This window comes from Perognathus longimembris, chromosome 8, assembly GCF_023159225.1.
Source record: "Perognathus longimembris pacificus isolate PPM17 chromosome 8, ASM2315922v1, whole genome shotgun sequence".
NCBI lineage: Eukaryota > Metazoa > Chordata > Mammalia > Rodentia > Heteromyidae > Perognathus > Perognathus longimembris.
Window position 1 is genome coordinate 66,001,346 of NC_063168.1, and position 143,689 is coordinate 66,145,034.

General features: G+C 45.6%; 3 protein-coding genes across 5 annotated transcripts; 2 read left to right on the top strand and 1 right to left on the bottom strand.

The window, feature by feature from the left end:
- Positions 1–6,118: 6,118 nt before the first annotated feature.
- Ldah (lipid droplet associated hydrolase) lies at positions 6,119–81,886 on the top strand. The gene is made up of 6 exons (XM_048353381.1): positions 6,119–6,272; positions 10,546–10,689; positions 20,923–21,092; positions 55,556–55,790; positions 67,275–67,357; positions 79,959–81,886. Exons 1-6 carry the CDS (start codon positions 6,119–6,121, stop codon positions 80,148–80,150), a joined length of 978 nt encoding a protein of 325 aa, XP_048209338.1. The 3' UTR covers positions 80,151–81,886.
- A 12,820-nt stretch (positions 81,887–94,706) lies between these two features.
- Gdf7 (growth differentiation factor 7) lies at positions 94,707–98,556 on the bottom strand. 2 transcript variants are annotated; one of them, XM_048353378.1, is made up of 2 exons: positions 98,145–98,556; positions 94,707–95,677 (listed from the first exon to the last, which is right to left on the bottom strand). In XM_048353378.1, exons 1-2 carry the CDS (start codon positions 98,554–98,556, stop codon positions 94,707–94,709), a joined length of 1,383 nt encoding a protein of 460 aa, XP_048209335.1. The 2 variants fall into 2 exon arrangements, with proteins under 2 accessions (XP_048209335.1, XP_048209334.1); XM_048353377.1 differs by having other exon boundaries at positions 94,707–95,660; positions 98,125–98,556.
- Positions 98,557–109,327: 10,771 nt separating this feature from the next.
- Hs1bp3 (HCLS1 binding protein 3) lies at positions 109,328–135,155 on the top strand. 2 transcript variants are annotated; one of them, XM_048353380.1, is made up of 7 exons: positions 109,328–109,415; positions 113,582–113,747; positions 116,897–117,104; positions 119,372–119,615; positions 127,843–128,000; positions 129,391–129,526; positions 133,324–135,155. In XM_048353380.1, the coding sequence occupies exons 1-7, from the start codon at positions 109,384–109,386 to the stop codon at positions 133,580–133,582; spliced, it is 1,203 nt and encodes a 400-aa protein (XP_048209337.1). In that variant the 5' UTR covers positions 109,328–109,383; the 3' UTR covers positions 133,583–135,155. The 2 variants fall into 2 exon arrangements, with proteins under 2 accessions (XP_048209337.1, XP_048209336.1); XM_048353379.1 differs by lacking the exon at positions 109,328–109,415 and adding an exon at positions 112,607–112,708.
- The last annotated feature ends 8,534 nt before the right edge of the window (positions 135,156–143,689 follow it).

Sequence of the window (143,689 nt, forward strand, 5' to 3'; positions counted from 1 at the left end):
GTGTCTTTGGATTTATCCTGCTCCAGGTTTACTCAGCTTCTTGGATCTGTAGATTTATGTCTTCTATCAAATTTGAGAAGTTTACAAGCTTATTTCTTTAATTATATGATTTGATTATATGAATTTAGATGATTTGTTATTGTCGTCTATGTCCCTCAAAGGCTGCTTATTTTCAGTCTGCTTTCCCCTTAATGAGATTGAGTAAATTATATGGATCTGTCCAAGTTTACTGATCCTACTCTCTGTAAATTAATTTATTCTACAATTGGGCCTGTACAATAATTCCTTCTCTTGCCCTCAGTTCTTGTTTAGGACCTTTGGTAGCTTTCAAACTCTGTTATGGTTTTGTATAATTGTTTTTTGTAATCATTAAAAATCTATTTTAATTTAGTCTTTCCCTCTCCAGAACCATCACATTCCCTATGCCCTAAGACATTTTCTCAAACTATTCTGAGAAAGAAAGAAACTGAGATGTTAATAGGATCACTGCTGACAAAATATGGTCAAATTAGTTTTTCATTTCCACCTTTTGTGTGGTTAATTGGAAGTAAGAATCTCACAGAGACTTTTCTGCCCAGGCTGGCTTTGAACTGCCATCCTCAGATCTCAGCCTCCTGAGTAGCTAGGATTACAGGTGTGAGCCACTGGTACCCAGCCAAATTAGTTTTTTGTAGGCTATGTATTATATCTACATCTTTTTGTGTGTTTGAGGCACAGCAAAATTGGTCACTGGACTTATGAGCAATGAATTAGACATAAGATGTATAATTCTTGCTCCAGTGAACAAGTCACCACAGGAAGCTGTTGATTGTTCTAAGATGAGACCCTCAACATTAAGCCAAAGATAAGATTTATCCTTGCTATGTCCTTTGTAAATTCCTGACCCACATAATCTGTTAACACACACACACACACACACCCCTCAACTATATATTTCGGTGTTACTTATATATGTGTGTATCCCACAAGCATGATAATTGCAAAGTCACCGAAGTTTGTCTATATTTGATAATATCAATATAAATTTTTCAACATTTGAGGACAGAAACTTTTTAGCCTTCTTATATGTATGGTAAATAATAACTAGTGTTAGTACTTTAACTTTGAAAGAAAATTATCTAAACTCTTTTTCAAGTTCATTGCAGTATACTTGAAGATTCTGGACATTCTTACACAAGCTTTAAAACTTTGTCATCCCTGTTCCTTAATGGTTAAATCAGAATTCTGAGTAGCTACAATAAACTGCAGACATTTGGATGCTGAAGCTGAATAGCTTTATAATTTCACTTCAGATAATTGAGTTCATTTGTTCAGCCTTATAGTTCTCATCAACTAACTATATTACAAAGGCTATATAATATGTAAATATTTACATTATAAATGTTATAATAAATGACATAATAAATATTGTAGAATTGACCCTCCTAAGATAAACTGATCAAATGCTGTTTTTCTATTTTAAACATTGTGTAGGTCTGTGTAAGATTTAATTGGGAAAAAAAAATCTCTTCATAAAGTCACAAAAGCTATTGAACACATGTGCAGGCAGGCTTATGTAAGTGAGCCTGAGGCTGAAGGTTGGGCCATCATACCTCCACAGTATATAGTTGAAATGTATTGTTCTTTGTTAATCAGATGCTTTTGGACAACTCAGTTACCTTGGAACTTTAGGTAAGGAACAATTTGGGTTTTATTATGCCTCCATATTTTTTTTTGCTTCTTTTACAGCTATGGCAGAAATATGAGTGAAGCAAAATAAAATATGCTTTATAAATTCATAGTTTAAATGAATGTTTCTCAATTCTGTTTTAGTTGATGTGTTTTAGAACAGTAGTTTTTATTTTCTAGTTTTTATAGACTGGGCTTAGGTTTCGTATCTGCTCAAATTCTCCTAAGTGTTGAGGTTAATCAAACTTATAAGGTATTGGACTTAAGTATTGATGCACTGAGTACACTTAATTGCTTCAGTTGTTTTCTGGTGAAAGGGTTGTGTGGCCATTGTCTTTGCAATGGGTGCTCCAATTTATCAGTTTAGCATTGTGTACAATAGCTCCATTTAAATTTCTTTCTAACATTAAAAAATGTCAGAAGACCTCACAAAATACTGTGCCTGGTGATAATTTTGGAGAATAGGCCACAGTAACATTTATTAATGTTTGTTACTATTAACTTGAAATGCACATGAAACTGTGACACTTTTTACTCATTTAGTTCACATGTTAGATTCGAGAGTTGTCCCCATTTTGGGGGTGAGGATTTTTCATATATCTAAGCGTGTGTGTGTGTGTGTGTGTGTGTGTGTGTGTTCTGGGGCTTGAACTCGGGGCTTAGGTGCTGTCTATCCCTCCACTTCTGGCCCTTTTATGATTAATTGGTGATAATAGTCTCACAGGCTTTCCTGCCCTGGGTAGCTTCAACCACAGCCCTTGGATTTCAGCCTCCTAAGTAGCTAGGATAACAGGAGTGAGCCACTGGCACTCAGCATTTTCTATGCATTCTTAATTAAGAAAAATCAAATACGAACTGTGGTTGAATATAGAAGTTAGAATGTTCATGCTTATTTCCTCTTCCTCCCTAAATTCACTAAAATGACAGTAAAACTAAAAGGAATAAAAAAGAATGGAAAAGTCAACGGAACATAAGACTAAAGAATGAAATCTTAGAAAACTAGAAAACAAATAGATCAATGGTAACCAAGTCAGCAGAGAAGCTTTGATAAAACATATTTGATCATAATATTGAGCACCAGTTTATTTAATCATTCCCCAATATTGAATCATATGATTATAATGTTTTAAGATAGTTTATCATTATTTACTCAGCCATTCCTCCATTAATGATTATTTAGGTTTTTCAGCTTTTCACTATTGTAAGAAGCATTCCCTTGCATCAGTCTTAAAAATATATCTTATCTTTTTATAATCAATTTCTCAAAATTACTGAGTCATAGTATATACCTTTTATTGGTAGCGACCCAGGCTGTTGCTTTTCAAAGGCTATTTTCATTATTAATGTGTGGCGTCCCAGGCTGTTGCTTTTCAAAGGCTATTTTCATTATTAATGTGTGGAAGTTCCCATTTCACTGAATCTTAGCCAGCATTGCATTGACCTTAAATTTAAATATGAAGAGAAACAATTGGTGCTTCCTGTACACATCTTGGCTTTGGTACTGGGGCAAATATGTCTTCAGATTAGTAACAAATTTTGCCAAGTAAAATTTAGCTGCCTACCTTAACTACAGCCTACTTAACATATAAACAAGTGCTAAAAGGTTAGAGAAAGAGTATGTCTTTTTAAGCTGGGATGTTTGACAAGCTTTCATCTAGGAAGCAGAATTCAAGCCCAATCTAAGGTGGGAAAGATATATAAAGAACACTTGGGGGCTGGGGATATGGCCTAGTGGCAAGAGTGCTTGCCCTCGTATACATGAGGCCCTAGGTTCGATTCCCCAGCACCACATATACAGAAAATGGCCAGAAGTGGCGCTGTGGCTCAAGTGGCAGAGTGCTAGCCTTGAGCAAGAAGAAGCCAGGGACAGTGCTCAAGCCCTGAGTCCAAGTCCCAGGACTGGCCAAAAAAAAAAAAGAACACTTGGCATAGACACTTGAATAGCATATCATCATATGGATCAAAACTCAGGAGACAGAAGCCACACAGAAACAAATAGTTTAACATTAAAAAATTCTTAAACTATGATAAGGAGAAAAGTTACAATGTTAGTATATAAGGAGAGCTCCTAAAGGTACACTAAGGCTGAAGGAAACTACCTACAGGATGATAAAGTTGAAAGTAGTCAATCAGAAACAGTTCCTTGGCTGGGAATGTGGCTTATGGTAGACTGCTTGCCTAGCAAGCATGAAGCCCTGGGTTCAATTCCTCAGTACCACATAAACAGAAAAGGCCGGAAGTGGCGCTGTCGCTCAGGTGGTAGTCTTGAGAAGAAGCTCAGAGACAGTGCCCAAGCCCTGAGTTCAAGGCCCAGGACTGGCAAGAAAGATAGAAAGACAGAAAGAGAGAGGGAGGGAGGGAGGGAAGGAGGAAGGAAGGAAAAGAAAAGAAAAAGAAACAGTTCCAATATTACCATATATCCTTTGGAAACAAAATCCTCTACAGTTGCAAGAACGATAAAAAGACAGAAAGAGAGGGGGGGGAGGGACGGACAGAGGGAGGGAGGGAAGGAGGAAGGAAGGAAAACAAAAGAAAAAGAAACAGTTCCAATATTACCATATATCCTTTGGAAACAAAATCCTCTACAGTTGGAAACCAATGCACTAGGAAATTTTCACAGGCTATTAGAGGGTAGGTAAGAGTCAGGCTTCTGAGAAATGGAAGAGCTGGGGCATAGCTCAAGTGGCAGAGTGCTGTACCTGAATGTACAAGGCTCTTTTGTTCAATCCACAGTACCACAAACAAATGAAGCCAGCTCACTAAAGCATCTTTATCTCACTCCACTCCACTGGCCCATCAGGAGCTGCATCAACTAACAAATGAAATACATTTTGAAGACGCAGATCAATATTTTGATTGCTGTGAAGGCAATAAGGGAGAAGCATCAATGATGTACAGAAAGTGACAGCATTTTGGAAGTGGTTGAGGACTGAAATATGAGTCAAGTTAGGATTAGAAGAGTATGAAGGGATATTAAGGAAATGCAAGGACAAGGCAAACTAGAAAGGGCCATGGCAGTGTATAGTATCAGGAGAGCAAAAAGCTGGGAGGGCATGTAGAGTCTTGACTCCTAAGATAAGTTTTTGAATGTATGGAAGAGGAAGATTAACTGTCGAAGGCTTCAGACTTAAGTGTTGGCTATACACAGAGGGTAAAGGTAGAGGTGAAGGAATTATTTGAGTAATTTGGAACTATATTTTTGTACCTATATGGGTTATTCTTGAAATTTTTCATGATATCCTGGAAGGGGGGGGCTTCACCTACTTAGTGTATAATTTAATAGTGTAATACTTTAATAATACACAGAAATGGGGCTGGGAATACGACCTAGTGGCAAGAGTGCTTGCCTCATATACATGAAGCCCTGGGTTCGATTCCTCAGCACCACATATATAGAAAATGGCCAGAGGTGGCACTGTGGCTCAAGTGGCAGAGTGCTAGCCTTGAGCAAAAAGAAGCCAGGGACAGTACTCAGGCCCTGAGTCCAAGCCCCAGGACTGGCCAAAAAAAAAAGAAGAAGAAGAAAAAGGAAATAATACACAGAAATATAATACATGAAAATATGTTTAAAGAGTCGGACAGAAGAGGCTTACTATAGATATTAGCATAAAGGTGTTCACTGTTCTGGGGACCCCCATACTTTTCCTCCAGCTTTCACCAGGGAAAGAGGAATTTATCCATGGTCATTGTCAGTTTAGAATGGAGAGAGAGCTAATCTGATGAGGTCGATCTGAACCCCTGCCTGGTCTCTTATTTCACTGAAGATGTGGATCCCAACTTTTAAGTAGTACCCTTGTATGTTTTACTTTATCTTTTTAAATTGTTATTGTAGACTTGATATACAGAGGTGTTATAGTTACCGGAATCAGGTAATGAGTACAATTCTTTTTGAACCATGTCTCTCCTTCTGTTGCTCTCTCCTGGTTTTTCCCTCCTGTCCCCATCCACAGATATCTGGTTCGTTTTCCATTTTCATGTCCCAGTGTGTGTACATATATTTTACACTCTCGGTGTGTTTACTTGTAGATTTATAGGCACTTTCTAGTTACCACAAATGAGGGAAATCAAGTAGCATGCAACCTATGTTTCTTCGGCTCTGGCTTATTTTTTCCATGTCTTTCCATTTCCTTACAAATGTTAAAATATTCTTTCTGGTAGATGAGTAGAATTCCATTCTGTTCATATACCATATTTTCTTGATCCATTTGTCCACTGAATAACATCTAAGTTGATTCCATATCTTATCTGTGGCAATGAACATGGTTGTGCTGGTTAATTTGTCTTTTGATCCTATTATCTAGAATATCTGAATACTCTTTTATCTTCTATATGTCCTATAGTATTTCCTTTTAGGCATTATGAAATTTACCTTTTTTTCAGTATTGTCTTTGGCTCAAGATTTTATATTTTACTTACACTTTATATTGCTTTTTAAAAATTCTGTTTAGAAATGGACTCAGAAACCAAGGAAGAAATACCTTTGCTTGAGGAATTTGTTCTCTGTGGTGGAATTGAAACCCAGGTTCTGAAATGTGGCCCCTGGACTGACCTTTTGAATGAGAAAAATATCAATAGGCCTAAAATGCTTATTGTCATTATTCCTGGTAAGTATAAAAATCTGAATTATATGAATTCTCCTAAATGTTCCTGATTTTTAAGTTATTATTAAGAATTAACTGTAGAGAATTTGAAAGGAAATAAAATTACTCAACCCATTGGTAACAATCACTTTAATATTTTTGTGGTTGGACCTCTTTTGTTGTTGTTTTTCTTCTGTATATTTCTGCCAGGTGTATTTAGATGTATAATTTTACAATGCAGATGACAATTGGAAGTATGCCATCTTCAGTTTTTGTAATTTCCTTTGTTATAACTTAATATTTTAATCGTTTTTCTAAAACTTCTGCCTTATATGTTTACTTATTCTTGAATTTGTATTTATTGCATATAGATTATTAAGGGTAGGTATTTGATTGATTGCAGTCATTTGAAATCCTTTTTACACTTAGTTTGAATATGTTTGCTTATAATCCAGTCCATTTGGAGATCCTATTGCATGAACTGCTAAATTGAAACCTTAGTCATTATTCAATTGTGTTTTCAATGTTTTTCTTACGGACTTGGAATAAGCCTTTAATTTAGTAAAGAAACTGTGTTCTCTGTTATACATAGCAATAATCATGGTTTGTCTTCCATTTCACTTATAATCCTTACTTGGTTTTAGAGACATTTTCATTCCTATGAAGCTGATAAAAATTACTAGTCTCTTCCTTCAAGACCTCGGGGTTTAATGACTTTTTTGGGAAAGCCCTTCCTATTCCAAGATTATTATTGTTACCCTGTACTTTTGTGTTTTTACACTTTTATTTATAATCGTAAAGTCTGACACTTCTAAGATATAAAAGCACAGAAACTGAATAAGCCTTCTTAGTAAGATGGCTTACTAATTGGCCTCGAGAATTTACTGCATAATCTTTTTCCATACTGGTTTTCAGTGCTAACATTATCATAAAACAGATGCTCCCTTAGCTGGGAGTCTGTTGCTGTATCCTCTGTTTGCTCATGCATTCTTCATGTTTTTAGTAGCTGCAGCTTTATGATACATTTACTTATCACTTAACTCTTGTCCTTGCTCACTTTTATTCTTTTCAGAATACTTTTTTCTTCACTTCTTTGGGCCTCATAATATGTTTTGGCTTAATTAGGAAGAAAATCATAAGCTATTGTAAGTTGAAATAGTAAATAAGCAGACGACCTACTGTCCTTCTCCTGCTGAGGGTATTCATTTATTCATTCATTTATCCTGGGTGTTAGGAATACTGTATTGTAAAATCTTTGCTGTTATTGAGGTATGTGTAGTGGGTGTTAGGGAATAGTGAATGAGTTCTCTACTGAAAAGGCTTGAGAGAAAGAGTCCATCACAGGGGAGCCACAGGGAGTTTCTGATATGGTAGGAAGTGTAGGAAGCTGTCAGTGAATTCATTACAGATGGAATCTCATTGCTGGGAGTGCTTTGGCATTTTCAAATCACATTTTATTTCCTATGTTCTTTTATGCCTTTCTATTCTCTTGGCCCTTTTTCTTGAATTTTTGAAAGTTCTAGGCTAGCTCTTCTCGTTACTTTTTAGGATTCAGAATTATGTTTTATTGTGGGGACTAGTCTATGTAAACTGGGGAAAATTAAAATGATTGTGTATGTATCTCTGTGTGTGTGCATGCGTACATGTGATAACAGCACTTAAAATGTTAGGTATTGTTTTCTTCTAGCCATATGAAGATTCTGTAGTTTAAGTGAACAATGTAAAAAATATGAGTATGAATATGAAATAGAACACAGTTCTGGAAGATTTTATTCTTAGTAATAAAATATACCAAATCTTCATAACTTAACATATGAATTAAATTAAATTTTATTCAGGATCCCAAAGACCTTTGTAAAAATTGAAATTAGTGTAACTAAAACTAAATTATGAGAGACTAGCCAAGAAAAATTAGGAAAATAAAGAGGTGTGTGTGTGTGTGTGTGTATGTGTGTGCGCGTGTGTGTCCTAGGGCTTGAACTCAGGGCTTGAGATTTTGTGCTCAAGACTAGCACTCTGCCACTTGAGACACACCTCTGCTACCAGCTTTGTGCATGCGTGTGTCTGTGTGTGTGTTTAATTGGAGATAAAAGTCTTATGGACTTTCCTGCTGGCATTTAACCATGATCCTCAACTCTCAGCCTCCTGAATAGCTAGAATTACAGGCATGAGCCACTGGTGCCCAATGAATTTTTTCCAAATACAGGAATTTGCCTTGCTAATTACTGAAACATACATACATATGCACACCATGTACAAAGGGTAAAAGAAGAAAGTAAGCAGCATTATTTGGAATCGAAATTAGCAAACTAATGAAATTTTTAGTATTAGAACAAAAGGCATTTCAAATCAATATAAAAAGAATGAGTTATATAAGACCAAGAGCTTGAGGCCCTGAGTTCAAACCCATATCTGGCACAAAAAATAGAAATGAACAATAATAAAAAGAATAATTCTGCCAGCTATTGCTGGCTCATATATGTTGTCCTAGCTACTCAAGAAGCTAATATCTGAGGATCTCAGTTTGAAACCAGCCCAAGCAGTAAATTCCATGGGACTCTTATCTCCAGTTTACCAGCAAAAGGCCAGAAGTAGAGAAGTAGCTCAAATGATAGATAGAGTACCAGCCTTGAGTGAAAAGGCTGAGCAAGAGGCACTGAGACCAAGCCCCAGTACCAGGTGGCTCACACCTGTAATCCTAGCTACTAAGGAGTGTGAGACCTAAGAATCACAGTCGAAAGCCAGTCCAGACAGAATTAACTTCCCAAAAACCACAAGTAAAGGTATGGCTGTAGTACTAGAGTGTTCACCTTGAGGGAAAAAAAAAAAAAAAAGACCTCCAGGTTGATACCCTGACCCTGAGTTTAAGCCCCAAATATGGCACTAAATAAATAAATAACCACTTTCTATGCTTTGATTTGAAGTTTGGAGATCTCTCTGCCTACCCTCCTCCCTTTCTCTCTCAATAAGAGTAGACTTGTTAGGAGACTGTTGTAGAAAACTTAGTGAGAGGTGATGAGCACTAATGGAGAGAAGTAGACAAATTTGAAATTGATTAGAGGCTAATTTCATAGAACTTACTGATGAGTTGAATGTGAAAAGCTAGAACCAAGAATAATTCCTACTGTTTTTGCTTAAACATTTTTATGACTGACAGTTCTATTTAGTGGGTTGAGAAATAGGGAGAACTTATTTGAAACAATTGGAGAACAGCCAAAACAGATACTGTCTACGTTATTATTCCTAGACTTTTTTTTGAAGCTTTCTAAGACTAATTTTCAAATACCACTGTCAAGTTATCGTAAAACTTAATAGGAATAGTTACAAAATATAAGCATCTAGTATGTGCTAGACATTTTGTGAGCGCTTTAATGTATTATCTAAGATAATTAGTACATTTCACAGATCCTCTGAGTTAGTCATAAATATAATCCCTAATTTTCCCCAGCAGGAAACTTAGTCCAGAGAGACTGAATAACTTGCCTAATTAATTGCATGTGGCTGAGGTAGGACAGCAGGACAAATCTAGAGTCAGTGTTCTGCAGATAAAGTCCTTAGTTCACTTCCTACCCATAAAGCCTCTAATAATTGGGAAGAAAAAATGAGAAAAACTATACACAACTATCTGAAGGAATATAGATCAAATAACATGAATCAAAGCAACTACTCACCCATCATAATGCCATATACAGTTCATGTCTGTGTTGAAAACCAAGGAAGAAATGTGGAATAAATCATTTGAATGTTTTTGTTTATTATCTACAGTGGCATTACTATTTTGAAATAATACTATTATTTGGGATATATTTTACACTTTAAATTAGTAAGTAAATACAATCCTAAGATGTCAGTATACTAGGATATTGCACATGAATATCTGTATCTAAAAAATTAGTAACACAGACTTTATTTGGTGTAAGTCTAACTAGAAACTTGTGAGGAGGGTAAAAGAAAATCAACTGTATTGGAGGTCAGCAGAGGCATTACTGTTCCCATATTTTTATTCTTACTCATATCGAAAATGTGTACACAGGCTATGCTTGCCTGGGTCATGTAACTCTTGCCTGATAAGCAAAAAATGATGCTACCATGCTAGTCAATCATCATTCTGGAAATTTTCTAGAAATAAGTCCATCAACAATCCAGAAATTGTATTCCTAGACTTTAAGGTATAGGAAGATGTTACTGGATATGCAGAAAACAGTGGGGAGAGATAACCCCTTTTATTCTAGCCTATATTTCACCTTACATGACTTCATTGCATTAGTTAATCTAAGAACTTTGTTTCTTTTCTTAGGTAACCCAGGTTTTTCTTTCTTTTATATACCGTTTGCAAAAGCTTTGCATTCCTTGACTGGTAAATGCTTTCCAGTTTGGATTATTTCTCATGCTGGACATGTATTGCCCCCCTCAAACCAAACAGTGCTTTCAACATCACAAGGTATGTTAATGTCTATTCTCCTTTATAGTGAATAGGTATTCATATTTCTAGAAATAGTATGCGTAACATTAATAGTTTTGCCAATGAAAATCCCTGCTTGTGGGGCTCATGATACTACATTTTAGCATATTAAAGATTTTTAGAGAATTTACCCTTCTGAAGGCCATCTTCTATAAGAATTGTGGTAGATCAAACAACTATATTCTTTTTTTTACCACTTACTAGTCAACTATACATTTATTAATATATTTTCCCAAGGTTGCATTGGGAGGAATCATGGAGAAAATGTATAAGACATAGTCTTTAAGGAAGTAGTCTTCCTCATGTTCAGAGAATGATGACATGACATACTCAGGGCTGCTGATTGTATGTAAGTCTAAAGAGGAAACAACCCCACAGCATAGGTGAGAAGAAACTATGAAGTATCAGCTGTCATACGTCAGTTTAGGCTGATAAGGAAGAATTTCTTGGCTACATAGCTTATAAGCATAAGCTAGAATTGAGTAAATACAAGATCAAGGTACAGGCCAGTTCACTATATGCTGAGGAGTCCCTACTTGCTGAATCATAGATACATTTTTCTAGCTATGTCCTCTTATAGTAGTGCTCTTATAGTCCCAATCATGAGGACTTCATTTTGTAATTGTCTAACCTGAATTACCTTGTAAATATTCCATTTTTGAATACTATAGCATTTGATGGTAAGATTTTTAGTATATATGGGAGAGCATATAATAGTGTTGGGTTTTGGTACTTGTGTAGGTTTTGGATTTGGGGGTGGACATGGATGCAGAGCTCTAACAGGCAGAAAAAGTAGCACAGAGGGAATGAGAGTTAGGCGGTATGAATTACTGCTGCACACACTAGTTTAAGGGGAATCCTGAAAGCTGAGGAGAAAGCTAGACTGCTAGAAGGCTTTTAAATGGGGGAGAAGTATTAATGTTGACATGCAAGCTACCTGCTTTTCACTTAGAATTCTAACATGTACACTCCCCTGAAAAAATTTTTGGGTTTTTTTGTTGTTGTTGTTTTGCTAGTCCTGGGGCTTGAACTCAGGTCCTGAGCACTGTCCCTGGCTTCTTTTTGCTCAAGGCTAGCACTCTACCACTTGTGCCACCATGCCACTTCTGGCCTTTTTTATGTGGTACTGAGGAATCAAACCTGGGGCTTCATGCATGCAAGGCAAGCACTCTACCACTCAGCCACATTCCCAGCCCCCTGAAAAGTTTTGAAAAGAGAGGAAAAATATATACATTAAAACATAAATGTCTATTCTCTGTAGCCATCACATTCAAGGATCTTTTGTCCTTGGTTGTTCTCCTTGTTTTCTGAGTTGAGAGAGGTGGTTTTACTTCCCTCTTGGATCCTGTTTCTTAAAGGACTGTTTTTGGTAAACATATTTGAGTACACAAAATCTGTATTCTGTGAATGATATACAAGACGTTTGGGTTATATTTTAGTCTGACTGTGTACTCAAATTTGACCATTCACTATTGTATCAAATGTAACTTTTTTGTTTCTATTTTAGAATTTTACTTTAGTGGCAATTAATATGACTACATATATGAACTCTTCTAGATGCCCTCCAAAGATTAATTTGTTAATCTAATATTAACTTGGATTGAATAACCAGTATCAATTTATCTGCTTCTAGCTAGTTTTTAGCTTTAGTTTTTAACTCACCTTTTAGTTCCACTGAATAAATTTATAAATTTTATTTATTTTCAAAATGGATTAGCTTTATTATTTTTATGTTAAAAGGTCATTTTCTTATTACAAAAAATTAGCCAACTCAGAGAGTGTAAATAAGAAAAAATTTAAAATTAGTGTATTCTATAACTTAAAGATTGAAGATGGATATCATAACTTTATAGTATTTTTTTATTATGTTTAAATTTTTTTCACCATTAAATGAAACAAAAGTTAACATCTTGGCACAGAGAAATAAAATTTCTCAATTATTTCTCAATGTCTTTCACACGTTGCACAATAGTTCACAGGTTTTGTTCAGGCTGAAATAATTATCTAAGAACTGTCCAGCATTTTTAGTGCTGTTTTTCCCCTGTGGCAATGGCATGATGAAGTGCATATCTGAAGCCTTAGTAAAATAATTGCCTTTTCATTCTGAATGTATTTTTTTCACAACATCTGTTTGGTTTTTACTACCTGCTCAGACACAGAGATTGAGCAGATAATAATACATGAGATTAATTTCTGTAATGCAAAGATATTTCAAATGTGCAAATTAATATACCTCATTAAACAAGATGAAGGAAATATTATAATTCTCCCAAAGGATGCAAAAAAGCACTTGACAGAATTCAATGCCTTTTTGTAATAAAAGCTTTTCCACAAGTTTAGTAGAGAAAGAATGTAGTTCCACATATTAATGGTATATAAGACAAGCCTACTGTTAACATTATCAGTGGTGAAAAATTGAAAGTTCTTCCTCTGTCAGGATAAGACCATGGTGTCTACTCTCACTACCTGTTTGATATAGCATTAGTCAGAGCAATTAGGAGAAATAAAAGACATCTAAGATAAACTAAACAGATAAATTCCCTGTTTTCAAAAACAAAACCTTGTATATAGAAATCCCTACAGACTCTACCAAAAATTAGAGAGGAAAAATATATAAAATATAAATGTCAGTTCTCTTTAGGCATCACATTCAGCATCTTTTGTCCTTGGTTGTTCTCCGAGTTGAGAGAGGTGGTTTTACTTCCCTCATGGATCCTGTTTCTTAAAGGACTGTTTTTAGTAAACACATTTGAATACACAAAATCTGTATGCTGTGACTGAACAGCACGAAATACAACATGACATACAATTCTGTAATGTTGCAAGATGTAAAATCAATATAGAAAAAAATCAATTGTATGTCTGTGCATTCACTATGACTCCTATAAAGAAGTAAGCAATTCAATTCACAATAGTATTAAAAACTAAAAAAAAGTCCATATAATCTCTCGTATTGTATATGGGATCCTAAAAAAACCTCAGAGAAATAGAGTTGTGTGTGGTTTCTGAGGGCCAAGGATTAGGAGAAATGGAAATGCATTGAATAATGGGTAAAAACTCAGTTATAAGGTAAGTTCTAGAGATCTAATTCTAATAAGATTAGTGCAGTTAGCACTGTACTATACTGTATCTTTGAAGTTTTTCTAAGAGACTAGCTCTTAAATCAAGAAAATAAGAAATTGAGCCAGTAATTAATATCTTTCTAAATATAAAGGTATTAAGATCAGATGGTTTCATTGGTCAATTCTACCAATAATTTAATGAAAATATCCATTGGTGCTCACTAGACGCTATGTTGGAAATGAACTATACAACTTGGAGAAGAAGGGATGTGACAGGGAAAAAAACTAGAGAAAATGAGGGAAGGGTAACACTATTTAAAAAGAAGTGCACTCATTACCTAACTTATGTAACTGTAACCCCTCTGTACATCACCTTTACAATCAAATTAAATAAATAAATGAATGAATGAATAATAATGAAAGCATCATACCAATTCTCTATAATCTCTTCCAGAAAAATAGAAGCAGAAGGAACAATTCCTAACTCAGGCCATGAAACCTGCATTTTCCTATTACCAAAATCAGATAAACGTTTATAGCTAACAAGAAAGGAAAACTGTAGGCTAATACCTCTTCTTAACATTGTATAGAACAAATTATATACCACAATCAAATGAAATTTACTACAGGTGTGCAAGACAGGTTCAACATTTGAACATAATGTAATCATAATATCAATTGCTATAGAAAATGCATTTAGCAAAATCTAACACACATTTATGATAAAAAAGAAAAAGATACCTCAGCAAACTAGAAATAAAGAGGAACTTACTCAATTTGACAAAGAATGACTCTAAAAAACCCACAGCTCACTTCATACTTCATGTTGAGAGCATAGATGCATACCTCCTAAGATAGGTTACAGTGAGGATAGCCTTTCACATCACTCCCATTCAGCATTGTACTGGAATTCCTGCCTACATCGTGAGACAAGAAGAGGAATTAAAAGGTAAAAGATTATTAGCAAGGAAGAAGTAAAACTATCTTAGTTCACCAACAACATAGGAAATTGTCTACATAGCAAATTCCAAAGCATCATCAACCAAATCTCTTGGAATTAATAAGTGATTATAATCATACCACAGGATGTAAGTTAATATACAAAAGTTAACTACTCTACTATTTTGCAGCAGTGAAAAATTCACACTTAATAAAATTGTTTCTACTTAAGACAGGGTACATTTTGAAAAGGTGAGTGAATATTGATTACCTACCTGTAAAAGATTTAAAAGAGATAGTGAAGTAAAACTGAATATGCATGTTGTATTGCCTTGATTAAAAATACCTATTTCGACAGTCATCATATTAAAATACAATTGAAAATGAATAAAATACATCAGATACACTGCTGTGAAATATTCTTAAAGGTACCATAGTGTTTCTTTTGTCAGAAAATTTATATCTGTTTAAAATATGGTTGTGCAATCTTATACTGTGTTTGCAAAATAGGGGCTAAAAGAATTCTTCTTAACTGAGGATAGATAGCTCAGTGCTAGAACTCTTACAGAGTTCCAAAAGCTGCCAGCTGTACTGACCTGTTGTCTGAACTCTGGCAAATGAAGAGATAATTCAAGGACAAAGGAACTAGGAGTGATGCAAGGTACCCAGTGAAGGTAAATCCCTCTTTTTATATGCTTGAGCTTGTTAATGATGAGTATCTAGCATGTCTTATATCTACATTATTACCTAGATGAGAAAGGTTATCCATTGAAGAGACAGTTGCTTAATCAGTACATCAGCTATCACAGTAGCTATCTACACATGCAAAGACAGAACAGAATGAGCATAGTATAAATAGCAACTTAAAACAGACTTGAAAAATCACCCCAGATTCGATGTTCTCAAACCTTGTTATACCTCAGGATTCATCTAGATGATTTAATAAATCATAAAAGATCACTAAGATCACCCTCTGAATTATTGATTTAATAGATCTGTGGTGGAAACAGAATTGTCCAACAAGTTCATAGGTAATGCTCACATTGCTAGTCCTGGGATCACATTTTCAGAGCAATTGCCCTAGGACTTCTCAACTTAACTCAAGTGAACAAAACCAGTAAAAAGTATCTGTTGTATGTCTGAATTTCTAGGAATTATTTTTAAGTTCTTGTAACTACTTAAGTATGCTTATTGCCTTTTGAGGTGATCTTGAATATGCTCTTGAGTTAATAACAGTAATTAGAGCCTGGGTTGTTTGCTCCCTAATGAAAACAGTGCCATCTAGAGGCATTATCCCTAAGGGCCCCACAGTGCCAGCAGCAGCTGTGGTTTCTATAGAGGGATAAAAGGGTAACTTGTCATCATCAAGGATTTATGGACACCCAACTAGATTACGTGTGGTGCTGCATTCGAATGAAAAGAAACAGAAATGCCATCTTTTAGTATAGTGATTTCCATCTGGATTTTGAGAAGCCTCATAAGTTTTCTGAAGGATAAGTAGGACCTTCAGCCTTACTACTTCCTCATTCAGCCAGAACAGTTCCTCATTCACTTGTTCCCTATATTGGAAGTTAGTGCTGACATATGTATGCTATAGAAGATGGCTTTGTGTAGGCAGAGCAGATGCATGGTTCACCACTGAAGATTATTGTCCTAAGTTCTAAGTTTTCTGGCATGTAGAATAGAGTTTGAAAAATATGTAATTATTGAGAGAAAGCTATAACAATACATCAAACAAATGTTGACCATATGTTTTGCTTTGTATTGACACATGTTAAAATTACAAATGGCTGAAATAATATTTTAGTTGCACCACATTATGACAATCAAAAATGTGAAAATAATTCAGAGGACAGAAGTTCACCAGTGTCAGGGGAAAAATGGTTCAAGAAAAAAAGCAAAAGGAAAATTTGATGAATTAGAAGCATAAATTGTTTTATGGCTTTGATTTACTAAAATCATCTTCCTTGATGGCAAATTTATTATCAATTATTTCTGGCTATTTGTTCAAAAAGTGTAAAATGGGCCATGTTCCAGTGGCCCATGCCTGTAATCCTAGCTACTCAACAGGCTGAGATCTAAGGATCACAGTTCAAAGCCAGCCAAAAAGACAGAAGTGAAGCTGTGGCTCAAGTGGTTAGAGTACTAGCTTTCAGTGTAAAAGCTAAGTAAAGGACAGTGCCCAGGCCTTCAGTTGAAGACACAGTACCAGTACCAAGTATCTATATGAAGCTAGAAAATCATACTGGTGTAATTTTTTATTTTACCAGATAAGACATTACCCCTCAAAATTTGTACAATCTTGCAACTAATCATGAATTTGGAAGCTACTTCCATGTGGTCCTGGTAATAGGAAGGAAAAGATTGAAACTGGTAGAGCTTTTTCTTGCCAAGAATGGGACTGGAAGAGGAAATAGAGAAAGATGGAATGACAGATGAGCCCAAAGCTAGAAGGCGCAAACAGGAAAATCTCAGGACCCATGGTCACTAGAAATGAAAACAAGTTTCTAGGCAAAAAGAAGCAAAACCAAAAAGGCAGAGCTAGACAAGAAACTGGGAATCCAGCCCATTATTAGAACCCCAGAGAAGAGGAGAGGAAGGACTAAGGTGCTGTTCAGATTACAGATTTTTACATGAGAGATTCTCAGCTGGTAAAGTCTGCAAATATTCCAAAATCCACAGGGGGAGAAAATCAGAACCCTTGAAAGATTCTGTTCCCAAACATTTTGAATAAGGAGTATTTAGCCTACATATTACTCTCTTTTTACTAGGTCTTAAAGTGAGAGCTTAGATTGTTGTTGGCAGAGTTTTCTTCTTCGTTTACAATGTATTTATTTAGTGCTATAAATGTTTCTTCTTCACTATTTCATCTGCTGTGTCTCACAGATTTTGATACGTATGTTATTATTTTCCTTCTAGTCACTACCTTTTCTCTTGAGATCTTGTCTTTGCCCTATGAGTTATTTAAAAGAATATTAGTCATGTCTAATTTTTTGGAAGTTTTCCTATTGCCCTTCTATTATTGCTTTCTAGTTTGTTTTCATTATTATTGGAGAAACATACACTTAATGACTTCAAGCTTTTTAAATTTGCTGGCCTTCTATTTGTGGTCCAGGATATGTCCTGTCTTGTTGAATGTTCCATGAATACTTGGAAAGCTCAACATCTTCTAAGTAAATTCCTTTTCTATCTGAAGTAGTCAGTGTCTCTGAATTACATGTTAAAACCCAAATTCCCCTTCCTAGTTGCATTTAGTAATCTTTATTGTACAGGAAGTGTCAGAATGACAGTTCCTCCCTATACCGGAGAGCAGACCATGCTTTGCCTTAGAAATCTTTTAACTTCCCACAGTCTAGACTCCTCAGTGGTATGGCACACATCCTACTTCATGAGTGACAGTCTTATTTTCTAACCTTTTTGCTCCACGTCTCCCTATAACCAAAAATACCCATGTCTCCCTATAACCAAAGATACCCACAGTATTTATGGCTGGCTTCAAAATAGTACTTCATACTCTTGATGTCTTGCTTGTGTTGTTTGCTAAGTCAGTTTGCTATTCCTGCTGAATCTCTCCCATGTCCCTTATTTCTCCTCTTGGAGCCCTTAGCAGATCATTTGTGTTAGTCAAGTGGAAAGTATAGTTTGGTGGTCCTTTATATTACCGTCTGTTTGGGGAAGATTAATTCAATATTACTTTATAAGATATGTAATTGGGGTTAACAGGTTTCCATTTTTGTTTTTAAGAAAGCACTTTTGAATAGAATGCCTATCATACTTTCAGAACTAACAGAATTATGCCATTAGATTCAAGAAACAAGCCCAGCTCTTAAAGTTCTGAGTCCAGATGAGCTGAGACTATGGGAATGTACTTTCACATCAGCTTAGTAAAACTTTGGGGAAAGTTGTGTAAGGAGACTTTGGACCAGTAAAATAAACATTAAGAATTAAAGACCACAGTTACCATCTACCTGTGAACAGTGCCATAATTATTTTAACATTTTTGTTGATAAAATATATGAGATAAGGGGCTGGGAATATGGCCTAGTGGCAAGAGTGCTTGTCTCCTACACATGAAGCTCTCGGTTCGATTCCCCAGCACCACATATATGGAAAACGGCCAGAATGGGCTCTGTGGTTCAGTTGGCAGGGTGCTAGCCTTGAGCGGGAAGAAGCCAGGGATGGTGCTCAGGCCCTGAGTCCAAGGCCCGGGACTGGCCAAACAAAAAAAATTATATATATATATGAGATAATACATAGAGAAGTTCCATCTTTTTTTTATCCTATCTCCAACTCCATCATGAATTTGGAGTAAATACTTCTGGCCATTTTTGTATTTTTAGTTCTATGTGTACAAAGCATAATGCGACATTATTGTAGGGTTGTTGTTGTTTTTTTTTTATCTAAAGCATCAGGTGCTGGTGGCTCACACCTGTAATCCCAGCTACTCAGGAGGCTGAGAGCTGAGGCTCACGTTTCAAAGTCAGCTCCGTAGGAACGCCTGTGCATCTTCAATTACCCACCAGAAAGCCAGAAGAATAGCTGTGACTCAGGTGTAGAGCCAGTAGACTTGAACAAAAAAGCACAAGGTCAGCGCCTAGGCCTTAACACACACACACACACACACCCCAAAATATCTAAAGAGTAAACAATTCACAAGGTCAGCACCTAGGCCTTAACACACACACACACACACACACACACACACACACACACACACCCCAAAACATCTAAAGAGTAAACAATTCACAAGGTCAGCGCCTAGGCCTTCACACACACACACACACACACACACACACACACACACACACCCCAAAACATCTAAAGAGTAAACAATTCACTTGTCCTGCTCAAAGTATTCTTTCAAATACTATGCCCTCTTTTCAGCTTCTTTATTATGTACATTGCTTAATTAAAATTATTAGTAAGATATAGCTTTGGAGTGATATTAGGGCAGAATAGAAGAGCTCAGTAACTCAGAAAATTCTCCTGTGAGATGTGAAGAGTTACCCTCTACAGAGTCAGGCTTAACTAAAGGCTCAGATAGCTAATATCTAGTCTTATCAGATCTGTGGTCACAGAGGAATTGTAAATACAGTTTATGTGAAAATATATAGCTAAACTTTTACATATTTATATTCAGTCTGTATGTAAACATTACATTGTGTATATGCATACAGTAAGTTTAGTAAATTGAGTATCTATGTATATTAAATGTAGACTTATAATACATTATTTAGACATGGTACTTATGCTTACATTCAGATATTTCATTAAGTTTATATACATAATAATGTGTGTGGAGAATTTTTTTTATTTACTTGACTTGAGTAACTTAGAGGAAAGTACATCAGGTTTTATGAATACAGAGGAGTATTGCCTTTTTTTTTTAACCATGATCCAATAAAACTTTGATCTTTATCCAAGAAAATTCTTGAGATACTTACTTCAGGGTCTCATAATTGTTTTTATCTATGTTTTCTCTTACTCTACTATGATCTCTTTGAAGGCAGGAGGCATTTTTAATTCGATATTGAAGAATCTAGCAAAGTTTTGACAGAAAGGAAGACTATCACAGGTCAAGACTGCTAGTTAAAAAGAACAGTTTACATTTTAACTGAAGTCTTTAAATCTAAGGTCTTTAAAGAAATGAGTGGCTTATTTAAATTAATGAAGCTATGTCATTTTCTTTATTGTCTATTAATAACATGAATTAATTCAAGCCAGTGGTTCTCAATGTGTGGTCCTGAGACTTGACCTATCAACATCTCCTGAAAATTTGGTGATAAAAATTCTTGGGTCCCAACCCAAATCTATTGAGTCAGAAACTTGTGGTAGAGCATAGAAATCTCTTAACAAGCCTTCTGGGGGATTGATTCCCTTTGCAAGTTTGAAAATCCTGACCTAAGCTAACAGTTGTTCATGAAACAGTTCGAAGTTCATGGGCTTTGAGAACAGAGAGATCTGTATTTGAATCTCATCCTAGCTAATAGCTCTGTGACTATCAATCTGTTATGTGTCTGTGAGTGTTGAGGTTTTTCACTATATGATGAGGATCGGGCGACATAATTTGAGTGTCTACTCTTGTAACAAAGTACACTATAGACTTTCTATTAATAGGTACTCCTGCCTGTGCTTTAAAAATAAATTCTTTTGCAGCTTGGTGGTTACTTCTAATTTTTGAATGAAAGTATGCTTATATATTTGCTTTTAGATCCAAATGCTCAAGAAATTAAGGACGTCTATGGGTTGAATGGCCAAATAGAACACAAACTGGCTTTTCTGAAAACTCATGTGCCCAAGGAAATGAAACTTATGCTCATTGGCCATTCAGTAGGCAGCTATATTGCTCTTCAGATGTTGAAGCGAGCCCCTGAGCTCCCAGTAAGTATGCCTGGGAAGTGACTGTAGATCCTGGCTATGTTGTATACAAATTCTCCTCAGCTCTCCCTGTTCTTTTGTCTCTTGGTTAAGGATAAATAGAAAAAAGGAAAGGATACTTGGTGGATGCCTGTATCCTTATTTCCCTATTACTGTAGACCCATGTGAGTATATGCTTGTGAAATTTCTGTAATGTTTCAAAGAATAATGATAAGAGGGGGAGGGAGGGAGGGGAGGAGAGGGATATTCTACATCAGCATCTTTGAATCTAGGATTTTCTGATTCTGATGTGTTATTTAACTTGCTGTCATTCATAAAGGAATATTTACAAACAGTCAAGACAAAAAAGGAATCTGCATATATTAGGAAAGTATGTTACAAATATTCATGAAGCAAAAAATGTATCACTATCTTTGTTAATAGCAGGCAAACAACTGTCCTTATGGAATAATAGGTCTTTGTTAGTCATAAATGACCTATAGCTTAGCAGCCTTTTATGAGATTTACACTCATTTTTTCATCCACATTGTTTTTCCTTTTATAGTACTAAGACTTCACCTAGTGCCACATTCATGCTAGGCAAACACTCTTACTACTAGGCTAGCCCCCACACAAATACTTCTTGGGTAATTGAGTACCAGATATTAAGTGAGGTACTGGAGTCACAAAGATTGGTTTAAAGTGCTCAGAAAAGGAAAGGAATTATAAAAAACTTAAAGCAAGCAAAAACATGTACTTTCACTAGCACATACAATCATTAGAATGACCCACTGAATAGATACAGTTCAAAAAATAATTTGTTTCTTTGCTCAAACATACTAAGCACTTTGCTCTGAGGACATTCCAGAATAAAACAATCTTGTAGCTAAGAGATCCTGAAGTATTCTGGAGGAGTCAGACTAACCATTGGTTGTGATATCTGTAGAAGTCCTTGATGGGAGCATGGAGGGATGAAGTTTACTCTAGTACCTGAAGGCAAGAGCGAAAGAGATCATTTCAGTTGACTCTTTTTACTCCATATGATGAAATATCCCCCCCCCCCACTAGGGTCTCAAAGATCCACTAAATGTTTGTTCCATTTCCAGCCAGCTTGACACATTCACCTATTCATAATAGCCCTTGGGAAAAAAATACAGTTGTAGTCTCCTTGGCTGTGGATTTTAATATCAGTGAAGAATTTAAACTTTTCTCCTATTGGATATTGAAAAATACATTTGGAAAATTTGAGATGGCACTCCATTCATTGTATTATTGCTTCTAATCTGTTGGATTTTTCTCCTAGATAAGACTTTAATCAGAAAATAGAATTTATTTTTGCTTTTAACCTTTAGTTAACCTTTTTAACCTCTATTTAATTTATAATTTTGTCCTTGTCTTTTAAATCTCCACTAGTCCTATATGGCATGATTACCATCTATACAGAGTTCAGCCCTACCTGCTAGTGGCTCTGCTTGCATAGTTGCTATGACTGTTGGCAATAGCCAGTGACTTGTATTCAAATACTTGCTGTCAGTTGTTGTTTGGGTTTTTTTTAAGTTTTTATTATAAAACTGATGTACAGAGAGGTTACAGTTTCATACGTTAGGCATTGGATACATTTCTTGTACTGTTTGTTACCTTGTCCCTCATACCCCCCCTCCCCCTTACCCTTTACCCCCCTGAGGTGTTCAGTTCACTTACACCAAACAGTTTTGCAAGTATTGCTTTTGTTGTTGTTTCTCTTTTTTTACCCTGTGTCTCTCAATTTTGGTATTCCCTTTGAATTTCCTAGTTCTAATACCAGTATACACGGTTTCCAATATACTCAGATAAGATTACAGAGATAGTGTAGATACAATCACAAGAAGGTGATACAAGAACATCATCAATAGTAGAAGCTACAGATACACATGGGATGTTGAAAGTAGTTACAACTGTGATATAACAATCATTTCCATAACATGGAGTTCATTTCACTTAGCATCATCTTATGTCATCATAAGGGTATAGCTATTGGGCTCTTGTGATAACCTCTGCTGTGACTTGCCTAAACCTGTGCTAATTATTCCCAATAAGGGAGACCATAGAGTCCATGTTTCTTTGGGTCTGGCTCACTTCACTTAGTATAATTTTTTCCAAGTCCTTCCATTTCCTTACAAATGGGGCAATGTCATTCTTTCTGATAGAGGCATAAAATTCCATTGTGTATATGTACCACATTTTCCTGATCCATTCGTCTACGGAGGGGCATCTGGGTTGGTTCCAGATTCTCGCTATGACAAATTGCGCTGTAATGAACATTGTTGTGCTGGTGGCTTTACTGTGATTTTGTTTGTGGTTTTTTTGATAGATACCCAAAAGTGGGGTTGCTGGGTCATAGGGGAGTTCTACATTTAGCCTTCTGAGGAATCTCCATACTGCTTGCCAGAGTGGCTGAACCAGTTTACATTCCCACCAACAATGAAGTAGGGTTCCCTTTTGGCCACATCCCCTCCAACAACTGTTATTGTTAGTTTTCTTGATATATGACATTCTTACTGGGGTGAGATGGAATCTCAATGTTGTTTTGATTTGCATTTCTTTTATGGCCAGTGATGTAGAGCACTTTTTCATATGTCTCTTGGCCATTCTCATTTCCTCATCAGAGAAGTCTCTTTGTAAGTCTTTAGCCCACTTGATGAGCTGGCTATTGGTTCTTTGCGGTTTTGTTTTGGAGGAAGGTAATTTTTTTAGTTCTGCATATATTTTAGATATGAGGCCTTTGTCTGTTGAATGGCTGGTAAAGATCTTCTCCCAGTCTGTGGGCTTTCTGTTTATCTTGCGAGCTATGTCCTTTGCCGTGCAGAAGCTCTGCAGTTTGATGCAGTCCCATTTGTCCAACCTTTCTTTGATTTGTAGCCTTTCTGGGTCTTTGTTAAGGAAGTTCCATCCTGTGCCAAGGAGCCCAAGTGTTTCTCCTACTCCTTCCTTTAGTGGTTTCAGGGTATCTGTTTTGATTTCGAGGTCTTTAATCCATTTGGAATTGATTTTGGTGCAGGGTGATATATAAGGATCTAGTTTTAGTTTGTTGCATGTGTTGAGCCAGTTTTTCCAGCACAATTTGTTAAAGAGGCTATCTTTCTTCCAAACTATTGTTTTAGCCCCTTTATCAAAGATTAAGTAGGCGTAGTTCTGTGGGTTCATTCCCAGGTCTACAATTCTGTTCCATTGGTCTTCAGGCCTGTTCCGATGCCAATACCAAGCTGTTTTTATTACTATAGCTTTATAATACAACTTGAAGTTGGGTATTGTAATTCCTCCAGCACTGTTCTTTCTGCTTTGTTGTTGTTGTTGTTGTTGTTGTTGTTGTTGTTGTTTGCCAGTCCTGGTACTTGAACTCAGGGCCTAAGCACTGTTCCTGGCTTCTTTTTGCTCAAGGCTAGCACTCTACCGCTTGAGCCACAGTGCTACTTCTGGCTTTTTCTGTATATGTGGTGCTTCGAACCCAGAGCTTCATGTATACAAAGCAAGCACTTTACCACTAGGTATTCCAAGTCCTTGCTGTCAGTTTTTATGTGTAACTTTGGACAGATTTTTGAGCCTCTACCTTATTTACTTCATCTGCAAATTGAGGATAACTATATGTTCTCCAAAAGATTGTTGTAGGAAAAACAAAATTTAAAAAAAAAGATTGTTGTGAGGAACTATATAAAGTATTAAGAATGGCACCTGTAACTGAAAAGTTCCGAGTAAGTTATTATGGAATTGATACTAGAATCATGGACCCAGTTATTATGCTAGCTACTGATAAACAGCAGTATTGCTTATCTACTGTTGTGTGTCTGGTTGTCCTGACTTTGACAATATAAAATGAAACATATTTAATTTCTCAATTACTGATCAAAAATCTCACAGATTATCTGGGTCCCCTACTGTAGGGTCTTTGACAGGATACTAATCAAGGCATCTTCCATGCTGGCAGTCTCATCAAAGACTTGAAGTGAGGCGGATCTGTTCCCAAAGTCTTCACATGGTTTGTTGGCAGGATTCAGTTCCAAGAGTACTTGGACTCGGGCCTTAGTTCATCACTGGCTGTTGAGTTGTGTCCATCCTCTATAACAAGTCAGCCTCTGGCTGCTACATCGGAGCAAGCTTGGTAGAACTGCCAAAGAGAATACTCTGGCAAGATGAAAGTCACAAGCTGTAACTTAATTACTGAAGTGACATCACATCACTTTTTTGTATTGTTTTTGTTAGAATCAGTAAACTTTATGAAGTTCACCCTCAAAGAGAGGGAATTACACAAAAGCATGATTTCTGGTAGGTAAAGAGCATTGTCAAAGCTGCTACTATGTAGCTCAGATTTCACTTAGGTGGTATATAGTAAATCATATGATATAATAATATCTTCATATAAATTAAAATAATGGATGTATTTCTTAATGTAGGTGGTGACTTAGTTCTAGTAAGTATATAGCAAGCTGATATAAATTATAACTTTTTATTGTTACTTGTTCCAGGTATTTTCAAAACCTTAAACAGAAAAAGAATATTTGCATATTTGAAATCATAACAGTATTTTTTCTGTAAGCATAAGGAAAAATATTTTTGAGTTCATCAGTTGTTAACTTAATCATAGATGTGTCCTTTTGGTTTTTGTTTGTTTGCTCCAAATCTATTCTGTATGTAATTTGTAGTTGTTCTTGCATATTTGAAAACAATTATTCAACATATTTGTTTTATTTATTTTTTAAATCTTTTTTGTTTTTTTATTGTTAAGGTGATGTACAGAGGGGTTTCAGTTACATATGTAATGTATCTCTAAGTGTTATACAAAGGGATTTCAATTCAATATGTTTATAAATATATGTTTAAATATATGTCTTGATCAGTGTTGTCCCCTTTATCATTGTTTTGAACCCTTCTCTCTCTTTGGGATTATATTCACAATTTAAGAAAATAAATTATATTCACAATGTTAGGAAATAAATGTGATACATCTTAAGGTTAATATACCTTCTTATAGCTTCTTCAATTCTATGACTTGCTTTTGCAAGAATGACAGTGAAAGAAGCTGCAGTATAGCTTACAGTTAGAGCACATGCTTAGCATGTGTGAAACCCTGAGTTCAATCCCCAGTGTGAAAAGGAAAAAGAAAAATACTAAAAGTAGTGAAAGGGACAGGGGAGATGAAATATAAGCTTAACCTAGTCATTTATGGAGATATAACTCACACTGTGATTGTATAGAATTTTCAAAGAGACCTGTGAAACTGTTTTATCTTCTTAAAGAAAGGTGGATGTTAGGGAAATATAAGAGATAAATTGTCCATAAGGACACCTTTTTCAGAGAGAGTGAGACTTTGTATGATTTTTTTCCATTATTCAAAATCTTTGTATGGTTTCAATTAACTACATTGTTGAAATCCCCCCACCACCACTTACTCCCCTCCCATTAAGCACCTGTGCCAGTTAATATTGGTGGTGTGATCCCTGCTCATGTGTTGAAACTTCAGTGTCTTGGGCTACACTAAGACAAACCAAAGCCTCTGTGCCTTAAGTTAGCATGACACGCTCCATTTAAGATGTGTTTGACAATCAAGTAAGTTTGTATAAGCCAGAGTGTTGCAATCCTTAATCATTTTGCCAAAAATAAGTTAGCTGTTATGTTTTATAACATATGAAGTGTGATAATAAGAAACTTGTGTTTCCATCTTGTCTGTTACTTTTACTGGAATTTTTGACTTCCATAAGATTTTGAAGACATATTTGTAGTTTGGTAGCTGGCTTTTTGGGCTTTATTTTGGTTCAATTCTTTGCCATATTTTTGTAACTAATTATAAGCAAATTTGATCTTAAATTGTTTTAAATAACATTGTGTGTGTCAGGTGTCTTCCCTATACTTCAGTATGCTGAAAAATAATTGCCTCTTCTAAAACTGTAGTGTGTTTATATTTTCTTTTTTCAGCAGCTTTGATACACAAAGCTGCAGAAATTCATCAGGTATTTTGATAGTAGTGTCCAGAATATGGCATTTTATTTTTTAATTTAATTTTATTGTCACGGTGATATACAGAGGGGTTACAGTTACATACGTAAAGTACTGAGTACATTTCTTGTCATATTGCTACCCCTTCTTCATTTTTCTCCAGAATAGGGCATTTTAAAAGAAAATAGTTAGAGACTAATTAGTAATTGTCATGACTTATAATAATAAATGCAATTGTTTTTCTGCTCATAGGTCTTGGAAATGAGGTAGCCATAGAGACAGTGTAGACTCATCTTTTTTTTTTTACTAGTAAGAAGAGAAAGGAACCTTAGTTCTATTTGTATCATCGAGTGAGATGTTAGTATAATAGAATGTACAAAGGGATCTGATGGGAAGAGAAAGAATGAAAGGCAAACAACCAGCTGATAGGCAAGATGACAATCCAGTTGAGAAATGATGAAGACAAGATATTAAATGGATAAAATTGCTAGTGGAGATTGTTAGAGAAAAGAAAGTGTCATAGATATGTACATATTAGGGAACTTCATTTAGTGTAAAGAACAATGAAAATGAAGAAACAAAAAGAGGCAGAAAGAAATATAGTCATTTTGCAAACTGTTGCCTTGAGTTCATTAAAGGATCCTGCATCATTCAGTATACTACAACAGTGGATTGGTTATGGGTATAGGCTATGACACAGGGACACAGTGTTCAGGGACTTCAACAAGTCATTTCTATCTGGAATATTCTGGTCTCATGGCAGAGGAAGTAGTGAACCACAAATTGTATTTTAAGATCTTGCTTGGAAGTAACAGTGGCTACTTACAACTCATTGAGCAGAGCAAGTCACATGACTAAGTCTGAGATTGATACATCTGGGAAATTTAATCCTCCCAGAGAAAGGAAGCATGTATTTGTGAATGATAAAACAGTATTTTAAAGACACAAAATAGTAAATCCATTGTGATAAAGGTATATATAAACATTTGTTTCATGTTTTATTTGTACGTATTAATATCATGGACAAAAGTATGGAATATATATTGTGAGTCAAAAATTTTTTTAATGTAGAACAGAAAAAGTACCTACTTGGGCACTATTTGAATTCCTAGCCCATAAAACCTTTAGAAAAAAAGTATCATTGTGATATTAAGCTATAAATGTGGGAGAGTACTTTACACATCAAGAGATAACGGAGGAGCTGGGAATGTGGCTTAGTGGTACAGTGCTTGCCTAGCATGCATGATGTCCTGGGTTCCATTCCTCAGCCCCACATAAACGGAAAAAGCCAGAAGTGGCGCTGTGGCTCAAGTGGTAGAGTGCTACCCTTGAGCAAAAGAAAGCCAGGGACAGTGCTCAGGCCCTGATTTCAAGCCCTAGATGGGGGGGGGGGGGGGGGAAGGATAACCGAAACAAGACAACACTTGAGTCAACAAAGTTCAAGAGGATGGCGAACTTCAGTCTACTGGAGTTAGTAATTGAAGATTCATCAATGTCTTTTGAGAAATTGTTTTCGGTGCAGGCTACAGGAAGTTAGGTGAGAAGTGGACAGTCATCTGAGAGTTGGCCAATAAAGGGATAATGACAATATGTTAATTAAGAAATAGTGGTCATGTAACTTTTTTTTCCTATAAGTGGGAGAAATTTTAACACATGCTGAGAGGAATACCTATGCAGAGAGAAAGGGGATTTCCTTCTACTTAGCTTTTAGGCCTGTTCACTTGAAAATTGGGACTATTAACCTTTGCATCCTTGTAAAAATGTTTCTCAGTGAAGGGACAGCTATATGTGCTTGTATTTGGTTCTATAAGTCTTAGAAGCCTGAGTCAACTTTTTAAAGTTGATTTTTTTGCCACTGCCAACCATAATGACACCTAGTACTCAATTGAAATTTACAAAATATATTTACATGAAACTGTTATTTAAAATCTGAACTATTCTCATAATACTGAAATTCTATGAGTTAATTGCCTAATCCATTTGTCAATTACAAATAAGTGGCAGAATTAGTACACTGTATTGTTTTCTAACTTCCCCACTATCTGCTTTCTGGTTGAATTTGTTTTTAAAAAAATTAGAATATAGATGGTTGGAGTACGTTACTTTCAGGAACTGTTAAATCTGACTGATTACCAGTGGCTCACATTTGTAATTCTAGCTGCTCATGAGGCTGAAATCTGAAGATCACCATTCAAAGCCACCCTAACAAAGGAAAAGTCCATGAGACTCTGATTCTCACTTAGCCACCAAAAAGTCAGAAGTGGGTGATAGAGCACCAACTTTGAGCAGAAACGCTAAGGGACAGCACCCAGGTCCTGAGTACAGTAATGGCACCAAAACAAACAGAAACCACTAAATCCAATTTGACCTAAATTTAAGATTTTTACTGCTGTTTCTTTCATACTTAGGTTCTTCAAATACATAGGAGGGAACAATTTGAAGGGTGGTTGGAGAGAATTGGAGAAAAGAGAGAATGTGTGAGTACTAGGGAACATAGAAGGCAGGGAGCGGGCATTGAGGCTTGGGCCAAAGGTAGAAAGAGAAAGCATTAATAACTTATTAGTGAATCCTGGTGGATGAAAACCACAAAGGACAGGTAATCAGCAACTAACTACTCTGATTTGTGGAAGACTCCACTTGAGAAAAGAGTAAACCTTACCTACAAAAATTTTGTGTTGAATATGTGAATTGCTGTCTATCCAATGACTCAAGCATTTATTTAAATATATGCATACCTGTTTATGTTTGTGCATACACATTACCTTTTCTGAATTACCTAGCAGAATATCTTGCCGAAAACTAAGACACATGGAAAGTTTCAACTTTTCAACTTCAGCCATTTTTAGTTATCTGAATATTTTTAAGAATCTCGAAATTGCTTTCAAAGTGGAAAAATTATGTGGCCTTTTTTTTCGTCTTTTCATAACTCAAAAACTATTTAATATATTTTCTCAAAGTCTGCACACAAAAAAATCACCTTTGGGCTGAAACCAAGCATGGAAAATTTCACCACAAAAAGCTAATTTTTTTGGAAAGCTGAAAGAAAGTGAAAACAGGGGTTTATAATAGAACATTCTTCATGCATGTTAATACTTAGTACTTTATCTAATGCATTTCATCTGAGAATTTTTGAAAACTTCACGTTTAACCATTGAGCCATTTTAATGTTTGTGTATTCATGATATACTGTCAAATGGAGAAAGCTTTCCTCATCCTCTCAACCCTTCCTTGCAAGTTAATGAGCTGTGTTTAAAGGGTTAGGCATGGCAAGTGACATGAAGTGACCAATGGCTAGAGAAAAGCTTTGTACCAGCTAATACGTTTTGTCATGCCTCTTCCTGGTCAAAGAATAGTTGTGAATAGAATATAACAGATGATGCCAGACATTGATATCAAAGCCAATATTTCTCAAAGCAGTATCTCTATCACTTGGAATACTATTAGAAGTACATATTCTGTCATATGTCAGTAGCTCATGCCTGTAATCCTAGCTAGTCAGGAGGCTGAGAAGCTAGTTCTGGTAGAAAAGTCTGAAATACTTTTATCTCCAATTAAGCAGCAATAAACTGAAAGTGGAGGTATGGCCTAAGTGTAGAATGCCAGCCATGAGCAGCAAAGGCTGAGGGGTAGTTCCCAGGCTCTGAGTTCAAGCCTTAGTACTAATACTAAGTACTTAGTACTAGAACATACACATAAAATGCACATTCCCACTGACCCAAGCATTTTGAAAGCTTGAGACATAGAATGCATTTGAAAAAGCTGTGGACAATTAAATCTTTCCACGGTCTTTCTGTAACAGGTCATCTGTTTTCTCATATCACTGCTTGGAAGTAGGAAGCATACTAATCAAACTCTAGTCTTTTCTGTATTAATGCACTTTAAGCTCTTTTTCCCTATGACCTTGTCTACAGCACAGAATTTCTATCTTGTTTAGTAACAGCACCACCATGATTTATTTTAACACATTTTCTCGAGTTATCTGGCTAAAACTTGGGGTAATATTTTGCTCTCATATCTTTGAAGTGTGTGTGTGTGTGTGTGTGTGTGTGTGTGTGTGTGTTTCTTATTTATTGTCAACGTGACGTACAGATAAGTTACAGTTTCATACGTTAGGCCTTGGGTACATTTCTTGTACTGTTTGTAGTTCTGAGATTTAAACAGCAAGGTATCAGGCCTGTCAATTGAAGCTGATGTAAATAATCTCTACTCTTTTGTGTAAAAGTTTTCAGTCCTATGCTTTGCAGTGCTCCTCCACATTCCAGCAAACCCTAATGTCCGTAGCGTTGTAACTCCTGAGAATAGTGTCCTGGTGGATGTCATACATCAGTTGGATGTGAGCCTTCAGTTAATTCATGCCTGGCTTAGCTGAAGGATAAGAATTTTAGGCATAGCCTAAGGGAATTCTAAGGAGTTTAAAATTATACTCAGTGGAAAACCATCTCAGTGAGACATTTAGCTGTGTAAGCTTTTGGAGAGGGAAAGGAAGAGACATATTTTATATGACAATTTAAATTTCTATTATGAAAAATTTCAAAGACAAATAAAAATAAACATGAAAGGAACCTCCAAAAACACATTATCCAGAATAACAAGCTTGTAACCACTTCTTATCTTTGCTTTTCTTTTTCTTAATATTTCTTTTAAATACTTGTATTGTAATGTCTATATTAGACCTTTAAATTTACTTCATTTTATTAGCTGAGGCAATTGTAATCAAAATGACTCATTCATTGAGAAAGAAAGCAAGCCTTCCTACATGGAGCATGGTCCTACATGGAGCATCAAACTACTAAACATTTCACCTAACTTTCATCTCTACAAGTGTTTCTCCTCTTAGTATCTTTGGTTTTTTCCATAGGAATATTTTTACAAGGAAAAAAATGGAGTTTACAGTACTTCTTCCACATTACCATGTCTTCTTGTTGTTCTGTAAATTTTTATTTCAGATTAAAAGAAAACATTTTATTTAATTCTTCAAAAAAGTAATAATATTCCATTTTAAATCTTTAAAAAATTAGTTCATTTTAAATAAAGAATGTTCTCTTATATAACTACCATGTCATTATCATACCCACAAAACTAATAATGAATTTTAATATCAATTACAGTTCATGTCTAGATTTTCTTTGTACCCATAAAGGTATTTTTGGGAATGGTTTGCAAGATCCTTCTCTAAGTTATTTTTTCCCTAATCATAAAAGTTAAGGCATTTGCAAATTTTAGAGGTAGAAAAATAAATTAAAAATTAGTATTCAGAGAAGCCTAACATATTTTGTACCACAAACTGCTTTTTTTTAATCCAACAAGTGGCTTTTTGAAATATGAAATTGGCTTAAGGAACAGTATAGCTAGATCACATTACAGTACATTTTGAAGACTTTTTTACAAGTCCATTACTTTATACAGGTTACTTTATATTATTTCATTTTATGCCCATTTAAATCAACAGGTCAAAATGTCTGCAAAATTACTTGCCTTTTATGTATCATTTCATATTCCTACTCTCCCTTTTCAGTACCTGTCTTTTGTACATACGGATAAGCACCCTAAGAGAGGTGAATACTAGATTGAAATTGTACTTGTATATGGTTTTTCTGGGGTGGGGGGTGTTACTGTCCATTACCTTTTGTGCTCAGGGCTAGCACTCTACCACTTGGGCCACAGTTCCACTTCTGGCTTTTTTGGTTAATTAGAGATAACAGTTTCCTGGACTTTCCCGCTGAGGCTGGCTTCAAACTACTGTCCTCAGATCTCAGCCTCCTGAGTAGCTAGGATTACAGACATGAGCCACCAGCACCTGGCCTGTATTTTCTTATATATGGGTTATTAAGGCCAAATAACTTGTCCCTTGAGCTTCCATGCTTAGGTCAGAGAAAATATTATAGTCTCTGTTTTTTATGTAATGCAAATTGAAATAGCCCCCTCTTTTGGAGGCTATTTATTCTTTGTTTTGTTTTGTTTTTTGTTTTGTTTTGTTTTGTTTGTTTGGCCAGTCCTGGGGCTTGGACTCAGGGCCTGAGCACTGTCCCTGGCTTCTTTTTTGCTCAAGGCTAGCACTCTGCCACTTGAGCCACAGCGCCACTTCTGGCCATTTTCTGTATATGTGGTGCTGGGGAATCGAACCCAGGGCCTCATGTATGAGGCAGGCACTCTTGCCACTAGGCCATATCCCCAGCCGGCTATTTATTCTTTAGTGGAATAAAACTAGAAACTGTCTTCAAAAGAAACTACAGAAAATATTCAGACACATGGAGACTAAATAACACATTGTTCAGTGACCAGCAGGTCATTGAAGAAATAAGGGGGAAAATCAAAAAGTTCCTAAAATATAGTGAAAATGAAAACACAACCTAACACAATCTTTTGGATATAATAGGTGCAGTGCTAAGAGGAAATTTTATAGATATGAGCACCTATGTTTTTTGAATACAGATCTCAAATAAAGAACTCAAATAATGAGATGAAAGAACTCTACAATGAAAACTGTAAAACCTTGAAGGAAGTAGTTGAAGAAAACACCAGAAGATTTAAAGACCTCTCATGTTTGTAAGCAGAATTAGTGTGAAAATGGCTATACTACTAAAAATAATCTACAGATTCAGTGTAATCCTCTCAGAATCCCAATGTAGTTCTTCACATAGAAAAGTTAACCTTAAAAATCAAATAGACAAAACGCCCCCAAAATGCTAAGTTACAGGAGCAAAGCTGGAGGCCTCACTATACTGGACTTCAAATTGTCCTGCAGAGCCATAGTATAAAAACAGCATGTACTACCTCAAAGAGAAACATGAAGATGAGTTGAACAGAAGAGCCAAAAATAAACTCACATAACTACATCCATTTGATAATTAACAAAAGCCAAAACAACATATGTTGTAGGAATGATAGCTTCTTCAACAGATGATGCTAGGGAAACTGGTCACTTACATGATGTAAAAATTGCACCATGTACTTTCCTTTTTTCTCTTGTGAGAGAAATAATAAGTCAAGAGAAAGACGTAAGGGAAACCAGTAGGGAAAGAGGTCAAACTCTTCCTGTTTGCAGATGATATTATTCTATATCTAATGGACCTTACCGACTCTACCTCCAAGCACAACTGATAACAACTTGATTAAGTAACAGGATATAAAATCAACCCAGAAAAATCAGCAGTTTTTCTGTATATCAGCAATTAGCAGATAGAGAAGGAAATCAGAAAAACAACAGAAATGAAGGACCCCTACAATAGAAAAAAATTATAAAACTGGAGAAATAAATTGAAGGAAACACCAGGAAGTGGAAAGACCTCCCACGTTCCTGGATTGGCCACATTAATTTTGTGAAAATGCCATACTCCCAAAGGCAGTCTACAAATTCAATGAAATACCCATCAAAATCCCAATGTCATTCTTCACTGAAATATGGAACCACAAAAACCCCCAAATCACAAAAACAATTCTGGACAAAAAAAGCAGTGTTGGAGGTATCACAATTCCAGACTACAAACTTTACTACAGAGCTGTAGTTACAAAAAAAAAACAGCTTGTTAGTACTAGCACATAAATGGGCCTGAAGACCAATAGGACAGACTAGAAGACACAGAAATAAACCAGAATACTTACAGCCATCTAATGTTTGATAAGGGAGCCAAAAATTATGCTGGGAAAAAGACTCTTCAACAAATGTTAGGAAACTAGGTATCTATATGCAGAAGACTAAAACTGGATCTCTATCAGCTTGTACTAATATAAATTCAAAATGGATCAAAGACTTGAAACTACTACAGGAAATAGAAGAAACATTAGAACTTACTGGCATAGGCAGGAACTTTGTAAGTAGAGTTCTAGGGGTTCAGCAAATCAGGGAGAGAACTGACAAATGCAACTATATCGAGCTAAAGAGTTTCTGCACAGCAAAGTTAGCATATAGAATAGGAAAAGATCCAGCTATATGTCTGATAAAGGCCTCTATCCAGAATATATAAGCATTCAAGAAACTAGACCCTCAAGGAATCAATAACCCAATAAATAAATGGACAAAAGTGCTAGAGACTTCATAAAAGTAAAAATGCCCAATGAACTCTTGAAGAAATTATCAACATCTATCACCATAAAGGAAATGCAAATCAAAACAACACTAAGGGGCTGGGGATATGGCCTAGTGGCAAGAGTGCTTGCCTCGTATACATGAGGCCCTGGGTTCAATTCCCCAGCACCACATATACAGAAAAAAAAAATGGCCAGAAGTGGCGCTGTGGCTCAAGTGGCAGAGTGCTAGCCTTGAGCAAAAAGAAGCCAGGGACAGTGCTCAGGCCCTGAGTCCAAGCCCCAGGACTGGCCAAAAAAAAAAAAAAAAAAAAAACACTAAGATTCCATCACCATCTCACCCCAGTTAGAATGGCCATCACCAAGATTACAAACAACAACAGATATTGTGGCTGTGAGGGGAAAAGAATCTTAACACACAGTTGGTGGGAATGTAAACTAGTAAAACCACTATGGAAAGGAGGTCAGAGATTCTTCAAAAATAACTAAATGTGGGCTGGGGATATAGCCTAGCGGCAAGAGTGCCTGCCTCGTATACACGAGGCCCTAGGTTCGATTCCCCAGCACCACATATACGGAAAACGGCCAGAAGCGGCGCTGTGGCTCAAGTGGCAGAGTGCTAGCCTTGAGCGGGAAGAAGCCAGGGACAGTGCTCAGGCCCGGAGTCCAAGGCCCAGGATTGGCAAGAAAAAAAAAAAAATAATAACTAAATGTGGAACTACCCTGTGGTCCAACAATGCCATCATAGGCATTTATCTAAAAGAATACAAGTCAGAATACAGTGAAGACACTTGCATATCCATATTCACTGCTGCCCTATTCACCACAGCCAAATTATGGAAACTGTCCAGATGTCCTTCAATGGATGAATGGATCAAGAAAATATGATATGTGTGCATGTGTTTGTATATGTAGGAGTATATATGCAAGGGAATATTACTGATCCATCAGGAAAAGTATTGTATCACTTGCAGGAAAATGGATGGACCTGGAAAGAAGTGTGTTAAATCTGGCTCAGAGAGACAAAGGACACATTATCTCTTATGTGGAAGTTACATCTAAATTTCAAACATATATGTGAGTATACACAGGTCATATGCATATGTACACATATTAACTAAAATATGGTATATGCAGTAGAGGGCTCCTTTGAATAAGTAACTTAGAGTTTAACAAATGAATACCATGGAGCTGGAACATGTGTTGTGAGAAAGGAATGAGACCAAGAAGAAGGGAGGCGTACATGGAGAGAAGAGGAGTGCATGAATGTAAGTGCAATCATTGTGCATATGTGAACATGGAACTAGGTAAATTAAGAGGATAGAAAGGTTTGTGAGAGATGGATGAGAATGATAAAAGGGGTGACATTGCTCAAGATGCATTTTACTCACATACTGATACATTGTATTGAAAGTTCTTTGTACAACTACTTGAGCTTATTTTTTAATTTTTATTGTCATAAAGGTGATGTACAGAGTAAGGATATTTTTTAACCTGAAACTAGGCCCCTATCAATTGCACAAAAATTAATTCAAAGTGGATCAAAGATCTTAATGTAAGACTAGAAACTTTGAAACTACTAAAGGAAAACATAGGGCAAACTTAAAGATATAGGCATAGGCAATCATTTTCTAAATAGAATTCAAACCACCCAGAAAATAAGAGCAAAGAGCTGGCAAAGAGGATCTCATCAAACGAAAAGTTTCTGTACAGCAAAGGAAACAATTACCAGAATGAAGAGCTAAAGAAAATTAAACAGCAAAGAAACAAATAATCCAATTAATAAGTATGAAAATTAAAGAGACAGTTCTCAGAAGACATATAAATGGCTAATAAACACATGAAGGAAATGCAAATCAAAACTATACTAAGATTTCATTTTACTCCAGTCAGAATGGCCATCATCAAGAAAACAAACAAGAAAAGCTGGTGAGGGTACAGAGGAAAAGGAACCCTACTATTCTGTGGTGGAATTGTAAACTAGTACAACCTCTATGGAAATCAGTATGGAGAATCAAGAAGCTTAGTGTGGAGGTTCCTCTTAAGAAACAACAGTCATGCCTGACAGTGAGAGTTGGTACAGCTCAATAGCATGGTCTAGATAGTAGCATGATACATCCAGGGGGACAATAACAATGTAGCTTCTAGAAGATCGAATTGAAGAATGTTAATATGGTCCTGGTAGCATAAGTTTTTGTACAAAATACTGATTGCATACAAGGAAAGAGATTAGGAATATGGCAGTTAGACCATGGAGTTGGCCTCCAGTGGTCCTGACTTCTTATGTTCATGCCTGCATGATAGGTCCTTCGTGAGTATATGTAACTTGCTTCTCACCAATAAGTATGGTAGAAGGGACAGACAGGAGGTATGTGATGGTGTGCATATGACATATACATAAGATTATAGTCTGTCTTGCTGAAGTCGTTATGGTCCTCACTTCTTATGTTCATGCCTGCATATTATGTCCTCCGTGAGTGTATATAACCTGCTTCTCACCAATAAATATGGTAGCAGGGACAGACAGGGAGTATGTGATAGTGTGCATATAACGTATTCATAAGATTATAGTCTCGTGTTGAAGTCATTCTCCCTTATGGGCTTTGAAATCACCCTGCCAGCCAGATGCATCACTTTAATCCTACAATCAATCCTAGCTACTTGAAAGCCAGAGATTAGGGATCGGGGTGAGAGTCCAGCCAAGACAAAAATAGATAAAGAAATGTATGTTTGTGAATCTTCATATTAACCAGTGTTTGGGCACATTATCCCAGCAACCTGGGGAAGAAATAGGAAGCTAGCCCAAACATTAAAGCTCTTAAAAATGAGGGAGGGAGGGCTGGGGATATGGCCTAGTGGCAAGAGTGCCTGCCTCGGATACACGAGGCCCTAGGTTCGATTCCCCAGCACCACATATACAGAAAACCGCCAGAAGCGGTGCTGTGGCTCAAGCGGCAGAGTGCTAGCCTTGAGCGGGAAGAAGCCAGGGACAGTGCTCAGGCCCTGAGTCCAAGGCCCAGGACTGGCAAAAAAAAAAAAAAAAAATGAGGGAGGGAGTAACAAGTTTGACAAGAAATGTACTACCTTACATATGAATTGTAAGCCCTCTGAATTCAGTCCTCAATATTAACAAAGGGGGAGAGGGGCAGACGGAATCAGCATTTTTGTCAACAGCAGCTGCCTTGTCTTTTACCCTGCCACTCTTCCCTGTCTTTGTACTCTTCTTAGCTAGGCATTAGCGCTGCTTTGCAGTGTTTCATTAACACTGCTTTCCTTGTCCCTCTTCAAATAATTGAGATCAGGTACACTTTTGAAAGGCCTGCTTGGATATTGTCTTTTGATGTGATAATAAAATCACAAGAGAAGATTAGTGTCATTCATTCCACTGTGGAAGTATAGCCACATTAAAACCTCACCCCACTAAGAGGTTTACAGTGATAGGTTATTAAGAGTCCCTGGAATTTGAGTGAGTGGCCTTTGCTACAATGGCAGAGTACCTTATTTGTAAATTTCCCAGTGATTGGAGGACCACGGGTATGGAAAATATATCTTGCTATTGCCACCTGTAAGCTTTGTTCAAACAAGAGCAAATTCATGGTGTCTCAGTGGATGGAGCATAACTGTCACAGAAGCGATAACTGGAAGCATGAGAGTAGAGACAGATGCACAGCATTCTGTGGAACTGCCCTTTTTGTGAATATTTATTCCAGCCTGAAGCTTTCTAAGTCTGTTTGTGGAAATGAAAATATGAGTATGATCTTTCAGGAAGGAAAAAGTTCTCTACTATGGTTATCCAGAATGTAAGAGGTTCTTTTATGCTTACTTTTTTCTTGTGTGGAAAATCTGTGAACAATATGCAATGTCGACCACAAAAAAAAAAAAAAACTGAAGTGGAAAAAGCCTAGCAGGCACTAAATGGAAGAAATGGAAGATGCTTCACAAGAATAAAATGTGGTCACTTTGCAATCTCACATTCCAAGCCAGCTCAGGCTACTTGTATTTGGTTAGGAAGAAGTAAAATCGCTAGGTATTCAGGAGGTTACACTAATATATAAAGACTGGAGCCTGTAGTCCCACTGAAAGCCTACCTTCTCTTTTAACATTTTCAGAATCCTCTTTGGCTTCCAAGCCTCTTAGCTGCTGCCCACAAATCAGTAAATAACTAGGAAAAACCATTTATAACACCTCTATAAGTTTCTTTTTTCCTAAGGTATTGCTCTTGAGGTTTCCTCTGCTCTTCAAGAAGATTTTTATATTCGCCCCATTTTCCCAATGTTCTTAAGAGGAAGATGGCTCTGCAGCAAGGTAGGCCTCTCCCCTCTCCCTTTGTTCACCATTACCCGCTGGTGCCTGGCTTGAGAAGTGCTTCTTGTTGAACTTTTTCCTTTATATGAGAAGTATTTTATTCTCAGGAAAGTTTTAGTATCTTCACTTAATCCCCAATATTGTATTTCATGATACTATTTCTTATACTGCTTACCCTTTATCATCTGGAAATTGGCATACTTACTATGTAAGTATTTATATTCTGTTGGGTTTTTTTTTTCCTCTCTCTCTTGTTCTCATTATTTATGTTGCATTTTCCAGAAATAGTTCTGTTCATGTAGTTTCTTTCCATTTGTCCAGCTCTTTTCTTTTTCAGTTCTATATGTTAAGACATGGGGTGTTTCTCCAGGTTTATCTTCTAATTAATCTGATTAGTCTAATCTAATTAGGCTTTTGCTTTCAGCACTCATGCAAGTTGTTTTTAAGGAATTGCTTGTCCTTTTTTGTAGTAATTTTTATTTTGTGTATCTGTCTTAACAAAATGGGAGTTTGTCTTGCTTCATCTCCATTCTGAATTCATTGTTTCTGCTCTGATTATGTTGATCTGTTATAATCAAAACTTTCCTCATTTCTCTAATACTTCTTGTCATCTATGCATGTTGAAGAATGAAGCATTAAAAGTGTAAAGAGACTTTGTGTAGGACTTGATTTTGTCATCAACTAATCAGCTTCATTGCAGGATAATTTGATAGGTACCTGGATATTTTTGTGTCTAGTATTCTCTGTGTACACTAGGTCTCTGTATTTTTTTTTCTGGAACCATTATGGCTTTCTAGGGGAGTTGGGGATTCTTCAGCCTTCTTTAAGAGCAGTATCCTTGAAGCATACAGTCCACGGGGTTGATGTTGTATGTCAAAGTTTGGTTTTCTCTCACCCTCTTTTTTATACGATTCACTTTTTTATTTTTTTTTATTTTTATTGCCAAGGTGATGTACAGAGGGGTTACAGATATAGATATATATAGATATATATATAGATAGATATAGATAGATAGATAGATAGATATGTAAGGTATTGAGTACATTTCTTGTCATACTTGTAACCCTCTCCCTGGTTTTCCTCCCACCTTCCCTTCCCCCAGTCCTCCCCCCCCCCCCAAGGTGTACAGTTAATTTCCAACATATTGTCTTGCTAGTATCACTGTTGCATTGATTCACCCTTTCCCCAGCTTCTTTCACATCCTAAAATGCCCAAACCCAGAACATCTTCCCTCCATTCCTACATAGAGTAAACTGTCAGACTGCACTGATGTTATAAATAAGTTGTGTGAAGTTGTTAGATGGGGCATGTATCCTGAGTGACTAGCCACCTTTCAGTCAGTCTTCCGTTAATTTGGCCTGCTCTGCCATGACTGTTTCCTGCGCACCTATGAGGGGCTTGGACACATCTTTGAACAAAATGGGAGAACTACCATAGCTTTGAAGAGTATGCAGTCTACTAAGAAGAGGTGGAAATATGCATAAAAGTGAGTAAATTAGTGCTCTCAAATGTGTTATTGCCTCAATTTTTAAAAAAATTAGGAAAAAAAGTAAAAAAATAGAGTAGAGGAAGGAATTGGGAGTACCTTGGCTGAGGGATAGAAGACAGGGGTGGACTGCAATCTCTTTTTTTGCTTAATCATTTGATTTGGAAATTATTTCACATAGAGTGCAAGAATTGATGATGGAAGGGGTGACTGAGAAATATGCACTGGACACACATATGGACGTGTTAAATGATAACCCCCTTGTAAAACCATTTGAAGACAAAGATAAAACAAAAGAAACAAAAACAGAACACATGGAAAGCACACAAAAAGTAAGAAAGCAAAGAACACATGTTCTTTACCCAGATATACCTTATTTGAGGCTAAGTTGAATATCCCTAAATACATCCTTAAATATATAGTTCTTAAGAAGAGTCTCCTTCTTAACCACAATATAGTTGTCAATTTCATACTATTGTATAATGCTTAAGTCTTCTTTCCATATTCCAGTTGTGTGGTTTCACTCATTAATGCCCTGTATAGTGTCTTCCCTGTTCCACTACAGAACCCAGTCTGGAATCAAGTTATTGAATTTAATTTCCATGTCTCTCTGTTCTCCTTTGACCTGTAATACCTCCGTAAACTGTTTCTTCATAAACTGACATTTTAAGGAACACAATTCCTTTAAAAAGACAAAGGCAAAAAATATCATTATTAATCTTTCTGTTTGTCTCATGTTCCCTGATAATTAGATTGGGGTTGTACATCCTTGGACACAGTGCCACCTGTGACACTGTGGCCTTCTCAGGTTTGCACATCTGTAAGCATGCTACACAAAGCTTATCTTCATTGGTGATGTTACTCAACACCCAATCAACTTCACTGAATACATTGCTACATTGCTTTAGCAAATAATAAACAATGTGTAATGGGTCATTTTTAAGATTGTGAGCAATAACCCAGTCTTGGATAAAAATGTTTCCCATATTTAACATTTATCTATCCTTGCCTGTTCTAATCTTTGCCATGTTAGTTCCAAAAAACAAAAAAATAGATTTCCAACCATGGCACTCTCTTCATATACCTCATTTGGCACTCAGTCTTCTGTAATCAAAAACCTGGCTTTCATATTTTTGCATTTCTCTATATGCATGGATGTGGTTACTTGTTGGCATGGACTTGTTAGTTTGATTCACTAAAGATATATGAGTTATTATTGTAACTAATTATATGGATGATGAAATTTGCCAGCAGGAACCCCTTCAATCTGACCCTGTTTTTTTTTGTTTGTTTGTTTGTTTGTTTGTTTGCCAGTCCTGGGGCTTGGACTCAGGGCCTGAGCACTGTCCCTGGCTTCTTTTTGCTCAAGGCTAGCACTCTACCATTTGAGCCACAGCGCCACTTCTGGCCATTTTCTATATATGTGGTGCTGAGGAATCGAACCCAGGGCTTTATGTATATGAGGCAAGCACTCTTGCCACTAGGCCATATCCCCAGCCCTCTGACCCTGTTTTTAAGCAAGATAATAAGTAGGCCTAATTGGGAAGTGGTTTACAGGAGATGCAATGAGCTATGTGACTATCATGGGGACAGAGATTCTAAGCAGCAGAAGTGAGTATTACAAAGGTTGAAGGACAGAAGTGTGCCTGTGTTGGAGGAATAACATGGAGGCCAGGTGGCCGGAGAAAAATAGAGTATGAAGTCATAAGAGAGTTGTCTGAAAGACTTTGCTCTAAGTATGAAAGCAATATCTGACCTAGGTTTATTTTGTGTGTGGGTTGAGGTTGGAATCAAGGGACTTGTATAGGCTAAGCAAGTGTTCTGTCACTGAGCTACATCCCTGGCCTGAACTTCTGGCTGTCACTGTGTGGTGATTAGAAACAAGTCAGCTCTTTTGTCAAGGATCTCAAATGTTAGTGTAGTGATCAGGCTTGTTCTAAGAAGAGATTATGGAGATAGTTAACTCTGAAACGGCCAAAAATTTCATTTGTATCACCAAGGTGAATTCCTACATACTGAGGTATTATCCATGCTCTCTCCCCCAACCTCTCCCTCTCCCTCTCCCCACATCACCAAGCCACTCATATAACAGTTAGAATCCAGCTAGGATAATTGTTCATCTCTGAAGTGGTTTTTGTCAGTCTTTTAGTGGGTTATGATATTTCAGCAAAGATAAATGTTTAGGGTTTAAAGAACAATTTTCCTTCTGAAATTGACTAGAGAATGGTATTTTTTTTCCAGTCCTGGGGCTTGAACTCAGGGCCTGAGCACTGTCTCTGGCTTCTTTTAGCTCACTCTACCTCTTGAGCCACAGCATCACTTCTGGCCTTTTCTGTTTATTTGGTGCTGAGGAATCAAAACCGGGGCTTCGTGCATGCTAGGCAAGCACTCTACCACTAAGCCACATTACCCGCCCAAGAATGGTAATTTTTAAAGCTGAGCACCTGTGGCTCACACCTATAATCCTAACTACTAGGAAGGCTGAGATCTGAGGATTGTGGTTCAAAACCAGCTGGACAAAAAGTGTCTCTAAGACTTTTATCTCCAATTAACCACACCAAAAAAACAACACAAAGCTAGAAGTGGAGTTGTGGCTCATGTGGTAGAGTGTCAATTTTTGAGTGAAAAAGCTGAGGGATGGTGTCCAGGCTCTGAGTTCAAGTGCTAGAATCAGTGCTCATGCATACACACACACACACACATGCACACCCACAAGAACGATAATTTTTGAAACATTAGGATATGCTCATATCTGGAATTTTTGGGGGTCATTTACCCTCATAAGATTGAGGGAGTCTATGTGGTGGTTTGTTATTATAGATGTCTCCTAGATTTATTGAGGATGAAAGTTGTTTGTTTCATGGTCTCTTTGCTTTGGAGTGATTTGTTTTCAAGGGAGAAAATGTCTTTACTTCACAATAAAATCTGATATCCTGTATTTTATGGTGATGTATATGAAGACTAACTAGAAGCACTCACAGTATACTTTTCCTAAAAATGTACATTTTTATTATATAACTAATTATAGTGGAACCTATAATTCAGAGAACCCTTTCATAACAGTTGCACAGTGCTGAAAATAAAATGCTTTTTACCTTCAAAAAGATAAATGGAGCTTGAGTTCTTTCAAAAGCAGTTTGCTTTAATATTGCCAAATGTACTATCTTAGTATAAACTTTTTCGGTATGTATTTGCAAAATATCAATTCTCTCAATTGGAAATATTAGCCATACTTTCTAAACAACTATCCAGGACCAATGAGTTGAATCGATTGTGTTTTAGTTGCTAGCTAAAAGTTGAAGTAGCAGCAGTCTAATAATTCCTAATTGTGTCATACTGCATTTTCAGATACCAGGTACATTTTTAATTAAATTACATTAAATTTTTAATTAGTGACCTAGTTAAATCGGTCAGGTCACTTGAAAGCTGGTAGCAATACTTGAAGGCTATCAGGAGTTCTGTCTAGTCCTGTCAGAGGAGTTAAGAGCCCAGAGCAGTTGTCCTTTCTCTAAGCTTTGTAAATGCTGAGACCTCAGTTGTGCAAAAGGGGTGGTGCAAGGACTCACAAACTAAGGCAGGTTATGACTAAGCCAGAGATTAGGCACCCTCAGGAAATATGCCTCCTAAAGCTGATGTAGAGTCTTTGGGAAGAGGAACACCTCCTCTCAGAGACCTATAAGGAAAAAAAAAAAATACATCTTTGTTTTTCCTGACTTAAACAAGGCAGATCCATGCCTGTTTCATTATCTGGGCTACTTTGAAAATTTATGCATTTCCTCAGTTACCTTTGCCTCTGTTAACTGCTTATATTATCAAGTTGCAGTGTCTGTCTCATGGGATCTTAGCTTCTCTGTTTTGTGTTTTTTTTTCTGTCAATAGAACTAGAAAACCATACCATGAGCCTTCCAGTTGAGAAGCTAGCAATGTACTGAACAACTTCTATGGCAGAAATCCCTTGCTGGGATTGTCTTCTAGGGTCCCTTTTCCACTTACGTTCTGCTTTTTAGTTCCTGTATCTTGGTACCTCACGTACATTCTTTTTTTGGTTGGTTTTTTTGTTTTGTTTTGGTTTTTTTGGCCAGTCCTGGACCTTGTACTCAGGGCCTGAACATTGCTCCTGGCTTCTTTTTGCTCAAGGCTAACTTAACACTCTGCCACTTGAGCCACAGCGAGCCTTCTGGCCATTTTCTATACATGTGGTGCTGGGGACTCCAACCCAGGGCTTCATGTATACGAAGCAAGCACTCTTGCCACTAGGCCATATCCCCAGCCCCCTCACGTACATTCTTATACATATCTCTCCTAGTTTTAAGTTATCTGAAAGCAGGGACTGTCCTTGTTTAGCATGGTGTCGCCAGTGCACAATGCACTATATGGCATGTTGTAAGTACCTAATATATCCGCAATGAATGAACAAACACATAAACAACCAATAGGCCTTATGTAGTCATGATTCGTTCTCTCAGTCATGACTCTTCATCGTGGTCCTAAGTTTTTAATGATGGAGGATTTAGAACAATCCCAGTACCATTGCTAAACAATTGGAGTTTTCTGGCTTCATGGCAGAGGCATAGTACTGTAGTTTCAAGTCTAGAGTACTTGCAACAACAATTTCTTGGTCAACAAAGCTATCTTTCACATTTGGTAAAAGGGTCTCATAGGCCAAAGGCTTTAATATTCAATGTGAGAATATTATAGCCATAAACATGAAGGTGGGTTTGTTATTGTCACCACAAACTGCATCCTGAAGCTACCTGCTTAATAAGAGATTAAAATGTGTGAAGAAAAAACTGCAGTGTGCCTGTGAGAATTGTTTTCTGAGTGAATTTAAGAATCACTGAGGTGGGCTGGGGATATGGCCTAGTGGCAAGAGCGCTTGCCTCATATACATGAAGCCCTGGGTTCGATTCCCCAGCACCACATATATGGAAAATGGCCAGAAGGGGCGCTGTGGCTCAAGGTGGCAGAGTGCTAGCCTTGAGCAGGAAGAAGCCAGGGCCGGTGCTCAAGCCCTGAGTCTGAGGCCCAGGACTGGCAAAAAAAAAAAACAAAGAATCACTGAGGTAATTCTGAATCAGAGCTTCAAAAGTGCATTCCAAGAAATTTCAAGTGGAGGAAAAGATTACTTTGCACTCAAAGTAAAATAGATGTGAGAGATATACAATGATAAAGAATGGGGCTAGAAGATGATTTTGAAACTAAATGTCAAGTGTTCGTATAATTATAAGTTATATAAAGATCTCTGCAAGCATTCCTTGTAAATGGCTATCTTGACATGTCCCTAAAATATATATGAAGTAGATTTTTTTTTTACATTCAGGCAAAGTATAGATAAATCTTTTTCCCCAGATCTGAGTATAATTCACATGAATAAAAATAGTAAATGTGGTTAGTTTCTTAAATACCATCTTAACCAAAACTTACTCAAATATCATAATTTTGTCTTAGTAATCTCTGACTGAAAAGTCTTATGCTTTACATTAGGATGAGAGTATTTATTTCTGAAGCTAAATTATTTGAGGTACTTGTAAATACTGACCCATGTCTAACAATAATGATAGTCATTGTTTCAACTGTAAGGAAGTTATTTCTCCAAGCAATAATTACTACAATAAATTACTTTGTGTATAGAATGTTTAATAGTTAAAGTGACATGGTTTTTAAAGCCACACTTTGATGGCTTAGATTCATGTCTCATCCTTGTCAATAATTTTATTATTATTATTATTATTCTATGTACTTCCCTACTGTGGAACATACTCCTGTCTTTCTGACCTATGAAAGTTTAAATATGTAATATAATATCTCAAAAAACATGCTCTCAAAGATGAAAATGTGATGGCAGTTTATAAGCTCCATAGCTATGGAAATAGCTTAAACAAACCTGCATTTCCAGTTTGATTGTAAGAACAAGAAAACATGACCTATGGGAAAAAGAGATAAATGAAACAATGATTATTTCTAGAGCTCTACTTTGACTTTAATCATTCAAGGCGATCCAGTTTATATTTCACATTGACAAAGACCTGCCTTAATAATGTTGGCAGTCCTATAAAAAGAAAAACTATGGGCTATCTAAGTTTTCTTCTTGTAGAACAGGAAAGCACACTGCCATTACCATACCCAGTGGGCTGACCAATTAAACAAATAAGAGGGTAGTGGCAATGCTCTTCATCTGACACATTGGCACACATGAATATCTTTTTTTTAAAACCAACTGAATGTTCTATTATAAGGGAAACATAGAAGGGAAGAAATTTGTAATAAAGCTGAATGCTCATGGCTCATGCCTAAAAAAAAAAAAAGAAATACTGTTTGTCATGGCTTCACTTAGTTGCAACATAGAATCATCACTGTTGCTCTCCTAGAAAAATGGATGCATCTGTGATAGCTGTCTAAATAATGAAGTTCTTGATGGACTTGTTAGATTTACTCTCTTTAATGTTCAGTTCCAGGTACCATGAGAAAATAAATAAATCCTACTTATTAAAATATTGCATACAAACCACACTTGAGCATCAGACTCTTTACCTTGTGGTCTTACCTCCAATTGTTTCTTAACTTACTTTCTGAAGAATGACTAATAAAAATAATAAATTCAAGGAAAATAAAAAAATAAACACCAAAATACTGTCACTAATCCTTACAAATGTAGCCAATATATAAAGTCCCAAAGTGCATATTTACTTTCCTGTGCTGCTCATACTTCATTATCAAAGCTGGCTGTGGTAGATTTCAAATGAAAATGTGAAATATGTGAAAATATTTCCTAGAGCAGAATGATTTGGTCAGCCTGGAAGTTCTTTCTTTAATGAGACAGTAACATAAGAAAATGTTTTGTCATGTATACACATTTGGAAACCTCCTCTGCGCAGCTGTGCTATAAAATTAGGTATACTTCCTTGACCTGAGTGATTTTTTTGCCAGTTTATTTCACTATAAAGAGTTTATTTTTCAAAAAAAATCCTATTATTCTGACTTATCTTTCCAAATTTAAACTCTAAATTTCATTGGAAGTGTCATTATGATATCTAGGGAAAGTGTACCTCACCCAACAGGTAGTAATTGCTCTCCTATGGCAAAAGAAGAAAACCTATCCCCTCAACTAAATATTAGTTATAATAAACAGTTTGGGGTCTTCTTATATTTTGGGAGGCAATGAGGCTTTCAGAGAAAATATTAGAACTTCCTTATTGTTTTGGTCTATTCCCATGATTTCAGAGTGCACTTTAATTCTCAATTTGTTATTGATACAGATCAACCAAATATAACCCATGGTTGCTCGTGTATGTTTAGTTTCCCTTGCATGCAATTTTGTTTTAACATGGGTCACAGTAAGGGATCATTTATAAAAGTAATGAATTGCTTCCTGTTTCTGCCAGCTGATTTGATCAGTCTGAAGTTCCTATGTACTATGAGTTACATAACTAGTATGGAATCTTTGTGGTACTTTTAGTTTGATAGTAAGTGAGTTAACCATTTATATTCCCTAAGTCTTTGAGGACATTAACAAACATAAGGAAGTATCTCATCTTGAAGTGCATAAACTGGAAAATAAAATGAGTAATGCTTACCCTATAAGACTAAAGAAATTATCAGGTTTATTGGAAAGCAGGTTATTTTCATTAATTGTTTGCCCCAGTTAACTATAGTGTTTTAATATGTATGTCCACATTTATAAACAATATAGTAGAATATAATTTAGTTTCACTTTCCTGATGAAGAATTTTGCTACAGTTTTTTCTCTATTCTACAGTAATATATAAATACAATTGGTTTTCTCTGATCTTTGCCAGACTTACATTTTCTCTCTTAAAATAGTCATCCTAATGGGTTTGAGATGTTATGTCATTGAATTTTTATATCTCATTGATAACTAATAATGTTACTTATTTTCTTATATTCCTTTTAGACTTAAGAAATGCTTATTCAGATCCTTTGTCTAATTTTAACCAAGTTATTTCTTTTCTTGCTTTTGAGGATTTTTAATTTCTTTTATATATATATATTAGCTTCTTATCAGATGTATAATTTGCAAATGTTTTCTCACATTCTGTTGATGGTTCATTATATTTTTTAATTCTTCATCTTTTCAATCATTTTCTTGGCCATATAGGAGCTTTGTAGTTTAATGCAATTCTATGTATATCTTTTGGTTTTTATGGCTCATGCTTTGAGAATGATATCTAAAGAAAGTCATTGCCTACACTAATTTCAGCTAGCTTTTCTCTATGTTTTCTTGTACTTTTATAGTTTTAGGTCTTACATGTAAGACCTACATTTGTTATTTGTGTGTAATATTAGGTAAGGTTATAATTTCATTATTCTGTATGTGGAGGTCCAGTTGTCCATATACCATTTATTGAAGAGACAGTCTTTCTTCCATTGTGCATTCTTCGTAACTTCGTTGAAAATATATTGACTAAAAGTATATGGGGGACTCCATTAGTCTATGAGCCTGTTTTTGTGCCATTCTCATGTTGTTTTGATTGCTATTCTTTTGTTATATTTTGTTTCACGTCAGTTGGTATGATGCCTCTAGCTTCCCCGCCCTGGACGCCCGTGGTTCGTTTGGTTACGTATTTTCAAAAATTTATTTGTGGCCTTCTGTGGTTCTTTATACACTTTGGGGTTTTTATTTCTTTGAAAAACATTTTTGGAGTTCTGATAGGGATTGCAATTGAATTTATAGATTGCATTGGAGAACATGCACATTTAACAGTATTTTTTCTTCCAATTTAAAAAAGCATGGAATAGCTTTCAATTTCCTTGCATTTGTCAATTCTTCCTTTTCTTTTTGGTCAGTTGTGGGGTTTGAACTGAGGGTGTTGATGCTGTCCCTGAGCTTTTTCTCTCAAGGCTAGCCTAGCTCTACCTCTTTGAGCCACAGTGCCACTAGCTTTCTGATAGTTAATTAGAGATAAGACCCTCAAGGACTTTCCTGCCAGGGCTGGCTTGGAACCTCTTTGTCCTTAATCTCAGCCTCCTAAGGAGCTAGGATTGCAGGCAGGAGCCACCAGTGCCTGGCTTTCACTTTCTTTCATCATTGTTTATAACTTTCAATGTACTGGTCTTCACTTTCTTGATTAAATTTATTCTTAAGTGTTTTATTTCATTTTAGACAGCTATTAAAGTTGGAATTATTTTCTTGATTTCTATGTGTCGGTTTCTGATTTCGGTGAATTGATCTTTTTTAATCCTACTTTATTGAATTCATTTAGTAAGGTGTGGTTTTGTTTTTTTTTTGTTGTTGTTGTTGTTGTTTTTTTGGCGGGCGGGGGGGGGGGGGGTCTTGGTTTTTGGTTTTAGTGTTTAGAGTCAGCCTTTTGGTAGTCCAGGGTGGACTTGAAGTCACTGTTCTTGCTTTATGCTAGGGTTACAGATGTGTGTTACCACATCTAGCTTAGTATTTTACACACACACACACACACACACACACACACACATATTGCAATCTTACAAACAGAAACAACTTATTTTCTTTATTTCTAATTTGATGCCTTTTGTTTCTCCCTCTTGTCTAATGTTGAGTAGTATACTATGCTGAGTAGTAGTGAAACTGGAAATCCTTCTCTTGTTGATGATCTCAGAGAAAAAGCTTTCAACTTTTCACTGTGAAATATCACATTAGCAGTAGATTGTCATAAATAGACTTTAGAATACATTACATTCCTTCTGTGCCTAATTTTTTTGAGTTTTTATCATGAAAGAATGTTGAATTTTCATCAGATTCTTTTTCTACATCTGTTCAGATGAATATATTTGTGTTATTTTTATTTAAATCTTTACATAAAAATATGGTGAGAGACAAGAAGAAATGGGAAGATTTTTTAAAGGTCCAGAATAAAAATGTGAAGTTGGTATTTTAAATTTAATAGAAAATGTTAGCAATTATTGTAGATAAAAAAATATATTTAATATACTAAACAAAAGACAAAAATTATAGGATTAGATAGAGGAAAAACTCCAACTATATCCTGTAAAAATGAAGTTATAGAAATTTAATAAGTGAGAGCTCGGAGCTGGTGGCTCACACCTGCAATCCTAGCTATTCACGAAGCTGAGATCTGAGGATCGCATTTCAAAGCCAACCTGGGTAAGGAAAGTACAGGATATTCTTATCTCTGCTTAAAAAAAAAAAAAAGCCAGAAGTGGTACTGTGGCTCAACTCATAAAACACTAGCCTTGAGTACAAAGAGGCTCAGGGACAGCACCCAAGTCCTGAGTTAAAACTCCAGGACTGGCAAAAAAAAAATTTTTTAAGAAAGAAATTTAGAAAGTGAAAGAATGAAAAGGTTATAACTTTCAAATTCCCTCTCTCTCTCTCTCTTTCTCTCTCTCTCTCTCTCTCACACACACACACACACACACACACACACACACACAAACTGAGTCAGGAGAATTGTGAGGTTTAAGACCGTTCTGGGATACATCATGAGTTCAAGGCCAACCTGAGCTACATAGCAAGATTCTGTCTCAAAAAGAAAAGAAAAGAAGGGAAGCGAAGAAAAAGAACAAACAGAAAGAAAATAAAACTTTTATAATGCTTTATTTAACTAATTCAGATGATGACACTGAATTCTTTTAAGAGAAAGAACTGCTCATACTTAGCACTTTACTTAAGATTTGAGCCAATTCAGTAAGTAAGGGAAAGAAATAAAAGACACAAGATTTTTGAAGAACAACAGTGTCATTATATGTGGGTGATGGGAACATATACTTAGAAAATCCAAAGGAATCTAGAGACAATTTACTAGAACTAACAAGAGACCTTAGTAAGTCACTGGGCACAAAATCAATATGAAAATGCCTATTTGTATTTTATATATCAGCAACAGATACTTAGAAAGTAAATTTTTGAATATTCTTTGCTATAGCCTTAGAAGTAATGAGTATCTGGCAAAAATGGGGCAGAGTGACTGCAGGTTAAATGCACAAAATGTCTGATAGAGAAACTAATGAATACAATGAAGGAAAAACAGTTCTATGTTCATGACATATTGAGTCTATGTTCATAGACTCAATATTATAAAGATAATAACTAAATGTTGTACAGTACCGGTGAGAATCTCACCAAGATGTCTTTGGAACTACCTAACTAATTCTAAAATATTTACACAGATACAGAGAGCCAAAAATACCTAAGCCTTCTTGAAGATGAAGGAAATGGGATTTAATTTACCTTGCCAAATCTCAAATTATACGATGAAGCTTTAATTAGTAAGACATTGTACTCTTGGTGCAGAGTTAGAAAAGTGGACCAGTAAGACAGGTTAGCAAACCCCAACATGGGTCCATTCACACATACACAGGATTTACAACAGAAGTGTCGCTTCGGAAAAACAGAAAGGGTAGCCTATACAGTTCATGCTAGGACGATTGGATTTCCATATGGGAAAAAAGTTAAATTACACCCATATTTCACTTCATACGTTGAAATCGGCTTTAGGTTGATTATGGACCTAAATGTGAAAGCCAAAGCGTTACTTTTCCAGACATTTTAAAGGAATATTATTGGCTGCCCATGATCCTCAGGTGGCTGCAAACTGTTGCCTACCAGGACTCCCCATTGTGTTCCTGCAGCTCCAGGTGGACCCAGCCCAAGCTGAAAAGTTAGCTTTTCATTATTTTTGGTGTGCTTTTTCCTGCTCTTCATGTGCTCTCAACATTGCAGTGATTCTTGCTGAATCAGAAATAGTATATTCTTTTCTGAGGCTAGAATTGGGGGAAAAGTTCGGACCATGTGTCCTCTTCTGTCTGTGTTTGAATGCTATGATCCAGAGATCACACTGAAAATGGCATCCAGAAAGGATGATTCCTTCTACTGATGTTTTTGTCCAACCAAACTTCACATAGGCACCATAACTTTGACTCTTTGTGTATAAGCTTTGTATACGACCATGGCAATACAAAAAATGGGCTGTGATAAGGAATGAGTCTTGTTATTCCCAACATTCAGGATCCCTTACTATCCTGTATTACAACTACCAATTGATGTTGCCTAAAGGCTTCATTAAGATAGTCAGGTTCATCCAAAGCCTCTGCCTCTGCTTTACACTTGAGAAATTGCTAGAAAAAGAGAATATCATTTTTATATTGTGGCTAAAACTATGCATTTATTCAAAGAACACATTAGAAGCATTTGCAGTTCAGTGTTGAAAATTCATCATTTTAAAACTATTGGAGGGCTGGGGATATAGCCTAGTGGCAAGAGTGCCTGCCTCGGATACACGAGGCCCTAGGTTCGATTCCCCAGCACCACATATACAGAAAACGGCCAGAAGCGGCGCTGTGGCTCAAGTGGCAGAGTGCTAGCCTTGAGCGGGAAGAAGCCAGGGACAGTGCTCAGGCCCTGAGTCCAAGGCCCAGGACTGGCCAAAAAAAAATATATATATATATATATATATAAAAAATATATAAAACTATTGGAAAATATTGCTGCTCCCTCCTCACAGAGAATGCTTTTTACAAATCATCAAAGCTATACAGCTGTCTTAAGATCATGTATGGTCTTAGTTACATGACAGGAGGAGACCCAGTGGAGGTTGAATTATAGTAATCAGAAAAGAAACAGCTAAAATATTTGTTATTTTTAAGAGAAAAGGAAAAATACAGGAAATGGCTGAGAACTCAGCCTGGAGATATGACTAAGGAAAAACAAGAAGATAAGACTAGAAAGAAAAAAGTCCTCTACAGTTTTCACTCAACATGAGGTTCTCTACCCTGGAGACGTGAAGGTGGAATTGCAGAGAGTGTCTGAACCAGCGTGACATCTGGGAAAAGTCGGTATGCAGATTACTATGAGAAAGGGCTGTTCACTACAGAAGACAAGGAAAAGCTCTACCTATATGCACAGAATCTACCAGAAGCCAAATAAATGTTAAAGCAAGTCACTGACTGATATCAACGGACAAACTCACAGCTGACATTAACACAACCAGAAGCTTAAACCTACATTCTAGATAAGAGATATCATTATCTAATCTATTTTTACAAAAAAAAAAAAAAAAAAAAAAAAAAACAGGGCTGGGGATATGGCCTAGTGGCAAGAGTGCCTGCCTCATATACACGAGGCCCTAGGTTCGATTCCCCAGCACCACATATACAGAAAACGGCCAGAAGCGGCGCTGTGGCTCAAGTGGCAGAGTGCTAGCCTTGAGCGGGAAGAAGCCAGGGACAGTGCTCAGGCCCTGAGTCCAAGGCCCAGGACTGGCCAAAAAAAAAAAAAAAAAAAACAGTTTTTTGAATGGAAACAGGTAATGTCTTTGTGGTTTGGTATTAGAAAGCAATTTCTTTTAAGACAACAGGTAATACCTGCAAAGGACTGAACCCAGTTTAGAAATGAACAAGGAACTTAAATGGACCTTTATTTCTTCTAAGATGTACAATGGCCACAAGTAGAGTAGTAGAGTGCTAGCCTTGAGCGCTAAAGTGGTAGAGTGCTAGCCTTGAGCATAAAAGCTCAGGAACAGTGCCCAAGCCCTGAGTTCAAGCCCTATACAAGTACAACTTCTGACAATATTTCATTCCTCTCTCACCTAACCTAATTTTATAGTTACTCATTACATCATATACTTATACCTTATGTGCTTTACTTTGTGTGTACTATACTTAACATTTTAGAATTTGTCTTTTAGAGAAGATTTAAAACATTATATTCACTCTCATTTCCTTTTCTGCAATCTTTTCATGTTATTTATCTATTCCACTTAGATTATTAATAGAAATTATGATTAACTATTTTGACTTTCCTCATCCCCACACAAGTGGTTTGTATATATTAACTTCAAAAATAATAATATGGGGCTGGGAATATGGCCTAGTGGCAAGAGTGCTTGCCTCCTACACATGAGGCTCTCGGTTCGATTCCCCAGCACCACATATATGGAAAACGGCCAGAAGGGGCGCTGTGGCTCAGGTGGCAGAGTGCTACCCTTGAGCGGGAAGAAGCCAGGGATGGTGCTCAGGCCCTGAGTTCAAGGCCCAGGACTGGCCAAAAAAAAAAATTAATAATAATAATATGGTAAATAATGTTAGATTTTAAATTGTTTTGCTGGTTTTGCTGGTTATGGTAAATAGTGTTAGACTTCAAATGGTTTCTTCTGCCAGTTTGTTAAAATATATGTTCTGTTGTTTTAATGAACTGTTTTGGAACAAATATTTTTATCTTTAAACATTTTCCTATTTAGGTAGAAATACTGTTTATATCTAGTTTGCACTTCATTTAGATCAAGCTATTGGTGGAAATATCATTTGGTTCTGTTAAAAGATAACTCTTGCTGGCAGGATTAAGGCATAGTACAGCATTTCAGAAGAGAACCAAGAACCACTGGCAAAAGCAGTGCTGGATTGGTGATAGAATATTTCACCTGGCTCTGCTTGCCCCTGCTATCATCCGTAAATTGGGATAACTTCTAAAATAGTATGTTCTATTTTCAGCAGTCCTTCAAGCAATCATGATTTCAGTCAGAATCTAAGAGTTTTCTAGGAATCTTGTTCTCCATCCTAAAAATTAGCTCCAATATGGCAAGGATCACCTTTATGTCCTATGACATAAGTGGGTAATGAATGGTGCTTCTTCTTAGTCTGAGCTGGTCTGTGGTCATATTTTAAAGCCCAATTGTCAGTGGAATACAGAAAAACAATAAACCAGTAGGATATCCCCTAAGAAAATATCTCATCAAAGTGTGTTTCTTTATTGTAGGTCTTTCATACCTTTCTGCTGTTCCCAACAATTGAACGAATGTCTGAGTCGCCCAATGGCAAGATTGCCACTCCATTATTGTGCTGGCTTCGATATGTATTCTATATTCCTACCTACTTAATCCTTAAACTATGTCCCGAGATCATCAAATCCTTGTTTATCAGAATGAGCCTTCATCTCATGAACGTGAAGGCTGAATTATTGCCACAAGGTATACTCCATCCATTCTGCATTGGTAAGTAAAAGATGAGAAAATTAGAACTTTATTTTCAATATCTTTAAATAATTACACAAAAAGATTTCAGTTTAACATCATTGTATGTGTTTAATGTTCATCTTGATCAATTTCATCACTTCCATTATTCTCCCACCTCCATCTATCTCAAACCCGCCCATCAAGTTATATAAGGAAGTAGTAACAGAATTAGCTCAGACAGTTGATTAAAAAAAAAACCAACAAGCCATTGTTGAATTTTTTTCCTCCCAAAAGTTTAAGACCAGAAATAAAGAAAATTAGAAATTGAGTGAAAGGTAGGTAGAAAAGCCTCTTCAAGCTTTAGTTTAACCTTATGCTTCTGATTTTCCACTCTACTGCACACATGGAGAGAGGCATTCAGTGAATAGTGCACAGCATGTGTGACATCGTACAGAAATCCAAGGTGTGCCGTATTCATTCACTGTTTTGCAAAAACAGCTTCAGAAAATCAAGTCCATTATTCCTCCTGTAAGTAATTTTGGGAGGAGCCTATAAAAATGAATAAGTAGTCATCATGGTGATATATTTTAATACTGGGTGCTTTGCTGAATATATTTTCTGAATATGCAAGGAAATAGTTTTGGTACTTTATTTTTCTTGTCCCCAAAAGTTGCTCTAGGAATGTAATCTATATTTTTTTATTTTTTTCTTTATTGTCAAAGTGAAGTACAGAGGGGCTACAGTTTCATATGTAAGGCAGTGAGTACATTTCTTATCCAACTTGTTACCTCCTCCCTCATTTTTCCCCTGCCTCCTCCCACCCCATTTCCCTCTCCCCGCCATGAGTTGTACAGTTGGTTTACACCATATAGTTTTGTAAGCATTGCTGTTACATTGGTTTGTCTTTTTGTCCTTTGTCTCTTGATTTTAATATTCCCTTTCCCTTCCCTAGTTCCAATACACATATATACAATATCCAGGGTACTAAAATCAGTTACATGATATCAGGGGTAATTTTTAGATAATACTTATCCTGCAACCATCCATAAATGACTATTATAATAAAATAACCTTGTTTCTTATTCTATAAAAGTGAGGATAATAATGCCCCATACTTAAAAATATTATTCTAGAATTAGATGCAGTAATATATGCTAGATGTCTATCCAGTGTTTTATTTGTAACAGGTCTCCAATGTTGTAAGCACAGCTGATGGCACTGTTCCAAGCTTTTTTGTTTGTTTGTTTTGCCAGTCCTGGGACTTGAACTCAGGGCCTGAGAGCTGTCCCTGGCTTCTTTTTGCTCAAGGCTAGCACTGTACCACTTGATCCACAGCACCACTTCTGGATTTTTCTGTATATGTGGTGCTGAGGAATTGAACCCAGGGTTTCATGCATGCTAGGCAAGCACTCTACTACTGGGCCATTAAAGACTTTTGTTTTTCCTAGATACGATGCTGTAGGCAAGATGGAATAAATATAAATTTCCCATTTCTCCTGCTAAGTAATAAAGACTCAGAATATTCTATATTAAACAAGCATAAGAAGAGTATGTAAGATGGAGGAGGAAAAGGTAGGCTCTGTAAGGACCTTGAGACCTAAGCCTCAACACAGCCATAAGATCACTGGTTTTTCTTTTTTTATTGCATATATCCTAGACATGAAGCCAGCAACCCAGAAATGCCAGCAACAAAGAAATCATCAACTATCTTCAGCCAAAGGTTCAGGAGAGGGAAAAAAAAAATCAAAACTCTACCCTTCATAGTTCTTAGTTGTAACAGACTCTTGAAACAAAAGACTTATTAATAAGAGAAAAATATAAACTTATTAATATGAATATCTTATATATACATGGGTTATATACACATAGATTCTCAGAGAAATGAATATATTTCAAAGAGAAGGCCTTGAGCTCAGGCTGAAATACCACTTTCACCTGAAACAAACCAAAAGATAAAGAGAATTCAGGAATGGGCAGGTGCCCAGGAAAAGCAAGTAAGCAAAGAAAAGGTTTGTTGTAGAGGTACAAGTTGTTGCCTGTCTACTGACAAGAGCCTCTAGTGATCCAGAGTCCTCTTCCTGGCACAAACAAGAGACATGGTAGCAAATGGAAATTTCTTATAGAGGAGACGGTCCCATGGGGCGGGGGGGGGGGGGGGTGGGGGGGGGGGAACTCTCGGTCCCTTGCAGGGGGGAAAAAAAACTCTCTAGCTCTGTCTTCGGGGCTTCTCCTTCATCTGCTGTTTCTTAGAATAATGCTTTTGCCAAGAGGAGGTGATGGATTGTGATCTACTTACTACATTTTCTAAAGGCAAATTTAAGGCCATTGCTGCCCTTTTCAGACAAAGGCCATGGTGAATGAACTTGAAGCCATATTCTCTCTCATACCACAAAGGTCCAGTGATAAAAATCAGACTTCACTAGGCCTAGCTGTAATGAGGCACACCTTATACTTGCTCCAGTTCTGTCTGGAAAAAGATGAATGGATAAGTAAGACCTTCACTGCTGTCCAGCAGAAATGGAGCCACCACCACTCCCTGCCTTTGATATCAGTAAAGGTCATGCTGGGGAGAAGTAACATGGAACTTCTTCCCATCTGAGCCTAGAAGGTGACAGGAGAAGCCTAGTGGGAAGTTGGAATTACTACCCTGTCAGGCAATTACAAGGATACCCTCTACTCTTTGAGTGACATCAGAAGCCAAGTAGGAAACCTAGACTCCTGATTTACCAGTAAGGGAACAGCATTTCACCTGTCCCCTCTTTCTGCTGACGCAGTGTCAGAAAATGAACAGCTAAAACAAAAAGGTTAAATAAGATCAAGGGTCCAATAATACCAAAGCATCCTTGTTTTCATCCCTGCTCAAAGAAAGTTTATGTTAACATAAAAACCTATTTGAATTCCCTAGTAGCTTTAACCATAATAGCACCAAAATGGAAATAACTCAGATATCTTTCAGTGGATGATGGTTTAAACTGTAGTAGAATCATACCATTGAATACTGTTCAGAAGTAAAAATGAGCATCTTGTTAATACACAGAAAACATGGGGGAGGTCTCTAGAGAATTATGCTTGGTGAGGAAAAAATAAAAAGTTGCATAGTATGTATCATGCCAAGTACATAGAATTCTTGAAATGAGGAAATTGTATAAGTAGGGAACAAACGTATTAGTGGTTGTCAAGGCTTAAGAATGAAAAATGGCAAAGACAGAAGTGAGTGCATTTATGAAAGGGCAACAAGAGAGACCTTAGGCTGCACATAGTGGTATATGCCTATAATCCCAGCAATCAGGAATTTGAGGTAGGAAAATAAAAAATTTAAGGCCAACCTGGGCTACATAGTGAGACTCTGTCTCAGATTGACAGATCCTTGCAAAAACTGAATTACTTTGTAATCTCACTGTATTGGTGTGATATTCTATAGGTTTGTAAGATGTTACCATTTGGAGAAACTGAGTAAGGGTTACACACCCATTTCTCTGAATTTCTTGTACTTTACGAACGCATCTACAATTGTCTTAAAAGTTGACTCAAAACAAAAAACATTTTCCAGCTAAGGACTTTTCATTTCTTCCATGGGCTAGATATCCACTATGTCCTGACTGCCTGAATTAGATGTTCTTTGTCTCTTAGGCATGACCATTGGCTGATCATTAAGCAAGCATCTCAAACATCCTAGTCAGTTTGTCCCGTCTGGATCCTCAGTCACACCCTGCCTTCTCTTGCAAAAACCCTCACAGTTACCTTTGCCCAACCATATCCTGGGCATCCCTACGTGACTTCTAGTACCTTGCTTACTGCAAGTGGATGAAGGTCCAGCTGAGAGAGAACATTGCTTGTAATGAAAGGCCTCAACCTTGTAGTGATTAGTGGGCTCTACCACAGCTTTTGCTTCTTTGAATGGTGAAGGTAGCCAGTACTTATAAGCCACATAAGTTGGTGGCATGGTTTTCAGGTGGCGTGAAAAGAAAAAAGAGTTGTCAGCAGAAAAGAAGATCAAGTCAGAGTTTATTCCCAGTGGTCCTGTTGAGTCCGCATATTCCTCCCACAGACCTGTTTCTCTGTGACCTGATATCCAGACGATGACCTATAGCTTGCCAGCTTGACTCCTGGGAGGCCTTGCAGTGTTTGCACATTATGTAATGTCTGTGCTTTGGTAGAAATCTTGCGGAAACAAATGGAGGAAATTTGCAAGTCCAAATAGTGGATAATAAGTCCTGCCCGATCTAGATAGAAAGTTTTTCTGTATCCTTTATGCACTCATTTTGTTGTTGTTGTTGTTATAAGGTCTGAAAACTTCAAGAACCAAACTATTCAAATATTTCTAGTGCTGCTGTTCTTTGGCAAAGATGGCCCACCCTTTCTTATAGGCTAGAGTTGTGTAGAGCTAGTAATCTTCTCCAGTACAAGTAAGTAAAACATCATTTCCTACCCAGGATTCAGAGGAGAGTAGCCCTAATTCCTTACCAGAGAATTCATCAGAGTAAACTCTATAACTAGATTGTTTTAAATGTTCTTCTAAAGAACATGGATTGTTCCCCTCTGTAATTTTAATTCTGGAATGTTTGCTACTACATATTTTTGTTAGAATAGATGTTATTCCATTTCATGAGAAATAGACTTTCTGAGACAGCTAAATTGGATTTTCTGATCAAAGGTAAAAGAAAATATAGTTTAGCTCAGCAGTATCACAGGTCAAATAATTAACTTTTTAAAATATTCAAAGGTCTTTTCATTCAGCTAAATTGGTGTTTTAGTTCCTTTCAGTTACCTAACTAGAAAAACATAGCACAGAGACAAAGGGTTATGGTACTTCGTTGAATACCTTCTTGTAAATGAAATTTTAATAATTGTTCCTATTCTTAATGAATGTAGAAATAACATTTTAGAACATTTACAATAATGTAAAATGTACTGAACTATTTATCAAGCTAACAACATAAGCTTCACTAAAGAATCACAAATTTCTTCTCAGAATATTTAACCCACTTCCAGAATAATTTTTAATAAGAACCCCTACTCCCATGTTACCTATTCACTCATTTAAGTGAGCAGCTTGTGAAATCTGTTTATGAAACCCAACTGCAGCATTTAATGATTTATGGAAACATCCTAAAATTCAGGAGTAAGGAAAAAATTTCTTTGTCAGTATTAGATTTAAGGCCAAAGGTGACTAGATATAAAGCTGAGATAGCATCACTTATCTAAAATTCAATAGTCCTATGAATATCTTACTATTATTTTTCTTCAAAAAAAATTTCCTTGTTTTAATTTTTTATTTTTTAAGATTTATCTTAGCATATCTTAGTTGTACAAGTGAAGGGGTCACTGTGCCATTTCCATACATACAGTGTACCCCAAATGAACTCACCTCTTCTAGCTCTCTCTCATCTGCCCTCCTTCCTTCTTTACACAATTTCAACAGGCTTCATTGTTCTATTTTCAGCATTCTGTTTCTATTTTCTATGCATATGAAGTACTTCAATCATATTTATTTTCCTTAACTTCTTTCTTGGCCCACCCTACTCCTTCTTGTATCTTCCCCCTAATATAGCCTGTTTTACTTTCCTCTGGTTTCTTTTCTTTTTTTCATTTCATTTTTAGAGTGTTTAATTGTACAAAGGGATTTCACCCTGATAATATATGCACATCATACTCACACATACATATATTATAATTTAGTCAGATTAAGCTCACCTATTGCTCTTTCCCCATCCCCCTCCATTGTTTAATAGCATTTAGCAGGTTTCCTTATACAAACTTCATACATAGACACCATGTATGTTGATATGTGCTTAGGTTTGTACATTATCTTCCAGCCTAAAAAGTCGTTTTTAATCATATAATACCTCGAGTTGTCTTTTTTTTCCAATGTGGTGGAAAATGACACACTGTCATTTGGGTATCTGTCCGAAGACTAAAAGGAAGATCCTAATAACCAGAGGCCCAGCTTGTAGAAAAGCATAATAAGTTACATGAAAACAAGTCTTAGCACCCTCTGAGATAGGCAGAAGATGCTGGAGAAGGGTAGTTGGAAAGTCTCTTTTACAGTCAGCTGCTACTTCTGCCTTCTCCCATGGAAGCTGTATACATGTATAGATGTGTCGTGATGCCACCTCCTCCCACACTCAGTATCAGAATCTTGGGGAAATTAAGCACAACATCCCCACAAACACCCAAAAAATGTAAAGGACATAATTTCACTTTTATCTGCTGGTGTTGAGTTTGACTGCAGTTAACAGAAAACTAAATCACAGTGGCCAAAGCAGACAGAGATCTGTTTCTTCTCTTGTACCACAAAATCTAGCTGCAGGCAGCCCAGACTGAAGTAAACAGTGGTCCCAGTGGGCCTTCAAGGATCTGGGCTCTTGCTACATTTCCACCCTGTTATTCTTAGTATCTAGGCTTTCTCCTGCTCAGTAGCTCATGGTCTCATGATTGCTCCTACACCTTGTGCCTCCTGTATAACACTGGGGGAAAAAAAGGAAAGAAAATAAACAAAAGACATTTTCCTGATTACCTTTGGCTTATTAAGAAATAAAAAGATCACATGATTGTAATTCCATCACTCCAGAGGCTACAGAAGGAGGATTTTGAGTTAAAGGTCAGCCTAGGATACATAGTGATATGCGACTCAAAAAAAAAAAAAAAAAAAAAAAAAAGGTAGGGGAGGAAGGGAGGGAGGGAGGAAGAGAGGAAAAGAAGGAAGGGGATAGAGAGATTCTCTCTCAGAATATTCCTGTAAACTTGAAGCCAAGAAGTCATATATTTTGTCCTTCTCATATCTAAGTAGAGGCAGTTAAGGGAATGGAGGGATTTTGTTACTGGCTTTTGGAGAAGTATGTCATATCTACTACATCTCCAATTCAGGACAATCTTGAGACTCATCCTTTAATCACTGAGTCACCTCCCAACACCTCATGAAGGCAGGTAACTCCAATCTCTGACTGAAATCCACTATAACTAAAATACTACAGCCTCACTCCTCCAGAATGTCATTGAACTTCATAGGCTCTGGCATGATAACCTCAAATTAGGATCTATAGTTTATTTCCTAATGGCTTCTGGTCTTGAAAGCATGTGTAGATATACCTATTCATACTAGAGCCCATCTGATTCCCATAATGATTAGTGTACTTTTTTAACTTTAAAATTCATTTAAAATAAAACTTTTCTTGTAGTGCTAGGAATCAAGCCTAGGGCCTTGCTAAACAAGCATCCTACCACAGAGCCACATCCTCCGCCAAAAGAAAAACTTTACTCTGTCACTTCTATTAGCCTATGCCCAGCCACTCTTCCATCATGGAGATCAATATACCAAAACCTTCTTCTATCCACCAAATCTTGAAATGAATACTTTTTTTAATTAAAAAAAGGGATCAAGTTTCACTTAGAAAGTTGGTTTATTGTGTACATATAGAATCTGTCAACCCTTTTGAAGACGTTCAAAGTGACTAGAAATATCTCCAGCAGAATAGATCATAACAATCACATTTTTCACTGCAGTATAGCCAGCCATATATGATAGATTTCCTATCTCCACAATTCACCTTTCCCAATTAAACTATGCCCATCTATAGGAATTCCCTTTGCCTCAGCACCATTGATCATTCCTACCAACATGAAGGCAAAACAAAAGAACAGGGCATTCTACTTGGAAATTGTACTATTTGACTTTCTATCCCTACGTTTTGCTTCAGGATGTTATTTATGCATCTCCTTATAATCTTGAATTGCATAATTATGATAACTAATCATTATTAACTATTGCTTCCATGGTCCCTGGATGCTATATGACTGGTGTTCATATAGACTAGTTTCTAGTTGATCTCAACAAAACCTTTTAGAGTTGCCTTTTTTCCTATAATGTACACCACTTACACACTAATACCTTTCAGGTTGGCTTATCAAGTGAGTGTGCTTCAGACTCTAGTTCTTGTGGTGTCAGCTCAGGACCACTTCACATCATGCAGCAGGCTTTTCCTCCCTACACCTCTTCAAAACACTTGACCAAGGAACTGCCACTCTCAGCCCATTCCTGTTTATTTTAACAATCCTTCCTTACAAATACATGCTATGAACCAAGAACTAGCTCCAACATTGGAGAAAATAACGAATGAAATGCCTCTAAGTTACTTGCAGTACACTATAGGGGGAAAATGTGAAAAGTGTTTAATGTATCATGGAAGGAATATAAAAACAGACACAGTTCTACCTAAGATCAGTTCTACCTAGATAAGTAACAGAGAAGAACATATATGAGCTTGGATCTGAAGACGACTTGGGTTTTTTCTAGGCTGACAAAATGGCATAAAAACAGAACCTGGGACTGACCAGAAGACAGCCTTCTGACATTGATTATGTACTGTTTGGGGGGAAGTATCAGTGATAACATTTGAACTGTGAGATAAAGACCCTATTCAGCTTCCAACTTTAATCCTCACTTTTCAGCTGCTCTACTATAATTTGAGGTCCCATCACAACATCCATATGTTGAATAGATGTTAGACGGTGATAGTAGCAAATGAATTTTACACTCCTCCAAGAGTCTTTTTATACCTGTGTTTAGATTTTTTAGTGAAGGAAAATAAGCAAGTACCATTCTTAGAAATCATTCCCCCTCCTTCATGTTTTTATTTCCATTACTCCTGGTATTAAACATTTCCTTCACTATGGTCCTTGAAACTCTGGATTCTGCTGTGTTTCCAGGAATGCTGTTGACTGTTGTTGCCAAGAGAAATGTGTTTTCCACTTAGGAAATTACACTTCTATTTGGTATTATTATTTCTGACCACTGAATTGCACTATGAGCATTTTTGAGGAATGACAAAGATGGCTTCTTCAGAGCAATTATCAGGAAAAGAAACTAGTATATGTGTTTGTATTTTTAATTATTGTATATTTCGATGGGAAATTAGCAGGACAAAATAAGTAAGGGTAAGAATAAAGGTACTACATTCCCTGATGAAGAATTTGTTTCCAGAAATATGACTCCTTATAAATTATTTGAATTTTAATGGTTTTTTCCTAGTTTATGAAAGACAGACAAACCAATGCAATAGCAATACTCACAAGACAATATGTTGGAAATTAACTGTACAATTGGGGTGGGGAATATGCCCTAGTGGCAAGAGTGCTTGCCTCCTACACATGAAGCTCTCGGTTTGATTCCCCAGCACCACATATATGGAAAACGGCCAGAAGGGGCGCTGTGGCTCAGGTGGCAGAGTGCTAGCCTTGAGCGGGAAGAAGCCAGGGAGGGTTCTCAGGCCCTGAGTCCAAGGCCCGGGACTGGCCAAAAAAAAAAAAAAAAGAAATGTACTCACTACCTTACATATATAACTGTAACTCCTCTGTACATCACTTTGACAATAAAATTTTTTAAAAGAATGACAGAAAAAAAATGCATAAAGCATAAATTATACTAATATGAATTGTCACAAAACAAACTTCCATAAGGACTACCCCACCAACGAGTCACCAGTGCTCAGATCCCAGAGGCCTCGGAACTCCATCCTCCCAAGTGCTATCTTGACATCTAGTTACATTATTTAATTTTGCCTATTTTGAATGTTGCACTATTCAGATTACTAGCGTACATTCTCTTATGTTAAAAATTCCTGTGAGTTTGAATTCCTGTGGAAATTTCAGAATACTAGAGCTGATATGAAGATACTAAGAAGAGTTCTTGAGCTTGAGAGTAAGAGAATGAGAAAGATGGGGATAATTTGAGGAAGCGGTTACATTCATAAAAAAAAACCAAAAACTAGAATTATAACCACTAACCTTGGATGCTAGATTATGGAGGGTTGGTCATTCTCAGCTTAAACTTCTGTACACAGCCAAACTATAAATCAATTTGGAAAAATAGATATGGAAACATTTATAAAATATAACTACTGTGCTTCAGTGAAGAAATAAACCAAAGAAAGACAGTCATAGATAGAATCTGAAAAACAGTGAATCTAGTCCAGAAAAGCCCAAGTGTGACAGCTATTGCAGCAAGCATACAAGAAAGCAATCAGGCTAAGACAGGCTCAAGAAAGAAGGCTCTATAGGAAGAGGAATGCAATGGACAAATTATTGCATCTGTTTGGATACTTGGGAATAAAATATGATGGCAATCTGGGAAAATAGATAGGTGGTTGAAGAAAAAAGGGAATTTTTGTTGCATGACCAATAAAATAATTACAGAAAGACAAAAGCATGTACAAAAAAATGAAAAAGGAAAAAAAGACACACCATCAGTAGGAGAAGGGAAGAAGATAAGAGGAAGGACAAGCAATCCCCCAAGATTCCATTAATGACAAATAATCACTGTAGTTATTTTGTCCTCCATCTTTTCATATATAACCCACCCATACAGTTTCCACAACAATGAGATCACATGGCTTTTTTGTAATCTTTTTATGATGTTATTCTTAAATATGTATTTGACATTCCATATTCATCATAGAGTATATATTAAAGAAATTGAGTGGATGAACTGTAAGGTAACCAAATTCCTGTTGCTTTAATCCATTCAGTTATTATAAATACCTTATGTTTTGTTATAGGAAAACAAAGATATTCTAACTTTGGAAGTAGGACTTAGAGCTTTGTATTGCACTTGCTTATTGTATAGCTGTGACTAAATGTCCTGTCTCAACTTAAGAACGTAGGCCAAGAAAATACAGAATATGTATTCCTAGTATAATTACCTTTAAGCAGTCATTAAAGATGCAGTCGGGGGCTGGGAATATGGCCTAGTGGCAAGAGTGCTTGCCTCATATACATGAAGCTCTGGGTTCAATTCCCCAGCACCACATATATAGAAAACAGCCAGAAGTGGTGCTGTGGCTCAAGTGGTAGAGTGCTAGCCTTGAGCAAAAAGAAGCGAGGGACAGAGCTCAGGCCCTGAGTCCAAGGCCCAGGACTGGCAAAAAATAAAAAAAATAAAGATGCAGTCACCAGAACAACAGAACCACAGGCAAGCACCTCTGTGAGAGAGAATAACAGACTAGGTCCCCCGGCCTGTGATAGCTTTCTCCCTCCCAAGTCATCTTTGGCTGCACAGAGCTTCTACACTCCACAGCTATAGTAAGTGTCTCTGCCCTGCCCTTTTCTGTCTCAAATGTTTCTTCCCCTGATATTAGCATGGCCCAACCTCCTCTCTTCATTCCAATCTAGTTCAGACATTTCCTTGTCAAAAAGGCACTCTGGTACACTTCTCACAAAATAGATTCCACATCTCTGCATGGTCTGTCTCCTTAGCTTATTTTAATCTCACCATGTATTGTGTATTTGTTTGTTTGTATTTGCCCACCCCCAACATTAAAAATGTAATAAATTCAGCAAGATCTACTCTTGTTCCAGATGCTCTGGGCATTATCTAGCATGTGTGTCTCTCATGGGCTTACTGGTATCTCATCTCAGATAGCCCTTGATCTATAGAAACGGGAGGATATGAGTTTACAAAAATTAGTTTCATGTTTGTGTTTGTTTTTTATATTCTAAGCATCTGTTTTTTTTGTTTTCTAAATGTAGCTAATATTGCCTACCTTGGGGCCCAAGAAATGATGCAGGTGGTGAAGAGAGATGACGAAATCATAAAGGAAAATTTATCCAAGGTAACTTAAATACTATAAGCAATTAATTAGATACATAGAAATTTTACTGAGAATGAAGGGCTGGAGTTGGCCAGATTCTGTATGACCTCAAGGATTGTCAGTTTATACAGATTCCTACTTCCAGTTCAAATTAATGTTTTCCCAGAAAGTTACATAGAGGGGCTGGGAATATGGCCTTAGTGGCAAGAGTGCTTGCCTCGTATACATGAGGCCCTGGGTTCGATTCCTCAGCACTACATATACAGAAAATGGCCAGAAGTGGCGCTGTGGCTCAAGTGGCAGAGTGCTAGCCTTGAGCAAAAAAGAAGCCAGGGACAGTGCTCAGGCCCTGAGTTCACGGCCTAGGACTGGCCAAAAAAAAAAAAAAGAAAGTTACATAGAGTAAGTGAAGTTGAAAGTTGATTAGTTATTTAAATATATTTTGTCACCTATTTTACTGAACTTGTTTTTAGAATTAATTCTTTTCTATTTTGACAATGCATAGTACTGAGAAAACTTAAAATTATTTGTTGAATGAGATTATTTTGAAACAAAAATAAAACAATGGGAAATAATTAACATTATAACTGATAATTTTCATCTTTCTTACTCTTAAAACATTGAGTAGACTATCTTCCTCTAAAATTGCTCTAACACAAAAAGAAAGCAATTTTCTCTACTGGGTGCCAGTGGCTCCCACCTGTAATCCTAGCTACTCAGGAGGCTGAGATCTGAGGATCTAGGTTCAAAGCCAGCCCAGGCAGGAAAGTGTGAGACTCTTCTTTTTACTAAAACTCCTCTTAGTGGATGGGGTAGGGAGGCAGGAAGGAAGGAAGAAGAGAGGAGGAGAAGATAGATGTAGATAGATATAATCTAAAAGGGAAAATATTTATGTCAAGTGCATGTTGAAATGATAGTATTTTAACATATTAGGTTAAATAAAAATATATTGTAAATTTGATTTTACCTATTCCTTTATACTGTTTAGCATAGTTTCTAAAATTCTTTTTGGTCGTTGTTGTTAGCTGTGGGGCTTGAACCCAGAGCCTAAGCGCTGTCCCTGAACTTCTTGCTCTAGACTAATACTCTACCATTTTGATCCATAGCTGCACTTCCAGTTTGCTGGTGATTAATTAGAGAGGAGTCTCACCTACTTTCCTGCCTGGACTGGCTTTGAACCTCAGTTCTCAAATCTCAGCTTCCTGAGTAGCTGGGATTACAGGCATGAGCCATCAGCATCTGGCTAGTTACTAGAAAATTTTTTTTAACTTGTATATGTTGCCAAGTGCTGGGGGAAGGAAATTATATTTATTTCTTTGTAATATGTATTTCTTTGAAAATATTTTCAACATACTGAAAATATTAAGCAAGAAAGGACTGACAAACGGCAATCTAGCCATAGTGTCTTCTAGCCATAGTGGGCATTATATTTCGTAAAGGGCAGTTGTCTAGAAATAGGTCTGACGAGAAGGAAGCCCTCATTAATGGAATGAAGGAGGTTAGGGGCCACAAGAGAAACTCCATTAAGGCATGAGAAAATGCAAGAAAATAGAATTTTGTTTCCCAGTTAAATTGTTAAGTTCATCTGTTTCAAAAATACATTTTAAGTTCTTCAGGGTGGAAGTTCATAAAAGCAATTCAACTCCTGGTTTATAACAAGACTGTCAGACACTCACTTCCAAAATTCACACTTGCCAAATAACTAGACCCATCATGTGTTAGAGCTTGTCTTACCACCTGGGGAAGCCAGCTGCTGTAAAAGCCTCATCATTTCTAGACTGGAGTGTGTTGTGCTCAGAATGAGGTCAAACAAAGGTGCTAACTTATTCCTGTGCTAAGTTAAATCCATATGCAAGCTTAATCATTCCCAGATAGAGGTTTGTTCATACTGTGTCAGGACTGTAAGTTTACTGAAACTTTTATGGAGAAATATGGGGGTATAATGGTAGGTGGCAGACATTTCAAGGTTAGTATTAACACACAGTCACAGGAATGAACTTTTCCAACTCCAGGGAATAATTTTGTTTCTAAGACAACATTAAATGTACTTACAGAATTTGAGGAAACAAGACATTGTTTAGCTTAATGGTCCACAACTATCTTGAAGTTTATTGATTATGTTTTCTACCAGCTAAATTTGAGCCCTCCACTCAAATAATACAACTACAGTTCCTAAGTGAAACTAGGTATAAAGAGACAGGAAGTTTATTGCAGGTTTTTGTTTCTGTAATGAAAAAGAGGAAACATGCTGTAATTTAATATTGATAAAAGTTTAATCAACATAATGTACCCCAGTCTGCTTGAGAAAATAAGGAAAGTCAACAGAGCACATAGTTCTGAGGCACAACATTGACTCCTGCCTTCAAGATACTTGTGAAAAGTGGTCAAATTTGAGAAACAACTCCTGAGATTAGAAATGTACTTACTATAGATATTCCAGTCAAGGCCATTCTGTCCCATTTCCATCTAAACAAAGGTACTCAGAAGCTTCACATTTATCCAAGGCTTTCCAATGTGGAGAGTTATTGAGCCTCATATTATTGCAAAAATTATTTCACATATGTCATTCAGCTTAAAACAATTGTGAAAAATATTTTTTTGTGTCATCTATCCAGGAAGCCATGGAAAAACCAGTCTAAAATAGCCTCAGTGCTATATATAGGAGAAAGCTTTCTGGTTCTTTCTCCTACCTTAGAATATTCTCAAACTATAAGCAATAGGTTCAAATTTTGTGCCACTAATTTCCATTGCCCACATGAAGGGAACTTTTAATTCTTGGGGAAATGGGCTTTTTTTATTTCTTTTGGCAGTTCTGGGATCCAGCCCAGGGTCCCACGTGTTCACTAGACAAGTACTACTTGTCTAGTACTACTGAGCTACGCCCAACGGAACGGAGATTGGTCTCCAAAATATCTATTGGGCTGATTGTTTTCCTTCCAAAATCTAGATACCTTGTACTGAATATTGGACATTTGTGTATATTTTCAGTGCTTTGGGGCTGGGTAGCAATTTCCCTTGCCTGAAACAAATATATCTAACTTATAGATGTTTTTGAAAGAGTATATTGTGTGTGGCATCATATATAGATTGTTTCTTCACCTGAGTAAACCTTACTTGTCCTTTATAACTTGACTTCATCACCATCTGCAGGAGATCTTCCCCAACCCATTCTGGCAAGATGGCCCAGCTCTTGGTTCTCGTATGTAAAGTCATAATACTGCATTTGAAACCGGCCCTCCCCTCTCCCCAACCTTGGGGTATGGAATTGTTATTCTCATCCAGGATCCCCAAACCCCAACACAATTCTTAGTATCTGATTTTTAAAATCAGTAAATAGGTATAAGGAGATGGGGTAGGAAAACAGATTGATGAGGATTTTACCAATACATTTGAAAAACTAATTTGTGATTAGTAATTGGCTCATCTGTATTAACACAATGAATAGCATGATATACTAGCAGTCAGAATTACTATCAAAAATTTGAGCTGGAGTGTAATTAATTTTTTTTAGTTATCAACAGCAAATTTACTATAATTTGAAAATACCCATAGTTTTTGTAAGTGACAAACTATATTACTAATACTGGGGCTTATTGTCTATATTTATAACTAAGGAATCATTAGATTACAATGAAAAGTAAATACAAATAGAGATATTTCTTTCCTAAGTTTACATAACCTACCACAACCCATGGACCCTCATGAGCCTGCACAGGTAAAATGAAGCCCTGCATTCAAGAAACAAGAAAAGGTCCAATAGCTCAGTATGATGGTTTGGGCACTAGCCTGAGAGCAAGCCATGATATCTGTACTAAAGAGACCAAGTTGTTGGAGAGGTATTGTTTAGCAGAAGGATAACAGTTGGGATATTTCTCAGAATACTTGACCATCATATGATAGAGCCACTGGCCAATCATAACTGGCCAATCAGCTGGAAACATTCAGTTCAGAGGCACCAATATGTATCAGTTATCTAGAAATGTGGTGAGATTAACAAATCGCAGTGATTATTTTGGGAGAAATATGTGGCCGGATATAGGAAATTGTAAGTAGGCAGACCATTTATAAGACTTTTACAGAAAGAAGGCCAGTGGGTTTGGGGATGGGAAGATTTAGGTGGTAAAAGCAAAGGCACTTGGTGTGAATAGGATACTAGCAAATGGAGGTGAAGAAATCTAGGATTATTTCTCTGTCTCTGGACTTGGTAATATAGAAAGGAGAATTAGCTGAAGGTTTGGAAGGTGGCTAAGAAAGTAGTTCATTTTGGTACCTGGGTTTCAGATACCTATAGAACATAGAGGTGGACACATGCCTGACAGATCACTCAATATATAATGTGAAGCTCAAGGGAGTACATGCCCCATTTTCATTTTGAAATGAGGGACCTGTAGTTGAAGCCAGGAGCATGGATGGTGGCACCTTACTGGTGTATGTATACGCAGTATAGGAGAGAAGACGTTTAAAGGTCAGTCCCTAGGGAACCCAAAAGGATAGGGGTGGGGGGAGGGGGAGTAGGAGCTAGTGAATGAGAATGAGAATGAGAATGGAAGGGGGGTGGAGTTATAGATGAGAACCAGGATAGAATAAACCAAGGGAAGAAAATTGACTTCATTTCACCACTCCAGACCCCATTTATCTGGGAGCCTCTGGAGTCTGCTCCACTTTATAAGGCACCTGGTGTATCCGAGGCAATGAGGAAGGAGGTCATTGCTCTAAACGATAGAGGATGCATGTCCCATTCATACAAAAGTGAATTAGTATTTGGTTATAAACTTGAAGTTTTCATTTAAAACTCACTTAGGAGGGAAATTCTAAACTGCCGTGACCATCTTTGGCCCAATCTCATGGAAACAGCTGTTCTAAGGTACTTCCAGACTGAATCTGAGTATCATGTCGGTACACAGTGGTCTGAAATGGTTCACATGGAGTGAAGCATTTGAGTAAAGGTGGGCAGCAGCAAGTGGCCCATCTTCAGGGTGGTATTGCCTCTGCCTTGCAGGGCCAGGCTTGCTCTGGGTGTGCCTTGGAAAAGAGGCAGCATGTCCTCGGGAACAGAGCCCCCTGCCCTGGCTCTCTCCTTAGCTTCCCTTAGCCAGGGTGCATGCTGTTTTTAGGAGCAACCCTTGTGCAGAATGGGCATGCAAATCCTTCTGACATGCACAGGTCCTGCTTGGTGGAGCATAGGAAGTGCTCCCTGGACCAACTCACCAGGGCTGCCTTTCTGTCGAGCCTGGATCTGAAACGGATTGTGTTAGTTCTGCCTGTTTAATTTGAAGCTGGTCCAGAATGTCATAATCATCCTGGAAACAGATAGATTTGTTTTTATCTCAACCACGCTGACCTTAAGAGCTTCATCTGAGGCGAGTACATTAATGTACCATCAAGTTTTCCAGGGGAGCCTGTTAGAAATGGGGCGAATGTTGCATAGTGGAGTCCTTACGACCACAGCCTGGGTTTAAGCTCCAGCTCTGTTGATGACTTAGTTGACTTATTTTCCTAATTTTTCCTTTCCCTTTCTATAGATTCCCTTCCTATATGTTTTTACTGTGCAATAAAAGTTATTAGTGACATTAAGTATGTGGCCGAGAGACTCTGGAATATCCCATACCATTCTTCATCCCTAAGATGCCTAAAGGTACTATCACTACCAAGGGAAAACAGCAGTACTTAATTTTGACCAGGACTCTGGCTCTGTACCCAAGTACAGAAATGCTGAGGAGCTGGGCTCTGCCCTCTCTCGGTTACGTATGCTAGTCGCCACATTCCTTCCACTTTACTGTGTCATTGACCAGGAAGGAACAGAAATGCAGTAGGGAAGTTGGCTCTCAATGCCTCAGACCTGGCTGCCTCTCCAGAGGAGAGTAGTTCAGTCCCATACAAGAAAGATGAAGTTAATGACTAGATAGCTTTGGGACTTCCATGAGGGAAGAAAGTGCTGCAGAAAGCAGAGAGCCCTACTGTGCACATCTTCGGTTACATAGCTGTTCCAAACACCGAGAGTGGGCCTGGCAAAGAGACCAACTCTTGCTTCCTGGTTAACTACAGAAGGAGACACCAGAGAGTGGGTAACTGCGGAAATGGGATTCCATGTATGCACGTATTGTTTTCACCTCTGTCCTCTTGGAGATTTCAATTTCTGTTTTCTCAAGAATTGTATTAAGCCATAAAACATGGAGGGTAGAAACAAAACAAGGCAAGTTGAAATGTAAATGTCCCAAATCATGTCTCATGTCATGTATTAAGACCTTTCAATCACTGAAAGGAAATGCCTCCAGGCTTCCCTTAGCTTCACAAGGTCAAGGTTTCAAGTGTGCTGGACTCTGGTGAGAGGGGAACAGCAGAAACCTATGGCTGTCATCTGGATTCACCTCCAAATTGGAGGTGCATTGGAGGACCTAGAAGTGTCCCCTAAGTAGAAACTGCAAGGTGTGGAAGGCAGGAAGAAGGCGGACAGGGAAATGTAACTGGGAAGTAGAGGGCTGCTTTCATCTGGATCTTGACTACCCTGAGGTTATGTTAGGGCTTGGCCCCAGCTTGGTGCTATTAGGAGGTGGTGGACATTCAAAGTGGGGCCCAGTGTGAGTTCTTAAGTTATTTGAAGTGTGCCATCAAAGGGGACTGTGGGAATCCAGCTTCTTTCTGCCTCCGTTCTCAGCTGCCCTGAGGAAAGCAGTTCCTCATGCTCCCATTGCCTCACCCATCCATGCCCAAAGCAACAAGACCAGATACTCATAGACTGGAACCTCTGAAACTGAGAACAAAAATAAAGCCCTTCTCTGTGTAGGTCAGCCATCACAGGCATTTGTTACAGTCATGGAAAGCTGACTAACACAAAGACTTCCATGTATGGACTTTGATTTGATCCCTGGGTAGAACAACCAGCTGCTTAATATCTAAACATTTGCTTCTTTCACAAACAATCAAACATACGAAAACAAAAGTGGTCAGGAGGGAGTTATTCTGGAAGAGGAAAGCAAAAGTGCAGAAGGCAGGAGTGACATGCTTTTCTTTGACCTCTGAGTTGAGTAGAGGAAATGGAGGTCCCTCCTGAGAACCGTCTTCTACCATCATGCTCACCAGGGCCAGCTCCTGCATAATGAACTTGAATAGGTTCACTAATGTCTACCACAATATGAATAACTTCATCACACTATAACACAAAGGCACTATGAAAAGCCTTGTTACTATGAACATGGCACCCCCAGAAAAACCATGCACCACTCTGCTCTGGCAACATAGACTGTATTATGAAACAAACTGCCAAAGGAACAAAGTTCCTTTTGTGTTGAACATGGCTGGAGAATTAAAACCCAAGGAACTGTTAAAATTTTGTTTATCCATAAGACTAACAAAAGAAAATACACACACACACACACACACACACACACACACACACACACACCTTCTTAAACCATGAGAAACTTTCCTTTTATGAGACTTGTCATTCCTAGAATGCCTGTTGTCCTACTGGCCTACTGAACAGAGATAATTCAGATAGAGATTTTTTTTTCTCTGTGTACCTTTTTCTTTGTAGTTAATATTTTAAGATGTTGAAATAGTCTTGTTCATTTGCTATTAGCCAAATCATTCTATGCTTTCTAGTATTTCTGATTCTATTAGTCATAAAACATCTATTAGTAATGCACAAAAACCAGCAACTCCAAGCATGTGTTCAAACAAAGGTTTGCTGGCCCCTGAGGGCAGAATTCTGTTTTCCTCTTCGAGTTTCCACAGTATTCTATCCATATCCCTGCCTGTTGTGTTTGGGGAACAGTTGTTTCAGGTCTGGTTCTTGACCTGAGAACTACTCCCGAACAAAGGCTGCCTCACTCTCTCTAAGTTTCAGTCACGTAGCCCAGGGCAAGGCATGGGATAGGTTCAAAGTCATTTTGAGTGAAACTCATTTGAATCTTATCAGCTTCTTTGGTTGACTGTGTCTAAAAATGCCTATTCTCTCTCTCTCTCTCTCTCTCTCTCTCTCTCTCTCTCACACACACACACACACGGGTGAGGGAACACTTGAGAAAAGACAAACAGCTTCTCAGTAATGTGGACTTTTTATTAATTCTCATGAGTATCAAAGCAAGTGTTGTGAAAAATAAACTAAAAGATATCGTAAAACTTCAAAATCTTTGAATATAAACATCCTGCTGATAGCCTGAGATTCTTAGGTAACAATTCTAGTAATTTCAGAGTAGTTACCACCTCTGAGACATGAAATGCCTAGGTAGAAGTACAAAATTGGTGCCAGTTTTAAATGAAGAGAATTGGGTTTATTCTTGTTTACAATTATTGTCTGTTAGCTTCTACATACAGTCCATTCTTCAGGTTTTGTCTTTTGGTAACATTGTTCATTGTTGGGTAAAGAGGTATAGTTGATAGGACTAAATAGAGATGTTACCCTTGGATTTTTTTTCAGTCATGGGCTTGAACTCAGGGCCTTGGTAGTATCCCTAAGCTCTTTTGCTCAAGGCTAGTGCTCTACCACTTTGAGCCACAGTGCCACTTCTGCTTTTCTGGTGGTTAATTGGAGGTGAGATTCTCGTGGACTTTCCTGCCTGGGCTGGCTTTGAACCGTGATCCTCAAATCTCAGCCTCCTGAGTAGCTAGGATGACAGGCATTCATAAGCCACTAGAACTCCACTACCCTTGAATTTTATATCCAGCTTTACAACTTACTCCTTGCTTGCACTAAGCCTGTTATGAAAAACAGGGACCAAAACCATCCTTAGAATATTGTTGCAAGGATGACTGAGAGAGTAATTTGGAGGCCTATAGCATAGAACCTACACATCATTCTCACTTCTTATCAGTTCACCATGACCCATTGCAACTCATTTTATATGTCAGTATAATAATATACACTCGTAACCACTATGTTTTCGTGTCCAGTTAGTCATCTTCCTTTCTACTTCACTTGCCCTCTTCCAATCCCCCACCACTCCCTCCACGCACCCCATACCTTTTCATTTTCCTGTTTAGGGTTACAAGTGTAGAGTCCTCTGGTCAAATCTATTGCCTGTGAATTATAATCTATACAGAACAGGAAGTAGCTCAAGCCAGTGTTCATAAAGGCATTAGATAGCCATATGTTTTACTTAGAAGCCAAGAATTTTATGAGAGGTCGTCAGTGTGTATAGACTATGAAGAACTTTTAAAACTAAGCAAAAGAAAGCTCTAAGGAGCTTGGCCCTACCATCAGTTCAGGAATCCCATTGTAAGCAGTTACAATGAAGAACTGAAAAGTAAACTCAGATGCACATAAGGAAATTTGAGAATCTTTGCTGTCATGCTATGCTCTCTTACAACACTAACACCACTTTTTGTTAAGTTGCTAGTACATGCATGGGCGCTTTGTGCCTATAATTACTAGGACATGGTTTTCCCCTTGACACCTAAGGTCAGTACAGAGTTCCATGTTGGTTTTCCCATTCAGCTGTTATAATTTCATGTGTGAAGGAAGGGATGGAGTTTGCCAGTGCCAGGGGCCCATCAAGACGGGCTTCTCATTAGAAATGCTTCTAGTTATGATTGCTTCACCGACAAGGAAATGTTAAGTTCTTCAAAACTGTTCTTGAAATGTGTGCCAGAGAGCAACAGCGAGTACAGACGGACAGTGGTGATCTTGTCAAGGTGACTTTGTGAAGGTCCTTTGTGCCTTGCAAGATGCTGCACTGTAGCACGACCTGACCAGGGGAGAGGGAAGACAAAATGGCCTCTGCAGTGCCCATAAGCAGCATGCATGAGAACAGAGCAGCAGACCTGCAGCTCATGACCCAAGTCTGAACGTCTAGATTTCTCAACACCGGTTCATGTTCTGTGTAGGTGCTGACCAGCCATGCAGAGCAGCTGCCAACGTATGCCTTTGTGTGGTTTAGTGCAGGGGGTGGTTTAGAGAGAAGCTAAAGTTATCCCTCACCTGATTGGTAGTTTGATTGATGCTGCAGATCACTTGTGCTTGCATCAGTTTCTTTAAAGGGAAGCTAGAACACAGTGGTTGTTCCCTGTGATTGGCTAGAATAGATAGTACTGGTGGTGAGGTCACAGCTCAGAACTGTGGAACAAGTTATTTTACAGCTATTAAAAGATCTGATCCCTCACAGGGAATAATTAGCACAGGTTTAGGCTAGTCACAGCAGAGGATCACAAGAGCCCAGTAGCTATGTCCTTATGAACACATAGATGATGCTAAGTGAAATGAACTCCATGTTATGGAAATGACTGTTATATCACTGTTGTGATTACTTTCAACACGCCATGTGAAACCATAGCTTCTTTTGTTGATGATCCTCTTGTATCCCTTGCCTGTGGTTGTCCCCATGCTATCACTGTATCTCATCTGAGTACCCTGGATACTGTATATACTGTTATTAGAACTGGGGAAGTGAAAGGGAATATCAAAATCGAGAGACAAAGGATAAAAAGGCAAACAACTCCAAAAGCAATACTTGCAAACCATTTGATGTAAACCAACTAAACAACTCATGGGGGGGAGGAGGAGGGGGAATAAGGGAGGAGGTAATAAATAGTACAAGACATGTACCCATAGCCTTACATATGAAACTGTAACCCCTCTGTACATCACTTTGACAATAAATAATTATTACTAAAAAAAAAAAAAAAAAAAGCTGAGACTAGAAGAGAGAACCAGACACTTGCTGAGCAAAAATAGTTTTCCCGGGCTGGGAATGTGGCTTAGTGGTAGACTGTTTTCCTAGCATGCATGAGGCCCTGGGTTTGATTACTCAGTACCACATATATAGAAAAAGCCAGAAGTAGCGCTGTGGCTCAAGTGGCAGAGTGCTAGCCTTGAGCAAAAAGAAGCCAGGGACAGTGCTCAGGCCCTGAGTTCAAACCCCAGGACTGGCAAAAAAAAAAATCTTCCCTTGATAAGAATCAGGACAAGAAATAGAGTTTTAGGGGCTTTAGGGTGAGCAAAGTAGGAGAATGGAAAGAATATATTAGGTAACAAATCTGTGAGTCAGTGGCCCTTTGCAACATTCAAACCCAGAACCCCAAGTGACAACCAGAAAAATCTGTGAGGTGATTTGGTCCATCTGCCACTCAGGTTTACTTAATAGTTGACTCTCTAGAGTACTGTATTTTGCTGTTTATTGAGATTTGAACTAACCATCTCTAACTATTGTTTAAGTCAAATTATTGCAATAAAGATCAATGTTTTTATAGTCCTGCCTATTCCCACATTCATATGATGGATTTCACGTAAAACTATCCACGGCAGTAACATGTGTTTCCCATCCCTTCATCCCCCCACGCTTGATCCCCTCCGCTCTCTCCACTGCAGCCCGAATGACTTGGACGGGCACAGCTGAGCATGTCTCTTCACTGGACAGTTGTTGCTGGCTCCTCTGTACCCTCCTTGGTGTGCCTGGAAACTTGTCACGACCTGATCGCACTCGGCCCCTCTAGGCTTGCCTCCTGTCACCAGATAGTCCAGCCGTGCTCTGTCTGTTCGAATCCCAGCATCGCCATGCTCTTGCATGCTTGTGATTTCCTTGGTCTGCCCCCCACAGCATGCACCCTAGCTTGAAGATTCAACTCAGGCATCAGCTAACTGTCTGAGGACTCCATCTTGCCTGCTGCTCCCCCCAGGGGCCCCTAGTCTGTGCTCTCCATTTGCCTGGCGTGTCTTACTCTCTGCCTCCCAGGCTGCAATACAGAGGAAGACCTCAATAATGATTTGCTAAACAGACTACTGAATAAGTGATTATTTGGCAGATAAAGATGATGGGAGCTCTCAGTGGCTTTGACTACTCGGGAGCTGGAGCTGGTCTGGAATTTTTCTTTAGTGATGACAGATGTCATAAGGTTCTTAAACGTTAGTCCTTATTTTTTGTTTAAAAAAATTACCACTGTGTACCCCTCTAGATATAAGATTTAACTTTTGTTGCCTCGTTTAAACAAATGCAGACTACATGGCAGTTTTTCAGTGATGCGCAACAGCCTAGTACAGTAGATGTGACATCTCTGTGGTACTTACATCTATCTCTGTAGCTCACACAGGTCCAGCTGTATCTCTAGTAAAGAGCTTAGTAATGCCTCCAACGAGAGTCTGGTCTCCATCCAGCCTGCTCGCTGTCATCTGACGTATGAGCACAAAGCCTCCCCACACTTCGCTGTCGCATGGAGCATTTTCTTAGAAATGTCCTAAGCTCTTTTGGAATTCTGATCACGTTTTATCTGCTACATTGATTGAAGAACCAGATTGAAAAATCAGTCTGATTTTTCTTCATATTCCACCAACAAATGGGTCCCCCATCTCTATATGAAAGCAGTTGTTTATTATCAAGTGAACCTTCATTGCCTTCACGCCAGTACACACAGCAGGCTCCCTACATGGATATCTTCCCCTCAGGCCCTGTAATGCACTCCTGTAGACAGGCAAGGCCTGCTCCCTCAAGAGAACCACACTGTGGAGGGAGCCATGTGGGCAGGAGGACGGGGGGGGGGGGGGGGGGGGGGGGCGGAGGGAGGGAGCGGGGGGCAGGCAGATGGAGCCAGGCATAGAAGCTGCCTTCGAAGCACTGCAGTCCACTGGTGTCACCTCTGAGCCAGGTGGGAAAAGTGTGGCCTAACAGGATGTTCTCACCCTGTCTTTCAGCTTACATTCTACTATGGCACATTGGATAGTTGGTGTCCAGTAAAATACTATGAAGACATCAAGAAAGATTTTCCAGAAGGAGATATTCGACTCTGTGAGAAAAAAATACCTCATGCTTTTATCCTTGATTTTAGCCAGGAAATAGCTGCCATAGTTGCTGACTGGCTAAATGATAATCTGTCCAAAATATAAATACTGACACAGAAACAAACACCTACAGCTAGTATGTGAAACAGTAGGTGTCCTATGCTTAAGACGTAAATATTTGATTTTAATGTTGGATGTTAGAAAAGGAAAAAGTGAGTACTTCTTAGCTTCCCGGGCTTTATGCTGAAGTGAGCATAGTTGGTTGATCATTCAAAAGTTACAACCCATTTTCCACACTCAGGGAACACAGTAATCTAAACAACATCTCTTTGCACAAGATACCCAGTGGCACAAGATAGTGGGTTTGGGTCAGCAGGATCCTTGGGTGGGGTGCTAAATGTAGGTGGCTTTAGTTGAGTTGTCGAATAGACTGTCCTGGAGGAAACCATGACGTACCTGCTAGAAAACAGAAAAGAGATGAGTGAATCTGAAGTGCACGGCCTGATATGTGAATGGCACGGGATGGTGACAAGGACAGCCTCCTTATCCTTCCTCCAGCAGGAAGGGGACTTGGGTTTCCTTTAGAGACCGAAGATGAAAATCAGCCCAGACTAACTATGTATAGGTCTTGGCTGAAATTATCCGTGTGACTTCATGTTTTTCCTGATTTGACCAATACTCAAGTTTGCCAGACATTTATATGGTCAACTCACCAATTCTGGATCCCAACTCCACCTTCTGCTGCAGGGCAACCAACAAGCAGGCTCCAGGCTGAGCCTTAACCGGCCACGCCCTCCAGAGCCAGGCCAGGAGGCATGGGGCTGTCCAGAATCAGATGTCTATGGCCAGCCATGCAGTTGCTGTGTCTATGATTCTTGTACTAAAGCTCGATTGAAGACCAGACACAAGCCAGGTACTTACTGGACTAGCCATTAATGCTAATGTTCTTACCTACTTCTGAAAATGTCTTAGTAAATAACTTTTGGATAGGCGCTCTAAATTGCTGAGTCAGAGTAGTCATATAAATTGGTTCTCCATTTGCATTGACTTTAGTTAGAAAGAAATCATTTCACTAATGAACCCAAGTGTTAACTATTGAATTTTGTGAATTTGCCTTTCCTGGACACTTAAAGTCTAGTAAAGAAGAAGCCTGTTTCTGGCTCGTGAAGGGACAATAAGAGTGCTACTTCCCTAAACCGACTCAATTCTGAGACCTTCGGGGCCAACAAATGCCACTGTGTGCACTACCACTGTGTTGCCTATCAGTCAGAAGCATTCCATTTCCATTTCTCAGGGGAAAAGCTCTCGTGCATCCTCATTCCTTCCATCTAAACTGAAAGCCCCCGGGTGAGCCATTCCCTTCTGACGATGTGCTGTCTACCCCCCCCCCCCCGCCCCCAGCATGGCTTCCTGCCAAAGCAATTGACTTAGAAGGGAGAAGCCACAGTTTAGATCAGGAGTGCTGTTGTCCCAGGGAAAGAGACAGGAGGTACTCAGGCAGCTCCAAGTCCAGGCTGCACAAGTCTTAGCCTTAGGGGAGTCTTGGAAGCTGACGTTGGGAGCCGGGACTCACCTCTGAGAGCCTCGCACACCCGAGAGGCTCAATAGCATGGAACTGATGCATGTAAACAAGTGCTGCTCAGTCAGGTCGCCCAGAAGCAAGAGTCGCATCCACTGCTTTTCTGTTAGAAGTTAATTTACATTACTCTGTGTTTCCAGTCTGCTTTATGAAATTTTATCTTTTGTTTTTGAGAGAACTTAAAAGATGCTGGCTCTTGATTCCTTTTCCTCATCTAACCACCTAATTAATTTTCAAAATAAATGTTTTATCAGCACTTAGACAGTGTCTGGCCCAATCTTTGTGTTTTGTGAGCAGTTTGTCTGAGTCACTCAGTTATTAGAAAAACCACTTTCTCACTGCTGCTTTTAAACAGAGAAGAATCAGATTTTAGGACACCGAAATTCTTTTTTTTTTTTTTCTCACTAAGAATGACACCAAGGAAAGCCAGGTGTTGATGGCTCCTACCTATAATCCTAGTTACTCAGGAAGGTGACAGGAGTGAGAGTCGTAGCCAGCCTAGGGAGAAAGGTTTATGAGACTGTCTCCAGTTAACCAGCCAAACTGGAGGTTTGGCTCAAAGCACAACTCAAGTTATGGAGTACCCACCAGCCATGAGCAAGAAAGCCAAGCAAAGGTTCAAGGCCCTGAGTTCAAGCCCTGGTACCAAAACACACACACACACACACACCAACACACATGTGCATACTGTGAATTGCACCTAAGAGCTTAGTGCAGTGGCTCATGCCTTTAATGCCACCTACTTAGGAGGCTGAGACTGAGTTGATCATTGTTTGAGGCCAGCTCCAGCAAAAAGTTAGCTCAACCAACAAGCCAGGCATAGTAGCTTATAAATGTAATCCTAGCTATGCAGGAAGTGTAGGATTTGCGGTCTGAGGCTGGCCTACACAAAAACATAGACCCTATCTGAAAAATAGAAAGGGACTGGCTCAAGTGGTACAATACTTGCCCAGTAATATACTGTAAGGCCCTGAGTTCAAATCCTTTTCCTGAGAAGAAAAATTGCACAGAGGACAAAATTTGATAAGATAGTAGCTGACATACCTTTTCCAGAGGCAGTTTGGCCTCTGTTTTCAACTGCATGGATGTTCTTTGTCCATGATTCTTTTCTAGAAGAGCTGCCCTGTGCTGAGTGAAATGCATCAGTGGGATCCTTGCTCCATGTGCAGTGTGGTTCCTAGTCAGCTCTGCGCTGCTGGAGCATCCCAGAGCTGAGCTCCAGAAGCGGACTCCAGGAACTTGGGGAGCTGGTATTGAAGGCTGCCAGAGCTCTCCTACCAGCTGCTTCTCCACAGAAACAACCCCAGTCTAGAGGAGACAGTCTAACATGACTCCTCTATCTGGATTACATATTCTTGTTAGAAAATGAATTGTTAGGATAATTTTCACAGCTGGATCAGTGTAAAGATTGCCTAGCCTTCTGTGGGGGCTGGGAAGGTGGGTTCCTCATCACTTTCCAAGTCACTGAGACTCCTTTCTGTGGCCCTCCTGATAGATGTGGCTAAGGGGTGGCCACGTGGGCTGTGGCTACCATATTGAAGGCAACTCCAGAGCGAGGCTCTGTCATTGGAAGTGATACCTGGTGAGGCTGTGGGGTGTCTCTCAGAGCGAGCCCTGGTTGTCATCGTTCTATACAGAAAGCTCCCGGAGGCACAGAGGAGAATGAGCCCTAGTAAAGATTAGACCCCACAGCCACAGGCCTCATGTGGGCTCCCCATCCAGGAAGGCTCTGATTGTGCTGCCATACAGATCCCTGCCATGGCGCCAGCCCTCACAGCTGGGGGGGTGGGGTTGAGCTGGAATTCCTCCTCTTGTGTCCACCATCATGCGGCCTCCTGCGGCCCTGGAGGCCACCACAAGCAAACCTAGCAAAGACTCCGGGGGCACCCGCAGCTGTTGGGAGATGAAAGGAAGAGTAGCTTGCTGGTAGTGGAGTCATTTTTAAATTGTGACAGCTGTAAGGCACCAGATTTTGAAGGTAAAAAGGTATACCCAGCATCAAGTTGAAGAGAGGAAGCCCACGTGCTGGGGGCTGAGGTTTTAGTATTAACCACCACGCACCTTCCTCATGCCCCACCAGTCACCTGGTACTCCACAGAGAGGTACTGGGTCCAGCACCTCATCAGTTCTGTGTGCTGTGCTCTTAACCCCGGGGGATCTCTGCTTCAGATTCCATTGCACCGTGGTCTACTCCCCATAGCGAACCTTGACCCACGCTACCAACTGCTTCTCTTCCTGTAGCCTGCCCTCCCTCCCTGGGGTCTGGCCACCCTCTACTGCAGTCTCCCAGAAGTCTCACCATCACTAAAGGAGCAGCACCTGTCCTGGTTGTCTCCTCTCTCTGCCCAACACCAATACCACTTCCTGTCCTTCAAAGGAGAGTTCTAGAAGACAGACTTGTGTCTTAGTCTTTTCTTTCTTTGAAATGCGTAGAAAATAGGACATGTCAGAAGAATACCGTATAGATTCAGTTATCTTAATACCGCTCTACCCTAGCTAATAGGCAAGCATTCAAGAAATGCCACTTCTCATCCAGCACCAGTCGCTCACACCTGTAACTGTAGCAACTCAGGAGGCTGAGATCTGAGGCTCATGGTTCAAAGCCAGCCCTGTCAAGAAAGTTTGTGAGACTTTCATCTCCAATTCACCACCAAAAATCCAGAAGTAGAGCTGTGGTTCAAGTGGTAGAGCACTACTGGCCTTGAGCACAAAAGCTCAGGGATAGTGCCCAGGCCCTGAGTTCAAGCCTCAGGACTAGCACACACACAAAAAAGTGCCAGTTCTCACAATGAGTAGGAAGAGACATTTTAGGACATCTTCACGCTCCAATTGTGTATGTCCCAGCAAGTGTTGGACATGAACACTTTTGTCTCATATTTCCCCATCAGAGCTAGGCACAATTATATCTCATAGATTCAAGGACATCAACTGTTTGCTTCCTGGCACCCAAGAACTTCAGGAAAACAAGGCCACGACACCTCATAGCCCGTTGGCCTCATCTGGTATGCCTGCAACTGTTACTTCCATTCCTCTACGATTAGAAAAGCTCTGGGGTTTGGCAACTACTAAATACGTGGCTTACTATTTGTTGAGAACTACTAACCCCAACACAGCCTCCCAAGTGGGAATTGCAGCAACAGTACGCAGGACTGCTTGGGGATACTCTCATTTGGTGTTGCATTACTCAGACGTTCTGGCAAATGGGGTCTGTGCTGACCTCTCTGCACTGAGGTGGATTTGCTTTCTGGGTAAGTCTATGGGAAAATTCCTCTTCTTGGGATGGGAATGTGACCCCATGACAGGGCTTCCATTACAGCCGGGGGTGGGGGGTGCACCTGCAGGATCTCTCCCCCTCCCCCCGACACCGAGAGGGACTAGCACTCCCTCCCTGCAAATCCACCCTGCTCAGGCTCCCCAGAACATCTGGGCTTCCTCCTACTGGCCACTGCTGAAGGGCCACACACCTGCATGTCGTTAGGATGTGCAGACGCCCACAGACAGCCCCACGGCTGATGCCTGAGCACTGGCAACGCATCTCAACAGACAAGTTTCTCTCCAGATCGCTGCTCCTCCTGAGCTCATGGACGCAGGTCCCTAAGGCACAGACGCTCTGTGCATTCCTGCCTGTGTGCTCTCTGGCCCTCGGTGGACTGGTACTTAGTCCCGCTTGGGAATGAACAGCATCGCAGAAAGAGCGTGGCAGCTCGGGGAGGGAGCAGGCCAATTCGTGGTAGCTGTCTCTTAGCATGAGTCAGCCCAGCCTTTTAGACTTTGCTCTCGTTAGGGTGCAAAGTTACTTTTCTTTTTTTCGGTTGAGGGGCTTAAACTCAAGGCCTAGCCTCTTGTCTCTGAGCCCTTTTGCTCAAGGCTAGCTCTCTACCACTTTGAGCCACCGCTCCACTTCCGCTTTTCCAGTGGTTAATTGGAGGTAAGTGTCTCATGGGGACTTTCTGCCTGGGCTGGCTTAGAACTGTGATCCTCAGATCACCAAAGAAAGCAGTGCCTGAAGATGCCATTTTAAACACCATCCCTGATGTTACTTTCTTCCTGGAGCCACCTCTTCCCTACTGGATGTATAAAGGCTCTGCACAAAATGCTGAGGTAGGCCATGTGGAGACTGATAAACAGGAACATGACAAATCTGCCTAGGATTGCTGTAAATGAAGCCTGACACGACTTTATACTTTTCTATGGTAAGTCCAGGGCCTATACACATGGACCTGCCAAATGAGTTTGTTCAGAGGAAGGTGTACCTTGTAGTCCTAGCTACACAAAAGAGCTCAGGGACAGCGCCCCAGGCCCTGAGTTCAAGCCCCATGACTGACCAAAAAGAAATGAAGGTTGTTTGCTTTTGTTTGTTTGGTCTTTTTCTCTAGTAAAAAAGGATCCCCCTTTAGGAGCGATGAAGCTAAGAAGGAGAAAGAGAATCGGCTTCTCTTTCAGCAGAGGGGAGCTGGCATGAACAACCGTAGGTCCTTGCATTAACAAACTACAGGAACATCATAGTCAAAATCCACCCATTCTGGGCTGGGAATGTGGCCTAGTGGTAGAGTGCTTGCCTCGTATACATGAAGCCCTGGGTTCGATTCCTCAGCACCACGTATATAGAAAAGGCCAGAAGTGGCGCTATGGCTCAAGTTGGCAGAGTGCTAGCCTTGAGCAAAAAGAAGCCAGGGACAGTGCTCAGGCCCTGAGTCCAAGCCCCAGGACTGTCAAAAAAAAAAGAAAAGATACACTCATTCTGCCATTAGTGGTGGATCACACTGACTGACTCCATATCCCAAAAGAGGCAGCCCTGGTAGCCGTCCTTAATGAAGCAAGTCTCTAGCTGCTTCTACCACCGCAGCTCCTCCCAGAATGTGGGAGGAACACAGATGAAGTTAGGTCTAACCGTGGGGCAGATCTCCGCTATTTGCCCCTGCTGGAGAAAGATAATGAAGCCTGCAAAGGGGTGTCACCGAGCACATGGGATCTTCGACCTTGTCTAGAAAAGGACTGAGCAAAACGGCTTGTCAAAAGTGCTGTAACACTCAGGTGATGTCTGAAACGTGCCCGGGTCTTGCAGAGGAAACTACTCCCATGGGACTCACGGCCTTGGGACTCTAGAGGCTTGGCTGTATGGGCAGGGGGTGGGAGGGACTCACATCTTCTGCCCTGAGCTAGGTTTCCAGCAGCCTATGGTGTACACAAACCCAAAACCTTTCCACTCCACTGTGTTTGGAACGAATGTTGCCCCGGCACGATGACAATGATCATTTCCCAAAGCCGGAATGTTTTCCGCTGCATTCTGGCCTCTTCTCCCCCGAGTCCAAGCCTGATTCTTCACCTTCCTGTGCAGTGACCTCGTGCGGTACACGGTGTCCTGTGTGATTTCAGAGCCGTCCCAGGGACCCAGGGTGCAGCAGGCCCGAGCCTGCCGCCCTCCCGCTCCCTCCTCTCCACACCTGAGACCCTGCGTTGCAAGAGGCAGCCGTCAGCATCAGCTTGACGATTAGCAGCGTCCCACCTGCACGCGCGTTCTCTGCTCTCCGTTGTGGAAAGGGACTAGATAGATACCATGTAAATAAAAGCCAAATTCTTATTCTTTAAACACCAGTCAGAAGCAGTTTTATGAATAAAATATTTAATCAACTGATCTGTACAAAATATTCAGCTGGTTAATGACAAGTATACAAGCATGTTTAAGCAAATATATACGGCTATGGAATGGTCAAGGAAAAAATAGAGTTTGCTGTTTTACAAATCATTTACATTTTGATATGTACAATCTATTTAAATGTGAGGCTAGATCCCCGTGGGGAGCTTTACCTCTCCTTGAAGGGTTTTCTGCTGGCTGGCTGGCTGGCTTGGCCAGGAGTAGCATGCCAAGCGTCTCACAATGCCAACCAGGGCAGCCCCAGTGGCCAGGTTAGGCAGCAGGAGACCAGTCAATCTGCAACCTGAAAGCCCCAGAATTCTGCTGTCCACAACAGAGCTGGCACATTGCCCACAAGGAGATTTCAGTGTGAGCCAAATGAGTTTGTAAAACTTTTCCCACATCGCCCGATCTTCTTACTCCCAGGCCAAGCTAAGAAACAGTGGGTGTCGTTGCAAAATGAAAGAGACTTCCCCTGAAAGTAATTAATTTTGTTCTTCAGCTGCTGAGGGAATGGCGTGTAATGGAGCCTTGACGGCATTACCATCACTGAGTTTTGCCATTTCCTTAAAGCCAGCGTTTGAGAATCAGATTAAATTTGCTTTTTAAGCTGCGGGCCGCTCACCATGAGCCGCATTCTGCCCACCCACGGCCTATTTAACCAGCGTCCCTCTGTAAGCAGGTGCAGGAGGCAAAAGGATTTGCCTCTTAATTTACACACACAACAAAACAAAAAATCCTAAACTTCTCAGAACCCCTATTTTCATTAGCTAAAAGGGCAAGTTTGAAGACAGCATATTAAGCCTTATTTTTTTTAATGGATTGATTGCCTTTTCATTTGAAGTAAAAACTTCCAGCTAAAAGACCTAATGTGATGGAATTATAATTCTTTTGTAAAAGGAAACATAGAAGCTGTCTGCCCTATGATATAAGGGAAATGCAAACATAAAATCACACTAAGGATGCTCGTGTTTGATCTGTAATTGATCCCAAGTCGAGAGAGCCAGAGACATTCCTCTCTGGTGAGTTTCTGTTCCTAGCCAAGAACACCTGCCTATTTCCCAGCCAGGAAACACATTTCATCCTGAATTTTCTTTCTCACCAAACTGGATCATCATTTTCTAAACAGTGCTGACTGCCTGGCTCACTCTGGCTCCGCAGTGAAGTTGCAGTGAAACAAGCCTGCATGTGGAGGGTCTGTTCCTCAAGCTAGCCTCGGTGAAGCCCCCCCCCCCCGTTCCAAGGCTAGGGCAGACACACACACACACACACACACACACACACACACACACACACACCTGTGACAAGAAAAGGTCCTCAACCCACCTTGTCCCTCTACTTCAGATTTGTCTCACTGAGAACCTCAGGCCAGGGCTGCCCACACCCCCTCCCCGACAGTGGTGTTGACAGTGCCAGGCTCCAGGAACCTAGGGTTCTCCTCAAACGGGGACAGGCTGCGCTCAGCTGGAAGGAACCAGTGGCTCGCTGGCTTGGGGCTGCCCTCCTCATCCAGAAGCCCAGAGGGTCGGGGAAGCTGAGCACTGCTGATGGGCCTCTGCAAACTCATAATGCAGCGGGACTGATTGAGTGTACGTTGGGCCACTGTCTCCACCCCAGCAAGGTGAGCCATGGTTCTAGGTTCTGGCAGCCAAAGGTCTGGAGAGCCCAGATTCAAAACAAGGCATCGGACCCCATCTCTAGACGTGGAAATGGTCGTGCAGATGTCACCGACGCTCAGATAAAGCAATGGAGCCACCACTCTACTGTGCTCCTGTTTGCTAAAAACTAAAAAGAAAAATAAAAGGGGGGTGGTAAAATGCAAAAACAAAATCGCTGGCTTCATCATGAAGGTCTGTACCAACTTGCCTGCAGGGGCCTGGGTCTGCGCTCTGCTTTTCCTTGTTTTTCTAGACACTTTATTTCGGCGTCCCTTGAGAGGAGATGACGCGTTGCTGCCCTAGGGCTTCTCTCGGTGTGCTCTCCGCACCGTTTCCAGCCCCGCAGAGCCAAGTTCACCTGGCAAGCGTGAAATGTGCTGCTCACACCTTCACAGCAAGCCATCCCGCCAGCAAACACCTGCCTGCGCAGAACCAGGGTCCCTGTGGACGCCACAGCCTTCTTGCCGTTCAAGGGGATGCGTGTGAGAGAAACCAGCGCTGGCTTTGCCTCACACATGCACGCGCGCACACACACACACCATACACACACACACACACACCACGCACAGATGCTGGAGAAGGCCTGCAAGATCTAGAAAGTATGGAGTTGGGGAGGGGGGGTGACGTTTGAGATCTTTCAGCCCATGGCAGGCAGGCTTTGAAACACAGACTGGTTTTTCTGGGACCTCCCAACCCCACCCTGGCTTGCCCTGCAGTAATTGCTGCTGCTGCCGCCACTGCCACCACCATAAAGAACCAACCCCAACTCAGCCTGGCTGAAGTCTGGTACTCAGTACAGGCCAGCTGTAGGCACAGTACAGCACCCCCTCCCCCCCCCCCCAGCATGGATGGGAGAAAGCAGCTCTGGCTAAACCAGGAGTGTACACCCATCCCAGCAAAGAATGCCTGCCCTCAGTTCCACTTGCTGATCTACAGTGCCAACGTGCAGCCTTCTGCCTGCAGCCTGCTCTGTGGGCAGGCGATTCCCCAGGCTGGGCGGGTGGCCCTCCAGAAAAAAAAATAAATAAAACAGACAACCGTCGCCAGAATGTGTCTCTGGGTTCTCTGTGCACTCCTGAACTCTGGCACATGTTAAAGACCAAAAGGACAGGCCCATTGGCCTGGCCGTGCCTACTTGTCTTCCAGCCTCTGGGAGTAGATCCACCCGGGCTGTTCACAAGGCCTTCGCCGCCCTCTGCTGCCCTCCGCAGAGGAGCAGTCCCCAGTCTCACCCGAGCACAGGAGCAGCTGGAGCTAGGTGAGCAGTGCTCACTTGAGAAGGCCAAATCCCAGCCCGGGCTCCCTGCCACCCGCTCCCCGGGTCCTGGCCTCCTCCACCACCTCACACCCCAGGGAAACGGAAGCCACACAGGTGCAGCACCAGCAGAGGCTGGAGGTAAGTGAAGACGGACATCACACACACACACACACACACACACACACACACACACACACAGAGGCACACAAACATGCATGGGCACACATGCCACAAGTGTTGTACAACTGACAAGATTCAGCTGTGATTGAGTTCCAACCAGGCCTTTTCCCCAAGAACAGTCTCATTTGCTCCGCTCTGCTCTGCTCTGCATTGGAAACAGCTCACTGGGCTTCCTGCCACAGCATCCTAGGGCTTTGGGGCTGGAAAGAGCGCTTGTTTATTTATTTATGTATTTATATTTCTGCTTGAATCCACCTGGGCACTGTCCCTGAGCTTTTGTGGCTAGTGCTCTACCACTTGAGCCACAGCTCCACTTCGGCTAAGTTTTTTTTGGGGGGGCGGGAGACGGGGGGCATAGTTAATTGGAGATAAGAGTCTCACAGACTTCCCTGCATGGGCTGCCTTCCAACAGCAATTCTTAGATCTCAGCCTCCTGAGTAGCTAGGATTACAGGCGTGAGCCACCAGCGCCCTGCTAAGAGGGCCTCATTTTAAGGACAAGTCACCTGCAGCAAGGAGATGGAAGATGGCTGCCATGACCAACTTGCCTCCGGTCTTGGGAGAGCCCCCCCGTGAACCCCACCTGAGCGACTTCCCACCAGGAAGGTGCAGGCCACACGGTCGGTGGCGCAGTGCGGCTGACTCTGTGGTATCCCGAAGCCCACAGTGGGCCTGCCTGCTGCCTCTCAGACATGCCAGCCTCCATGGGGACCTAGCAACTCCCCACCCACAAAGTATGGTGTCTGCCAACTTCAGTCACCTGCAGGTTCTCCTCCCTTCCCAACCCTGGCCTTCATGAAGGGCAAATGCAAGCCCTTCACTCTGTTTCCTAGCCTACCTGCTGATGCCCCTTCCCTCAGCCCACGAAAGGGGCTCTGCTGCCCTCGATGGGGGGAGAAGGGAAGATCTGTTGCCCAGAGGATGTGTTCTCTAGAGAACCAGTGAGGCCCAAGACAGCTGCAAGGTCTCCCTGTCGTGTCCCTTTTACTGCATTTTCTGGAGACCGGACAAGCCAGGGAAGCGCTGGTTTCTCTCTGTACAAGAGCTGCTCGTGGAAAGAAATGCAGTTCTGTTCCTTACTTTCAGCACCGAAGCAGTCTACAGCCCCCGTGACATCCTGTGTGAATGTACTGAGCTTGCGGACAACATGGGGCCTCGGAAGCTCTGTATCATCTCCTCTCCCCCATCCTCAGGATTCCCAAACTCTCCTCAGGCCTCACACGTCCTAGGCCCCTGCCCAGGCCATGAGCCTGGGCCTGGGAGCTTCCCAAACAAGCATTTACCAAAGGGGCACAGTTAGCTCCAACCTGACAAGCCGTCCTCACTGGAAGACCCAGTCCAGCTGCTGGAAAGGCCAGAATTCTGTGAGGCCAGCCTTTGGGAATCCTAGAAATCCCCATCCACCAGGGTGGGGGCGGGGGAGGGTCTCCTTTAAAACAAAAGTCCTGGCTTCAAGCAGCAGCCACAATGTGGACACTATCATCTTGGTGTGAGGCAGCCCAGCAGCAGCCCTTCCTGGGGGTGCAGGGGGGGGCGCGGGGTGCTCACAGAACACAGAATTAGGCGGTGCCTAATTCAAGTGGGAAACTCTGTTTTATGGGGATGCTTTGGTGATTTCAGAGGGGGTGGCGTTCCCCCACCATCCTGACACATTTGAGCCTCATCCCCCACTCCCATCCGTGGTACGAATGAGTGTGCGGGGTATCCCAGCCCATTCCTATCAGCCAAAAGATAGGCAGACAGTGCAGGGCGCGCTCCCAACTGTGCTGACACGGGCTTATTGGCAAAACTAGTCTAAACACATCGTAGCAACAGAAACCTGACAACCCTATGTCAAAAATGAACCTTTTCACAAAGGGAAACGCATTCTGTTGTAGAGTGGATGGACAGAGGGCTAGGCACAGCTGGAGTGGGGGGAGAGGGGGGTCCCTGTGCTCCCTGGAGGGCCCAGGAAGGCCCAGAAAAATCAGGAACCATTCCTTCTACTCAGGAGGCCTCAGGAGCAGTGGAAAGAAGGCATCCTGTTAAGTGGGAGGGCAATGGCCCTTCCTCTCTCACAAGGTGTAGCTTAGGAAGATGCTATGCTATCCACAGCAAGGAGACAAGCAGCAGAAAATAAGAAAAAGAATGGACATTTTCCCACTACTATAAAAAGCTCAGGTTAAATCAAAATATTTCTTCATCCAAAGTTGTTTTTTCCTAATAACAAAAAAAGTATCAAAATATTTGTTTCTATTCAAAGAGATAAAGTACGCTAAAATTTCCTCAAAATAGTATTTAACTGTGACTTCTCAGTAACTTCTAAATCCTCTAGTCCAACAGCACTTAACTAGTTAGTGTCTTTTAATGTTGTTTTTCATTATGATAGGCATCAGAGCAGTCGCTATTGACATCATTTAGAAGACAAAATCCAGAAATCTGGTCACCATCATGCCCAAGCACTAAAAAGTGATGGCGTGTTTTCTTTTTAACCAGAGTAGCCACTAAGGGATTTTTTTTAACCTTAAGAGACTCACATTTTTCTGCTTATTTATAGCTACTCATATAGCCATGGCATATAAATTCACATTATAAAAGGAGAAATCTTAATGTTAAAAATAATTTATACACAGATTTTTTTTCACCCCCTTTGGGAGAATTTTACAAAATGTAAAGGACTCAGGTGGAACCCCTAGAGAAATAAGCCTCGTCTTTCCTGTCTCTCAAGAATAGAAAGTGTAACTACTGAGAATTAAGGTACAGATAAATTGTTCTGGGCCTTAACATCCAAGCCAAGGGCAGAATTATTGGATCTCCAAACAGGACACTAAGGAGAAAAGCCTCAGCGTGTAACAGTGAACAACAGCACCCAAGAGGACTGTGGGTTGGGGGAGGGTTGGTTTTGTTTGTTTGTTTTTTTTAAGAAACCGTGCATAGGTAGAGTCCAACTTTCTTCTTTCTCTTCCAGCTGTGGCCAGAAACCCCACAAAGAACATGCAGCATCAGCAAAGCAAATCAAAACAACGAAGGATGGCGTGCTGGAGCTTACTTTTACAAAATCTTGCCATCCCTGACTCTTTGGAACAAACTTCAGAAACTGAGAGATGGGTTTGCACCCAGCTCCACCCACACCAAGGCTCTGCGGAAAGGACCCAACCACAGCCAAAATGCTGGCCAGGAGAAAGAGAGGGCGGGGGAGGAGGGTCAACCTTCCTCCTGCTCTGAAGGTCTGGATTGTGAATTTAAGTCTCTCTCTCTCTCTCTCTCTCTCTCTCTCTCTCTCTCACACACACACACACACACAGCACTTCTGTGTGTACAACTTCAATTCCCACTACTATCACACTGCCAAAAACTACAGCAACAACTCAGTGCAAGCACTTAAAGGCCAAGGCAGACTGGAAAGCTAAGCACAAGCATATGTTGGCACGCGGGGGCTGAGCTACCTGGCAGGGGAACCTGAGTCCTCCCGCCGGAGCTGGCCTCGCGAAGCTCAAGCCCTCATGCCCTGAGAACTTCTTTGCCAGCTTCTTAGGAAACCCTCCTGGCAGTTCGCCTGCCCCGAGTCACTGCCACAGCCTCCCTTGACAAACGGGGGAGGGGGGCGGGGGAAGAGGGGGTTCCCAACCAGGCAGATCTCACACCGCCCGTCCCCCCCCCCCAAAAAAAAAACCCCAACCGCCACCACCACAGTGTTTTACCACTTTCCAGATCACTCCAAATTGGAATTGATCAAATGGGGCGGTGCTGACCTTTGCAGAGATCTGGGAAGCTCCACCAGGCAATCTTTCAGAAAGCACACATCCTGTTCAAAACGGAGGCTACACGACACTGTGACCGTTAGGGGAGACAGAATGGACCTTTCACCCCTGCGGTGAAACCCAGGGTGCCCTGTCGTCGGGGAATTAGGCCACCCGGCCAGCCTGAAGGCGAAGGGGATGGGTGAACTAAAACGTACTCCAGTGGATTCCACTTAACTGGTGCCCCTGACCCGAACCCGTTTCTACCCGAGATTTAGTCCAGGGCTCCCAGCGACCTCAACAGGTACATCCTCCTCCTCCCCCCGGCCCCCCTAAAGCGGCTGCTACCTAGAAAATACCCACGGCTGTGACTTAGGGGGCCGGCCGGCCATCTCTCCTTCCCCCCCCCCCGTCCCCCCCAACCAGGGCTTCCGGATGCTGCTGTCCACGGCACGGGTGATTGTGTGCGTGAGTGAACGAGTGTATGGGTGTGAGTGTGAATCGTGTCCCACCGTGTTCCGCCGTGCAGGCGCGGGGCCAGAGTCGGACGCGCCCCCCCTCCAGCGCGGGGTGACCGACCCGGGCCCCCAGCTGCTCTCCTCCGGCCTCCGGCCTCCGTCCCCGGGCCCCGCGCTACCTGCAGCCGCAAGCCTCCACCACCATGTCCTCGTACTGCTTGTAGACCACGTTGTTGGCCGCGTCGATGTAGAGGATGCTGATGGGGCTGAGGCGCGCGGGCACGCAGCAGGACGCGGGCGCGGCGTCGGGCGCCATGGAGTTGAGCAGGGTCTGGATGATGGCGTGGTTGGTGGGCTCCAGATGCGAGCGCAGCGGGAAATCGCAGACGCCCTCGCAGTGGTACGCCTCGTAGTCGAGCGGCGCGATGATCCAGTCGTCCCAGCCCAGCTCCTTGAAATCCACGTGCAGCGGCTTTCGGCTACAGCGGCTCCGGCCCCGGCGCCCGTGGCCCCGGCCGGCTCCGCCGCCGCTGCCCGGGGCCGCTCGAGTCCCGGCCAGAGCCGTCCGCCGCCGCCGGCGCCCTGCCACGAAGGACTGGGGGGATCCGGGGCCGCCGGGGCCCGGGTCGGGCGGCGGCTCCGCGGCGAGCGTCGCCCGCAGCGCGCGGGCTTGGGCGCGGATCTCCCGGAACAGACTCTCCTTGCGCTGCGTGCGGGAGGAGACGACGAGCAGCGCGCGCTCCTCCGCCGCCGCCGCCGCCGCGCCTCCGCCCCGCCAGCCGAAGCCCAGCGTCCGCACCGACCTCGGGCTCTTCTCCGGGCCCACCACCGCGCGAAGCAAAAGGCAGAACGAACGGTTGGCGCGCGATTCCTGCCGGTGGCTCCGCACGGCGTCCGCCACGTCGAACACCTCCCAGCGCGCGCCGTCCAGGGGCTCCGCGGCCCGGGAGCGCAGCAGGCGCGGAGGGCGGGCGGCCCCCGGGCACGTGGACAGCAGCAGCAGCGGCGGCGGGGTCCCCCGGCCCCAGCCAGGCTCTGGAGACTCGCGGCGCAGCACGCGCAGCTCCGCACCTACCACCTCGTCGCCGTCGGGAAGGCTGGACACGTCGAACAGGAATCTCTGGCCGTGCTCCGACATCCATCCGCCTGCCAGGGATGAGCAGAGACACGGGTAGAAAAGGAAGAGTGAGAGCCGAGTCTGCACTTCCCCGCCTCGGTGCCCCCTAACAGCACCCAGCTCGGCCGTCCTGGAAGCGGGCTAAGGCCTTGGGACGCCAGCATTTGCCCCCATAGCTGGGGCCCCCAAACAAGGTGTGGCCATCCTAGCCCCAGAGCCACCAAAGACACCCTGGAGTCACGGAGTCACGGGCCTGGGGGGCGCAACCAACGTCAGTTCTGCTGCCTGTGCCATACATAGGCCTGGGGTTTCGGTAACGCGATCGGACGGACGCCAGACTGAAGGCAGGCAGGGGTGACGTGTCGGCGAAGTGGACGCATCTGAAGCTGTGCACCCCTTCCTGGGGTCCCGCGCAAGACGGGTACCTACCGCGCCGGGCTGTTCTGCCCAGCTCCCCGCCAGGGCTGCGGGTCCTGGCTGCGCGCAAACGGCAATTTCTTATCCCCGGAAGACGCTTTGCTCTTCCGCTACCTCTCTTCCCCGAGCCCAGCCTGGACATCCCCTTCTACAACGCTCCCCCGCGCATGCAGCGCCCTGCCGGTCGTTGGAAAGTCGAAGGAGGCGAGAAGGCGGCATCCTTTGGCCAAAGGAGAACGGACTGGAGGCCCAGATGAGCGACAGGCTCGCCCCTAGTCTCAGCGTTCCCTTAGCCTGGGAAGGATGGGGAAAGGAGGCCAAGGAACTCAAGCTTGGGGGACAGCAGAACGGGGTTTGCGGCCGGCCGGGGAGGACATGGGGCCTGCGGGGAAACCTTGCTTCCACCAGAGCCGGGAGCCTTTGGAGCCTGTTCACTCTGTTGCGACTAATCTCAGGCTTGGGATTTTATTTCTGGTCGTGAGCACTTTTTTTCTTTAGGGGATCAAGGGGGGGGAGAGAGTTTAAATTCCACCAAGCAGTAGATAAGGAGCTCCCTTTGAAGGGGGTCATATGGTTTCGTTTTGCCCCAAACTCGGGAGAGACTACAACCTCCCCCCACCCCTCATCAGAGAGACTCGCTCACCAACCGTGGACTGGGGGGGGGGGGGGGCTGATGTCTGTCTGGGTGTTGTCCTCAAGGAACTCTCTGAACGGGTCCCTGAAGCCCTCCACCCCACCCCACCCCACCCCCACAGGCCCTGGTGCTTATTCCTGGAAGAAGCAAGGAGAGGCCGCCTCTCCGGCCTTGCCAGTCATGCAGAGCTCCCGCAAGGAAAGGATTTAGCTGCCTCTGACAGTGGGAAATACAGGGAACCCTAAGAAAGCCTGGTGTTTCGGCTAGCTAGCGTCGGGTCCTGCGAGGGCCCTCTCTCGCGCAGCCTGGGGCTTCCTATGCAGGGATAGGTCAGTCCGCAGCCTTCTTCAGCCCTGTACATGGGGCCTGGGATCCTATGTGTATCCCAGCCTCCCGTGCAGGGGCCATAGCAGGACTTTAGAGAGTACTTGGTCATTCTAACAGATTCCTAGAGCTGTTGGAGGCCGGAGTTCCCACGTATTCCGAATAAAGCAGTCTGCACAGAGGGGTGTCTCAGGGGTGGTTTACTCACAGGGCAGTGGTCTCTGCCCGCTTCCCCCACACTGGGATCCAAGGTGTACAGACAGTCAGTGCTCCCCAAGCCTCAGACCAGCAGCCTTTACTTTCCAGCCCCCATTTTTCCCCCCTCTCTTAACTTTCCATGCTGGACAGAATTAAAGCCAAAATTACTTGCATTTCCGCCTGAAATTAGTTAAATTTTCTCTATCTGTCTGCTTTAATGACTTCAATGGAGATTAATAAAATCCAGATGACACACAGAACCACCACATGGCCTCACCCACGTCCTACCTTTTTGGAGGGCCCGGGACAGGGTAAGGTGGGGTGCTGGGGCCCCCGCAGGCACTCCCGCACAGACTCCGGGGTAGGCCTCCTCTCCCCACACAACCGAATCCCAGGACCTCCGGCTGTCCAGGCCAAGGGAAGATCTATCTACACCCACATACATGCCGAACACACCAGCCAGCCGCTACAAACCAGTTACCTACCGCCTGCCCAGGAGGGCCCTTCTCGCGCCGAGAGAGCCCTTTACCTTAGCCTGATACCTGCCTCTGCCCTGTGAGCCCCCAGGGTGGCCGCAGGCCACCGCCAAAGCCCCCACTCGTGCCCTTCTCTCTTCTCAGAGGGGTCTGGGCCCCGGGGCCACTCAAGACCCTTCCCCGAGAAGCGGATCTTGTACTCCGCCTGCCTCCTGGGGCGGACCGCCAGCCGGCAGGGGCCTCGGCTCAGCCCTCTGGGGCCCTGGGGCCCCGGCCCCGCGGCCACGGTCCCGGCAGGCGCGCGGGGTCCGAGTGCGTTGGTTTGGGCGGTGGGTTTTCCCTCTAACACCTGAGGCCCAGAAGGAGTGGAGCGGGAGCGTGGGTCCCGGGCGATCTCCGCCCCGGATCGGACGGGATGGGTGGGCGCCGGGGAGAGGCGGGAAGTACCTGGGGTCGCCTGGTCCGTGAAGCCGGTGATGGTGTCCGCACGGCCCCGGCCCGAGGTGGAGGCCGCCCCGGGCGGAGCGTTGCCGGCCAGGCTCCGGTAGAGCGACAGCATGAAGTGGTGCGGCACCACCGAGCCGTTCCTGAAGGCTGAGTCCGGGGCGCGGCGCCCGGCGGCGCGGACCCCGGGAGCCGCCGCGGCGGGGGCCCGGAGCGCAGGGATGCCCGCCGGCGGGGCGAGGGTCCGCCCGCCCCGGCCGCCGCCGCCGCCGCCGCCGCCGCCGCCGCCGCCCCCCGGGCTCCGGGCCGGCCCAGCCCCCGCCGCCCGCAGCACCGCGGCCGCTCCCAGTCCGTCGCGGGGGCGGCAGGCGCTCAGCAGCCAGAGACACAGCGCGGCGGCGGCGCTCAGGTCCATGAGCTCCGAGGGCCGGCCGGCCGGGCGGGCGACTGGGGCTCCGTGGCTGCGGGAAGTCCCCCGGCGCCTTTTGAACATAGTGTTTAATAATGGGGGAAGTGTGCGCGGCCAGCCGCGGCCCCCCTCCTCTCCCACCCCACCCCACCCCACCCCCGCCAGCGCCCGGACCAGCGCCCCCTGCCGAACGCTCCGCCGGCCGCGCCGCGCCCCCCGCTCCGGCCTATGGTGGCGTCCCGGACGGGCCCCCCCTTCCCCCACCGCCGACCCCGGCTTAGGGTGGAGTCCCGGACGGGAGCCCCCCCCCCCGCCTCCCGGCGCCCCGCCCCACCCCGCGGCCGCTCGACGCCACCACCCCCCCCCCCGGCCCCGCCCGGTCCGCACCCGCGGGGGGACCCGACGCGACGCGCTCGCTTCGGTTCCCGGCGTCCGACGTGGTGCGCAGCCGCCCCGCTCCGTCCCCGCTCCGCGGCGGAGTGACACCGCCCCGCCCCGCTCCGTCCCCGCTCCGCGGCGGAGTGACACCGCCCCGCCCCGCTCCGTCCCGCGGACCCAGCGCCCGGCCCGGGGCCCCTGGAGCGGGTGGGCCCGGTCCCCACCGCCCACGCCGGGACCCCGGGTTCCCAGCGCACAGACGGGCCGCGGGGACGCGCGAGGCCGCCGCAGGGGGCGATGCTGACCCTCGGAGAGCGTCCGACCGGTGGCTTCCACCTGCCATTGGAGGGGAAGGAGAGAGGGCCAGTGGCTGGAAGGACCGACGGACGGAGAGGGGCGGATCTCAAAGGCGAGGCTTGAGCGCCGCACTTGCGCCCAGGCAGGAGCCGAGGAGTCCGGGGTGACGGAGTGCGTGGAAACCCGTGACCTTCGGAGGGACTGGCCACCGCATTTCTTCTGAATCGGGTCGGATAACTGCAACCGGCTACCGGTAAGTACCAGAGCGGCGGCCAGAGGGCCCCCGGGTGGCGCCCCGGGCTCTCCATTCCCACCCCGCGGCGAGGGCACGGGGCCAGGGGTGAATGGAGGGGACGTCGCGGCAGCCACGCCTCCAGCTGGCGGGAACGGGCCCTGGAGAGGGTACGCGCCCACGGGGAATTGGTGGGCAGGTGTGGATGCAGCCCAGGGCCCTCCCAGCCCCCGACCAGCGCGAGAACACTCGGGGAATGGACCGATGGGTCTCAGGTGGTCGGAACACCGGGACGGACTGAGCCAAGGGCCTGTAACGGGGGTCCGGGGGTCCTCTCCTTCCAAATTAATTGCGCTCACGTGTAACGCAAAATCTAGACGGGGCAGATTGCGTCCTGGTTGTCATGATCCTTTTGAGCGGGTTCTGAACTGTCCCTAGCTGTCCGGCACTCTTATCTGCCAAACAGGCCCAACCCAGGGAATCTGGAACCGAGAGTTACCCTGCACCTTGGTTTTGTCCGTCAGGAATTCTTTAGGGGCTGGGAATGGAGCTTAGTGGTAGAGTGCCTGCCTGGCATGCACGAAGCCCTGGGTTCGATTCCTCAGTACCACATACACAGAAAAGGCCGGAAGTGGCGCTGTGGCTCAAGTGGTAAAGTGCTAGCCTTGGGCAAAAAGAATCCAGAGACAGTGCTCATGCCATGCCCCAGGACAGGAGGAGGAGGAGGAGGAGGAGGGGGAGGGGGAGGGGAGGGGGAGGGGGGAGGAGGAGGAGGAGGAGGAGGAGGAGGAGGGAGGAGGAGGAGGAGGAGGAAGAGGAGGAGGATTCAGGCATTGTCCTGTGGGTCAACCAAGACCTGAGGCGCCCACTCTGCCTAGAGTTTCATGCTTTTCTATACTTGGGGACGTTTACTGGGGAGGGTCAGTTTCTTGCAGACTCCAAGGACATCACATGGAAGGAGGAGAGAGGCCCAGAGGTTAGCATGAGAGAGTCTGGGTTGCAGTACTCACCCTGGACCATCTAAACGGTGACAGGAGCCTTCCTGCCAGGCTACCTCAGCTCTCCTTCCTTCCACCGGGACTGGGGTTGGAGAATGGGTGAAAAGGCCATGATCCAGGGTTTCCCTCTCTTGGGTCCAGTACAGAATGGCCTCCCCACAACTTATGGGGACTTACTGGAAAAGCGCCCTCCCCCACTGAAGGCCCACGCAGGCCCATCCATAGGCCCAGTTCAGGTCCTACTCTCTGGCTCAGGCTTCCCCCTGGCTCGTGCAGCCCGCCAAGCCAACTGGGTCTTTAGGGATCTCCCAAATCAACCCCCTTAGGTTTTGTGCAAACGCCTGGGAAAGCCTGAGGAGAGGTCTTGGAGCAGCGGTTACAGGTCTGGCTAGTCTCTGTCACTCACCAAGTCCCTTTGCCTTGTCTGGGTTTCAGTTTCCCCAAAGGGGAGAATAGAGAGGTCCTGGCAGGAAATAGGCATGATGAGTGATAAAACGTTCCCTGTGACAACCCTGCTCTGAAGCTACCTTGGGCCCAGGAGTAGGGGTGGGTGGCAGATTCCTCCTGCACTCTGTGCCACCCAAACACTCAGCTTCTCAGAGACTGAACCGCCTCGTCTAGTCTATGGAGATTTTACCTCTGGAGCTCGGTGTGTGGCAAGGATAATATGCCAGCACAGAGGATACCCATGTCCCCCACCTGCTGGTGGCTTTGAGCGTGGAGGGTGACCAAAGCCGAGGAAAGCAGGTGGTATAGACCTAACTTCTCACACCTGTGTTTCTTGTTCTGCACGAGAGCAATCAATGATTCACTCATTCATTCACGTATCCCTTCATGCATTTCTCATTGCAAGTACACACACACACACACATACACACACATACACACACACTATGCAGGCCTAGGGTTTGAACTCAGGGCCTTGAGATTGCTTGGCTAGTGCATTACCACTTGAGCCTTGCCTCTACCTTGGCTTTTTGCTGGTAATTTTGAAAATTGAGTCTACTGAGGTTTTTTGCCCTAAGTAGGTAGGATTATAGGCTTCAGCCACTGGTGCCCAACTTGAGTAGATCTCATGGGGTTGGGGGGGGGTGTTCTGGCATGCGACTCAAGTAGATCTCATGGGGTTGGGGGGTGTTCTGGCATGCGACTCAAGTAGATCTCATGGGGTTGGGGGTGTTCTGGCATGCCTCATGCTACTGCTGGAGCTTTTGAACTCAAGGCTGGTGCTCTACCGCTTGAGCCACAGCTCCACTTCCAGCTTTTTTTTGCTGTTTAATTGGAGATGAGTCACTTGGATTTGTCTAGCCAGTCTGGCTTTAAACCTCAGCCCCCTGAGTAGCTCTGGTTCCAGGTGTGAACCACTAGCACCCTGCTCAAATCAATCCCTACCTCCAAGTGTAAGTCTATGTGTTGAGGGTTTGGCCATGCCTCACCTCGACAGTCATGGTGCTCTAGGGAGGGAGACAGTAAAGAGTTACCACCCCAATGTGAAACATACTGCCACATGATTCCAAGTCATACGATGGCAATCGCAATCCAGTATGGTGGGGGGGGGGGGCGCGACACTGACCAGCCGAGAGCACACAAGCCGCAGAGCCTGGAGAGGAGGGGCGGCGTGGGAGATGTCTGGGCCATGCCCAGCTCCTTCATTTCCCCCCCAAGTAGTGTTGTCGTGTCTTATCTGCCCGTCCCGTACCTCACATATCCATGCCACTTCGTTACCACAGCTCCTTTTATCCCATTTTCCAGAAGAAAATCAAGACACAGAAGTTCACCACCTTGTTCAGGGTTACCTGGGAAATACAAAGCCTGGAATTGACTTTGCCCCACCCTTGGCCTCCACTGCCCCCAAGGGCAGGGAACTGTGGGGGACTTTGGTTCCACAGTCCCCTCTCCCAACCCCAGAGGCGATGCACTCTGGAAGATTCTTCACAGAGACGGAAGCTCCCAGGTGCAGAGGAAGGTTCTTCCTGTCGCGTCCTGTCTTTTGGGAACTCACAACCCCTGCCACAGAAACGTCTGTCAGGATCTGCCCCTAACAGATGCTCAGTTGCCCTGTCCAGGGCTTCCTTGTGCCCCGGGTGGCCGTGGTCCTCAGCAACGCTGATGTGATCACTGAGGGAGAGAAAGGGGAGGCCAGGCAATCCTCATCCGCCTATCTATCTCTGGACTGAAGGCTCCAACATAGACAGGAAGGGAACGTGGTCTGTCTGGTGGTGGGGGGTGGGGGGTGGGGGTGGGGGGGGGAGTGGCTACTGGTTCTTAACTAGAGAGTGGCAAGGTGGGTCCCACATTCTCACCCCCAGATCCTCCCCCTGATTGGCTGTCTCTGATGACCCTGTCTCAGCTTCTGTCATAGAATCTCCAGGTCTGAAAGGACTTTGTGAGTTAATTAGACCCCCTTTCCACGCACGGTCTGAATCATAATGAGTTGCTCTCCGGATTGTTGGCGTTGTCTGCAGAGAAAGAAAATGCTATCCTAGCTCACCTTCCCTCCCAGCGGCCGAGTGGGGATGCGGTGTGGGCACCTTTGCCCAAGAGAATTGGCATGTCTCTGGGAAATTCGACTTGGATGGTGCCGATTAGAGTTACATTCCTATGGCCTTCAGATATTAGAACTTGGATGGACTCAACTGTCACCTGCTGTGCCTTACCTCCCGACCTCCTTCATGGCTCACAAGGTCCCCATGCGAAACTCAAGTTCCCAATGAGGAGAAAGACCTATAACATCTGGTGTCCAGACTCTGATCTGGGACAGCCCGGCTGCCTTTCTCCTCCGTGAACGTGCCCAGCCTCTGCCTGCCCCCCCCCCCACTGGGGATTCTAGGTCTGTGTCACCAGGCACTCACCTGGAATATAAAACTCACGCGCTCCTTTCAAACCACACCACCCCCAAGACTGCGCTTCCTTCCCTTTCTTGACTTTAGACCTCCAGATGTCCCATGAAGCTGACCCTCAAATGTCCACCGAAGGCTGCAGCGACCGGTGGAGAGAGTGTGAAGCATCCTTTGCACCCACGGGGGAGGGGAGCGTCTGGTTATTCTAAGTCAGAGCTAGAGGGAGGGTCAGAGGGGAGGAAGCAGGGTCCTGGGGTAGACCTCACGGAAGGAAAGAAGCCGGAGGTTGGTAACAGCAGCTAGCCAGGCATCTTCCTCCCCTCCCAGCCTCTGGTGAGGCTGGCTCCCACAAAGACACCCCCTACCCCCCCCCCAAAAAAAAGGAGCTCTAAGTATCTCCCCCAAGAAAAAGCCCGGGCTTGGTTTCCTCAAGCTTAAGGAATTTCTCTTGCTCAAGCCCTAGTGACCGCTGCCCAGGTTACCCCCAGCAACAGCTCTGGCATCCACTCTGGGGTCTGTGTATCCTTGGCCTCGGATGCTGGGCGTGGCCTGCCCTGTGCCCTGGGCCGCTGGTCGGGGGAGGGGAGGCCACCAAGAAAGGTAGCTTCTTTCCCAGAGGCTTTCCCCGGGATCATCTCAGAGCGCTCAGGTTTGGGACCAGCGGAGGAGGGCTAGCAGACACTGCCATCTTCTGGTCACAGGCTGTAACAGCATAATAGTGCGGCTGCTTTCCCAAAGACCCAAAGGAAGAAGCTAGGTGTGGTGGCCACACCTGTAATCCCAGCAGTCCAGAGAAACAGCAAAGGAATCGCATACTTGGGGCTAGCCTGGGCTCCGTAGCCATCTCAAAAATATTAAAATCTCTCATCCTGTCTCTTCTTTAAATGGTGTTGGGGATGCCTACTTATCAGGGTTGTTACAAAGTAGCTGAAATAAAGCAGACACAAATCCTTATCCCAGAGGCTGGCCACTCAATGGCAGCTTGAACTGTCTGGCAATGCCCTGCTGCCTTCCCCTTCTGCAGACTTGCTCATCATGAGTAGCAATAGTTGGAATGTTCCGGAGTTATGAGTTCCTTTGATTTTCTTGTGGACACATAAGATTAAAAAACAACAGCAGTCAGGCACTAGTGGCTTACACCTATACTATTAGCTACTGAGATCTGAAGGATCAAGGTTCAAAGCTAGCCTGGATAGAAGAATCCTCCAGACTCCATCTCCAAAATAATCAGCAAAAACCAAGGCTGGAGGTATGGCTCAAGCGTTAATTCCCCAGCTGAGCAAACACAAGGCCTGGAATTCAAACCTCAGTACCCCAATGATTCATAAATAAATGATAAACACGTTTAGAATAAATGTGCGCTTTGTGCAGTGACTTTGGATGCTCACTCCTCCAGTCTTGGGGTGTGTGCTCTGGGCCAACAATGATGAGGGGGACAGGGCTACCTTTGCCCTGGGAAAGTAGGGGCTGCAGGTCAGGAGCAGAGTTGGAGGAGCTAGAGAACGTGACTCCCGCCATAGATGAGACCTGGCAACCCACTGGGACCAGAAGGACTCTTGTTCCTACTGCAGGGCTGTGAGTGGAGCATCATGGGGCTGACTGTGTACCACCTGGTTGGGTAGCTGGCCCTATCTCCTGGCACAAGCAGCACAAGTGTGTGCAGCGGGCAGTCACTGGGGTTGCCCTGCAGAGGACGGGGACTTGGTCCTAGGCCACCTGTTTCCCACTTCCTAGGCAGCCCACCGACTACCGAGCAACACTGTGGAGTGGTCCTCCCAGACTTCATTCCTTGCTTGGATAAAGAATTTGCAAAGGGCCTGGACAACAGAATCAACATCCAGAAACATCAGCAAACTGCACACTGAAAGAACAACAGAGCACTTTCTAACCTCTCCGCCCATGGCTGGTGAGAAGATGGGCCTGGGGCCACTGCCACAAACTCTGGGCAGGAATGAGTGTGTTGGCCAGAGATCTTCCAGGAGCAAATCAACAGTATGTATATTGTGTGTGTGAGTGTGTGTGTGTGTGTGTGTGTTGGTTGGTTGTGAGGCTGTTCCAGAGCACCTTTGTGCTCAAGGCCAGGACTCTACCACAAGAGCCACAGCTCCACTTCTGTTTTTTTGAGCAGTTCATTGGAGATAAGAGTTTCACGGGGACGTTTCTGCCTGAGCTGGCTTCGAACCCTGATCCTCAGATCTCAACCTCCTGCGTAGTTAGTATTACTGGCGTGAGCCACTGGCAGCTGGCCAGTATCAATACTTTAAAGAAGATTCTTCTACCTGATGCTTCCCCTTGTAGAAATGTAGAGAGATACACACACAAGGTAAATGGCGAAGGATTGTTTTTGACAACTCGAAGTATTTTAGGAAAAACTGAGAACAACCCAAATGGCATTGAATAAAGTAAAGACAAACTATGTCCACCCTCATGGAAGGCCTCAGTTTCCAGATGGCACTGCATTAGATTTGTGTGCTTACCATGGAAATAGACACAGATGATCCCAAGTTCAAGGTGGGCAGAGGGCAGGGATGGGATAGCTTCTCTGTGTCCACACGGGGACCTCCATGTTACCGGGAGTGTCCACCCACCCGTCCCTCTGTCGGTGTGTGTCTGACGCTGTCCTCTATGCTGAGCAAGCTCTCGCCCCTTTTAGCTTGGACTCATGGTGTGTGTGTGTGTGTGTGTGTGTGTGTGTGTGTGTGTGTGTGTGTGATCACACATTAAATACTCTCATATGTCTTCATAAGCAGATATCAAAGTATGCAGAATCCCCCCATAAAGCATTGGAAACAGAACTGACAGGACGGGACCGAGTCCGGAAGGCACTGGTGGTCTGGAGAAGTATTTCGGATGGATATTGACATTAACAGGCGTGAATGGGTTTCGTTTTGTGTGTGGAGACAGAGTCTGGTGATGTTGCCTGGGCTATCCTGGAATTCAGGCTCATCCTGTCTCCGTCTCCCAAATGCTGAGGTTATAGACATGAACCATTTCTGGCTAGTTTATTGATTTTTTAAATGGAAAAATGACCCTTACAAGCTAAAATTAACTTCTCATGAATGAAATGACTGCCGTGAATGACACCATGAGACACATATTTGGGGACAATATATGAATCCTTCGTAGCTTGAGTAAGAAATGGTTTTCCCCAGCCCTTTTTCCCCTTCATTATTTTTTGGGTGGAGTTTCATACTTTTTGTAAAGGGCCCACCTTGGACTTTGACCCTCCTACCGCTGCCTCCTCCATAGCTGGGGTTACAGAAATGTGCCACCATATCTGACTTGCTCTTTTGAGATGGGGTCAAATGCTGACATTCCCTATGTTGGCCTCAACTCTCAATCTTGAGGCCTCCCAAATAACTGGAGTACAGGTGTGGGGCGGTACTGGTATTTGAACACAAGGCTTGGAACCCTTCTACCATTTGAGCCATGCCCCTAGGCTAGGGTGTTTGTTTGTTTTTAATTGTGTGTGTGTGTGTGTGTGTGTGTGTGTTACCTTTGTCCAGACTGGCCTTGAACCTCAATCCTCCTACCTGCCCCTCCCAAGTCTCTAGGATTATAGGCTTGTGCTACCAGGCCAGGCCTGGAAGTGGTTTTTGAGTAGCTGATCCAGTGTCTGCCACGTTTTTCATGTCATCCCGGTCACATTTGATCTCAGCCCCCAGCAATGTGACAAATTAGAGGCTTCTGTTATACCCATTTCCCCAACGAGACAACCAACACTGAAAATGATACTAGCCATCTTTCATGACTTGGGCCTGGTGCCGTCTCCTCCTGGATGCCTTCCCAGTACCCCCTCGATAGCCACCTGTAATTTACATGCCTTGTATCGCCATGGTGCTCCTATCACCCCTGGGCCTGAAATCCCCCGCTGTCCTGGAGTGTGTGTGAGCCCCACTGAGCAACCTTGCATCTACTTCCACGAGCCCCAGCCTGGCACATCACAGGCTCAGAGCTGTGCCATGGCTGCTGGCTGAGAGACACGCAAGGTGGCCACCCTCCTTCCCGGGGAAGCACTCAGACCTGTGGAGCTCCGAAACATCTCATTAGGGAGCAGAGGCAAACCAGCAGGTCCCTGGAAGAATCATCCCACTCAGCACAAGGGAAATGTCAGTGGGGAGGGGGGCGGGGGGGGGGCAGGGAGGGAAACAACTGGAGCTCTGGATGTCTCTTCACTGACAGCGGGCCCCAGAGGCTAGCGCCCCCCGCTGGCCAAGCGAAGCCAGGCTGGTCCGTGGGGAAGGAAAAAGAAAAATCTCTCACAATGTGGTTTGTGTTACCGGCAGCCTCGGCCATGGAAGGGGCTCCCTGAGTCAAGCAGGAAGCAGAAAATATCAGATTTAGATCCCACATTCCATGCATTGTGTACAATTATGCACTGGAGCCACACCAGGGCACGCGGGACCCACAGAGGCAGAAAATGGGATTGCTATCGGGATGGGGGTCACTTTCACGGGAAGCCGGCTGTCCTCCTGACAGGCACCAGGTGCACCGAGGCCTCTGGGGTACACACTTGGTAACCCCCAGAACAGGGTGGGGCCAGCATGCTTCCAGGGCCAGCACTGGCCCAGGGAGTCCCCTCCCTGCCATCTCCATCTCTGTCTTCCTGGACCCTCCTGGGTTCTCTCCTCAGGCCAGAGACTTACCGGGACCCCCTGCTTTGTCAGCCTCCTGTCCACCCTTGATGCCCACCTGAGGTTCTCTGGCCTCAGATGCAGTGTCACCCACATCCCACGATCTCAAACACCACTGTCCCACATGGAGTTCTCCTTCTACCAAAACTGCGTCCCTCCTCCCAGGGCTCCACATTGAAGACACCCCCCACCCCACCCCCACTCACAAGAGCCAAACTGTGGTGGCATCTTAATCCCAGTGACCCAAGTCCATTGAATCCCCCCTCTCCTCAGTCCCTCCCTCCTGTTATCCCTGCTTCATCTGGGCAGCCATGGCTCCTCCGGCCAGGCCCCTCCTACATCCACAGGGCTCCTTCTGGTAGCTTCTGTTGGCCTCAGGAATCACCTGAAGCCCTCAGCTTGGAGCCTGGGCACTCCATCCACACCCTGCCCGCCTGCCTCTCCCTCTTATTCCCTGTGGTGTTCTCTCTTGCTTGTCTCTGGGGCTTTGCACTCCGCACTAGACTGCTCTAGTTTACCCAAGCTTGTTTATCAAAGCCTTGCCGCTTTCCTAAGCCTTATCAAACCCCACCTCATTTCCAGTACTAGGCAAAGCTTGCCATGATCACGCATCTGGCCCACAGACTGATCAGAGACAGGGCCAACAAGGCATACGATGAGAGCATCGTTCAAAAGAGACCCCTTGGGCCAGGCACTGGCGGCTCACACCTGTAACCCTAACTGTTCAGGAGGCTGAGATAGGAGGATCACAGTTCCATGACAATCCAGGCAGAAAAGTTTGTGACACTCTTACCTGCAACAAACCACTCAGAAAAAGCCAGAAGTGGCGCTGTGGCTCAAGTGGTAGAGTGCTAGCCTTGAGCACAAAGAGACTCAGGGACAGTGCTCAGGCCCTGAGTTCAAGCCCCAGGACTGGCATTAAAAAAAAAAAATAGGGACGCATTGGAAAAATAGGGAAAGCCATATCTCATGCCTCCCAGTGGAGTTGAGTTCTGCAGCTCCTCCTCCTCCAGGCCCAGTCATGGAGACAGCAGGGCGGGAGGAGTGGTGATCTGATAGCCGGTCTTCCAGGCTCAGCTGGTCTCTTCCCGGTCCATCAGGGGACACCACTGAATGTCTCATCCCCGCCCAGGGAACAGGTCTACCTTGATCCCAGGCCTCCAAGGCCTACCTCGCTCCCCCTCCCCCTTTCCTCCCCCTCCCTCCCTCCTTCCTCCTTGCCCTCCCTCCGCGCCCCCACCCCCCCACCCCCCCCCCCCCGCCGAGCCGGAGCCCAGTCCTCCGCTGCGCCGGCGCTCCCGGCCGTGGCCGCCAGGGGGCGCGCGCGGGCGGCGGGGAGCGCGGCGGGGCGGGGCCGCCGCGACGCACAGGGGACGCCCGCCCGCCGGATCGCGTGACCGCGCGCCCGGGCACCCGCCGCCCGCGCGCCGCCCCGCCGCCCCGCCGCCGCCGACATGCAGTCCCCAGCGGTGCTCGTCACCTCCAGGTGAGCCCGACAGACCTCCGGGCGGGCCCCCGCGTCCCCGGCCGCTTCTCCGACGGGGTCTCCTCACCCCACCCCGGCCCAGCGGGAGGGGTGGTTACGTTTTACGAAAAAGGAAACTGAGGCCCCGAGGAGGAGCCAAGAACTCCCTCCAGGACGCGGGGGGGCGGGGGGGTGGCGCGTCCCGGGGCCGGCCGCGGAGGGCGGCTCCGCTGCCCGCCTTCCCGGGGGCTCGCGATCGCCTCTTGGGCTCGGGGCGTGTGCCAGGCCGGTGCTGGGCACTTGGGACGGGGTGGACGATGGACGGGACGGACCGGCCCTGCCCGGGGGCCTGCGGGGCGGGCTGGCCGGCCGTGCGGGGTGGGGAGGGGGGGCTGAGTTGTGGTTGCCATGGGAACGTGGGGGGGGGCGTGCTGTGCCAGGCGGGAGCTCAGGAGAGGGCGAAGGTTACCGTGAAGGCCCTGGGGGAGTGGGGTTGGGGGGCGTCCAGGCCTGGAGGAACCAGTCAAGATGGAGCCCGGCAAGGGGTGGGGGGTGGGAATGTGGTTTTATTTAGAAGAGTTTCTTTACCCTTCCTCCCCCCACCCCCCTTTGAAATAGTAAAGGAAGGACTGCGCTATGGGTGTGCTTATGTCTCCAGTTTCTCATGTGATCAGCCCGAGCTGCCTCACCCAAATGCGAGGCTTCCAGATGCAAAAGGAACTTGCTGAGACTCTCAGTCCAGAAACACACGTGGTTCTGTGTGTGGGGCCCCAAGGTTGGAACCTGCCCAGCCCGCAGGTGGTACCTGTCAGCGCAGGCAGGGCCGCCCCAGGTCTGTCTGTTCCTCTCTCTGAGCCTCAGTTTGCTTTTCTGCAAGTGGAGGTTTCCTATCTGCAGGTCCCAGCGTATCCGCTGCTGGCCCTTCCCTCTCAGTTCCTCCAGCCTTGGGTGCTGAGGTCTCCCCTCCGTGAGGGCCACACTGTACCTGCATGTCACCAGGTACAGCCCTGCTGGCACGGGGAACCTGCTCCTGGCCTGCTCTGCCTGATAGGCTGGCGCGTCTACTGCTCCCTCATAAGCTCCGGAGGGAGAAAGCCGGGGAAAAGGCGTCCTGAAAGTACGTGCTTGGCTGAGAAGAAACCAGGGGCCAGTGGCAGAGTGGAGGGGCCTGGGAGGTGTTTGGTGATGTGATAAAGGGGTGGGCTTAAGGATAGGGGACAAGCGGGCCATGGGAATCCAGAGCCGAGACACGTCTAGTGGCTGCAATGAGTGCTGACCCCACATCAAGCAGACCATTGTGCAGACACTCGCAGGAATCCACGGGGAGCCTGTCATGGCTTGGCCCGAAGTGATGGGGCAGAGAGGGCAAGAAAGCCAAGGGCTCTGGGTGTGTTCTGGAGATGGAGCATTCTGGCTTGCTGATGGCGAGAACAGGAGGGGTCAAGACCAGCTGTGCCGCTTGGGCCCCAGGATGCTGTCGTGGGCGTCTGCTAACCAGGAGGAGAGGCTGGGTAGGAAGCACGGATGTGGACTGGGGAATCGACGTTCACCTAGACAGGGCGCGTGTAAGGAGCAGCTGGCGGTTGGCAGAGATGTGAGAAGGAGGCGGGAAGGGGGTGAAATGAAGGGAAGATCTGGATTTGGGGTAGGAATTGGGGCACCATTGGCTCAAGGCATTCAAGTCCTTGAGCCTGGACAAGATCACCTGGAGAGAGGATGATGATGGGAGGTAGATGAATGAGATCAGAGGAAACCGTACCCATGCAGCAACACCCCCCTTGTGGGTTTAGCATCACCGAGATCCCAAGTCTCATCCCGTTGTGTAGGCCCCCTCCGGGGGCAGTGGGCTGAAGGTTGCTCTGTGGCTTCTGTGGTTGCTCTGCTTCCCTTTGGCACTTCAAAGGCAGAGTTGAGTGGCAGCCACTGAGGTGGAACGCACTCCCATTCAAACTGTTTCCTCCCCGGTCTTTCATGGAGGACGTGTTCCTAAGCGCTGGGGAAATGGAGAGCCCAGTGAATTCTGCTCAGATTCATCAGAACCGTGGTCCAAGGCTTGTTAAAAGGAAGATGGCCAGGCGCCCTGGGCTTGCGGCTCAGAGGCCTGCCTGGACCTCTCTCACGGGTTCTGCAGCGAGGACGGATGCTGGTCCCTGGACCTCACTTTGAGAACCCTAATCGTACATTGCCCAGCCTGCCGTGGCTGAAGTGGGTGGGTTTTGGGGGCACCTGGTGGCATGTTTGAGGCTGGGATGCCTGGCACAGGAGTGACAGAGGCAGGGACGGTTCCAGGCCAATTCAGCCCTAGGACAGCGGTTGGAGACTGAGGCCAGAGGCAGTGATTGAGCTGGGGGAAAGAGGGTGGGATCCCAGAGGGCGGCTCACGACGCAGTCCAGTCTGGCAGGAGACACTTGTAGCAGGGAGCTGGGCCAGAGGAGGATCCAGTTAGGGTTTGGGGTCCTCTTTGGTCTCCTTTCCACCATAGACAGCTTCCTACCCACCACCACCCTCCTTCCCCCCCCCCCCCACCTCAGGTGCCTTCTTGTCACTTCCCATATATCACACCCAGGCCTCTCCCTGACACTGGAAGAGGCCTCCCGGGCTCTGCTCTGCCGCAGCCTGGGGCTGACCCTTGACCCAGGGTTGAGGCCTTGGACAAGCCACTCCCTTGAGGCCTCCTTCCCTGACTTTCTGAGCGGTGGCCCTCCTTTGGGAGCTTCCCCTGTCCACCTCCCTCCCCACCACCTTAGCCTCCCTTATGTCCCAGGTGTGCCCGGGAGCGGGTTCACTGGTGGTGTTTTTTTTTTTTTTTTTTTTGGCCAGTCCTGGGCCTTGGACTCAGGGCCTGAGCACTGTCCCTGGCTTCTTCCCGCTCAAGGCTAGCACTCTGCCACTTGAGCCACAGCGCCGCTTCTGGCCGTTTTTCTGTATATGTGGTGCTGGGGAATCGAACCTAGGGCCTTGTGTATCCGAGGCAGGCACTCTTGCCACTAGGCTATATCCCCAGCCCCCACTGGTGGTTTTTCGTTTTGTTTTGGGGGGCCAGGGCTCTGTCCTTGAGCAGCTTTTGCTCAATGCCACACTCATCACTTGAGCCACAGCTCCATTTGTGGCTCTTTTAGTCGTTTGTTGGAAATAGGCGTCACAGACTTTCCTACCTGACTGACTCCAAACTGCGATCCTCAGACCCCAGCCTCCTGGGTAGCTAGCATTGCAGGCGTGAGCCGTAATCCACCAGTGCCCGGCAACTTCACTGGTGTTTTTACTTGACAAACATGTACCCTGGCAGTTGTCATACCTCCTCATGTGGGGCCAGGTCAGCAAGGCTTTCCTGGGGGGCTGTGCTTCTGGTGTATCATTGCATGCACACACATTACACCAATGCATCTGTACAGGCCACTCCAGAGGGCGACAGTGGCATCGTGGTGGTGACATGTTGGAATCCATGTAGGGGGTCGGGCACCTGGTGGACTGGGATGGATGGAACTCCAGGGAGAGAAAGGCCAGGCCAGGCCTGCTCACGCCCCAGAAGCTCCTCCCAGCCTGGAGCCTCACCCGACTTCTGTGGGGCCTGCTGGGTGCACGGCAGACCTTGTCTTGCAAGAAGAGCCCAGCGCATCCTGGCAGGGACTGGGCACGGCGTGCATTTGTCTGCAGCTCACCTTACACAGGGTGAGGAACGCACCTGATGTCTTTTGTCACTTCCGAGAGACCATTCCAAGGAGGAGGAAGCCAGCTGCTGTCCTGCCGCCTCCTTGGTGACTCTAGCTCCCCAGCTGGGCAGGCTGTGTGGCCAGTCCCCTGCCCTCTGGCTAGCTGAGGGCATGCACATTTTCCTCCAGGCTCCTGGGAGTTGTTCTGTCCTGTTTTTTTTCCGCACAGGCCTGAACCCCCTCCCTCCATCTGTGTGGGGCCTCCAGGAGGCCACCCCACAAACTGGGCAAAACTCGCTCACCCAGCTTACATAGAGCACTTCGCTGTTCATGACTTTCAGCAAGGCCCATCTCTGTCCATTTCCTGCTGGGCACAGACCTTGTCCCTGAGCCTGGCCCTGGGATCCAGGCTTCATGAGGGGCTCATGCGTGGCTGGGCAGATGCTCTGGCAAATGTCCAGAAGAACGTTCTAGAACCAAGGCTCACCAGGTCGCACCGGACCCTGAGCCTCCCTTGCCTTCTTTCCCCCTGGCAGGCAGGTTCAGAATGCGCACACGGGGCTGGACCTGACGGTGCCCCAGCACCAGGAGGTGCGGGGCAAGATGCTGTCCGGCCACGTGGAGTACCAGGTCCTGGTGGTCACCCGGCTGGCCGCCTTCAAGTCCGCCAAGCACAGGCCTGACGACGTCGTCCAGTTCCTGGTGAGTGGGGGGGCCCTGGCCAGGGTGCTCTGGAGCCGGGGGGCCACACACACCTGCCCATCAGGCTGTAGGTGACAGGCTCCCCGGGGGCCTGAGTGTCCCCTGAGAGAACCCAGGAGTGAGGTACAATTCATGAGCCCCTCGCCCGCCCCTGAGGAAAGGATTCTAGAACCTTCTTGGAAGAGAATAGATCATGCTAAGCAGTAGAAGAGGGCGGTGTCCCAAGCTCTGGGAAGCGAGAGGAGGGGAGGATGGATGCAGGCAGGGACTTGTCTTACAGCCAAAGGAGCGGTAAGCAGGGCAGTGCCGTGACGATCTGGAGCTGGATGGGATGGGGTAGGTCCAGGCAGGGAGCCTGGTTCAGAGCCTGTACAGTGAGCTCCATGACGAGGACATGCAGCTGCCGGCCCGCATCCTTTGGGAAGGAAGGCAGGGAGAGAGTGTCCGTATTTACAACAGGTTGCTCCTAGGGCCACAGCCAAGAGCGGCGTGGAAGAGCAGGTCCAAGGGAGGCGTGTGTGGAAGGTGCAGGGTCAGCCGGTACATGGATGCAGGAAACTCAAACCCAGAACCAGGGGAAGACGCAGGTCTGGAGACACCGGCTTGGAGGTGATGTTGGAAGTCCAGGACGAAGGCAGGTTGAGAGAGACGCGGCAGGAAGGAGAAGGGCTGAGAGGAACTCCTGAGCCCGCGTGCAGGTCAGGGTCCACAGAAGAAGAGGGGAAGGAAAGGAGCCGGACACTGGCAGAGTCACGGGCCAAGGGAGCAGAGCACTTCCATCAGGGTCAAGATCCACACGACCTTACTTGGGTCTGCTATAAAGAGGGTCTGCACCTGGTGACCAGGGAAGACACAGCGGATTTTAGGATCGGTGAAAGTGCACCAGAGTCGGGCAGTACATAAGGGAGTAATCTGTTGTGAGTTTGCTGGCAGCCAGGGCAAAAAGGGAAATCAACATAGTGCTGGTGATATTAAATCTAAAACAGTAAAGCTGTGATGTTTGCTCCTGGGAGCAACTCTGGGTGAGCAGCTGGTGTTTCTTGGTCTGTGCTATGCGGACAGTGGCTCTGCTCTGGGGGAGCCATTTGCAGCTCCTGGTAATCTGACTTGACCCAGGAAGGAGCTCAGGACAGCTGTGTCTTTAAGGACGGGAACAGAAGAAGAGAGCACCCAAGAGTGATGGAAGCTTTGGGCGCAAGGGAGAGGCAGCCCCTCCCCCCTCCCCCCCCCAGCCTCTGGGGAGCCCCAAGCCAGCCTTGGTTCCTGTGCAAGGGGCATGCCACACTGCCCTGACCGCTAATGCCAGGCCCTGTGGAGCATATGCTCGTGTGTGTGCATGCGTGTATGCACCTGAGCCTGTGCACATGCACGATCTTCTCAGACACTTTGACGTCCCCACAAAGGAAGAGGAAAGTTCACGGCTTCCCATAGGATCTGCTATTCTAGCCCCAAGTTGCATACCCCCCACATATCGGTAATCTCTTTGGAATTTCTGATTTAGCAAAAAGGGATTCATGAGCATGGTGTGTTTTTTCATGTAAGCATGCATGTAATTGCTAGCCCTGGGGCAAAGCCAAGGAAGGGGCACTTGTATCCAAGGGGGTCAGACGCCCTGTGTGTGCGCATGGCACAGGCGTGCGTGTGCTTGCAATGGAAGGTAGAGGGGCACCATTGCTGTCTTCCCAGCATGCAGCAGTGCCCAGCACGTGGGGAACACCAGGTAACAGTGACACCTCATCTCACCTCCTTGTTTGTCTCCTTGCTGTTGCTGGAACACAGATAGGTGTGGTCCCTGGATGCGGTGTAGCCAGGCTTAGAGCCTTGTCTTGCTGAGCCTGCATGGAGCCGTCAGGCCAGCAGGGGGCGCTCAGCCCCCACAGCCAGTTGCTCAGGACAACTCAGGTGCCCATGAAATACTCTAGAAAAGTGTAGATCTCTCAAGGTGTATGTATGGTGGGTGGTGGTTTGTTAGCCAGATGAGGGGAGTCCAGACAAACCCCCACGGATCCACAAAGCCTCCCAGAGACCTGAGTACCCAGGGAATGCTCCTGTGTAGCCACATACCAGCAAGCTAAAGGGGGTGCAGCAGTTGCAGACCAGCCCTGGCAGTGCAGGTTGTCCTTACCTTCGTCCCTAATGCTGCCACAGACTCAGTAGGGCCATGCTGAAGAGTCAGGACAGGGGGGCTATGGGCTGTGGTCGGAGCCTAGGGCAGGTGACCTCTCTGAGACCACAGAGCCCACTGCATTGTAGCCGCTCACCTACAATCCTGGGGTGTCCTATGCGCTGCATATGTGGGAGAGGGCATCAAAAGTAAAGAAAGGAACCCTAGACCTGGGTACCGATAGCTCAGAAGCCTAGCTACTCAGGAGACTGAGATCTGAAGATCACAGTTCTGAGCCAGTCTGGGCAGGACAAGTCCATGAGACACTCATCTCCATTTAACCACCAGAAAACCGGAAGTGGAACTGTGGCTCAAGTGGTAGAGTGCTAGTGCTAGCCCTTAGCAGAAGAGCTCAGGAACAACACCCAGGCCCTGAGTTCAAGCCCTAGGATCAAAAGAAAACCAGAAAAGGAAGAAAGGAAGCCTTGGCTGCCTAGCAGTGGTGAAGGGGCTGACGAGGGGGCGGCCCGCCTGTGGCCTGGCAGAGAGCAGAGCTGCTCTTGGGGACTCAGAGGGTGCTCGGGACCATTTTACAGCAGCCGTGGAGTCCGGAGCCGCTTGGCCGGACTCGCAGGAGCTGCAAGTGCTCGCATCAGACAGCGAACCGGCTTTGGCGGTGGCAGGCGCCATGTGTGGCGGCCCTGCTGGACTGTGGCTAGTCCATGGGAGAGAGAATAGGAGGTCTGTGCTGAGAAAGGGGGACCCCCACATCCTGTCAGGTGCTGAGACTGCCTCACAAATGCACAGAAAACCCCGGATGCAGGCAGCAGCCATGGTCACCTACAGGCCAGGCAAGGACCCTGAATCAAAGGTCTTTAGTATCTGGGATCACCCCATGTGTTGTTTGCATCATCCCTTTGAGCCTCTAAGGCTCCCCACTCACTGGACTGGAGCCCAAGGCAGGCAGGCAGGTGGGGGGCAGCAGGGGCCCCAGCTGAGCATCGGACCATTCGCTCGGAAAAACCTCACGCCTCCCTCACTCCAGGTCTCCAGAAAGTACAGCGAGATCGAGGAGTTCTACCAGAAGCTGAGCAGCCGCTACCCGGAAGCCAGCCTGCCCCCGCTGCCCCGGAAGGTCCTGTTTGTGGGGGAATCTGACATCCGGGAAAGGAGAGTCATGTTCAATGAGATTCTCCGTTGGATCGCCAAGGATGCCCAATTGGCCAGCAGCCCAGAGCTGCTGGAATTCCTAGGTACCTGAGGCTCCCTCCCACACCCCTGCGGTCTGCCCTGGCCACGAAGCGATGGGTCCACAGTGGCCTGTCTCCCCACCCCCGACAGCCCGGACGCTCCAGCCACCCCGCTGAGGCAGTGGGAGGAAGAGGCCATCCCTGAGAGACGGACCACCGGAGGGCCAGAAGGGCTCATACAGGGCGTTCTTTGCTAGTGTGGCCCCGCCATGCCCTTCCTCCCGTCACACACACATCCATGCGCATGCCAGCCAGGCCCCGGGGCAGAGGGGAGGCAGGGGGTCTGGGAAAGCTGTGCTACTACAACCTGGCTTGTGCCTCCAGACACCCTGCTCTCCCTTGTGCTCCCACAGAGTTGTGGGTGTGATTAAGCTCCCCTGCCCCTGGTAATAGAGACCTCAACCCTCCCTCCCTCCCCCCCACCCACTTACTCTCTCATCTGTAAGGTGGGGAAGTCACTCGTGGGTTAGAGATCGTGAGAGTTGGGTGAGCTTGTACACGTGAAACACCTCCAGTGGGGCCCACCGCTCAAGAAGTGGTAGCTAAGAGGATACCTCCACCCTGGTAAACCACCTCCCCTCAGCAACCCCCCCCCGCATTCACACCCAGCAGCTTCTGCCCCATGGGTCCTTGCCCACAGGCAGCCCCACTCGTGGTACTTGATTTTCTACTGACTTTCTCCCACTTCAGATCAGTGGTTTAACCTGAGCTTTTCTTTGACCTCTGCTGCTCTCTCAGTTCCAGAGAACAGAGGCTGTCTTTCAAAAGAAAACTGACAGCAAACCAGTTTTTCATGTGGCTCAGTTCAGTGCGCGGTCTTTCCTCCCTCCCACTACCTGTACTTCCAGCTACCATACCCCTGCCACCAGCTACCATACCCCCGCCACCAGCCACCACACCTCCGCCTCCATCTCCAGCCCCACCTCCAGCTTTGGGACAGTTATTTGGAGATAAGCGTCTCACGGACTTTTCTGCCCAGGCTGGCCTCAACCCGTGGTCCTCAGATCTCAGCCTCCTGAGTAACTAGGATTAGAGACGCCAGCCACCAGCACTTGGTTGAAAATCAGTTTTTTAAAAAGTGAGGCTGGGGGACGCAAGCAGAACCGGAAGATGCACAGCAGGGCGCGGGTGGGACTCGGGTGTGGAGCCAGGTTTCCGGTACCCGGTCCCGAGCCCTGCACACAGGCCTGGGGTCTTTCCTGCCCTGTTGGCTGGGCGTCTCCAGCTCTTCCCACTCTGTCCGTGGAGGGCTGCGTAGGCAGCGGTGAAGGACATCCGTGTCGGGAAGAAAGGCTGGGATGTCCCCACTCATGGAGGGGTGGGACGGGGTGACCCAACTTCATGAGGAAGGCGGCGTTATGATTCCTTGCATAGGGCCTTGTGGTATTTAACTGTAGAGTGCTTATTATGCAAGCGGTATTTCCACCTTGGAATAGTAGAACATCCTAGCATTATGCAGTGTAATTATGACCACCCAGTACATCCTGTATCAGAACTGAGGAACACTTTTTTGTTTGCAAGTGTATTGCCTACAGGGTGGCATTTTTGAATAGTGCTTGGAAAGATAAATTCTGCAGTCACTACTTTGCACAGAGATGAACAAGTAGTCCAAGCCCACGCGTCTCAAACCATCCTGGGGGGCGGGGACGGCAAGCTTTTTGTTCCCAGCCTGTCACAGATGACTCCCAAGAAGTGCTGTGCTGCCGGAGTTCCTGAGTACTTGTTCTCTCTTCCTCACACAGACACCTGTCTGTGGCCCATACTTGGAGGAACACTGATCTAAGCCAGCTTGCCAGAGAGTGATCACACTTTGTTCTGGAATCTTCCGCCAGCTCGCTCCGCACTCCCTGAGATCGTAGTCTCAGCACGCAGGCTCTGGGAGCGGGTCTCCGTCTGTGGTTAGGTCAGGAGAGGCCAGTGGAGGGAACTGTGTCAGTCACTCTGCGGTGGCCGGGTGCGTCTCACCATTCATTGAGGTGCATTTGGCTCTGGGCTGTTGGGGTTCAAAGAAGCCCCCACTTTGTCATGGCCCCAGTGTTCCCCTTGCGACCATGCCTCAGGCGCCCCTAGTGCACCCATCCTCAGGGGAGCTGCCACGCACACTGGGCCGCCCCCACCCACCCATACTCGCCACCTCCCCTGGGGCCAAGTTTGATCCCAGGAAGCCACAGGAAGTCCTCAGCCTCAGATCCTGGCCCGGGGGTGTGGTGAGGAGTTTCCTCCACCTTAGGCAGAGGACTCTGACAACTTCCTTCTCTCTTCCTGCGCAGGTACCCGGTCCCCGGGGGCTGGGGGTCTCTCCAGCAGAGATGCCCCCACCCTGAGTGGCACAGACAGCCAAGCGCAGGACGAGGAAGAGGCTTTTGACTTCTTCGGGCAGCAGGACCAAGTAGCAGCTGAGGGGCCTTCCATCCTGAGCCTGAAGGGCAAGGAGGCCCAGAAGTTTCTAGAGGAAAAGCAAGAGGAAGAGGAGGAGGAGGAGGAGGAAGCGTTGGATCCTTTGGGCATTATGCGGTAGGTCTGTTGCCCACACAGCTTCCTTCTGGCTGGTTGTGGGCTTTCTGGAAACAGCCCCGCCGGGTCCCCCAGGGCCGCAGCCAGTATGCAGCTCTGCTTGACCTGGGTATCACCTGCATCTCTGAGGCCGGACCCAAGTAGCCCCTGTCCCTCCCTGGTCGCCGTGTCCCCCGTCCCAGACTGCACAGGGGCCTGGTAGAGTTGGCTGTGTGACAGCACAGCCTGGGCTGCTGGACCAAACTGCCCAGCACGGGGCCCTCGGGCCTGCCTGTAGCCGAGTGCCTGGTGCCCTGACTGCGGCCCCCAGGGCCTTTCCCTTGGCTCCGCCCCCCAGGGCAGTGGGCAGTCCTCGTGACTCCTGTAGGTAGAGGGGATTGTGACCCCACGTGGTGCAAGGAAGTAGAGTAAATGGGGGAAGGTGCACACACGGACACGGTCCCCTTGGTGCTCACACACATGCACGCACACACCTGTGTGGAGACAAGCGGGCCAGCCATGTGCCCCTTTTCCTTGCCTGGCCCTCCGACTGCCTTCAGCCAATCAGGGAGCTGCTCCTGAGCCCCACTGTCTGGACCACCCCGTGCTGTGCCGTGCTGGGTGAGGGGGCTGGAGAGCCTGGGGACACAGCCTGAGAAGTTTGGCTAGGTGTTCCACCCAGAAGGCAATGGCTTCTCAGATGGCACCGGCCCCTCCCTGCTCAGAGGGTTTCCCCGGCCCCTGACTTGTGGGTCCCGGCCTGCCCTGAGTGGAGCTGGTTTCTGGGCACCCATGAAGTGCTGAATGTTGTGCTTGGCTTTCGCTTTATGCACCATGTCCCTTGGAAGGCAGCTGTTATTATCCCATTTTGCGAATTTAGAAGCTCAAGCCTGCGGAGCCCATGTGCCCTGTCTGGTGTCAGACAGCGGGACGGGGGGTGGGGTGGGGGGTGGGGGGGGTGGACCCAAGTGTGAGATGCCGATCTCTGGCTTGGCCCTTTCTCTGCCACGTGCCAGCCATGTGTCTCTGGCTGTTTATCTCTTTGGTTTTCCTTGGTGCAAACAAGCTCTTGATAGCGCCCACCTTCTGGGCTGTCTGGAAGATAAACCAGGCTGCACAAGAGTTAGCGATCGGCAAGGCCCATTCCTTCTACAGAATCCTGACCATGGGCCAGCCTGCCCTTCTCCCTGTCGTGGCACCGTCTCAGTCTGCACATAGGTGAGGGTGGCCTGCCTTGTAGGACCTGCTTCCAGAAGGGACTAAACCCTTAAGGAATCAGAGGGAGATTAGGCCCAAGTGACGTGCAGAATGAGCTCCTAACAGCACAGCCTGTGCCACTTAGGCCTTCCTGCTCAAGCACGGGGTGTGAGCTGTGAGGCCAGCGGAGAGGAACGACGATGCCCACCGGGAGAAGGTGCCAGGGCTCGGGGGCCATCCATCCCCTTACAGCCAGGCCGCCCTGGAGAGAGGTCAGACCCCAAGGGACAGCAGCGAGGGTGGCCGGGAGAAGCCTGTAAAACCCACTCCTTACCATCCTGGGCAAGCCTCAGACTTTATTTTGGTTAGGAAAAGATGTCGTTTGAACCCCGCTCTTGTTCTGGGTAACCATGTAGAGTGCCAGTTCGAAACATCAGGGATTCATGCCAGCGTGTGACTGAAGGACACTTAGCAAAGAGGCTCCTTTTACGGGTAGGAAAGGGCTCTTTGGGGTTGGCAAGGGCTGCCTTGACTTTGCCACGTGTCACAGTAGCAGCGTTGGGGGTGCATAGGCAGGCCTGGGACCGTTGCCCTGGCCTCTGCACTCTGGCCCCGCATCCAGGAACTCCACACAGGAGAAACTCCCGCTCTTGATGGATTTTCTGTAAGCACTCATGTGACAGCCGTTGGCATTACCTGCTCAGTCAGGAATGTTTTCCCAAAGCTTTTTAAATGTCACGGATTGAGCTAATTAGCATGAGCTCACCTTAGCTCATTTTATCTTTGAGACAGAACTTCTGAAATCATTTTGATACACTCCCCACCATAATACTGTATGTTGTGACCCTGAATACATATATGTGTATGTATGTCATATAACATTGGAACAAGTTTTGAGAACACCTGAGAAACCTGACGTTTCCTACACGTTGCATTTTATGGGAAGCCCTGAACTGTTTTTCAGACCCATTGTGAATCTAGGGTAGAAATGGAGCTTGTCTTCACTTAGCCTACAATGGCAGAGGTAGAATGTACGTGTGTGCATGCGCATGCGCACACTAGTACTGGCGCTTGAACTCAGGGTCTGGGTGCTGTCCCTGAACGTTTTAGCTCAAGGTTAACAGTCTACCATTTGAGCCACAACTCCACTTCTGGCTTTTTGGTGGCTAAGTAGAGACCCAAATCTCACAGACTTTCCTGCCCGGGCTAGCTTTGAACCTCAAGCCTCAGATCTCAGTTTCCTGAGTCACTAGGATATAGGCAAGAGCCTCCAGTGCCCACAGAACCAGCACTTGAGACCATTTCCAGTTCCATCTTTCAGTAATAGGAGAAGTAGGCAGGGCCCTAGGGTTGTCTCCTTTTCCTGGTGGGGAAATCAAGGACACAGCAAGCCAAGCTTGGTGTGGGCCAGAGCCCAGTCTTGAGGACAGGTTTATCCTCAGGTCTCTCATGGTCACCTAGATGGGCCCTGACTTGCATTAGTCTGCCCACCTCACCCTTTAGTGGGGAACACTAGCCTGGCTTTGGGCTTCCTGAAGCAGCCATTTCCATACACCAGCCCAGCCCTTCCCTATGGTGGCCACAGTGGGGCGCTGTGTCTCCACGACAGCGCTGCCGGCAGTAGTGGGAGCGGCGGTGGGCACAAAGCTGGAGGCGGGCTGAGCCGGCTTTTCTTTGTCTTTTCAACCTGCTTCTGATTGGGGAAAGGAAGTGTCATTTAACCTTTGCAGAGCATCGAAAGGCCTCACCCCAGCCCATCTCCGTCTCGCCACTTTTGACCCTGCCCTGGAGCTACCCACAACACTGCAGACATGGTGCCATTTCACACTCTGCTGTGTGATTTTTGTCTTATTGCCACATTGTGTAGTTTTGTATTTTAACTTCCTGCTTTAGTGTCTTCATGGTTCTGAGAACATTAAAGTTCTACCATTAAGAGTTTTGCCTTCTGCTGGAAATCCTGTCAGAAACATTTTTCATCTTGACTCAAATAACATACAACTAAGAAAAATGGAAAATGCAGATGAAAGTCCTTTCGCCACAAATACGTCCAGATCTGAGTGTTAAGTGTGCTGTTCCCTCATTTGGTATTTTCAGCTTATATTGCTAGGTCTTTCTGGGTCAAGGAACCCACCCCTGCCGTCAGTTATACCCAGCCAGGCCAGTGCTCGTCACCAGCGCTAACTCGAACAGATTGCGCGCGTGTGGTTTTTGTTCTGTTGGACCATTGGGCCCCGAGCAAGGTCCCCAAAGCTTCTGTTAGAGGGTGGGGTGAGGGGACCCCAGGCTTCTTGTGGGCTACATGCCCCAGCTGGAGGCCTTCCTGCTTCTCCGGTTGCTGGCCTGGCTCTTCCCTAGCCCACACCCCAATCCCAGGGAGCCCCTGTCCAGGTCCCTGCCGACGTGGCTTCCTGCAGGACAGGCTGGCTCGCGTGCCCACTGCCTTCGAGGCTGACCTCCCTCGCTCTCTGAGCTGTGGCCTTTGCCAGTGGCTGACATCTCTTGGGAATGCTGTGCTTCATTGTCTTTTTTCTTTTAATATAGAATTAGCTTCATTTTCTATAAAATGAACCACTTGAGTTTTAGTATAAGTTGCTTGCTCTGTTTGGATTCTGTGGTTTTCAAAGCCTGATGCACTGCAGGTGTCCCCAGATTATTGGACCCATTGTTTAGAATGGAGACCACACAGACTTAGGTAAGCTGTGGCAGGAACTATGGGGATGGCCTTCGGCCCTGTTCCCCGAGGAGCTCTGTCACTGTACCCCTAGAGTGTCTCTTGCAGAATGAATAGCACTGCTCTCTTTCCCACAGTTGGGGACTGAGTCCGGGCACCGGGCCTTTCTCTTGATGTCTCCAGTACAGCAGAGAGCAGCTGGGGATGGTACCTCAGACGGTCCATCTGGAGCTGGGCAGAGATGCAGATTCTCAGGCTCGGCCCCAGACTTGGTTTCAGCAAGCTGACACCTGCTGGGTGCTGTGAAAGTGCATGCTGGAGGAGCCCAGAAACCACACCCTGAAGGACTGGGTGATGCCTGTGACACCCTCTCCCCCCACCCCCCAAACCCCAGCGAGGGCATGCCCAGCGTGGGCCCTCCCTCCCCTGCTCTGCTTCCCCATCTCCCCCTGCCCCTCCCAGGTGTTCCTCTTCCTCCCGGGAGGCCCACGGTTATCAGTTCCCACAGCAAAGGCAGTGGCATGGCTGACCAGGCCTGATGTTCGTCGGTATCTCCATGGTGCCCGGCCCTGGCCTGGCCAGTCCCAAAGGAGTAAGGAAGATGGCCGCACTTCCTCCCGGCGGCACTTCCCATCCAGCTTGAATGAGTGGCAGGGGGACCACGTGGAGAATAGTGGCTTCTCCTTTTTCACTTCAGCAGCAAAGTCTTGGATCCAAGAGGACTGTCATCCAGAGCTGTTGTACAAAGCCATCTGAAGCAGAGCTGCCTCATTGAGACAGGAGCCAGCACGGGGGCTCCTCGCTGTCCCCCAGCCTCAGGCTCCGCTTCCGAGTGCTCCTGAGCCACTTGGCAGAAGGCCAGGGTCCAAACCAGAACCCCAGGATGCGTGGTCACCCCAGAGCAGGCCTCCTCCAGCTGAGGGAGGCACAGACTGCTGGGCTTCTCAGAGCCACGGCCGCTGCCTTTGTAAGGCAGGTATGCTGTCCAGGCCAGGGAGCCGGAGGGAGAAAATGTTATTGTACAATGTGTCCACGACTTCAGATCGCCCTAAAGGGCTGTGTGTGTTTGTGAGTGTGTATGAGTGTACATGGGTGTAGAGGCAGCTTCCCCATTTCCTGTTAGTGTCAGCGTGGACCGGGCGCACACACCTCACCAGATGCTCCTGCACCCTTGCGGGTAGCAGGCTTGCTTGCAGGACTGTGCTGTTGCTGAGATTATGGTGGTGTGATTCTTTGGGGGGACTGTGTTGAACCTTGGGAGAGATAGATGGCTGTCATCATCCTGCCTGAGGCTGCCCCAATCCAAACATTGATTCACGGCATGACAGAGGCGTTAAGCACAGAGGCAGAGCCACTTAGTTCTGGGTTGTGACATTAGTGGTGTCAGCATTTGGAGTGCTGGGGGTGTTGGCAGAGACATAAGCGAAGGCCACCCCAAAGAGAGTGAGCGAAGGCTGTCCATGTTCTCCACCGCCAGAGAGGAGACCGTGTAGTCACCTATGTTTACAGAGAGCTGAAGCCACAGGTTGAGGACCTCGCCGTGCATGGGCGGGAGGAATGGCTCAGCCAAACTGTCATTGAGGGCTGTCAGGAGAGAAATCGAGAAGCAGGACCTGCTGTGTCCCATGTGGGAAGTGAGGGAAGAGGGCTGGCTTTCTCTGGCAGGCCACACTGAATTGGAAGTGGAGGTGACAGGAACGCTGGCTGCGGTGGATCAGATCTTGGCCATTTGGGGTGACTGCCAAAGAGGCTGTAGGTCGGATTTCTACTTCTCTCTGTGTGGCTTGACACTTGTCCCTTCGTGTATTTCGTCTCAGGGTGATTTGACCCGTGAGCCGGGCAGAGGTTAGGAGCCCCTGCATCCGACACCATATGATTTGATGCTGGAACATGGTGGGTCTGAGGCAGTGCACCCTCCCGCCCACTATGCAGAGAAGGTCACCCACCTCCCGAGAAGAGGATAGAGGTTGCTGAGAGCCTAGGTTGGGCTTGAAGGAGCTTGAGAGTCAGGCCGTGGCTGTTGGGAGAGAGGCTCTGGGGACCATTTCCAAAGTGCGCTGGGTGGGAAACGTGGGCATCAAGCAGCCCTGGGACCCGCGCTGCCCACCTTGCTCCGCGGTCCCCGCACACCGGCTCCCGAGCAGTTCTGCCTGGCCTCAGCCTTGTTCCTCTTTCCCAGATAAGAAAACACTAGAACAGGCTGCCAGCGCCTCGCGCTTGTAGTCCGAGCCACTCAGGAGATTGCAATCCGAAGATCTCAGTTCAAAGCCAGCACAGGCAGATAAACTACCCTTGAGATTTTTTTTTTTCAAATCTCCCATTAACCAGCAAAAAGCCAGAGGTGGAGGTGTGCCTCAAGTGGTAGCGCACCAGCCTTGAGCAAAAAGCTAAGCAAGAGCAATAAGCCCTGAGTACAAGCCCAAGTTCCAGCCCCAAACAGGAACGGAGACAGCTGAGGAGCTTGCACGGCGGTGGGCTACGTCATCCGTGGTTCTGCCTCCCCTTGGCTGCTTTTCCCTCAGCAATGGCCAGAACCCACCCCCAGAGCCTCCCCCCACCCCCGATTTGCCTCACAATCCTCACCTTTGCCCACTGCATGCGCTGCCCATTGCCAGGCTATTACACACTTGTGTGCCAAGCCCGTCCCCCCACGTGTCCACACGTCCAGCCTGTGCTGGAGCTCAGTTTTCCCGCTCTGTCCTTCCATCCAGTCCTCTGCCGCCCTGACCCCGGGCTGGGCTCCTTGCCTGGTGATCGCCTGTCTGGGGACACCCCCTGCGATGCCCCGGCAGATAACACTGCGGTGAAGTTCAGGTCACTGGTTGGCAGCCTGAGAGTGTTATCCAACTGGAAAAACCCTGTAAAGTGTGCTGTGTTTTGTAGCATGGACAGGGAACTGAAGGGCCCCCTGGCTTTGAACCTAGCAGTCTTGTATCTGTCTCCACTGCCTTCTCTCTGGACCCAGCCAAGCCGGCTGCCTCTCCAGCTCCTGTGCACTTTGATCCTGGGCAGCCGGTCCCATCTCTTGTCTGCTGTGGGAGGCGGGTGAACCTGGAATGGCTCCACCAGGCGCCTGGGTGGCCCGAGAGGAGGCTGCTCTTGTGTCAGTCAGTGTCACCAGAAGTGCCTGAGCTGCAGGGAGCAGCCTGCTTTTCTTGGCCAGTCGAAGCTCGGAGGCTGTCAGCCATAGCAGCTGCTGTCTCTCGCTGTGTGCTGCAGGCCCGCCCGCGACGTGGCCAGGTCTGCGCATCTGTCTCCTGTCAGGCACACAGCGGGGCAGCGACAGTCTGTGTACCGGCGTGAACATGCTTACACATGCCTGCACCTACCCCGGAGCCCCTGCCTACCTCGTGGAACCTGTGCTGGGCTGGCCTCCTCTTCTGGGTGGAGGACAAGTTCAAGTACAGGCTCACTGGAAGCCGGGGACTGCGGTTCCTTTCACTGCAGACTCAGGCCCCCTCCCTGCTGCAGGGCAAATCAGCAAGGGGCTTCATCACCTATTGTGCAGCATGGGCTGTACGTGTGTGGATAGCTCCCTGCCGTTATGCCTACCCTGCTACCACTCAGTCCCCTGCCTCCATCTCGCCTCCTCCAGGAAGCCATCCCCAAGCCCTCCAGCTGGGCTGGCTTTTCCCCTGAGCTCCAGCTGCAACACACAGGAACTTTCTGTGTGTAGTGATTGGTAGATGGTCTGACTCTGGGCCCTGAGCTTCTGGATGGAGGAGGGTGGCAGGGGGCACTCAGGAGAGTGGGCAAGGTGCTCTCCAGATGGCTGAGGGGCAGGCGGGGAAGAGGGATTGGAGGACTTGTCCAGTATAGGCCCTGTGACTGATCAGGGACCCATCTTGCTCCCTGTTAGAATAAAGGAGAATAAGTGAGTTAGAGATATGCTGTCATACTATCTGTTGTCTGTCTTTCCTTCCTTCCTTCCTTCCTTCCTTCCTTCCTTCCTTCCTTCCTTCCTTCCTTCCACAGGCTGGCCGGGAGTGGTGACCACAGACATCATGGGGCCTGAAGATGACAGGGGGCTGAGCCCAGGGGGCTTCCTGGAGGGAGGGGGCTGGCTGAGGGGATGCCTCCACCTTTGGAAAGAGGTTTTGTTCTGAGGCCCGTGAGCGTGTGATGACCGAGGCCTGAGCGGGCCTCCCTCTGGAGGAGCTGTCTGGCCGGGGGCTGCTTGCTTCTCCCTTCCCTCCTGATGCTGGTTCTTCCCCGTGCCCAGCGCTCAGCCCCCTCAGGCCTTCCCGTGTCCCCTCCAGCCTAGTCCTCTGCCTCTGGTGACCAGTAGGCCCCAGTTGGACCCAGCACCTGGGGGAGTCTAGCGGCTCCTGGACCCTGGTGACACGTCCCCACTTTCGGTTTTGTCTGTCTCATCTCCAGCTCCAAGAAGCCCAAGAAACGCCCAGAAGTGATCATGACGCCCAAACCCGCACCCCGGCTCACCATCTTCGACGAGGAGGTAGATCCTGATGGGGAGCTCTTTGGCCCAAGCAGAAAGCTGCCCTCCCCGAGCTCCTCAGAGCCGCTGCCTGGAGACTGTAAGTACGGCCCGGGGCGAGTTCCTGCTGCCCTGGGCAACTGCCCTCTGGCACCGCGCAGGCTTTGGACCCTGGTACGGGTCCTTGTGGACAGAGTGCAAGTCTCATCCTTGTTCTGTCCACACCAGATGCTAACTTGGCTCCTGCAGGTTTTCTGCTGGAGAGGACGGGTGTCAGACTTGGTGTCCCCACAGCCTGAAACGTTCTGGGGCTGTTATTTATTCTAAATGTCTTATGGAGAACACCTGGAGGAGGGTCCCATCTGGCCATGGGTACACTGGATGGTCCCATCCCTTCCCTTCCCTTCTTCCCTTCCCTTCTTCCCTTCCCTTCCCTTCCCTTCCTTTTCCTTTCTTTTCTTTTGTGCCAGTACTAGGGCTTGAACTCAGGGCTGGGTTGCTGTCCCTTATTTTTTTAACTCAAGGCTGGTGCTCTGCCACTTGAGCCAACAGCTCCACTTCCAGCTTTTTGGTAGTTAATTGGAGATAAGAGTCTCATGGAGTTTCTGCCTGGCTTTGAACCACAAGCCCCAGGTCCTGAGAGCCAACCTCCTGTTGCTAGGATTACAAGCGTGAGCCACCAGCACCAGGCATGATTTTAATAAACGCCGGTGAAGGGCGCAGTGCGGAGATGGTGGAGGGAACGCCCATAGCTCTAGGGTTTCTCCACCCCTGCCCGGCGCAACCTTCTGCCACTGGGAGGAAGTTGATGTCACCTAGTAATTCAGCTAGTACTTAGTGGGTGCCCACCCAGAGCTGGACCCAAGTCCCTGTCCTGAGGACTCTCTGGAGACAGCACATCATCACCTGATAATTGCAGAGCAGCATCCATTTGCACCAGGACTGAGCAGAAGCCCCGGTTCCTCCAGAACAACAGGGCGTATGTCCTGGGTGGGAATGAGTCGGGCAGAGCTGTGCCTAGTCTGGGGCCTGAGAGGTCAGCCAGTGCTAGCCGAGCCTGCTGGAGAAAAGCCCTCCAGGTAGATACCAGGACTGTGAGGAAAGGCACTCCAGGGAAAGGCCAGAGCAGCTCCGGCGGGAGCATGTCGGGGGAGACCCCGCCTCTGTGAGCCTGGGGATCAGAGCCCTGGCTGACGGGTGGCCCTCATTCCTGCTTAATGGAAGACAGGGCTGTGATGAGGGTGCTCAGTGACTCAGCTTCACGGAGGCTGGGGGGCCTGGGACAGTGAGTTAAGAGGCCACTGCCCCCCTCAGAGCAGCAGGCAGCCCAAGAAGACTAGGAACTGGAGCGAGGCCTTGAGCTGCTGTGTCCCCGCCCCCCCCCCCCTCGCTGTGCAGGGAGGTTGGGCCTGGCATCTCCCCCTGCACCCCAGGTGCTGAGGACGGGGTAGGCGGCGTCTCTGACCATCCTGCCTCCTGCCCTCCCACAGCCCTGAAGCTGTTTGATGACCCTGACCTCGGCGGGGCTGTCCCCCTGGGGGACCCCTTACTGCTGCCAGCCACCTGCGACAGTGGACGGCCTTCCTCTAGCCTGTGCCGCGCGGCTGCTTCCGCCGAGCTGTTCAGGTACACCGTCCTGAGGGACGCCTCCAGCTTGGAGTCAGGGGCTGGCCGGGGGGAAGGGGCTCGCCCAAGGCCGGTGGCTACGAATGGCTGAGAGGCGGCAGTGGGGTTGGGGAGGAAGGTTGACGAGCAGCGCAGCTCCGTGGGGTCCGCAGAGAGAACAAGCCATCTATGTGTACAGGCATTTATTTTATTTCTCACACTTTTTTTTTTTTGGCCAGTCCTGGGGCTTGAACTCAGGGCCTGAGCACTGTCCCTGAGCACCTTTTTGCTCAAGGCCAGCGCTCTACCACTTGAGCCACAGCGCCACTTCTGGCTTTTTCTATCTATGTGATACTGAGGAATCGAACCCAGGGCTCAGTGCATGCTGTGCAAACACTCCACCACTAAGCCACATTCCCAGCATTTTCACGTTCATTTTTAGTCGTTTAAATCAAAAATAGAAATTAAATCACACAATCGAAAAGCAAGTATAACCAGCTTAGATGAGTTTGGGAACAAGTAGAACTGGCCTTTGGTAGCGCGTGACTTTTCCGTATGGAACGAAGCAGAGGGCCTGTCCACTGGAGGTCTAATCTCTTACCCTGAGGTTGTGCTCAGGCCTTGTCCGGACATGTTGGCTGCTCTTCTGTTTGCAGTGTGGCCCACAGTAGAGGCCCCTCTTGAGCAGCCACTTGCCCAGGGATACCGCCTCTGCCCGTCTCTGTCCTGGCCCCTCTGCTCTCCTGCACTGTGGGCTCTGAGCATTTGGAGGAGGGGCTGGTTCCTCCCCCCCTCCCCCCCCCCCCCCCCCGCCTGGGGGTCTCTGCTTGTGCAACATGCGCAAAGCACACTGCTAGCATTCGTGTCTCCACCCCTTCTCTATGCCTCCCCCCCCCGCAGGAAGAGGGGCTTGCCCGCCCATGTTCGGGAAGCTAAGCTACCTCTTTCCAGGAATGGCTGAATGTGGCACTGAAGCACGGGGTCCTAGGGGGGCTGTCATCTGTACCCCTCGTTAGCAGCCTCGGACGATTAGACAGCCCTCTAAGTGCCCGCCAAGCCTGAGTCACTGCTATGGCTTCTTGTATTTACATCTCCCCAAGGCCCCTAGCATCTGTTCAGGCTCTCATACTGCCTTCTCAGTGCTGACATCCCCACAGGCTGGAAGGAGCCAAGATCGTTACTGCTTTTTGTTAGAGAGGTAAACTGAGGCACGGGGAAACATGCTAGTTAGTCCCAGGGAGCGACGTGGCCAGGTTGTCCCCTGAGGGGCAGCTCTGGTGAGACCTCACTGATCCAGTGTATTCAGAACCCATTTCCTACCAACTCTCAAACTGCTGAGCATGGACAGCACCGTGGGGAGTCACAAGGCTGCCTTCCCGGGTTCTTATTGGTCCCTGGGACCATTCCTTTGTCTTGCCTCTTAGCATCCCGCACAGCACCTTGGGAAACTCTTCTTAAAGAATGTGAGCCCTGTGTCCCAGTGTCCCAATCTCCACGCTGACAGACATCTGGTCATGAAAATTAGCTTCTTTAGAGCAAGGACCATCTTCGGTTGTTTTTTTGAGTCTGCCCTGTTACCACTCAGGCAGTCACTGGGCCTCTTCATCACAAGGGGCTTTCTAGTAGTCGTTCATTCATTCACTCACGCTTTCACCCCTCCATCCAGTCTGATGTTAGCCCCAGAGATCAGCGTGTGGACGGGGGAACCAAGTGTGGCATTAGAGAAGCCCTCGTTTTCCTCCTACCATGGATCCACACCAGGGCCTGGCCTCCAGTGTCATCCCTTGAGTTCTGTCTTCTCTTGGGGCTTGGGTAGGAGGCATGAGCTCAGGACTCTCACCCCTCGCTGGTTGACCGCACCAGCTAGACCTGAGGAAGAGGGTCTGCATCTCTGGTTATTGACACTCACCCCAGTCATGACGCTGGAAGCTGAAGGGGAAGTTGGGTGCTCGGGAAGGAGGAGCAGATGCAGCCATCTGTATCCCAAGAGCAGCTATGGCCGTCTCCACTGTGGCTCTGCTTGGGCCCCTCCTGCCTCAACAGCTGCAGCCGCGACGATCAGCTCTACATAGCTGCTTTTCCAAGCAGCATAAGCCTGAGCCCTGTGGCCTCTCAGTTGCGCTTGTCTTCCTAAATCCCCTGGTTGAGGATAGCAGGCCCCCTGAGCTCTTCCTGGGTATTCTCATCCTCCACTGCAGGATATAAGGGGCTCCGGCACCTAGTAGGTTGTCTACAGCCGAAACTGCCAGAAGCAGCCTGTCCAAGAAACACACACACACACACACACACACACACACACACACACACACACACACATCTCCCTGAACACACACACACATATCTCCCTGAGCCCAAGGCAGCTAGCTGCATTTTCTAGAGACTAGCTTGGACAATCAATCCCTGGGTCTGGACCAAGAGGATACCTTTCCCCCACTCTGGATTCTCTCGGGTCACCACAGGAGGCAGCCAGGGTGAGCCACACTCCCCCGGTGGCTGGTTCCTGGCAGACAGCTCCCTGGGGACACTGCGCCGGGCTCCTCTGTCCATGCAAGCTCTGCCAGGCCTTCCAGGGCAAGAGAGCTGTTCTAGTTCCTTCTCTCCATTTCCACCCCTCTCCAGCCCCACTGATGTCTGAGCTGGCTCACACTCCTGGTTCAGCATTGGATGAGCTTCTTCCCAGGGCAGGAAGTGCCCATCCAGCGATGCCCATCTGTTCTCACCGTCACCTCTGGATCTTGGCGGTCCATCCTCCTTTCTCCAGGCTCCGTCCTCCTTTCTTCCTCTCCAGGAAGTCTCCTCAGCCTCTACCGGGCACAGGCGCTGTCTGGCCAGCAGGACAGCCACTCCTTATAACTTCTGCATCTCTGCTCAGCCCCCCGTGGCTATTTGCAGTGAAGCCCTTTCCATGTGGGCCTTACAAGAATCCTGTGAAGCTGGGCACAGTGGTTCACACTTGTAATCTAAACGCCTGGGAGGCAGGGATCAGGAGGATCGTCATTTAAGGCAAGGCCGATAACAAGTTAGCCAGCCTTCATCTCCGTCAATTAACTGGGCGTCGCGGTATACACCCGTGGTCCCAGCCACATCAGGAGCCAGAGGTGGGAGGATCCCGATGTGAGGCCAGCCTCAGGCAAAAACACACAACCCACCCTTCTCACCAGCCGGCAGCCGGAGGTCTGAGTCTCAGCCGGCCCCGGGTGAGGCTACCCCAGCCCTTGCTGAGCTCCGCATAGCCCCTGTGTGGCCCGGCAGGTGCCGGGGGGTGGGGGGATGGGGGGGTGGGGGGGGCAGTAGACCCTGCAGCATCGTGGCTCAGAGCCTGGCTCTGAGCTGCCTCAGTGAGCCTGGTTGGGCTGTGTGCTCAACCGGGAGCCGACATCCCACTTGAGACCCAGGCACTGCCCCTTGCCGCCGCCCTCCATGGGGCCCCAGGACCTGCGAGGTGGACCTGGATGCACCTCCCCAGAGGGGCACACAAGGCCCGAGGAGAGAATGACATGCAGAGGCTTAGTGCAAGGCAGTGAGCAGTCATTTCTCGGGGGACTGGCGAGAAAGTCCCCTGAGGGAGCCACCTTTGGGGAGGAGTCACCTAAAGAGCCTGCTAAGGCGCCTCGGGAACTGGCGCTGCCCCCCGCGGTGGGGTGGAGGACAGGGAGCCCTTCCCGGTCTTGATGGCACAGCAGCAAGCTCTTGACTCGGAGAGGCTGGCTCTGGAGCTGCCCGGACCCCGGTGCCCGTGCGGGGAGTGGTGTTGCGAGGTGTCTCCCTCCTTCTGAAGGGGACAGTGACACTCAGGGCTGTCCCCTTTGGTTCCCTAGAGTGGAAGAAGACTTGGACCAGATCCTGAACCTGGGGGCTGAGCCCAAACCCAAGCCTCCGCCTAAGCCCAGGCCCCCAGTGGCAGCCAAGCCCGCGCTGCTCCGGAAGCCAGCCGCGCCCCCGGTGGTGGGCCCAGCCAACGCCGAGGCGGGACCACCGAAGCAGCCACCGCAGATCCAAGCCATGGACGAAATGGACATCTTGCAGTACATCCGGGACCATGATGCCTCTGCCCAGGCCTCTCCCAGCCTCTTCTGACCCCCACGGGGTGCTGCGTCTGGCGCTGCCCCCCCTCCCCCCGTCAACAGGTGCCTGTGTGTGAGTGGGCCAGGACCTCCATGCCCCAAGACAGAGGCGGAAAGCTGGGCCCACGAGCCAGGACGACACCACTCATTCCCCTTTGTCCTGAGCTGTAGGCTCTACCTGGAATCCCTACAGAATAGAGCAGAGGGCCCTATAGGAATAAAGCCCACATTGTCCCCATCCAGCCACAAGAGAGGGGAGAGTGAGTACATGTAGTGATACCTGCCCAGCAGAGCCTGACCCCCAGGGGTGGTGTGATGTTTGAGGGGACTTCCGGGAGAAGTCCCATTGAGCCCCCTTGTGCCCAGCATAGGAAGCCTGGCCTGCTTGGGCTGGGCTACATGGCGGCCAGGCCCCAAGACGCAGACACTGAGCAGAAGAGCCCCACTGCCCAGGCTGCCTGCCCATGTGCTCCTGAGCCTCCTCTGGTTTCCGGCTCCAGGGAAAGAAGGTTGGCCCAGCCCTGCTTCATAGGAAGATGGAGGCTGGCCAGCCCTGGGGCCTCCGTGGGCCTCTGGGTCCAGAGACAGTGTCTGTGATTGCAGCTTCCAGCAAAGTGACTCGCGACCTCTTCAGAGCTTGGCTGGGGGTGTCCAGCCGGGCACTGCTTTTCCATAGGATACCGTGCTCGCAGGCTTCTGTCCTGTCTTCTTGTCCCAGGCTTCTTGCCTGTCCTCAGGGTTTGCATTCCTTCAGCGGCCTTCCGTGCAGCCACCCGCCTGGGGAGAGGGAGCTGCGTGCCAGAGCAGGCTGGTGCTTCAGACACCTCCCGGGTCCCCAGCACCGGGCACAGGCTGCGCGGCGGGCAGAGATGAGGGCTGACCGCGCACAGAATGTTAGCTGGCCTTTCTCTGATACAGTCCTCGTGTCCAGAGCTAGTTTTTAATGAACCAATCATTTTTAACAAAACAGCTTTCTCCTTCCTTGCCTTTGTCTTGCCTGACAGACATCCAGAGGGGTCAGGACTAGATTCCCAACCATTTCAGTTGGATCCAAGTGCCACCCCTGGGGGTGGGGGACTCCAGGTGACAGGCCAGCTGCTTTCTGCTGTCAGTGCCTGGTGTCCCCAGCTCCTGCCTAGCACAGGGCCCATGGGGTGGCGCTGGGGGCGCCCAGTCCCATCTGTCCTGTGTCTCCATGTCCCTCTTCACCTGCCTGACCCTCCACGGGATACTCCCTCCCCACCTGTGCCGAAGGGAGGGGACCGGCATGCCACTGGGCAGAGCTGAAATCTGCTTTGCCTGGCTTGCAGGGTCCCCCTCCACAGGGCCCAGAGCCGACTCCAGGGCAGCTTCTGTCCTGCTTTACCTTCTACCTCAGTGCTCAGCACCCAGCCCTGGGCCCATACCACCTCCTGACTGCAGGGAAAGGAAGGGGTGGGGGGAGGAGGGGGGAGACCATGTGACCAGCTCCTCCCCAGAGAGGCTGCCCAGCTCCGCCCCTGCCCCAGCTCTCCACTCCCTGTTCTGTGCTCCCTGGCTGCCGGCTCCCTGCCTGTCCTCCATCCCTACCTCACGCCTGCTTTGGGCCACACAGGAACAGCATAGAGCAGGCAGGGTAACAATGGGGTCAGTCTCCTGGCTGGCGTCTCTAGGGAACCGGGTTTGTCACCATCCAGTGTGGGGTTGGCCACAGTGGGCAGCCTCGGCGGCGGCCTGGAATTCTCTAGACCCAGTGACCTGGGATGACAACCACACCCATTGATATCACCCAGTAAAGTCTGTGACCCATTCAGAATGTGTTAGTGTTGTTCTTCTCTATGCCTGATGGGAGATTGCAGAGAGTGTGTGTGTGTGTGTGTGTGTGTGTGTGTGTGTGTGTGTGCGCGCGTATTCAAGTATACAGGTACATACTTGTGGGCAGATGTGCAAGAGAGAGTTCTCAGCCCAGGGAGCTTCCCTGACCTTCCAGGACGCCTCTTAGGTAGAGAGGGCAGAAGGGAAGATTCTGGTTTTTCTTTACCTAATAAGATAAACCAAGGCAGAGGCCCAGGTCCATTGTGGAGCTTAGGGCCAGTAACTGGTCAGCAGAGGTCTCCCACCTTTGAGACTGGGCTAGCCTGGGACTGTCGTAAGTCAGACAGCCCTCCCCATTGTATGTAGGTAGACTTGACCTGGCTTCTGCCCTGCTGCCAGGGCTCAGACTCGGGTGCTCCTTTACCCCTGGGCCTCAGAGGGTCTATAGCAGCTTTGGAGAACCAAAGGCAGGATCCAGGGATGTAAGATGGCTACTGGCCTTGCTTCCCCCTGCAGCTTGAGTTTGGACCTTGTAGTGTAGTGTGGAAACTGAGTCGCAGCCATCCCGGCTCCTGGTCAGGTGTTAGGGGCTGTTGATTTCCCACACATCCTGGAGCCTAGCTAGGAATTGGGGGGCTGTCCTCCCAGCTCCAAGGCCTAGCAGTGAGACAAGCTATCCTTTGAATTACAGATGCCTGGCAAAGGGTCGAGCCAGGAGGGCCCTGCTTTGGGAACTATGCAGATATTCTGTTGTTTGGCCCCAGGAGAGCCCTGCTCCTAGCGCTGTGTTTCTGTATAATGCTTTGCTGAGGCTTGGTCTCCACCGTTGTCTTTATTTTTAATTTTTTTAATTTATTTATTAATTGAACACAAATTTTTTGACAAGGTGTTGTGCAAAAAGGGTATAGTTACATAGTAGGGCAGTGTGTACATTTCTTGTGATATCTTACGCCCTGTTTTTCTATCCCTTCTCTAGGTCAGGTAGACATATATACAATATACAATGTATCAAGAACATATACAGTAGCCACGTGGCCACGCCCAAGAAAGTTCGCCTAGGGCTTTAAATGTAATGTCAATATTAGACCATACGTCGACAGTAGTCTTATATGAACGTACATACATAGGTTTTGAGCTATTGTATTCCACTGAGAGGTCAATTTTTGACCTTTATATGTTGAGTAATTGTTTGGTTTTAGTTACATACTGTTGGGTCACTGCCCCAATCCTGTGGGGAATACTATTTGACAAGCAGTTTTTGGTTTCACAGACTTGGTCTCTACTGTCTCTCCGTCTCCTTTTGTTAACAGTCATATATCAGGGAGATCATGCCCCTTTGTTTTCTGTGTTCTAGGCTTGTCTCGCTCAACATTATTTGTTCAAGTTCTGACCATTTCCCTGCGAATAACAATATTTCACCATTCCTAATCGCTATGTAGTATTCCATTGTGTATAGTTACCATATTTTTTGGATCCATTCATCTGTGGAGGGGCATCTGGGTTGTTTCCATATTTTGGCTATTGTGAATTGTGCTGCGATAAACATGGAAGTACAAATGTCTTTTTGATATCTTGGGACCTACTGTTCAGGATAGATGCCTAGGAGTGGTATGGCTGGGTCATAGGGTAGGTCTATATTGAGCTTTTTGAGAAACCTCCATACTGTTCTCCAAAGTGGTTGTACTAATTTGCACTCCCACCAACAATGGAGGAGGGTTCCTCTTTCCCTGCACCCCCTCCAGCATTTGTTGTTGCCTGAGTTCAGAGTACAGGCCATTCTAACTGGGGTGAGGTGGTATCTCAGGGTTGTTTTTATTTGCATTTCCTTTACTACCCACCTTTGTCTTTACAAGTTTGGTGCAAGCTCTGTTGGGGGCTGCAGGTTTTTCTAATTGGTCCTCCTGCAGACTGCTAGTGCCCCAATAAAGACTCCAAGATGCAGACTTGCAAGATGTGGCTTCCCTATTTTCTCATGACTGGTTTTATATCTGATTTAAGGTATATTTTACTGCACAACAGTAGCAGGGTGGAATTGGGGCCTGGGTTCCCACGGACCAACCACAGGGCTGCCCTGAGGACTGCCTGACACAGAAGCAATGCAGCTGAATGCTCGCCAGAAACTGCGATGTTAAACTGGGATAGCGACGCTTGTTTATTTTGAAGTCTGGTAAGCCATGGACAGGATGTGTTGCCGATGGCTGGTCCCCTCCTCCCTTCCTCCCGCCATTGTTCCTCTCAGGAAGCTGTCAACTTGACTAGTGCTGGAAAGTCCCAGCCCTGGGGCTGGTTCTGGCCAGGCCAGGGTCCTGGGCTTCACCACAGAGCACCACACTTGGAGCTCTGGCCTCCTGACTGGGTGACCTCGGTTCACCCCCGGGCATTCACTGGACATCCTCGAGCCTTTAAGCCAGATGCAAGCTAAGACAATGCAGCCCGGCCACTGTCTGCAGGCCGGGGCCCTCAGCTCAGCTGCCGCATGGGTGTTGTATCAACAAGCCATGTTAGGCTGACAGGGAAAATCCTGTTCAGTTCTCTTGTTCGCTAACTGCCCAGCTGAGCATATCCAAGGAAGAGAGCCACAGAGCCACCAGCATGTCTGCTGTCAGCCACTGCCTGGTGTCTTCATGGAGATGGCTGGCTGTCTAGAGCTGGACCGTCTGCAGTGAGAGCCCCTCGGAGTGGCCAGGCCTTCCATTCTGGCTTTGGATGGCCACAGCCCCTGCTGGTTCCAGTCGATCCCAAGGCCTTCCAACTTGGAGCCGCTGCACGAATGGCAGTGGATGGCTGCTGGTGGTCACGTGACCCACAGCTTCCTGGTGAAGCAGTGGTTTGGTCCTGTGGCTATGGAAAGGTTCAGTGCTAGCCTATGGGATGCCCCTCCGTGCTGAGTGAAGTTATTCACCCCTGGGCCCCTGTGGACATGAACTCCATGCCTGAAGGAGTTTCAGGAAGCTAGTCACTCTAGTTTCTCCCAAAGGGACCTCATGCATGGGACTAACTAGAAGTGGCGGTGACCACACGAGCTGTCTGTGACTTCAACTCAGCTGAGCCTCCAGCCCAGGCACGGATGGTTAATTCTGTCTGAGGCATTGTGATGTGAGTCCAGTGTTTTGTGCAAACTTCCATCCCGCTCCTGCCTGCTGATCTCCAGCTCTGGTTCTCTATGGCTCTGGCTCCTGGTCAGAGCAGAGGCAAGGGATTGCATTTCTGGGGTCATACTCAGAATAAAGCCACAGATGATGGCTGGAGGATCATAAGGTCAGCACATGGCTCAGTAAGCAGGTTCTCTATTGACACTGAGGCCCCGTGCTTCTCTGCCTACTCAGCAAATAGCACAGCATCGCAGTCACTTGGTAGGGAAGCGCAGTTAGCTCCCTCCAGCCCAGCTGAAGAGTCTTCTCTTCCCTAGTCTCCAGACACTATTCGGTGGGCACCTATTGTGTGCAGGTAGTGCAGCCTGCCACATGAGGGGTCGTGCGGGCAGAGGCCTAGGAATGCAGACAAAGCAAGTCACCCCTCCGGGTTAAGAAGTACTCTAGGGGACTGGAGGCGTGGCTCAGGTGGTAGAGCGTCAGTCAGTGAGTTTAAAGCATCAGAATGTCAGTCTCAGACAAAAACAAAAAGTTGTGTCCTCTTCCAGTCACTGGGAAAGTGGCACAAGCCACAGAAACAATACGACACCAACTGTGTGGTGTTAGCCAAGCAAGAACGGAAGGGAGACACGGAGACCAGCCTGCACAGACAGGCGGTCTTCAGGCCCTCCTACCGGCTGCGTGGCCTGCTCCAAATAGGAGGAAGACACAATAAAAGTAGAAAATGGGCCGTTAAAGCCGAACCCGGGGCCATGCTGAGCTCCGAGCTTCAGTTCCATCCTTTGGGCCTCCTGCCCAAACAGTATATACCAGTAACAGAGCCCCAATACCCAGCACCTGCTCTGCACCCCAGTCCCCCCCCTTTGCCACCGGCCAGCACATGCAGATGGCAGCCAGAGCCTGGCTTTGGTGCCTGTATCCGTGTCTGAGAGTTCTAAACAACGCCAGTGTCTGCTGGCCAGAAGTTCAAACTCAAGGTGTGTGCAAGGCCCGCTCTCCAAGGCCCTGAAGTAGAGAAGTCTGCCCTGAATCTGCCAGCGTTCCTCTGCCCTGCTGCCCCCCTCATCTATGCCTCTGTCTTCGCGTGACATCGCACCTGTGTCTCCCTTCACACAGCAGTCATCTCCAGGTCGGCCTGTGTGTCCAAATCACCCTCTTCGTGAGAACACAGTCACTGGATTGGGTCCAGCGGATGGCACCTGATCTCGAGCACATCGACTGGGAACCTACTTCCAAAGAAGCCCATCTTCACAGGTTCCAGGTGGACAGCAACTCAAGGGGACCCCCTTAACCTGAAATAGTCACCTCCTGCACCTATCCAGGCAGGGAGGATCCCCTCCTGTCCTGCAGAGCCATGGCCGCCGTGCTGAGCCCCTATTTCAGTTCTGTGCTTTGGGCCCTCTGCCCCCTGGGAGCCTGGGTGATACTCAGGACGTCCAGATGACAGTGACCGTAGCCCCGCCCACAGGAGCCCCTCCCTGCCAGGGAAGGCAGCCTCAAACTTTCGGCCCCATGACCCCATGGCCTGATCAGAAAGCTGGCTTTTGCGCCTTCGCTCCTGCTGTCTCCTCATCATCCTCTCAGGGATGCTTAGAGGAAGTCAGGGCCTGTGGTAGGGGGACCCGAAGGCTTCCAGAGGGCCGCAGGGAGCTCCTCTGCCCCCACGGGTGAAAGCTGTTTTCCTGTTCTGGAGAGCAGGCTCTTGGCATCTCCACAGACGCACTTCTCTTTTCCTTTTTTGTTTAATGGCCACTGTGTTGACTTCCCCTAATGACTGTTCGGGGTCCCAGAGGACAATGTTTTTAGATTAGAAAGTAGAACGGCAACTTCTGTCCACCTGCGTCCTAGGAATGCAGACCTTCATGGAGGCTTAGCGACCGTCCGAGACAGCGTCGCGCCACGGCCCGGCTGCGGGGGGCGGATCTGGGAAGGGGAAATGGTGCCGTATCTTGGAAAGAAGTCTGGCCGTTTTGTCTTGTTTTTTGTTTTTTTAAGCTGGACAATACTTAGGAGAGGAACACAAAGGCTCACTGCCTATGGGCATGTGACCATATCAAGTAGTATTTATCAAATTGAACTCCAGGAAATGGAAACAACAGGGTTTTTTCTTTGTTTAAAAAAATAGCAGCTGGGGGCTGGGGATATGGCCTAGTGGCAAGAGTGCTTGCCTCGTATACGTGAGGCCCTGGGTTCAATTCCCCAGCACCACATATACAGAAAATGGCCAGAAGTGGCGCTGTGGCTCAAGTGGCAGAGTGTTATCCTTGAGCAAAAAGAAGCCAGGGACAGTGCTCAGGCCCTGAGTTCAAGCCCCAGGACTGGCCAAAAAAAAAAAAAAAATAGCAGCTGGGAGCTGGGAAGGTGGCTTAGTCTCACCTAGCATGCTCGAAACCCTGGGTTCGATTCCTTAGCACCACATAAACAGAAAAAGCCAGAAGTGGTGCTGTAGCTCAAGTGGTAGAGTGCTAGCCTTGAGTGAAAAAGCTCAGGGACACCACCCAGGCCCTGCGTTCAAGCCCCGTGACCGACAAAAGCAAAGGAAAGGAAAGTTGCAATGAGTTCGTATTTGGGTGATTCTTTGATCTGCTTGACTCATTGCACTTATATGTGAATAATTAAAATCTATGCTGTGTCACTCCCTCATCTACTGTGACCTAAGGAATGTGGGTTTAAATGTGTGTTTTCCTAAAAGGGAGGGCCAGATGTAGGACAGAGAGAAGCTGACCCGGTTGCTTGGAGGGCGGTAGGTGCGGACAGGGAGTCACCTCTCACGTGCTGTCATTTGAGGTGACTTGGCCCCTCTGCTGGGTGGGCTAGGGCCGGCTTCTGCCACCTCTCTGTGGGGTGGGGGTCATGGGAGGGAGCCATGCGGAACCATTTGAGACTCATACTGAGGGGCCTGGAGTCTAGGGATCAGGGCTGTGGCAGGGGGAACTCATCCCGGCACACCCCATACTGCAGACCACATAGGCCTTTCCCAGCACCATGGAGATGAGGACATAAACACTGTCCTTCCTCTCCCAGCCCCTGACCTTTTGTTCAGGGAGCAAGGGGCCGGGCAGGGCTGGGAGGGAGCTTGTGGGGAAAGGTTCTGAGGCCCTGGCCTGGCTGCCCCTGGGGAGGGCCGAGCTGCCCTTTCTCCTCACTCTGTGCCTCCACCACTTCCTGCACACCCTGCTCACTCGGGCTCGCCTTCCGTCCAGAAGCCACACCGACACAGGCACAGCTGTTCACAGCAGCGTCATTCCAGTGGTCTCTCCTCCACAGGAAGCAACTCACACCAGCCCACAGATAAACACGTGACGCAGGACATTCCTATACAGAACCGTACAGCAGGGAAAGGCAAAGCTTCCAGGAGGTCTCAAACACATGAAAGAGCGAGATCCCACTGGAGGTCTGGAACAGGCGGGTTGGGCAGGAGACAGCGGGGACTGATGGACCGGCTAGTAAGAAGCTATATTGTTTTTAATGAGCCACAGTGTAAAACTAAACATTTCCCAGAGGATCCAATAGCCATGCTCCTTGGAGTTTATCCAAAGATGCTAAACACTTGTGTCCACACAAAAACTTGCATGTGCATGCGTGTGTGCACACATGTACACACGTGCGCGCGCGCACACACACACACAGTAGCAATACTCCTAATAGAAGCAACCAAACTGCCCTGCAGAAGGAGAGTGAGTACATGGACTGTGAGACGTCAGGCTGATTGGATGCAATGGGAAGGTGCTTTATCAGTCACCATGCAACATTATTCCCTGTCTAAAGAAAGGTGCTAGGACGCCACAAAAGGTGAGGGAAGACATTTAAACTCCTGTCGCTAAGTGGAAGATTCAGAAGGGCTGCAGATTGTCTGAGTCCAATCCAGTTAACATTCTGGGAAAGGCAAAACTATGGGACAATAAAAAGATACAGGGGCTGGGGGTTGAATAGGCAAAGAACTGGGGATTTTAGGACACAGAAATAACTCCTCTAGTGATGGGTCCATGATGTTCTAACAATTGTCAAAAACCCACCCAAGTGCTGGAGGCTCATGGCTGTAATCCTAGCTACTTGGGAGGCTGAGATTTGAAGATCATGGTCAAAAGCCCAGACCAAAAAGTCCACGAGATCCTTGTCTCCTTTGAACTGGCAAAAAGCCAGAAGTGGAGCTGTGGCTCAAGTGGTAGATCACCTGCCATAAATAAAAAAGCCAAGCAAGAGTGCAAGGCCCTGAGTTCAAGCCCCAGTATAAGCTCAGAGAGAGAGAGAGCGCTACATGAGAGTACGGTACATGAAGGCTGGTGCCATGCAGGTTTACCCACTGCACTACTGTTCCCCAGTGGGAAGGTGTACAGTCCTGCATGGGTCAGGGATTCACCAGAACTCTGCTTTCTGTTGTAAAAAAAAAAATCTATTTAAAACAAAAATAAAAAGCACAAAGAAAAAAGCCAGAAGCCAGCTCCCTCCTGAGATGTCCCTACCAGGACTCCAGGGGAGGCGCAGCGAACATTCTGCTGGTGGCACCAAGGTTTCTAACCTTAAATGGAGGTGAGGGCTGAGGGAAGGAAAGGAAGTCTCCAGAATCCTTAGAAAAATGAGGAGTCATAATCCCCAGCCAGCCTGGAAGCCCTGAGCACCAGCTGACCTCTGACCTCTGGGTGACGTTCACCTTCCATTTTCTTCCTGTAGTTTCCTCTCCTTGTCCCACACTGGCAGGGAGGGAGACGTATCGTACGATGGCGAAGGGCCTCTCAGAAGGGGGAAGACAGCCCTGTCCTCCCTCTGTTCCCCTCTGGGAGGAAGGTGAGAGCAGCTCGGAATGAGAAGCCATGCCCAGAGTGCTCCTGCAGCCCTCCGCCAGCTCAGGGGCCCGCGCTGGGCGGGCATCTAGAGGACACGCCTTCCTGCCAGGAGACGCCTGCTCTGCGGGACCCTCCTTCCTCCTGCAGGTCTCACCAGGCCCCTTGGTTCAGTCAGTGCTGGTCCCTGGCTTGCTGGGATCCAGGAAGTGCTTGCTGCTGAGTCGTTAGGACTGCCACCCTGAGCACCTCAGGCCTGCTAGGGAGCAGCAGGGAAGGGTTGTCTGTTTCCCAGAAGGAGACTCACCGGGCACCAGCAGTGCCATAAGAGGGGGAAGAGGTGGTGCTTTGCCTTGCCTGGTTTTGTGCCACGGTTACATCAGGGCTGTACGCGCTGCCTGGCTACAAACTATATACACGTCATCTCCACTCCAGGGGCTTAGTGTGACTGAG

Excerpts from the sequence above, each read along its gene's own strand:
- Hs1bp3 (XM_048353379.1), top strand. The coding sequence starts at position 112,668 with ATGTACCCTGGCAGTTGTCATACCTCCTCATGTGGGGCCAG. Across the intron at positions 117,105-119,371 it reads AGAGCTGCTGGAATTCCTAG|GTACCCGGTCCCCGGGGGCT; the intron begins GTACCTGAGGCT and ends CTTCCTGCGCAG. Across the intron at positions 119,616-127,842 it reads GATCCTTTGGGCATTATGCG|CTCCAAGAAGCCCAAGAAAC; the intron begins GTAGGTCTGTTG and ends TCTCATCTCCAG.
- Ldah (XM_048353381.1), top strand. The coding sequence starts at position 6,119 with ATGGACTCAGAAACCAAGGAAGAAATACCTTTGCTTGAGGAATTTGTT. Across the intron at positions 10,690-20,922 it reads AGTGCTTTCAACATCACAAG|ATCCAAATGCTCAAGAAATT; the intron begins GTATGTTAATGT and ends ATTTGCTTTTAG. Across the intron at positions 21,093-55,555 it reads AGCGAGCCCCTGAGCTCCCA|GTCTTTCATACCTTTCTGCT; the intron begins GTAAGTATGCCT and ends TCTTTATTGTAG.
- Gdf7 (XM_048353377.1), bottom strand. The coding sequence starts at position 98,556 with ATGGACCTGAGCGCCGCCGCCGCGCTGTGTCTCTGGCTGCTGAGCGCC. Across the intron at positions 95,661-98,124 it reads GTACTTCCCGCCTCTCCCCG|CACGGCCAGAGATTCCTGTT; the intron begins GCGCCCACCCAT and ends TGGATGTCGGAG.